The following is a 141,622-nucleotide window of genomic DNA, read 5'->3' on the forward strand; positions in this document are numbered from 1 at the left end:
TCTCAGTGATGGTTCCTGTGGGGATGGTCTTCAGAGCAGCGTTCACATCCACTAGTAGATCTTCTGAAGGTACTTGGCAACTCAGCTTCGGTATTCGTCGGGGGCTCCAGGTTTCTAGTAGGGTCAGGATCTGCCTTCTCAGGTCAGCTGGAAAATACGGAGTTGTTGGAATGCTATCCCAGAGAGGGGTTACATGCAGCAAATGTGGGACTATTGGATACTTCGAAACCCACAATCAGGGCTAACAAAGAAAAAGCTGTTAGCCCAGTGTTCCAACATCTGTAACCGAAATCTACTATCACAACTAGAGATTAATGAATATATATATTTATATATATATATATATATATATATATATATACACACTCACCGGCCACTTTATTAGGTACACCTTGCTAGTACCGGGTTGGACCCCCTTTTGCCTTCAGAACTGCCTTAATCCTTCGTGGCATAGATTCAACAAGGTACTGGAAACATTCCTCAGAGAGTTTGGTCCATATTGACATGATAGCATCACGCAGTTGCTGCAGATTTGTCGGCTGCACATCCATGATGCGAATCTCCCGTTCCACCACATCCCAAAGGTGCTCTATTGGATTGAGATCTGGTGACTGTGGAGGCCATTTGAGTACAGTGAACTCATTGTCATGTTCAAGAAACCAGTCTGAGATGATTCGTGCTTTATGACATGGCGCGTTATCCTGCTGGAAGTAGCCATCAGAAGATGGGTACACTGTGGTCATAAAGGGATGGACATGGTCAGCAACAATACTCAGGTAGGCTGTGGCATTGACACAATGCTCAATTGGTACTAATGGGCCCAAAGCGTGCCAAGAAAATATCCCCCACACCATTACACCACCACCACCAGCCTGAACCGTTGATACAAGGCAGGATGGATCCATGCTTTCATGTTGTTGACGCCAAATTCTGACCCTACCATCCGAATGTCGCAGCAGAAATTGAGACTCATCAGACCAGGCAACGTTTTTCCAATCTTCTATTGTCCAATTTTGGTGAGCCTGTGCAAATTGTAGCCTCAGTTTCCTGTTCTTAGCTGACAGGAGTGGCACCCGGTGTGGTCTTCTGCTGCTGTAGCCCATCCGCCTCAAGGTGCGACGTGTTGTGCGTTCAGAGATGCTCTTCTGCATACCTCTTCTGCATACCTCGGAGTGGTTATTTGAGTTACTGTTGCTTTTCTATCAGCTCGAACCAGTCTGGCCATTCTCCTCTGACCTCTGGCATCAACAAGGCATTTGCGCCCACAGAACTGCCGCTCACTGGATATTTTCTCTTTTTCGGACCATTCTCTGTAAACCCTAGAGATGGTTGTGCGTGAAAATCCCAGTAGATCAGCAGTTTCTGAAATACTCAGACCAGCCCGTCTGGCACCAACAACCATGCCACGTTCAAAGTCACTTAAATCACCTTTCTTCCCCATTCTGATGCTCGGTTTGAACTGCAGCAGATCGTCTTGACCATGTCTACATGCCTAAATGCATTGAGTTGCTGCCATGTGATTGGCTGATTAGAAATTTGCGTTAACGAGCAGTTGGACAGGTGTACCTAATAAAGTGGCCGGTGAGTGTATATTCACATTAAAAAAATAAAATAAAAAATAGTTTGATTGCTCTTTGAAATGGCTGTGCTTGCATTATTATGTTATTATATTAATGGCAGTAAATGGTCTTAAAATGACAATAATATAGTCAATTTCAATTTATTCTGGGACAATATATCATAACAAAAGTAATTGATGTGACATTTTTGTTTGTTTTTGTCGTTTCCCATTCATAGCAATAAAGCACATCGGATTGAAATCAGAGGGAGTTGCACCTATTGTTGTCTTAGACTATTTTATATTTGCCCTCTTTGTATATGTACATGTTGCAACTGCTGCACATCATTTTTCCCTCTGGATGAACAAAGTTTTATCTTATCTTAAAGTTGTGCCGGTCATCTGTTTGGAGTTTGTTCTCTTGTTCTCCCCCTGTAAGCTTAAGTTAAATGATGACTCAATCAATGACTGTAGGTGTGAATGGTTGTCCGTCTGTCTTTATATATATATATATATATATATATATATATATATATATATATATGTGTGTGTCAGTCCTGTGATAAGACTGACAAACTGTCCAGGGTGTACCCTGCCTTTGTCCAATGTCAGCTGGAATCGGCTCCAGCCCCCCCACGACCCGGGAACAGGATAAGCGGTTATAGATATTGGATCCACATTCAGTGGAAACTAAATTGATTATGGTTCATGTGCAGTTGCTCTGCAACATCATGCATAATTCCTGCTGTGTTGATATGTGTTTTACAGAATTCACAAGAGGTGATTTTTCATTTCAGTGCACACTTTCAGTGCATGTCTGTAACACAATGTATTAATCAATGTTATTTTTCCCTCTGCACTTTCAGAAAAGATAAAATTATTTTTATAATAACATTTTGGCGGCTGCTTCCTGTTCTGTCCTGTTCCGGACTGTGCAACACACTTTAAAGGCTAGTTATTGGTCTAACTGGTTTTCTGCAACTTTATCAACAATTTCTAATCATTAAAATTCACAGTGCAAAAGTATATTCATCAAACCTCGAACAACAACATGAACAGCAGTCTTCACACACAAAATATAACAGTAAAAATGAATAAAACATCCATCCATCCATCCATCCATTGTCTACCGCTTATCCTGTATTCAGGGTCGCGGGGGGGGGGGGGGGGGGGCTGGAGCCAATCCCAGCTGTCATTGGGCGAAGGCAGGGTACACCCTGGACAGGACGCCAGTCTATCACAGGGCCGACATGTAGAGACAAACAACCATTCACGCTCACATTCACACCTATGGGCAATTTAGAGTCATCAATGAACCTATCCCCATCCTGCATGTCTTTGGACTGTGGGAGGAAGCCGGAGAACCCGGAGAGAACCCACGCTTACACGGGGAGAACATGCAAACTCCACACAGAAGGAACCCAGGCTGACCCGGGAATTGAACCCAGGACCCTCTTGCTGTGAGGCGAGAGTGCTACCCACTACACCACCGTGCAGCCTGAATAAAACATGAAATATTTAAAAACTTAAAATAACAATATCAGTAGTTAACCGAATGGCAATATGTACCTATGATATTCTAATAAAATAAGGCAAAATACATACAGAAGAAAATGTAATAACTGTAAAAAGAAAAGAAAAAGCTGCACAGAATAATAATAATGATAACTTTTTTGCCACATTTTTTATGAAACCAAATCATGGCTGAATTCAACCAGGATAACTGGAAAATCGCATCTTTATCATGGTTGTGTGAACTGGCTCCCAGGAGAGAGGAAACACAGACATCACAAATTGTTGATTTCCCTGCCATCTAGTGGTACAAACTGTGATTTGTCAAACCAAGTCACATTATTTCTGGACTCATATAATTTACTAATGCAGTTTGACATGATAAACTGTTTTAGATTAGATCAGTCAACTCAAATATTTGAGTCCTGCCTGCTGCTGAGAATTGTAGTAGATCGTGCAGTAAAAGTCAGTGCTTCTCTTCAATCAAAGTTTTGGGAAAATGTCATTTATTAAGCGTTTAACATTCAAAAACATCAGGTGCAATACCCAAAATAACATTGGCAGAAGGACCGCATCAATCAAAAAACAAGATAATAAAGTAATAGGGCCTTTAAATCCTTTTCGAAATACTATTTTTTTTTAGATACAGTTAAAATTACTAATGTACATTGAAATGTTTTTAATTGTAATTGATCAGTTGAACAACTATGCCTCAAGATCATTTCACTACGCCCTATGGTATGGCCTCAACTGTCTTACAATAAGATTCATTATGTTCATCCAAAAGAGATAACCAGTTCAGAGAATGTGAAACCTAAATCAATGTGTGCAACATCATGTTTACACAGCAGACAGAGACTGTAGTCCACTGCTTCTTTCACAAGATGCTTGAGAACAACCTGTTCAATTCAGTGTTACAACCCCTTATCAGTGCCTCGAGGAGCATAACTCCTCCTCTTTTCTGGTTTATGCTTTTGAATCAGCATTTTAACTTTATGATTATGAAATTTAAGATTGTCAACTTTATGCCCTCAACCATTTTTAAATTTGAAATGTATTAATAGATACCATTACTCAATGAGACTTCAAAGTATCTCATGCAAAAGATGGACTAAGTTGGCAATTGAAATGTGCTGATGCAGATACAAAGGTGTGTCTTTAGCCTTTGGAAGTATTAAAAAACTATGCATTCATGTTTAACCTAAGAAGTAAGAACAGGGTGTTAGGTGGTATGTTACAATGTGATATTGAACCTTCTCAACCTTATATTACATAAATAAACCTGTCACTGAAAATTCAAGGAGAGAAAAGACTTATGAACCTAGTTGCCTTTGTCCCTCCACACATACATACATTGTGGACTTTGGAGCTGGAACAGTACTGTATGTAATTCCCACCTACTCCCCATACAGAAAACTGTTGGTATAAAAGGCCATTGAGTATGTTGCGGCCTCAGTCTCGTCTGAGTACTCACCAAAGGAGCCCAAAGGAGAGAACCAATGATGGGGGACTCAAAGCTTTGTCTTTCCCTACTCCTAACCACGCTTACCTTGGCGTGTAAGTATTTTCTTAATTACATCATGCTTTTGACTGGGGATACCATACATGTATTACTATAGTATTGAAGCAAAGAAAACAGAGTGAAAATGATGGTACATTTTTAGGTAAAATATTATTTTTTGTTTAAAATGTCTTGTGATTGTCTCTTCAGATGCCCAAGAGGAGCAGGGTACCTGTCTGAGTAAGTTCTAGTATTTTCCCATGCATGTTAATTACACAACCTTTAGGTGATGTAAATTACACTGCAGCTGTTCAAGAAATCTGCATTTGACATATTTTAAGAGACCAGAGGTAAACTTACCTTTGATGCTAGCTCATGAATGTAGTATTTTTCATTCTGTTTTAAAAAAGCTATATGGTGTCAATTCATGTCGTACTTTATAAATCATGGCGGAATTGTTCAGGCTTAACTGTTGCATGTTCTCACAGTAATTGAAGCATACTGAAAGCTAATGTAGTCATTATCATCTCAAACAGTAAACCAAAGGTACAAAGCCAACCACAAGTATGAATACTTGTATGAAGCTGAGTCCTTGAATGCTATCAATGGTGCTTCACAACTGAAAAATGGACCTAAAGCCACTTGCAAGGTATGTGCCCCTGTACTTAACAGCTAAATTTCATCACTCCATATTATGTGGTCATCCTTTTTCTTTCTACACTATATCTATCAGCTAAAGTCATCTTTTAAAACAGGTTGAAATTGAAGTACCTCAGACTTGTAGTTTCATCGTCCGCACCACTGGTTGTATCCTGAGTGAGGTGGTAGACATGGACACAGAGGGAAACCCTGTGTTTGGTCCTGCACCCAGCTCTGATGCCTTTGCTGCTGAGATGGAGAAGTATGTTACTTTGTGAAACGTTAAAGATTATTTTCTTTGTCAATCTGATATTTTTTTAAAGATTTTTCCACTGATTATTAAGCATAATTATCGTACTTTTTCCTTTAGGTATCCTCTGAAGATTGTGGTTGAGAGTGTGTACGACGTGAAACTGTACCCCGAGGAAGGTGAGACAACAACCACCCTGAACATCAAGAGAGGTATCGTCTCTGGCCTGGCTGTGCCTCTGCTGGAAGAAGACAAGAATAAGAACATGGTACATTAATTAAGCGAGAAAATGCTTAAAAGCTACATCTTTTAGTAAGACCTAGAAAGTAAATGATGCTGGTATTTACCGTTCGGTGAAAAAAAACTGTAGTACATTCTAAATATATATTTATTTGTTTTATGCTGATCTTCTATTTCAGCCAACTGTACACGGCAAGTGCAAGACCTATTACACTGTCAACGCCAGAGAGGACATCGCAACTGACATCAGCCTCAACAGGGATCTGTCCAAATGTGACAAATTTGTCCCAATGAGAGATCACACCAGTCCCTTGGCCCTTATCTCTGGCATGGTAAGTTACAAACATCAACTTTTCAAAAATCTCCCAAAATTGATTAAATAAATACCCAATTCATGAAAGTTTTTTTTTACAAAAATCACATGTACTGTCACACATCCAGGGTTAGAGAGTTTATAGTGTGGTAGAAAAATTGCATTAATTAGGTTGAGCTGTCATAGCAACTATTTGGAAAAGACAGAAAATGTATGGGATTAAAATCCAAGTAAGAACACTTGACTGCATCAATGTATATTTGATTGACAAGTGGTATTTGGGATGTGAACTGCAAAGTTCTCAATGCTTCCTCTATATACTATGCATTTAAATTATTATTTGTTTATTTTTTCAGCACTACCCTCTTGCCCAGATGGTCAGAAGCTCCCAATCCTGCAACTATAAGTTTGACAATGAGAAGAAACACATGACCTCTGGGTCCTGCACAGAGAACCACATCATTATTCCCTACTCTCACAAGTAAGTTCAACCTTGTATTAGACTCTGTAAAATCATCTTTCAAGTCACATACTGATATATGTTGTACAAAACATTGGGAGTATATTTAAAAATGTGTTCGTTCTGACAGGGGAGAATATGGAGTTACCAATGTTGGAAAGCAAGAACTGACTCTGGTTCAAGTCTCTCCTCACAATGACAGAGTCTTTGACCACAGTAAGCCCTTTATTTATTTGTATAGTTTTGATTTACAGTAGATCATTCAACTATGGTCCCTAAAGGGGACATTGAGTCATTTATAACTATGTTTCTTGTGTATCACAGGTGATATTGCCAAGGGTCTTCACATGGAGGCTGTCGAGGACAAGAGTGTTGTCCAGGATAAAGATGCAAGTCTGAACCTCCTGAGAGAACTGGCAAATCTGCCTGAGACCGAGGGTGAGAGGAGAGCCCACCTCTTCCACAAGCTTGTCACCATGGTCCGTGGAATGAAGACTGAGACCCTGACTCCTGCCATTCCTGAGGCTCTTGCCGTGTCCCGTGTCCTGACCTACCAGGTTCTTGTCCAGTGTGGAACCCCTGAGTGCAGCAGTGCCATCATGCAGATCCTCAGGACTTTTGACAGCTCCTCACTCGAGGTAGATGCCAGTGTCTTTGCTCTGGGACTCGTGTCCAATCCCTCTGCCCTCCTGATCAATGACATGCTCGAGATGGCCAAATACAAGCCCAGCAAGCCCATCATGTATGCCCTGAGCAATGTTGTCAAGAGGTGAGTGAACTTAACCACACTTTATTCCAGAATAAATACATTTCAGAATAATATTTTATGAAATGTTTTCCCTCTTTGCATGAAATGTGAAACCCAGACATGAGTTCTAAATACTTCTTCAACAGGTTTTACAAAGCTGAGGGAAAACTGATCCCTGAGATTTACGCGGTTGCTGGATTCATGGCTGGCCAGTTGGGTGACTGCTCTGGTGATAAGGACAACACTTTCATGACACTGAGAGTGGGTAGCCTTCAGTATAGATAAAAATGTAAATCACTTGTAACACCAATAAGCAGAATATTAACATGTCCTTTGATCCCAGGTTATTGGAAACATGGCTCCAGCTCTGGTATCTGCTGGTCCCGCACTCAGATCCATGGTGATCCAGTGTGTGAACCAACCTGATGCCTCCCCGGCTGTGCAGCAGGCTGCCATCCAGGTGTTCAGGCTGACACCCGTTCCTGAGGAGGCAAGTCAAATTAATTCAAAGGTTTGAAACATTATTGGAATGATTATTTCTAAAGTATACTCATTGTATTGATTTTTATTGGTCACAGGGGAGAGAAGTTCTCATGCAGGTGCTTTTGGATGGTGCCAGCCCAATGCAAAAGCGCATTGCTGCATATCTGGTACTTATGAAGGACCCACAGCCCACTGAACTGGCCCAGTTGGTGGATGCCTTAACCAATGAGCAGGACAAACAAGTCAAGAGCTTTGTGACCTCTCACATTACCAACATTTTGTCCTCAACTGAGACAGAGACCCAAGAGTAAGTGAAAAGCAATTTAACATTTATATTTGGTATTTTTTTTTTCACTACATGTGAGTAAGTTTCCCAATTTGTTCACAATCAAATTTTTAATAGTTATATTGTTACTTCCTACAGATTGAGGCAGAAGATTCGTGATGCCCTGCAGGGTAATGAGGTTGGGCCCACCATGGACCCCACCAAGTTCTCTCGCAACTTCAAAATCGGATCTGTGGAGGGCAACATGATCTTTGAGGATACCAGCTATCTGCCCAAGGAGGTCATGCTTGAAATGACTCTGAAGGCATTCGGCTATGACATTGACATGATGGAGGTAAACATTATGAGCTGTTTTAATCCAAATTATGCTTTGTGAAAAACATTTTCAGACAATTTATGACAGTGACAAATTTGTCACCTTAACAGATTGGTATGGAGGGGAAAGGATTAGAGCCAACCGTTGATGCCCTGTTTGGAAAGAATGGCTTCTTCCCCGACACTGCCCTGAAGACAATGTACTTTGTCTCTGCCAACATGCCACTCAGAGTCAATGAGATCCTGCAGAACATGATCCCTGCTCTGAAGAAAGACAGAATGAAGAGACAGGTAGAAAAATCTGTTTTGTACACATGACTAAAACATAGGTCTGTAACAATAATGATTAATTTTCCGTAAGGGAAAAATATTTGAATACAGGATGCACATTTATGTTTAGGCCTCCCAGAACCTGATGCGGGAGATCGGACGCAACCTCAACAAACTTGTGAGGGAAATGAAGGCGGCGCAGTCTCCAGAAGCAATGGTTTACCTGAGACTTTTGGGAAATGAGCTGGGATATCTGAGGACCAACGAAATGGAGGAGATGGCCTACTCTGCTGCTATGATGATTGACAGCATGTTCAAGATGTTCCCAATTGATGTAAGGACATTTTTTAAAGAACATTGTTAACAATCACCCAATTGATTGCATTGGTTTAGAAATGTCTTGTCTATGATTTAAATATCCTCTATGTGTCTTTATTTGCAACAGATCATGAAGGCACTGATGACCAAGGCTGACAACACAATCTTTGCCCACTACATCTTCATGGACAATGAATTCTTCCTGCCTACTGTTACTGGTGTGCCTCTGAGGATTACAATGTCTGGTACTTTCACCCCTGGCATCAAGGGTGGACTTCAGATCGCTCGTGATATGGTAATAATCCATGAATGTGTTTAAATGCCACCAATACTTCAATATAAAAAGCATCAACACAAGTATTCATGTTTCTCCTATGTGTCCACACAGAGTGAAGTGACCTTCATGCCCTCCGCTAGCATAGCGTTTGTATCTCAGATTGGCTCCTACATTCCTGAATATGTCAACTCTGGATTAAAAATGCACACCAACATTTTCCACGAAAGTGGGCTGAAGGCCAAGATCTCCATGGAACCTGACAATGTCAAGCTGACCATCCCTGCTCCAACAAGTCCTGTAAAACTCATCAAAATGACGTAAGTCAAAGTCCGATTTTTGGAAAAAAGCAAAAGGCAGGACGTGCTTTGTACCTCTAATTGTAATACAACTGCAATGACAATGTTGAGTATGGCCATGTTTGTAGCTAGAGTGCAACATTATTTTTTTTTTAGTTATCATGGATCTTATATTTGATTGCAACAATTTCAACTTTTCTACATTTAGATAAAAAAGAAACAAAGTTCCATTCAAAATGTTATACATTTAAAATTTAGAAACACCCTGGTGGCAGTGACTGGATCCGAAGAGAAGGCCATTCCCTCTATGTTGATGGACAAGGTTGATGTTAATGAGTGCACTCCCGTCTTTGCTGGAATGAAATACTGCACTGCTCTGTACTACACTGATGCTTTCTCTCAGGAGACAGCCCCATACTTCCCCATCACAGGAGACAGCAAGTGAGCAGGACTTTCTAAACCTCCAGCACATAATTGAAAACAAAAAACAAATATATCACTTATCATTTTGCCTGATAATCTGAATTATCTGTGTAGATTGGCAGTGGAATTGCACCCCACTGGTGAAGTCACCGAGTACACAGCTTCTATTGCCTACGAGCTCCTTAGGGAAGGAGAAGAGGGCCGTCAGAAGGTTGACTCAGTGAAATTTGTCCTGAGGGCTGAAGGTAATGTACAATATTCAAGAATTATTCAGACTCAGCATAATTTGGAAAATCTCTGAAGTTTAGGAGATTTACGGAATATTGACATATTGGTTGGTCAACAACAGGTGCCGAGCCCACTGAAGCCAGAGCAGTCATGAAATATAACAGAAGAAAGAATGTCATCACAGCTGACATCCAGATCCCCGACTACGATGTGGAGGCTGGACTCAGGCTGGGCGTTGTTGATGGAAACACCAAGGGCAAAGGAACTCATTCCATCTCCCTCGACCTCATAAACAAGAACATCCCTCAGCTCTCTCTGGTTGGTCGTGCCAAGTAAGAAATTAACCATAAAAAACCTCATAATGTAACAATGGAAAGTTCATCAATGTTAGTCACTAACTGACATTGTCACATTATACAGTCTCAAGGCCATGAAGGAGGGTATGCTGCAAGTCCAACTTCTTGTCCCCTCAATCAATGCTGATGCCACTGTCACAGCTAACATGAAACGTGATGAAGAATTGGAGTTGGAGCTTAAGAGTGAAGTCAAGGTCATGGCTGGCACCTCTGAGCAGAAAATCGTGATGAAATATGGTAATTTTCCTTACTTCATGGATAGTTGCATGTAAACCTGGGATGCATCCAAAATGTGCCTAAATGTGACATTTTAAGAATTGTGGTCAAATGTTTGAGACCAAACATGGAACAATGCCATAATTGATTTTGTTTTGAGTAATTTTATTCCCAGATTACGTGTATCCTGGATATTAGATCAATGTTGCCTTATGTCTCATTATTCAATTAATTTCTCTTATTTGTTGCAGATGCAAACAAGTTTGAGGTTGAGTTCAAGTCTGATCTGAACACTTATGACATCACAAGTTTGCCAACTGGTGATATGGTTGACGTGTATGGCAACCAACTTCTTGACATGCAGGTTGGGCAGACTGACATGAAAGTCCGTCACATCTTCCAAAAGTTTGTTGAGGTATGAATCGTAGATTTAACATTTATTCACACTTTCATTGGTAAAAATTGTGAGGATGCATGAAACAGTGTTTGCTCTTTTCTTAGGCAGCAAACACCTACATGGAAAAGTATGGTGCTGATATGCCTTACATTCAGGACTTCAGAGTACCTGATATGCCGGAGATTTCCATGCCAGAGACACTGTTCCTGAATACGTAAGTGTCAACAACTCTGAGGTGACTGTTTAAACTATTTGATTCCATTTTTTTTTTACATTTACTGATGTTACTGTTGTCTTTATCACAGTGAGGCAAAGGCTGTTTACAACTTCAACAATGAGCGCTTCACCATTGCAATCCCTCTCCTTCTTGGTGGAAAGTCAACAGAAGACCTTAACTTCCCTACAGCTTTGACCACACCCAGTGTGTCTCTACCCCAGTTTGGACTGGAGATCGTCTCCATGGAAATTCCCATCCCAGAGCTTGTTGTCCCTGAGAGCCTCACTCTGTCTATTCCTCTTTTCGGCAAAGCTGAGGTTACAACTCTGATGAAGAGCAACCTATATGACATGGAGGCCTCAATGGCTGTCGGAAAAGATGCTGTTGACACACCAAGCTACTCAGCTAAGTTTGATGTGAAAGGAACCTCTCCGATTGACATCCTCTCAATACAAATGAAAGGTATGTCACAGTAAATATCATTCATGAATTTAAGATTTTTAAAGTTGGTATCATCAACTCCCAATTAAATTCAAATAGTTAGTGTGATGTGGGCTTTACTCTTGTTTACAGTTATTTTCTCAAATACCACTGATGTGAAACAATGTGTGTTAATTTCAGTTACAATATTACAGTGTTCACTGAAAAATATCTCTTATCAAGCTTTTAAAAATCCTCTTCTTTTGTATTTTTATGTAGGCTCTGGAATGTTGGCCACCACTGATTCCATCAAGGCCCAATTGAAAAGCTCTTTGGCTCACAAATTCCTCGAAGCCAGTATTAGTCTTGTTGAGGATGCAACCATCACAGACAAAATCAATTTGAAATCAAGCAGTAAGATTGAAGCCACAAGTCCATTCGGTCTCAATGTTGTAGTAGAGCACAATGGCATGGCTGGAATCAACACCGAGGAAATATCTGCTGATAGCAACTTTGATGGAAGCTTCACTGCTGGACCCATGTATGGCAAGACCATTTCATCTCAGTCATTCACCATCTCCCCATTCAGACCAGAAGCAAAGGTTGATTCTAGTGTTCAGTTGGACTCCACCATTGTTAAGGCCAAGAACACAATTGCAGCAACTCTTGCCAATGGTGAATTCTCAGTTGTATCTAACACCAATGTCTTTGAAGACACCTTGACCCATGTTGCTGACCTTTCCTTCAAAGACAGTAAGCTGTCACTGAAATCTGATGCAAATGCCCTTGCTTTTGGCATGAAGATCCACAACCAGGCTGAAGCCTCTGCTGGTGCTGTTGAAGTTGTAATGAGAATGGAGACAAATGCAGACCACACTGAAAACCGTGTTTACTCTCTGCTGACTGCCTCTCTTGATGTCAATGGTCTGGCTGTAAACAGTGATGCCACCATGAAGCTCCTTGAGAATGAAGCTACTCACAAGGCTACTCTGAAAATGAACAAGGAAGGTTTGACCACTAGTGGAACAACCACCCTGCAGAGCCTCCTGTCCCTGGAAAACACTTTCAATGCTGGACTTGATGCGTCAAGAGCTACTCTATCCATTACCAACAAGGCTGCAATGAGTGACATCAAGGTTGATAATGACAACACTCTGACCATTACACCCTCTAGCCTTGACTTCAACTCAAAGGCTGAAGCCACCGCCAGTGAGTATGCCTCATACACTCATGATATCACCATCGACCTGAAACCCTACACTGCCTCTGCAAATGTTAACAACAACCTGAAGCTTCTGTCAGTCGACTTCATTAATGAGGCTCAGCTGCAGGCAGAGCTTTACAAGATGGACCTGACTGGAAACCTGAAAGCCATCTATGGTGAGGAAGAGATCAAGCACATTTATCAGGTAACCTATGCTGATATGATGGCTAACGCAAAGTGCAGCACCACAGGGAAACTCTTTGGAACTCACATGAGTCAGAACACTGAGCTTGAGATTGTGGGTCTTGCTGCCAGGATCACCAATGATGCCCGCTTCAACTCACAGCCAATGCGCTTTGACCACACCATCCGTTGCAGCATTGTTCCCTTCGACTTCAACCTTGATGCCATTTTCAATGCTGATGGAGACATGACCATGTATGGAAAGCATAGTGCCCAGCTCTATGGCAAGTTCCTCCTTAAAGCACAACCCCTGGCTTTTGCTACCTCACATGAATGCAGAGCATCAGTAAACCAGCAGCTAGATACTGGATTTGCTCTTGAGACTACATTTGACAACAAGATGGACACTGTTCTGTCACTTCAAGAGCAGAAGACCAGTTTCAGAATGAAGTCTAAAATGAATGAGCATGCCTTTAATCAGGACATGAGTATTTACAACACTGCTGAAAGAACTGGAATTGAGGCATCTGGTACCATCCTCACAAACATGCTCAATGCAGAATCCACAGAGAACCAGGAGTTCACCATGTCTTCCTTCCTCAAGTATGACAAGAACACAGATAGTCAAATAATTCACTTCCCTCTAATTGAGAATCTGCCTGCTTTCTTGGAAAGCATCAAGGGGGCTGTTGTGCAGGTTGCAGAGGCACTGCAACACTACATCAACAATGAGGAGATTAGGGCAAAACTTGAGGCTCTTCCTGAGTATGTCAGTAACTTTGTTTCTCAACTAAATATAGAAGACAAGGCCATTCAACTGAAGCAGTATTTCAATGATTTTACCCAAGAATATGTCATCTCCATGGAGGATGTGGAAGCCTCTTTGAGCAACCTGAAGGTTACCGTTGAGAAACTGCTGGACGATCTCACTCTTTACATCCAACACTTTACTGGTATGGTGAAAGAGATTATTGTGAGCGGCACCCTTCCTGAAACTCTCATTCAGAAGATCCAAGAACAGATGAATGCCATTAATGAGGAGTATGACATCCAAGCAATGGTTGTGTATGTAATTGACACCATGAGGGAGATGATCCAGCAGATCAACTTGGAAAAACTCAAGGGCAGCAGCATTGCATTCCTGCATGATATCGATACCCAGTACGAAATCAAGGCCAAACTACAGACAGTCATGACTGATGTGAAACAAATAATCGAGACCTTTGACATACAGAAATTTGTTTCCGAGCTGAAGAACTTGATTTCATCCATCAACTTTAAATCTTATATTGACAAACTAGTAAGTCAGATTCCCACACAGATTTTCAGCGATATAACAGATTACATTAAGCAAATGATTCAGGACCTGGACGTCGTGGGTAAAATCAACACATTCTATGCCAAGATGAGAGAGTTGATCGTAAAGTTTGAGGCTGACAAAAAGTTCCAGGCTGTCTTGGAAAAGGCTGTTGAGCTCATCAAACAGTTCAGAATTGAGGAAACCTTCAGGGCTGTAGCCAACATGGTGAAGGACGCAGACATCCCTACTAAATTCATGCAAGTCTTCCAGGATGCTATCAACTACTTGAAAACAACTGAGGTTAGGGACATCATTCAACAACTGAATATGTACATTGAAAGCATTGTGCAAAAGCTGAGGTCATTGGAATATAATGACTTTGTGGATTCTGCCAATCAAATTATTGCTGGCTACACAGTTTATGTGAATGAGCTGATAAGAGCTTTGGAAATCCCCCAGAAACTTGAGGCAACAAGAGATATGGTCAACCTTTTCTTATCATCTGTCAGAGGCTTAATGGAAAACATGAGAGAACTCAAAGTTGCAGAAATGATTAAATCTGTAAAGGATATCATTGACCAAGTTGTCCTGGACAGCGTAAGGAGATTTGCTGAATTTATAAAACAGGGAATTTCAAATCTTGATGTCAACACTGAGATTACCTCCTATCTGGACTTTGTGAGGAAATACTACACTCGAGTCATCACTGTGGTGACTGACATGTTCACCTATACAGTTGAGATAATTAAGGACGTGGTACCTGAGCAAAAAATCATCAGCGAGATTCAGCAGATAATTGAAGGGCTCACGACTGAACTTAAGAAAGCTGAGTTGAATACGCCATCCTTTACCATTCCTTTCACTGATCTTGTTGTACCTTCTATGAAGTTCAGCATGGATGTGTTTGAACAGTTAGAAATTCCAACCCAGCTGGACATCCCTGAGTTCACCATCTTTGGCATCTATACTGTGAATCCCACCATCATTTCATTTGATGACATCAAGCAGCGACTCATTGAACTTATTGATTTCATTGTAAACTTTGAAATCAAAATGGTTGATGTGGATGCTTTCTTTGGAGATCTGTCAATGAACTATCTTCCACCCATGCCAGAGATGACCTTCCCAGAAATCACTCTTCCTGAGATCACATTCCCTACCATTCCACAAGTCCCTGTAGAAAAGCTTGTCAGGTCTCTCCAGGTTCCTGAGATCACGCTGCCAACCATTCCAAATCAGATGATGGTCCCATGCTTTGGTAAACTCTATGGTGAGATCAAATTCCAAACTCCCATTTACACCGTCAAGACTGCTGCTGAGTTCCAGAACTCCACTGAGAGTGAAATGACCCCTCAATTCACTGGATTCCTTACTTCCCAGGGCACATCTCCAAGTTTTAGAATTCTAAATTACAAGCTTGACTCCACTGCTCGTATTGCAATTCCAGAAATGAGTCGTGTTGTCCTTGCAGAGACTCTTAAGTTCAACCATCATAAACTTGGAGTTGAACATCAGGCATCTTTAACTCTTGATGGCCAATCACCACAGGCTCAAGGCAAAACAACAATTAAGGTCATCACTACACCTTACACTGCTGACTTCTTGAACACGGCCTTTTTCACTATGGAAGAGGGAATGTCTGTATCTTTTGATACAACTTACAATCACATAGTGGACCTCCCAATTTTCAATTTCAGAAATGAGGCCACTGTAACTCAGAAAGCAATTGCTCGCCAAGTTGGCTACACCCTCACTCTAACAGTTGACAATTCAGGCACTGGCAAATGCAATGCTGAGGATGGCACTCACAAGAGCAATTTACAATTCTCACTCACTCCCAGCACCGCCACACTAACCTTCTCTGGTGACACAGACTCTACCATCTTAAAGATGAAACAGCAAATTACTGCTGAATCCAGCACCCTTTCCTACATCAAGTTTAATATCCGCAATGAAGCAGAGACACCAGTAATTAAGAACAGTCTAATTGTAGCATCTGGAAATGTTAACCTTTATGATATGAAGGCTGAACTGAAAGCAAACCATGACACAGAACTGTATGGTAGTGTCAGTGGAGTCCTGTCCAACGGAATCAACATTGCAGTACGTCCTGTGGAGTTTGTCTTTGAATTCCAAAACAAAGGAAATGCCAAGGTCACCCTCTTTGAAAGTGTGATTGCTAAGATAGATCTGCAGAATGATTACTCTGCCACCTTCAAACCTAACAGCCAACAGATGAACACAGTAACTCTGGCTCGTCTCAATCAGTACAAAATGTCCTACAACTTCACTGTTAACAATAATGAAAATGAGGCTGGCATCTTTGTTGCCATGGAAAGCGAGGCCAATCTTGACTTCCTGACATCCCCCATTAGCATTCCTGAGATTGACCTGCCTTTTGTTGACATCAGTACTCCAGCTATCAGTGATCTCAACTTGTATGAGCAGACTGGATTGAAGAACATTTTGACTACCACTGAGCAGTCTGTGGATGTGGATGCCAAGATTGTTTACCAGAAAAGCCAGGCTGCCCCAATTGTTGATATGATGGGTCTGATCCGGATTCCATCTGTCGGTAACCTGATCACAGAGTTGTCTGTCAAGTCCGCCATCATTAATTTGAATGTCAATGCTGGACTCTCTGCTGAGGATGATATTGTGTTCCGTCTGGGAGCCACCACAGCCTCTGTCTTCGAGGCTCTAAAAGCTAAACTTGATGGCACCACCAGTCTGACCACCAAGAGAGGAATCAAGTTGGCCAATTCCCTGTCACTTGAAAATCGTCACATTGAAGGCACACATGACAGCACCATCAGCATGAGCACTGACACCTTTGAAACTGCCGTCACTGTGGCTACTGTTGCAAAGATTGCCCTGCCTATACTCAACCTGGAGGCAAACCAAAATTTGGTTGCAGACACCAAAACCAAAGCAAATGCTGTCTCCACCTTGAGGATCAAGGGTGATTTTAACCTGCCTGTGATCAAAGCTGTTGGAAAGGCCGAGGCAGACCACACTCTGAAGCTGGAGGGAAGCTTTGAGTATGTTTCCATGGAGTCATCTACTAAGGCCAACATGGATTGCACAATGCTTGAAGACTATCTACTTTTGGGAGTCCTGGATAATGACATGAATCTGTATCTAAATAATGATGGCCTGCGCTCCACCTTCAAGGTTATTGCTGATGCCAAGCTTAACCAAGGCACAAACAAAGTCATTGCCATGGATGTAAATGAGGACCTTGCTGTTGAAGCCTCCCTGAGTCGTGTGTATGCAGTGCAGAAGTATATTGGCAACAATGAGGCAAATTTATTTGATTTCAACACCAACGGAAAGCATGTTGTCCAGGCTACCATTGATCTTGCTCCAACCTCTTCTTTGTCTGCTGATATTGAGATTGATATTTCTCAGCCAACCAGCCTGGGTGACTTCACTATCTTTGAGAGAACTGTTGCTGAGGTGACAGCCACCAAGCAGAAGATCTCTACCAATGGCAAGTTTGTCAGCCCACTGTACACCACAACTCTAGCAGCAGAAGTAGAGGGTGATGCTCCCGTCATCAAAGTCACCTTGAAGTCCTCTGCAACCTCTGTCATCGTGCTTTTTGAATATGACATGGATGGTGAGTTCATAAAATTAATTGAACATGTTTATCTGTTTCATTCTGAAAGCATTGTGAAGCATTAAATCTTACAAACTGTTTCCTTTAATAGCTTCTACTACTGTCAACTTTGAGAATGAAGCTCTGAACATGGTCAGCAAATATGTCCTGACACACGCTGACATGACCATGGATGTCAATCATGTCATTACCCAAGCCTTGAGGTAACATTCTGCATGTTTTGCAATATATGTGGTACTTCTGATATTCAAGTTTGAAAGTAATTAAGCCTTTTTTTTCATGCTATAGGAGAAAGCGCCAGGTTAATGATGGGTAAATATTCTTCAGCCTACAGTTTTTCTACTTATTCCTCTCTGCCATTTGTATTAGAGTGTATAAATCAGGTTAAGAATTATTCATGACTTTTTATTTTAAATGTTGTTTTTCTCCTACAGTTACTCTCGACACATCCTGAATGTGGACATCACCAGCCCTACTTTCACTGATGCAAACCTTCGTTATGCTGCTCGCAAAGATGGCATCACTGCCTCAGTATCTACTCCATCCACTGGCTTCCTGGGCCTTCAGTTCAATGGCAGAGTTCCATCTCAGATGATCACAAGAGTCTATGGTCGTTATCCTGTGAGTGTCACTAACATTATTATATGATGGAAACCAAATATGAAATACCAAAATTAAAACATAGCTAAAATTATATTTTATTTCTTCCATTTAACAGTCTGCCCCAGAGGTTGATGTTGACATCTTGGTCATCAGATCATCCTCTAAGGATGCTGATAAGATGAAGCTGCAGATTGCCTACAACATGGATGCACCCAAAGCAATGCTTTATCAACTCAAGACAAGACTCCCTTCCATCATCTCTACATTCACAATGTTTGCAGAGAAGTACCAGATCTCAAGCAATATGGAAGTGTTGAAGAACACTGTTGTTAACCGCATCAGTGAGGCCTATAACGCTGCAATCAACTATGACACTCAAATGAGCCAGCTGTCAATCTTCTTCAGGAACATCATTGTCCAGTACCAGAAGACTGTCCAGGTATTCCTGGATGCTTTCATCAAGGTCTTGAGGGAAACCCAGTTTAAACTGCCTGGGTCTGCTGAAATGACCACTCTCCCTATGGCCCTGAAGAAGCTGACCAGCAGCATTGCTGCTATGCTAGACACAACCCTCCAGACTATCTATGCTAACGTGGAGGTCTACTATAAGTCCTTCATTGAGCAGATCAGCAGTGTGAAAATAAGCATGCCAGTTGGCGATGCAATCACTGGAGGCCAGATCTTGAATCAGGTCAAAGCAGCTCTGAAGAACACCTTCGATGAAATGGTGGACTTTGTGAAAAATATGGAGAGTCTTGATACAATGCTCATGAAGATGGGTGAGACCCTGAAGGCTATTGTTGAGAAATCTCAAGAGTTTGTTGACTCAGTCAGGTCCGACTATTTAGATGCGGTGTTCATCAACATTAATGTTGTCTACCTTAACCTCGTCACAGTCTTAAAGAATGTTGTTGACCAGATCTCTACCTTTAATATTGAACAGCTCAACAATTCATTTGAGTACATTATGGACATGGTCATTTATGTAGTGGACCAGTTCAATAACACTGTTTATGGTGTCCTGCAGCAAGCTTCAGAGGAGGCGCAAGTCTACATGAAAGTTAGTGAAGGAAGGCTTGAGATTGACCTTCCATTTTCCTTCCAGCAGTGAAGATCCTCACATACCGCTTGCAAGGAGTGTGGACAATTTTCTCTTCAACCATATTTCTAACAATGAGTTCAACATAAACATCAGTTGAATCATTTTTTATTTAAATTGTTTACTGTGTACATTGAAAATGTAATATTTTACTGAAATTCACCTTTCTACAAAGAGTGAAAACAGAAATAAATATATTAACGCAAACTGTAAATATGTCTGATTTCCTGCTTTGTGATGATTTTGAAAATCACATCTAAAAATAAATGAGAGCAACTGCTAAATTACACTAGACATGAAAGGGTATAGCTTAGGGTTACAAGAGTTTGCATGAGTGTCACTGAATTTATTTAGAGTAAAGACATAAGAATTGGTGATACTTATGAGGCAACTAAGGACCAATTGACTCCTTTAATTAGATTGCGAAGTCACGTATTATTAGTGACACTGGTAAAAAATTTAATTCTAGTAGACTGTATTCCCTTGTGTTTATGTTGTTATAGTCAATCTTTGTTTATCGCATAGTTAGCCGCAATTTTATATCACCATCTCAACCACAAGAGATATTCGTGTTCCATAGTTGCATCTAACCCCAAAGAAGTTCCACTGTATAATACACAAAAACACTGTAAGGGTTTAAATAATTCCAACAGTTACAAAATAACACAAAAAAGAGTTAATACAAAATCAGAGACAATGATACAAAACTGGCTATAGCAGCGACATATACGTACAAACAGACTGGTTACCTGTTACTCAGATGTAAAGAAAACACACTTACTCAGTCCTCAAAGAACTAGTACTGGCATAGGAAATATGCATCATAGATCTCGTTGTTTCAAAAAAACTAAACCTGACAGCCAACAAACACATACAGTATTTTCTGAACCTGAATGTGAAATTAAAGTAAAAAATGTAAACTTGGTGGCACACAAAGAAAAGTCAGGGAATCCCCAATGACCTTAGGATTCGTCATCTGCAGACTATGGATATATGTGAAACATTTCAGTGCAATCCATGCAATGGATTTTTGAGATATTTTAGTCCTGACCAAAGTGGTAAACCTTTGTTATGGAACCATAGATGCCACTAGCATGATTAAAAACTGCTCATTGTAAAAAAGTACATCAGATGTTTTACCTTGCAGCTGGTTTAATGTAATGTGTTCTTTGCTGAAGGCAAAAGAGGCACTGGTCCAAATATATTCAGTAGAAATTAAATGAATGATGGTTTATGTGCAGTGGCTTTGCACATGACCATACAGTATGTTTAATGTCATATAGCATTCACCCTCTCAGAGCCGACACTCTTGTGCAGTCACCAAGATTTTTTTCATGCCCTTGTGCCTGCATGGGGCTTCCCTTCCGCCCGCATTTGCCACAATGCCCAGAAACAATAAGATAAAAGAGTGAAATGCTACTCCTTTAATTGCTGCAGTATTATCTAAACAGAAATGTGTATGGGTTCAAAACATAAATTGGGCATTGGGCGAAGGCAGGGTACACCCTGGACAGGTCACCAGTCCATCGCCAGGGCTGACATGTAGAGACAGACAACCATTCACACTCACATTCACACCTATGGGCAATTTAGAGTCATCAATCAACATATCCCCATCCTGCATGTCTTTGGACTGTGGCCGGAGAACCCGGAGACAACCCACGCTAATACGGGGAGAACATGCAAACTCCACACAGAAGGAACCCAAACCCGACCTGGGAATCGAAGCCGGGACCCCCTTGCTGTGAGGCAACAGTGCTACCCACTACACCACCATGCAGCCCCCTATCATGTTCAGTTTTATTTAAATACAGATGAAAACTGAGCAAAAAAATGTTACCTCTGCATGGACATGAACAACTAATTCTAAGACTAAGACATGAACAGTTACTACAATATGAACATTTTAGCTGGTTTTGGAATGCCATGATCATATTTCATTCTATGCAAGTAAGATGGCAATACAATTTAATAGAATTGGGTGCAAAACTACATTTTATAACTTTTGGATAGAGGATATAGGTGTACTATTGTCTGCCTGTAACAAACATGCTGCATTATGTAACAAGGTTTATCGTTTAAAAAACTAAGTTAAAATCTATCTGAACATTGTGAAAGATGTTGTAGCACTTTCAAAAAACATCCAATATGTGTTCTAAAAAAGCACATCCTTTCCAACTATTCAAATATGACTTTTTGTGTATTATGTCTATGAGACTGTGTCCTGAATGGCCAGAGAAACGTAGCAATGTCCAGCGTGACGCGTTGTGCTGCTTTGAGATTAACTTTTGTCAGACGCCCTGTTTCTATTCATTACTCTCGCTCACGCACAATGGATGTGGAACAACAACTGTTTATGAGGCTTTTTCTATACGATACCAACTAATTTCATAACAATAAATTAAGGTGGTAGCTGGCTGCAGGGAGATGGCCTGAAAGTTTCCAGATTGCTGTTATATCTCAATATGTGTGTTTTCTGATTAAAAAGTGCAAACTTTGGACGACAGCAAGTACTACTCATCAATCTTTTATGTGGTTACCTCTCCAGTCTGATCTTGTGTTCAATGCTGATAGGTATATGGTTTGTTTACATGACGTTTGCTGTTAGGATAGTCACTCTCTCCGTGGCCAAGTTCTCTGCCATCTTTACGGCTGTTCAATTATTCCTCTCTTAGCTTGACCTAACCTAACATTTCAGTTTGAAATAATGAAAGTGATGTGTAATTTCTGTCAAGCAGTCCATTCAATGCACATGAGGCAGACAGCCGTGGTAGTGCTTCTCCCCACCTCTTTATTGGTAAATGTAAAATCTGTCACCTCATAAATTCACCCAACCTTCAACCTGAAAAGAAATCCAATCAAACAGAATAACACCTGTGTTGGTGTCCAGAGGCTTTACATTTTAAATTAAATTAAATTTAGATTTAATATACATTTTAGATTTAAATCTAATTTTGGCAAATTTGGTGTCTAGGATAACAGTTTCATGAACAAGCCAACATATGTGCAAATGCAATATCTATTAGCAACCACAGGGGGTCAGTGGAACATGTTCTTTATAAACTATATAACTCTGCTGGTATATGACTGTGAGAATATGATGGTGAATCAGTCAGTACCAAAAAATAGACTGGACCTTTTGTGTTTGCTGGGACGTGGGTTGATAACAATGCCATAGTGATAAATGTGTCTGCCTGTGTTATGGTCCTGTGGCTAAATATAGGATAAGATATTTTTAGATTAAAATAGTCAAAACAAGTATAGGCAAGTTCAGCTAATCCCCTGATAGAGATTTCGAGGAACATTGTCAGAAACTAAACCTTTGATCCTTGACTGTCTCTCCTGAACAGTACTGGAACATCTTATCAACTAGTTCCTGAAGATACAAGAAGATACAAGTCAGTCAGATGTGGCTGTTTTTTTCAGGGTGTCACAATACAAAGTGCATGTGGAATTAGGTTTCCGCATACAGTCTATGTACACAATTATTTTCCTTGTTGTGATATTGCTTAAGTTACACGCAGACAGCATGCCAGCTCTTATGTAATGTTATGCAATAAATTAAAACCTAAGCTTGCCACAACATGCATGATGGATTCTGGAAGCTCAACACTGAAGGCTAGGGAACCTGTTATTGGTTTATTACCATGCAATTTCTAAAGCCTTCTGTTTGCCAACAGACAGACAGACAGACACACACACACACACACACAGCAGATGAGTAGAATTACTGATTAACTGACGGAAGCAACAACATGTTTACCAGGCTCTACTCCACCTGCCAACCCTGATCTTGTGGAGCCGTACTACCAGATTCTCTAAAACAAGGAAATTGCTTTCCTGAGGCTGGGTTTTTTGCTAGTCAAATGATAGAGCGCAAGCTTAAAGTCTTCACACTTCTGGCAGCAAGCCAACAGTAGCTCTATCACTCACGAACGACATGTTTAATTTTCCCATGGTTTCAATAGCTTTATTACTCAAAGATTCAAAGACAAGTCGTCACACTTGGCAAGTATACTTTGGACACAAGACTGCTCAGATACACACTCCTTTAATAGATAAATAATGATTTTAGCACCTTGATGAACTCATTCACGCTTGTAACAACTGGACAAACAACAGGACATGAGAACTTCCTGTCTTAACACAGTCCAATCTCACCAGTCTTGGAAAAATCCAGTTCAGCAAATTCAAAGTGCAGGTGAGTCACACAGGGAACAGCATTTAATATTTGCTCCGTTTTAAGCACTGCCCTGATTGGGATAGACCTCTTGACATTACAATTCTGATGTGGTTGTGTAATGGCCTGTAGGCCCTTGAAATGATGACACTGCCATATTTCACACATGTCATTAGAAGGAAAAGCACATGTGTAGGTAGTACAGTAAGCACATAATACTGGTTGAATTCCACTTACCTGTCCGAGGGACCTGGGATTGAACATGCCGGCACACTGAAAGGCCTTGGCACCTGAATGAAGTGCATGGAAAGGAGACATCATTAATATTAACTTCAGCTGTTCATTTCTTGTCGTGTAAATTCAAAAAGTCTGCTGTGACATACTTCTATTGGGCAAATGTGACCGTTATACAGCTCAAGCGTTATCATTCACCATTATGCATGACTGGATATCAACAAGCAAAATTCTGAGGAAAGACACATCTGAGAGACATTTTGATGTTCCAATCTAGAAATGTAATATTAAAACATTGGACCTCATCCAAGAACACTTTCATATTCTTATCTTAACTTTCTCTTCGTATGGTGGGCTGGTACGACTACACATAACTGTGTAAACGAAAACCATCGGAAATGCACCATTGAGCCTCTCGACTTGTGTCCTTGAACCATAGATATGGTAATATATATATTTCCTCTATAGCTTCAAAACTGCTTCAAAGTAATCCATCAATCAGTCTGCAACTTCAATTCTGCTTTTAGCTGGAGAAGGTTGTGTTATGTCCTGCCTGCCTATCCTGTTGCACTCGGAAATACGTCATGGTACCGCAGTTAGATACTAAGAGAAGATGGTAGATGATTTCTTACAAAGAAATTCTGAGGGAAGTGTTTTTTTTTTACAATACTAATCTGATAGAGATAATACTGGGTGGCCCATAAAGTTGGAATAATTTGCAAATGTCTCATCTTTTATAGCCCCAAACAAATGTTATGCATGAATTAATGCATTTAAATAGTAATAAACAGAGGTTTGTGTCTGAAAACAAAATATTCCAACTTTATGGGCATCAATGTAATATAGGCCTATATTAATTTACTTTTAGTAATGTCTTTATTATAAGAATTAGTTCATAAAAATTAGAATCCTGAGCCAAACTCTAGAACAGTTAGTGGACGCTATTTACCAACCGCCATAAAACACCAGAAAGAAGAACTGTATTTTATTTTTTTATTACGAACGCAACGTTAAGTTAATGGACCAACTCACATGTCGACATAGATTCACTGCCAACACACCATACACATGATAATACAGTCAGTTTCCGACTTGAGTGACAATTAACGCTGATTCGAAACCGTAGATACGACATGACTGACGTTGGTAGCATGGAATATTCGAGAAGGTTAGCTAGCAAACAAAAAGTTCGCTAGCTAACCTCGCTAGCATGACAATACACAAGTGCTTTATTTGTTAGCATGGCGTGAGTTGACTCACTAAAACACACAACGTTCAGCTGTTATCGGCGCAAGTACTGCAGCTGTAGCTCCTGATATCAACTTCAAGGTTGAAGTAACGTACTTTAATTACTTTACTTACCAGCAGGACCGGTGTTGTTTCGAATACGGTTTACCGTCTATATAAACAGCGGGTCCTGGAGATTAAACACCATGTAAACGGAGATGCTAGCGAGTGAATACCCGCTAAAGCTAAATGCTTCATTCCACAATTAATATATATACTGAGTATTACAGCCCCACTTGCTGGCAATGAGGTTACTTTTCCTATTGTGTAGCTTTCAGGAGTCATTATCGTTTTCCTTTGAAAGTCTTAAAATGCCGGCTAAAAAGTAAAGTTGAATTGCTAAAATAAAATCACATTTTTGCACTATTTAGTGTTATCAGTATTTATCACATCACTTTTTTATTGTATGTCTCTCATGTTTCATGTCAACTGTAAATAATGATGCATTAATTGACACCTCATCAAAAAGTTTGTAATTCTTTGTTTCACAATGAACATGAGTTTAAACTAATCCAAACTAATCCCCATTTATATTAATGAACAGTTATATAAAACAATTTTGAAAAATAAAAAAATGTCATGTTGCACAGGTGTTGTGTGAGACTGCATCTATTTTGGCTAGGGGTACCTAATAAACTGGCAACTGTTTGAATGACAAATATTTAGGCATAGATTATCCCCCATACATTTTGACACATTTCACCATCAACAATTAGATTGATCTTTAAATTTGAGGCGCAAATCCAAGCTTTCATATGGTAAATCGTCAATATATATTTATTATATTTATTCTTAAAGCTTGTTTACATTTATTGATATCAGATTGTACAGCTGGGATCGGCGCCAGCTCCCCTGAATAAAGGATAAGCGGTAGACGATGGATGGACGGATATATCAGGCCGTGATTTGAAAACGACTTATTGGTTTTATCACAATAACCCCAGAAAAGGATTGTTTCAGCACAGATTTTTAATTTCTCTTTTAATTGTGCGACAATTAATTTGGTAATTCACAATTCATTATGCCCATATTTACTCCAGGCCCAATGAGATATTTTGTATGCACTGTAATCACTGTAGGCTACTCAGTGCCGTTGTGACTCTTGTGCAATAGCATGACTTCTTCTGCCTGATTAACTTATCTTGAGTGCACCTATGTTGTAATCCTGATCAATCAGCTGTCACAGGCCTCCCTTACGAAGTGAAGATTAACCAAGAATGTTAAGACACCAGTCTTTTTGATCAGCTAAATTTATTGGACTAATGTACCGTTTTGAAACCGTAATGCAATTGTCTTGGTGGGCATTCAACTAAATAAAATTAATTAAAGGGACAGTGTGTAAAGTTTTAAGTAATTTATTCGCTAAAATCAACATCCATAATTATGTCCTCATAAGTGAATAAAACTGACATTGATCTGATTCATCCTCGTAAGCGAAGAATGTCTTATTTGTATTTACATTTACTATCTTGCTCGAGGAGTAATTGCTTATACATGCTCACACATGTTTGTTTGAAATATCAACCTCATTACCGGAAAGAATACCCGGTGAAGTGGTATTGGACGATGTTGTCATAGCTTCTTGGTACATAACGGCTATCGTAGTTGCAACAAAGTGATGCGCTAGAGAGCTATTCGTTTGAATGCAAAATACAATTTCACCATTAGATGGGAGTAATTCCTACACACTGTATCTTTAAAGTGGCAGTCCATACAATTTTAAGCTATTTAATTGTCTTTTAAGTTACTATCTATCAAAGAGTGAGTTAAAACAATAGTGATATGACCCATTTATGAAAGTGCTTGTACTTGCTGTGTTGCCCAGAAATAGGATCTCCCGGTCTGTGGCAACATTTCCGCTCAAAATTCAAAAGCATGTAGTTTCAGTCAAATTAGAATTAGATTAAGCTGAAGAAGTTACACACATCAGTTTAGTCGTTCTCTCTTTTTCCATTAGTGGCAGAGGAGGTATTCACATTTACTTCAGTAAAAGTACCTTAACCACAAAAAAGTCCATTACAACTAAAGGTTGCATGAACATGATCTGACATGGACTCTTAACAAGGCAGTGTTTGGATCTTTTATACTTTGTGTGGGTTTCTCATGGTGACATTTCTACAACCTTTTGCTCCTGCGTTAGAAAATATAGTTAGAAAATGTTGGCTGCGTATGTAGAGGCAAAATCATGCGGAACCCACATGAATGGCCGCAACGGTGTGATGTCACTTTGGCTGTGCAGACAGTCACGACCCTCGCCGATGCTTAAAAATCAATCACATCTCACTAAGGAACTTGCACACATACATGGAATGCAGCCATTAATGTTATATGTTACGCCTGTGGTTGTAATGTTACAATTAAATATGATGTGTGTGTGCACAATATTTAAAATCTGATTTTCAGCATGGCATGAAAATGTATAAAAAAATATACAACATCATAAAAGAGCCAATGGTACAACTTTAATTCTCTAACATGTGGTGGTAAAAATCTCCAACAAAAGCAGCAGGGGACTCAGCTCCCAATTCTGAGTGAATATGATTCATATTGTTGAGCAGACATGGGGCAAAAGCTTACTTTACTTTCTTTTTAACTCCCTGGTATCCTTTAACGTAAAATCTGAAATAGTCTGTAACAATCTGTAATCTGTAAACAATCACTTGAATAGTTCGGAAACGTTTACAATGAAAAATAAAATGGTACACACAACTGCAAGTAAAGCAACAGTCCCCTTACTTTGCTGATACCAACTGACTTTACGTGTGTACTGCCCTTTGACCAATACCAACAAGCAATCACAGTTATTGGTTCGTGATATACGGGCGATTATATGACATTGATCGCATTACAAATATTTTTTCTTTTATGAAAATATATATGATAAACATTCATATATTAAGTTCTTCATTTAAATTACCTCAGGATCAGCCTAATGTCTCAGTAAAAACAACCACAAACAATGAAACAAAAGCCGAAGCTGTAATGTAACAGTCACATAGAACACTCCCACCCAGTGCTGACAGACAAGTCTTACTTTGTGAAACATTTAACCTTTGGCCTGCCACAAGGACTGCTCAAACTTTGGAACCAGGGCAACACATTTGCAAGTCCTGGTGATCGCATACAGCAAAACTGGAGAACTATAAAAGCCAAGGGACCAATGCACAAGAATTAGTCTTCACAGAAAGAGGAGGACTCCTATTACATTAAAGCTTTCAGGAGCTTTACTAAGCCCATCATGGGGGGTTACAAGATCTGCCTTTTGCTGTTGGCCACATACACACTAGCCCGTAAGTATTGTGTTTATATTCTGAAGCTATTATGCTATTATATTTTAAGTGTAAACCTATTTCAGAAGGAAAAAAAGTTAGTGGATGTTTGTTGCTTGTTTTTTTGTTTTTTTTAAGCTGATAATTTATTCTTAAGACACTGCCATTTTTGTATTCGAAAATATCTTATAGTGTTTGGTACTTGATCATTAATTTATTGAGTTGTGTTAGTTGTGGCGCTATTGAAATCCTTTTTTAAATGCCAAACAAAGGAAACACTTAATAATGGAAATGACTGATTTCATATCAGCTGACTATTTAGTTGTTTTCAGCTAAGGTTTTAAAGCAGCTGGTGGCTGTTTTAAAAGTCAAGTCAACACATATTTTCATCTTTTACAGAGCAAGATGGTGGAATTGTTGACGAACAATCAACGGTGTGCTTATGTGAGTTGCTTTTTCAATCTTAACATTGTTTTAGAAATGATTACAAGATTAACTTGATAAATACACATCAGAAAAGGTAACTTCCACCTTTGAACCCTTACTGATGAGCTCATCATGTTTTCTTTGTATTCAAAGTATTTAAAGTTAGAGTCTGTGCATTTCTTAGATAAGTGTGAGATGTATGGTGTATTAAATATTAACTGTGCAGATCTCTAACTGATGTTTCAAATGTGTGTAGTGGCCAAAAGATTCAAGAACTTCCGGCGCTTTGTGTACGACTATGAAGCTGAGACCTTTAATGGCGTGAATGGAGCTACTGACAATAAGAGCGGCCCCAAAGTCTCCTGCAAAGTATGTCCAACAGCCCTGATCATTATGACAAGCACCACAGTTAATGGTAGACAGGTACTAAAGAAAACTGTTTAATCTGTTGCACAGGTTGAGGTTGAAGTGCCCCAGACCTGTAGCTTCATCCTCCGCACAACAGAGTGTTCTCTGAGCGAGATCTCTGGTGTGGATGCGGCAGGAAACCCAGTGTATCGCCCTGCTGAGGAAGCGCAGGCTTTCAGCCGTGCCATGGCAATGTAAGTTATGTTTCCAGCGAATATTTAATATCCCGCTGTATTATTTAGTCCTAAAAGTGAGGACTGTATGATCATAAACGTGGCTAAAATTGAGGATAATAAAAGAGAAGGTTGGGCTGAACGACTGATTGTAAATGATGGTCTATGTCAACAGGAACTCCTTGAAGATCACAGTCGAAGGGGAGAGTGGCGTCAGACTCTACCCAGAGGGAGATGAGCTTTCCATCCTGAACATCAAGAGGGGAATCGTCTCCGCTCTCATCGTGCCAGTAATGGAAGAGGAGAAGAACAACAGAATGGTAGCTCCCTTCACTGTTTTATTGCCTTATTTTTGTTTTTTCAGTACTTACAGCAGTTATCAATCAATTCAGGACACAGTGACCACATAGAGCCTGATTGTGATTGTGGTGCAGACTCACACAAAGATAAATAAGTTGCACAATGTGTAGATAAGCTGATGATGAACACACTCCTGTAACATGCTCTCAAAATGACAAGCTTCAGCTGGTCAAAGTCCTAGATAAGTTTATCTTGCTAACGGCATCATCTGCTCTCTTTATTGTGGGGTCATCGTTCAGATCAATTGATAGTCAGATTCAGGGAGATTGCTTGAGGACAAAAAAGGATGTTTACCACGTTTTGCAACATTGTTTTTTTAATTGTTTTCCAATACCCTCAGTCTTGATGATGCCTCTGATCATTTTCAGTCCACCGTGCATGGAGTGTGCCCCACCGATTTCAGCGTCAACGTCAGAGAGGACATTGCCACCGATGTGACCGTCAGCAGGGATCTTTCCAAATGTGACTCTTTCTTTGCCCGCAGGCAGGTCACCAGTCCCCTGGCCCTCATCACCGGCATGGTAAGATATAAAAGCAGCAGCCTTGTACTGTCACTATTCCAAAGTAAAACCAAGAGTAACAATTAAAAGGAGGTATATTATCATGGTATGCATCCACTGATGGGTTCACATTCAAAGCCAGAAAAGCAGCCCATATGAAACTGAAAACAGAAACATCAAATACATCTTTAACACGCTATTATCTCATTGTTTTCCAGCAGTCCGCTCTTCTTCTTAATCTAACAAAACATTGATGTTGTCTCTCTACCATCAGAACTACCCTCTGTCCAAGATGATTAGCAGCACCCAGACTTGCAACTACAAATTTGACAACCAGAAGAAGCACATGACCAGTGGAACCTGTACAGAGAAGCACATCTTCCTGCCTCTCTCCCACCAGTAAGTTTTAATATGACAAATAATGCACTTAATAATAGAGGAGTATCACATTTACCAAGTCTTTTAGACTTCAAAAGTCATAGTTTCTAGAGCAAAAACATTACAATGTTAATTGTGGGTTTGTTTCATTATTTGTGCACAGTTTCTTGACTTATATATCCTTCAGAAAAGTATTCTTGGTTTGCATGAATAATATATAAAAAGTATGAATATTGCATACCTGTTCCATATATACACACAAGTTCCAAACCAACCAATAGAGGTTTATATAAAATGAATTCATATTATATTTAAAACATTATTTTACCAAATTGTGTTGTGGCCATTTGTTGAATAATGCCTCATCTTCTGCAAACAGGAATGAGTATGGAATTTCTACTCTTGTGAAGCAGACTGTGACTCTAAGAGAGACCGCCAAGATCAATGACAGAATCTTCGACCGCTGTGAGTGTATTTAAAAATCAGTTGTAAAATATCAAAAGATGCTCAGTATGGCAACTGTATCAAAATTTGTTGCATTTTCTTAACATTTGTTATATAATTCTGCATAGATGAGAACAACATCAAGTACTTGGCCATGGAGGTTGATGATGAAAAGGCCCCAGTGCAGAACAAGAATGCCGTCATTTCCACCATGCAGCAGCTGAACACTCTATCCCAGACTACTCAGGGCGAGGACCGCCCCAGCCTCTTCAACAAACTGGTGTCTGAGATGCGTGCTCTGAATGTTGATGCCCTGACATCTGCTACTGTTGAGATGATGGCCACGTCCCAGTCTCTGACATGGCAAGCTTTGGTTCAGTGCGGCACCCCAGAGTGCACCAGCGCCATGATGAAGATTCTCAGGACCTTTGACGAAGCTGCTCTTGAGGTTGATGCTGTTGTCTACGCCCTGGGAATGATGTCCAACCCCTCCCGCCTCTTCGTGAAGGACATGCTGGCAATGGCTCAGTACAAGCAGAGCAAACCCATCATGTATGCCCTGAGCAATGCTGCAAGGAAGTATGTAAACCTACATATGATCTTTTTTAAAGCCTCCTCAATACTGTAGCAGTCAGTGGTGGTTTCTGTTGTGAATGAATCACTAATGTCTAACTTTGTCACTAGACTTTACAAGGCTGAGGGTGTCACCCCTGAGATCACTGCTGTCTCTGAGTTCATGGCTACCCTCCTGGGCGCAGACTGCGCTGGAGAAAAAGATCTGGTCTTCCTGACTTTGAGGGTAGGTAACCAGCTGTGAACACAGGCCGCTTATTTAAAAAAAAAAAAAAAAAAAAAACATTAATGGCAACTTCCAGTTCCATCTTTTTTGTAATTGTCTATATTATTCCATCCAGGTTGTTGGTAACATGGGAGATGCAATGGAGGCTGCTGACGCTGCCATAAAGACCACCCTGCTGAAGTGCATGAGACAGCCTGCAACCACACTGTCTGTGCAGCTGGCTGCCATCCAGGCTTTCAGACGCATGTCTGCAACAGATGAGGTAAATGACATTTTCCCTCCACAGGTGAACACTAAGTATCCTAGATTCCCAATTTTATAGTGTTCAGTATCCACAATGACAAACACGTAACTGTTGTTTTTCTATCCAGATTCGCTCTAACCTCCAGAGGGTCAGCCAGTACCCCAAGGGTGCTGTACAGAAGCGTCTGGCAGCTTATCTGATCCTGATGAGGAATCCCCAGGACAGTGACATTGAGATGGTGAAGAAGCTGCTCAAGCAGGAGCAAAACACACAGATCAAGTCCTTTGTGCACTCCCACGTCTACAATATCATTTCCTCCACTGATTCAGAGACCCAGAAGTAAGAATGGAGCACCTTTCAACTGACAGCACAATTTATTCTTTATTTAGTGGAAACACTGTGCTGATTTAACAACCCATTTCATTATAACCCCAGGCTCCGTCAGAAGATCATGGATGCCCTGCAGGACACTGACGTCATTTCACACAGTGACTACACAAAGTCTCACAACTACAAGTTAGGCGTGGCACAAGAGAGCATGGCGGCCACCATTCAGAGCAACATTGTCTTTGATCCCAGTAGCCAGTTGCCAAGGGAGATGATGCTGGAAACAACATTGAAAGCTTTTGGTTTCAACATGGATCTTTGGGAGGTATGTAATTCTGTAGGTCGTAATAATCAGTAAGGTTTGCCGTTTCAAATTGTAGTTCTACACTTAATGGAAACAGCAGAAGACTACATTTGTAGTCTTCATTCTCTGTTGGACCTTCACTTTCAGTCAATTTGGCCTCTCCTGCCATCTGCCACTGACATTAAAGTTAAATAGCATTTTATTATTATTATATATTATATATTATATATATTATTATATTATTTGACCCATATTCAGACTTTTACATACCAACCCTGCACTGCTTTTTAAAACGTATTGTTTTATTTCTCCAATAGATTGGCATGGAAGGAAGGGGCTTCGAGCCAACCATTGATGCTTTGTTTGGAAAGAACGGGTTCTTCCCAGACACTTTTAGCAAGACTATGTACTGGACATTAGAAAAGATACCACCAAAGATGAAAGAGGAACTGGAGAAATGGCTTTCTCCCCTGGACAACGAAGGACGAAAGGTATATCTTGTGTGCTGTAATTTCTGTCAATTACTCTTAGTCTGAGTTATGTTACCATTTCCACTGATACAACCACAACTAATACAACTTTTTTCCTAAGATTCCTGAAAATCTTGTGAGAGAAGTCACTCGCAACTTCAACAAGCTGGTAAAGGATCTGCAGAATCAAGAGTCCCCAGAGGCCATGGCCTACCTGAAGATCATGGGAGCTGAGCTTGGCTACATCAAGGCCAGCGATCTGAAGATGATTACTACTAACGCAATAATGTATGCAGAGATTTTCATGAAGATAATTCCCACCCAGGTACTGTTCTGTACTTCTGCTATCATCTTAATATAATGCCTGTCTCTTTGTATACTACAGTGGGAGAGAATTCAAATTGACTGTTGATTCTTGTTTTGTTTTTTTATCAGATTATGACTAAACTGATGTCCAGCACCGATAATGAGATATTTGCCCATTACATCTTCATGGACAACAAATTCATCATGCCAACAGCATCTGGCTTGCCTCTGACATTTGCTTTGTCTGGCACCTTCACTCCTGGAGCAAAGGGAGGCCTTCGCATGGCTCCAAACATGGTACATTTTCCAGCTCAATCTACCCTCAGTCAACAGTAGATTTATTATTATGCTGTTGTAATGTATCTACTTCCTCAAATGGCCTGCAAAATATACTATGATAATAATAATTCAATATAATTAGATACAGCTGTAATAGTTGTTGTATTATTATAGCAGTGTCATTTTATAATTTGCATTTCTTACTGCAACTTATTTAATTTCGTATTCAATTTTTTTTACAGAAAGAACTGCTGTTCATGCCCTCTATTGGAGTTGAGTTTGTGACTAAAATGGGAGTCCATGTCCCTGAATTTGTTGTGTCCGCTGTTGAGATGCACACCAACGTGTACCACGAGAGTACACTCAATGCCAAGATCACCATGGAGCAGAACCAGGTCAAGCTTTCCATACCTGCCCCACAGGGCACCACAAAGCTCTTGAGCATCAGGTAACAAATGAAATACATTCATAAATTATATTTCATGAATGAAAATTGATTCTCATAGTAGGTGGCAATACTCATTTATTCAGTTATTCAAACTGCCTTTTCTCTTTTTTCTTTGAAATAGCAATAAAGTGGTGATTGTGGGTGCTGGTCAGGATGCAGTGATCCCACACACAGAGGGTGAAGCAAGCTGCGGACAACTCTTCTCTGGAATCAGATACTGCACTAAAACACTCCGTGCCAACACTGGTGATAAGACTGCTGTTCCTTACTTCCCCCTGAATGGAGAGACAAAGTAAGTTGTTCTTTGAATACACTGTGATTATTTTGTGTATTTTAATATCACTGATTACAACATACTGTATGATTATCATTCTTTAAGTCATAAGGAAAGTAATATAGTGGTATCTTGCCTCAGTAAAATACTGGTTTGCCATTGAGTAAGGACATAACTACTGTTTGGTAGAAGTGGTCAAAGTTGGATACAAAAATACTTGAAAGGTTTTTGGTCATTTGTATTTTAGATACACAGTACAATATCATATGAGATTTATCTGAGAAAGTCATAAACTTTGTTATTCTCACCGTAGGTTTGCTTTGGACATCAAGCCTTCTAAAGAGGTCTCTGAGTACACAGCCACCATCGCTTACGAACTCCTCAGTGAAGGAAAGGATGGCCGCCAGAAGGTGGATTCTTTGAAGATGGCCCTGAGAGCTGAGGGTATGAGCATCATATTTGGAACAACAGTTATAATAAGTTTTTCTAGGTGCCATAATAACCTAATTTTTAAAATGTCGTAGGTTTACATACATGAGTAATCAAGTTATCCTTTTGCTAACTTCAGGTTCTCAGACTACCGAGGCTACAGCTACCATGAGGTACAACAGGAACAAGAATGTCTTCTCCACCCAAATCCAGGTACCCGACATTGATGTCGAGGCCGGCATTAAGTTTGGCTTGACCGATAGCAATGTTAGAGGCAAATCCATCATCCTCGAGATCTCCAACAAGAACGTGCCCCAGCTCTCTCTGATTGGCCGTGCCAAGTGAGTTAACCCAGCTAAAATCTGTGTTCAACACATTGTCAAATAATATATCTTATATCACATTCCCATACAGGCATGGACTTGATTATGTTTATTATTTTTATTAATCACAGGCTTCAGGCCATGAATGATGGCATGCTGCAGGTTCAGCTGTTAGTCCCCTCACTCAAGACTGATGCCATCGTCAGTGCAACCATGAGCAAAGCCGATGCACTCACCCTGGAGATCAAAAGTGATGTCAAACTTGCAGAGGCCTCCTCCATTCAGGCAGTCACATTCAAATATGGTATGTAAGAATGTAAAAAAAACTCTCAATGGATTGATCATTTAAGGCATATGTCTCAAACACTGTCTCAAATGTCAAAGTAAAAATGTTAAATGCTTTGTATCTCAGGTGAAGAGCAGGCTGAGATTCAGCTGATGTCCAACATGAATGCCGATACTAAGATCCTGGTGCCTTACACCGAAGCCCTCAAGACTTGGCTCATGCAGTTGGTGGAGGATGTCATGGACCAGCAGGTTGTCAAGACCGACATGAAACTGCGTCATGTCTTCAACAAGGCAGTTGAGGTAAAACGAATATAATAATTATAACTATTTAAGCAGACCTTGATTTAGTTGTAGTTCTTCCAAACTGAAGTATTTCGTATTACTTTTTTTTCATTAGGCCAGTGATATCTATATGGACAAGATCTCAGCTGATGTTCCATATGTTGAGACTCTGAGGAACAGAATTGCAAATGTGGAAATGCCCTCCATGCCTGAAAACCTATTCATGAACCTGTAAGTAAACCCCATATCTAATGATAATTATTTAACTTTTAATAAGCATATGTTTTATTATTTTTCACAAAATGTACTCAACAGTTGAATGTCTGATTTAAATTACATGATAACAAATGCTCTGCTTTAATCCTTTCACCAGTGATAGCACATTCAGATACCAGTTCAACCAGGACCGGTTGACCATCACTGTCCCTCTACCTCTTGGAGGCAAATCATCTGAGGAGCTGAGGATACCTTCAATGGTCAACTCCCCACGCCTTTCAATGCCTCAGCTGGGCATGGAAATTGCCTCACAAGAGATCCAAATCCCCACTTTTACCATCCCTTCTGAATATGATCTCACCCTGCCCCTGATGGGCATGGTGGAAGCATCTGCCAAGGTCAACAGCAACTATTACAACTGGGAGGCAACTGTGTCTGCTGGTAACAACACTGCAGAGTCTCCTAGCTACTTGGCCAAGTTCAGCGTTGTGGCTGAGAGTCCAATCAAAATTCTCTCCTTCACAACTGAGGGTAATTTCATCTTTATTCTTGTTTTTATTTAAAATAATCATACATTTTTAATAACTCTAGAGAAACAACATAACGTTGAATACTCATTAATATTTTTACTGTTTTGTCTGTTTTAAAGGAGCTACAACAATCAAAGACACAGCAGAGAAAACGATGCAATTCGCAATTGATGCTTCCCTGAACCACATGCTCATGAATACAGGTTTTAATGTGCTGGAAACCATTGCTGTCACAGAAAATGTAATGGCAACAGGAAGGTATAACATCCACGCTGTCGCCCCTATGGGTCTGGAGACATCTCTGACTATTACCACCCAGGTCACCCTGGATTCAAACATCCTCTCTGGAGATATCAACACAGACGGAAGTGTGTCTGTTGGACCCATGACTGCTAGCACCACTTATCTCCACACATTCTCTGTTGAGCCACAGAAGAAAGAAGCTAAATTGGAGAGTACACTGAGGGTGAACTCCGAAATCCTGAAGGTTGCCAACAACATCAAGGCATCATATGCAAATGACGAACTTCTGATTGAGTCTAACACCAACATGAACACTGATCCCATCAAGCACACCACCAAAATGAGCCTTAGCTACAAAGATGTTAAGCTTTCAATCCAGTCCGACTCTGTGACCAAGGCTGATGAGCGAATGGTTCGTAGCCAAATGCAGTTCTCCGCCTCTAATGGACAGGCCACCCTCAGGATAGAGAATCAAGCTGATGACACAGAGAACCGTGCTTACTCTTTGCTCACTGGGTCCATGAACCCCTCTGGCTTGGAGATCAATGCTGATGCCTCCTTGAACATCTTCTCAAGCCTGGCCTCTCACAAGGCAACTTTGGCCTTGAACATGAATGGCCTGACCACCAGCTGCACAACAACTGCTCAGCACAGCCCGATGACCTTCGAAAATGTTTTCCATGGTGGAGTTGACACCGCTGGTGCCACCATGTCTCTCACCACTAAGGGAGGCATGAAAGAGAACAAAGCAGAGCTCAATGTTGAGGGAAAGATTGCAAGCACAGAAGTCTATCTCAACGGCTTCCTTAAGGGTAACCTCTTCGACATCAACACCAGGAACAGAGTGAACCTCAGACTGAATGAAGATGGCTTGGTCCTATCCAATAACATCGTTGGATCTCTCAATGAGATGAGAACCGAAAATACCCACTCAATGTCTCTTACGCTGAGATCCTTCACGCTCCAATCCAAGACCGACAACGTCCTTGATAACAGTAACTCCTACATGCATGACATCACAGTTAACATGGAGCATTTTATTGCCTCAGTTAATGTGAAAAATGACCTGAAGATCCTTGCGATTAACTTTGTGAATGAGGCACAGTTCAAGGCAGAGCCCTACAACATGGAGCTGACTGGAACAACGATGGGAGTCTTCGCAGAGGAAGAGCTCAAGCACACTTATGAAGTCAAGTTCATTGACATGGTCCTCTCTACAAAGTGCAATACCAATGGTAAACTCCTGGGAGCTCAAATGACACATACCACTGATATGGAGGTTGATGGTCTGACCATGACATTCAACAATGTGGCTAGCCTCAACTCACCCGCTCTTCTTATGGACAGTACAGTCAAAACCGTTGCTGCACCCTTCACTCTGAACATTGATGCCATTTTCAACTCAAATGGTGGAGCATATCTGTATGGCAGGCAGAGCGGCGAACTATACAGCAAATTCCTCCTGAAGGCAGAACCCCTGCTGTTCACACATTCATTTGAGTGCAGATCCTCAACCACCCACCAACTAGAAGGCAGGCCGGCTATCAACACCAATATGGAAAACAAGTTCAACAGCATGCTGAGCCTCCAAGAGCAAAGTGTCACACTGAAGATGGCATCCGCAGTAAACAAGCACACTTTTGATCAAGATGTGAGCGCCTACAACAACGCAGAGAGAATGGGTATTGAGATGTCAGGAGCCATTTCAACAGCCCTCTTAAGTGAAATCAATCAAGATTACGCCATCGCTGGATTTGTGAAATATGACAAGAACAGTGACAGCCACTTCGTCCAGATCCCATTCGTTGAGCATCTGCCTGCAGTTTTTGAAAATGTAAAGACCACAATGATGAGGCTGATGGACCAAAGCATTGAGATGCTGAAAGACCTCAACACTAATTATGAGATCAGTGTCAAGTTGCAGAACAAAGTATCAGAACTTAAGGAGGTCATTGACAACTTTGACATCAACCTCTTTGTCCAAGACATGAGAAAGTTTTTGACCTCAGTGGAAAACTTCATGACCAACCTGACAGCCAAATTCCCAACTGAGAAAGTAATGAATGTGTTGAAATCAATGAAGGATGCTATCATGGCCTGGATCAAGAAGTATAACATTGCCAACAACTTCAATGTTATTTATGCCAAAATCGAGGAGATCCTTTCCAACTATGAGATTGAGACGATGATTGCTGCCATCATGGATGAGGTTGTTAAAATGATGAAGCAGTATCAGGTGAGGGAAAAGATGCAATCTGCAATTGCTGCTCTCAAATCAGTTGACATCCAGCCTTTGCTCAAAAGAGTTGCAACACCTGTTCAGGAGCTTGTAAATGAGCTGTATTCCTTTAACTTCAAACAACTGATTGATGACATGAGTGACTATTTCATGAGGATGGTCCAGAAAATCCAATCTTTTGATTATGACACATTTACTATGGAGTTGAAAGAGAAGGTTGCAGATATGAGCAAGATTCCCTGTTTCGGAAAACTCTACGGAGAGTTCAGAGTTACCTCTCCTCATTACACACTCAGGACCACTGCTGACCTTGAGAACACCACAACTGCATCAGCCACACCAGAGTTCAAAATTAACCTGAACTCAAAGGCTACATCTACATTGAAAGTCCTTGACTTCACAGTGGATGCCAGTGCTTCTTTTGCTGCGCCCAAGATGAGCCGCCTGTCCATCTCTGAGAACATCAACATTGACCAGTCATGTTTCACACTTGACCACAACGGTACAATGACGCTCTATGGCCTGGCAGGACAAGCTACTGCTGCAACTACTGCAAAAGCCATCACTGAGCTCTACGATGCTGAACTTGTCAACAATGTGTTCTTTGCCCTGGAAAACGGAGTTTCTGCCACTGTGGAGACTGACTACAAACATCATCTCAACATGCCATCCCTCAACATCTTCAGTGAAACATCAGTGAACCAAAAGAACGTCTTTCTGGTTGAGGCTGGCACTGTCAGTCTGACCATTAATAATCAGGCCAATGGAAAATATGCAGTTCAGGACTTCTCAGATGAGGCAACCCACAAGAGTGATATGGAAGTGGTCATGGAACTTCACACAACCAAAGTGACTTTCACTGGAGCAACAGACAGCAGCCACTTCAAAATGAATCAAAATGTTGTTGCTGATATCCTCATTTTCCGCCATGTAATCATTGATGCCAAGTTTGAGACAGAAACACCTTTCATGAAGGGCAGCGTTGCAGATGTCAAGTTCCAGGCTGATGCTGGAGACTTGAAAATTGATTTCACCGCCTCTCACAGCGCAGAGCTAGCTGAACGGGTTGAGGGAACACTCTCAAACTCTGTGCTTGCTTCAGTCACGACTAGTGGGCTTATGTTTGACACCAAGAACAAGGGAAATGTGAAGGTTGCCCTTCCATTTAAGCTGTCTGGAAAGATGGATCTTCAGAACGACATCTCTTTGACCCTGAACTCTGAAGTGCAGCAGGCTAGCTGGACAGGTCTGGCTAGATTCAACCAGTACAAATACTCCCATTACATCACCATGGATAATGGTGACAGAGAAATTAACATATTTTCTCAGATCAATGGAGAAGCAAATCTGGATGTACTGAAGGAGCCTATCACCATTCCTGAAATAACTGTGCCATTTGTTGGTATGAGGACACCAAGAGTGGTAGACTACTCTCTGTGGGAAGACACTGGCCTGAGCAACCTCCTGACCACAACTAAGCAGACATTAGACATTAACTCCAAGCTGAGGTACATGAAGAGCTCTGAGATGATGACCATCAACATCAATGTGGATCCAATCATCCGTCTCATTAATGACAATGTCAAGAGTTTGCACAAGAACATGCTCTTCAGCAAGGATAAGGCTGCTGCCATCTTGGCTACATCTTATGACCAAGCAAAGGCAGAGTATGAAAAGTATAGCATTGAGTTGCCAAAGACCATTACAGTCCCAGCCTACAAAGTTCCAGTGATGAATGTTGAGGTCTCCACATTCACCATTCCCCTGCCCGATGTCAGTCTCATCACAATGCCTGCTCTGCACGTTCCATCTGCCCTCAGCAAGCTGACTCTTCCAAAGATCACTCTGCCAAAAATCCAGAGCATCAGAATCCCAGTACTTGGTGATCTGACCTACGAATTCTCCATGAAAACCCCAATGATCATGCTCAAAACTGATGCCAGCATCCTTAACCAGGACAGCATCGTCATCAAACTTGATGCTTCCTCAACCTCTGATTTTGAGGGTCTGTCTGGAAAGATTGAGGGTAACGCCAATGTTAACACAGTTGAGGGATTTAAAGTGGTCTCTGTCCTGTCTGTAAATCATGCTATGCTGGAGGGAAACCATGAGAGCACAATTACCTTAAACTATGAAGATGTGGATACCTCCATCACCAATTCAGTAAAGGTCAATCTACCCATCCTGACTATGGAAATCTATCAGGAGATTACTGGAAATCCCGAGGAAGGCCTTGTTGTCTCTATGTCCAGTCCATCTGCAGGACTCATTGCACTTCAAATGCAGACAAAACGCCCAGCACAAGTGAAAGCAAGAGTCTATGGTCGCTACCCGGTAAGATTACTTTTGCTTACTTGTTTGCTTACTACTAACATTCAAATGGGATTTCCAATCTGAATGTTGTATTTTAGTAATATTTATTTCATACTTACTTTTCCCCACAGTCTGAGCCAACAACCGACATTGATATCGTAGGTCTGAAGATGTCTGTGATGAACGCTGAGAAGCTGAACCTCCAGACAACCTGGAACATGGAGATGCCATATGAGATGATGCTGGGATTGAAGAAACAGGTGCCTACAGTCATGGAAATTGTGACTGATCCTGCTGTCAGGACATACAACACAATCTCAAGACAAGCTAGAAGCCTCGAGGGTTCTTTTGAGCAGGCTAGAGAGCAGGGTAAGGTGATGTTCAAGAGGGCTGTTGACAACTTTGCAGCAGTAAATCCTTCTAATTTCATGACAACTGTCACAGATAAAACCATTTTGATCCTCCAAGAGTACCAAAAGAAAGTTGAAATTGTTCTTGAGGCTGTTGTTAAATTCCTGAGAGAGACAAAGTTCCAGATCCCTGGGTATGAACAGAGGCTGACTGGGCTTCAGGTCTACCAGAAATATAGTGCTTTTGTTGCCGATGTATGTGAGGAGGCTGTTCAAAAGGTTCCAGAGTATGTTGCCTCCATGTCCACAGCAGTCCTTGATTATTTCCAAGCCATTGAATTCACCCTTCCTGGCTCTAACTATGTTGTCAGCGGCAGAGAAGTTCTTGATGACTTGTTTTTAGCTTTGAGGAAAATTCAGAACCAAGTGATTGTGATTGTGAGGAAACTGGGGGAATACCAGCTGGAAGATATCATTAATAAATTATCCGCATTTGTGCAGTTTACCACTGAACAAAGTCAAAAGTTTCTCCAAACCCTTAAATCCCAGAATGTAGAGAAGCTCTCCACCTTCGTGGCTGATGTATACAATGATGCCATCAACTCTCGTATCCTGGAGGATGTTACCAGCCAGGTTGAGGATGCTCGCAAAATTGTTGTAGAATATCTCAGAGCTGTAAAAGCTAAGCTCCAGACTGTTTTAGCCGACATTTCATTCGAACAGCTCCAAGCTGATATCCAGTCCTGGATTGACTTATTGGTAAAACGTGTGAACGCTTTCCACAACAATGTCATTCAGACACTCAAGGAGAAGAGCAAAATTGTTGAACCATATGTGAGAGTAGGTGACAGACAGATGGAGGTTGACATTCCTTTACCATTTGTTGCCAAATTCAACTAACCCACCATGGCTAACCAAGATTAACTACAGTGTATGTTAAACTATGATGCATGTCTGTTTTTCAAATTAATTTGTTTGTTATTTCCCAGTTGTTCTGGTCCCAATGTGCTCCCTTTGTCTTGTACTATTTAAAGAAAATGTATGTGACCTTCAATAAAGACGGTTTGAACTGCATACCATACATCGCTGTGCATTTATTGATAAATTAAACATACATGTCTAAAAATCCAACTTCTTGGCATGCTTATAAAAGTAAGAGTGTAGGAGACAGTAGTATGATATGATTTTTACACACTGGCAATATTTTCATCAGCTTGAATGTTCCTCCTGATGTAAAATTGGGATTTTCTGACACGAAGCACTGTAGTTTGAGTCAAAGTTGCTTCCCTCAAACTCACAAATATATAGTTACTCATTTAAATACTACATGCTGAAGAGTCCCAATATGGCATCATATTAAAAATCGTACTATACACTGCCTTCACAGGCAGATTAGTCATCTGTATCCTCAGGTCTAAATTTAGCAAATGCACAAATACATTCTGTAACACACAAGCTCTCTTTTAAAACAGTGAGAATAAGTGAGTTTGTTTACAGATATTGTTAACTATAGTAAAAAGCTAAGGCATAAAATGGACTCCTCCCTTTCAAATAATCACTATTGGCTATGTGTAATCATAAGCAGTGGTATTCAAATCAGCAACAAAAGCAACTTTACAAGCTGCTGTGAGTTCATTTTATAACCATGCACCATATATTATAAGCTCATCATGTGTTGTATATGCAGACTTATTATGATCAAATAGTCTACTAACTGCAGCTATTGGATACGTTCAGTGGGGTAAAAGTGCATTATTAATTATCATATCACTGAAATACTCAAATTTGCACTTAATTCCTTTCAACCTGGTAATAAAACCTATATTAAAGTTATGGGTTTAGGTATCCTACCAAACCTTTTATTTTTTTAAATCACAAATGCAATGGATGATGCTGTTCACAAAATATAGCAAAAAAGTTCATATAATAAATAGATGCTTTTTCTTTCAAGTATCAACGAATACCAGCTGCAACACCACATTAAGCATCTGACTTTAGTGTGAGTAAATAAGGCAAAAGAATGGAAAAGTAGAGGTGGTGACACACAATGATGTTTTATTGACTTTCCCAAAACAGTACCGTTTGCTTTCTTACATTCTGTATTGTTTTCCTCACAACAAAAAAAATCAACTGTTCCATTCAAAGCTACAAATTAGTCATAATTTGATAAACTAACACAATATGTTTGGCACATTTTCATCATTTTTCTTCCCTATGGTTTCATAGTTTTGTTCTTCAAAGTAAAATAAAGAAAAAAGATGCTCTGTTCCATCGGATCAGTGAGTAATAACCTAACAACATTGGAAATCAGAGGCACATGAGGGGGGCCAGTGTGGGAAAATTAACCAGTCCAGCACAATGCATTCCTGTCCTGTAAATCAGCAAAAAGCCCAGCAACAGCAGGCAGGGAGGAATGTGACTTTTACACCATTGTAGCTCTGGTTGGATTTATAAAAGATAATGCTTTTAAAACTCTTGATTTATCCTCACTATGGCTGTTTAATGAAACACAGAAAAAGTATGTTTCAGTTTAAATTGAATTTTTTGTCACAAAAAGAATAACTCGCATAGTAATCCACCAGGGTTTTTCTTTACCCTGGGTTCCCAGTGTTGCAACACCCTTTGTAATTGATGTCCAAAGCTGTCATTTGAACAAGCACTCCCACCAACGTGTAAGAGGACAGCAACACAACACTCGTACTGTGTAGACAAAGATCAAAACATGAGCCGAGTTACATTACACAAATATGGAAAATAAGCCCAAATATGTTGATTTCCGTTTCTAGCTTCAAAGCTCCAACAATATTTTAGACCAAATAAATTTGAGATACATTCCATGGTCATAGTGGAAGACATTAAAGGTGGAAAGTTTGTTTCTCAATCAATCATAATTCAGCTGTAAACACACTTTTAACATCTTCAGTAAAAACAAAAATCACATTTATTTTTTTTGTATAGTGTCCAACGAGTGTCTGCTACTGGCTCATAGAGCTCCGGCACTCTCTAAGAAAACATGGTTCACTCAGCAGTGCACTCACATGCTTAACCGTCTCACATGCTCAATCTGCTCTCAGAAATATCATCAAATGAAGCTGTGGCTAAATAGATCACGTCAAGCAGGTCTTTCAAGTCTTTGAGACAGCTGAGATATGCCTGTCTGCGTGACAGCTAGACCTGGATTTCAATGTTCAGATACATGGTAAGATACCGCTTGTGCTTCAAAGGATTTGGTTACAGGTGAGTAAGGACAAAGCATCCGCCCCATCTCCTCCTTTGCTGGCTGGACTATTTACAGGCTGCAATCTATTTGTGTGAATTTTTTTTTTAATTGTTTTGTAATCCACGATCAAAAAATAACTGTTTCACGAATGCCAAGGCATGATAGCCACCAGCGAAGCACAACATTTGGGGTAGACGCATGCTATGAAACTTAAAGTAAATGTCTTTTAACTGTTTGTACATTTAATTGTAACATCAATCTAAAAACTTGTTATACAACACTGGACAATATGGTTAGCCCTTTTCTAGGCTGGACAATATGTCTCCAATACCTTCAATTGTGTTTGGCCTGTCGCAGGAAAACACTGAAACCAGCCATCTAATACTGTGTCAAAAACACTTTTTGTGTGTGGTTCCGACTGACAACAGATTTATTTTAACTGTAAACTTAGACTACGTCTTTATTCAAAATGAAGAAGAAACCATCCAGAACACCATAGGCCTCCTTGCACTGACTTGAACTTCTTATAAAAAACAACTTTCTGTGAATTTCTGTAGTGTCGGGACGATGTGCAATTTCACAAACTAAATAGTACATTTCATACAATACAAAGTGGAGTTAAATAACGAGTGCAATTTTCTTCTTTTTTTTTTACTGCTTTGCTTATTGCAAAGTATAAGCTTGGCAGTAAGGCAGTGACCGATGCAAACACAAAAGTGAGCAATATAAACCTTGGCTCGAGAGCAGGCCTTTAAAAAAAATAAAATAAAAAAAGGACATGTCCACATTCGACGTCCGCTGACATGTAGTTTGTCCTTTTTACCCCCTCCACCTGTCAGACTGGGATCATGTGACCCACAAAGAACATGGTGTAACCAGTGCATCTCTCTCCCTCTCTGTCTCGTTCTCTCTCCCTCTCATAAACACATACACACACATACATCAGATGATTATCGAGTGTGTTCGGAACAACTTGTTTGCGGTCATTCGTTTTGGTTCAACCAAGGTCGTCTGATTAACATGGGAGTATCCAAACCACGGGCACTGCCCATACATGCTCAGACACGGATCCCAACGGGGTGTGGAAGCGTCTCGTCCGCGCGTCACTGTTTTCCAGACAACGTTGATTCACATCAAAACACAGCATTTGAGACAACCTCCCGATGGCCTTTTCCGTTTCTGCAACGCCGCCCGTGTTGCGGTTTCGAACACCTCCCAGATCCCCTCATTGTTTTTGGCGGAGCACTCCAAATAGTCGTATGCGCCAAAGCGCGTGGCCATGGCCTGGCCGTCCTCCGCTCTCACTGGCTCGAGCTTCAGCCGGGACAGCTCGTTCTTCACGTTCTCGTCGTTGCGTAGGTCTTTCTTGTTGGCCACCAGTATGATGGGCACGTTCGGACAAAAGTGTTTGACTTCGGGCACCCACTTCTCGGGGATGTTGGCCAACGAGTCCGGGCTGTCCACGGAGAAGCACATCAGAATGACATCGGTGTCCGGGTATGAGAGGGGGCGCAGCCGGTCGTAGTCCTCCTGCCCGGCCGTGTCCCACAACGCGAGTTGGACTTGCTTGTTTTCCACCTCTATGTCCGCCACGTACGTCTCGAAAACAGTCGGGACGTACACCTCGGGGAACTCGTCTTTGCTGAACACGATCAGTAGACATGTTTTCCCGCAGGCGCCGTCCCCCACCACGACAAGTTTCTTCCTGATGTCCGTCATTCTCGCCGTTTTCCTACCTCGCGATCACACGCGGCATAAAAAAACGACACGAAATGCTCCCGGCGTGGCCTCCCTCTCGCTTTTATACACCAAGCGAGAGTTCTCCCGTAAGTCGACGCCGTCTCGCAACTCCAGAACATTTACCAGCAACCACCGCGATCTCTTTATAAAGCGCAGGGAGGTTTCCTAAATATAGCAATCCAATCGGAAATAGGGAGGTGAGATCACAGTTTGTGAAGGAGGAGGTGATTGGATCTCATCGGGCTTCCTTATGTAGAGGAGGGTCATGGACCACTAGGACCCACCCGACCCGGGATCAGCCAAACATCCTACAAATCTAACGGCATCATGATGTATTAAGCGGAAAAAAATGTCCTTCAACGCGTTTTACATTTTGGGCTTCCGGTAGATTCTTGTTACCAAAACATTTCCCATAGCCTAAATATTTATTTTTTAACCTTTGAAAGGCCCACGTTGTAACACAACTTTAAATCAGCTATATACAATTCACATTCGACCTAAGATATTTGATATCTAAAAGCACTTTAGAGAAATTAGGGGAAGGGCTTATTTCTAAAAAAAAATATATATATATAAGATGGCAGGTTGGTAAGCACATGAAATACACATAGGCGTTAACATCGATGTTACCTTCACATGGTGCACAAAAGGTACTTCGGGAGGCAAATGCACATTGATTGTTATACGCATGTCTGCGTAGTTCACGCTATTTACAGGGAGGGGGCACTAGCGTAGGCAAACTCTTAGCTTTGACTATCAAGCCTTGCTAAATCACCGCTCTCTCCAAGGAAACAAAACAATATAGAATTGGGTTGACGGCGTGCAACAAGCATAGACCCTGTCTCGAAACGAAAACGCGTGAGTATCTCCTCTTTATTTGTTCACGTCGAAAGCAAAAGCTGTGTGAAGTGAGTGATTTAAACGCGATTGCCGTGGTGTGAGTATTTCCCCTTTTGTTTAGCGGTTAAGGCCCCTCTGTTTGGAACTTGAAGGGGGGCCATGTTGTTTAGCCACTGAGTGTTTGGTTCATGTTTTAGCTCGCATAACACCAACTTTGCAATTAGCGTGTGCTAGCTTTTACATTAGCTAGCTTTTTTTTTGCTGGTGGGGGGGGGGGGGGGGATCTGTGCGGTACATTGCGTTCAATCAGTATGTTGTTTTGAGCCAGGAAAATGCTAGTTTGTGTCTAACACGAGAGCCCAACAGCTCACTGTAAAACAATGGCAAATTCACGAATTTAACTTTGATGTTTAGCGTCGCACACCAATAATAAACAGAGCAGGCCCGCTGCTGTTAGCGTTAGCTTGTTAGCCTAGGAGGTTGCTCACACCAGGGAAGTAGCATTAGCTACCAATAAACAAGTTCAATATCCGTTAGTGCCGATTAAGGATTTGACGTTGATAATAAAGCGACGGTAGGCAACACGCTGCAAACTGCTAACGATTAACCGTTTGAAATCATAATTTATGTAAATGTTTAGTCAAAGCCGCTAAATTAGCTTGCCTATTAGCGGACCTGCTGGCTATGTTAGCTACGTTAGCTCGCCAGTTTGCTGAAAGGCTTGCACGTCGGCTTGGCACAACGACCATAATTGTTGGCTGTATCGTTAAAGCTAGTTATATATATATTTACAAGCCAACGACAGCTCTCGTCGGGGCTAAACATAAGTGGTGGTATGTGATAGCATCGAGTGTCTTTTTAGTCATTACTAACGTCAATGGTAGCGTTGCGTTAGCCATGGTCACCAGCTAACACTAGGCTAACGACAGCGATACCTAGCATTGTTGATCTTGCAAGCCATTAACATGCCTGTCATTCACCTGTTTTGTTCCTGCGGGCCCCATCAGTAAATTAGCAAACCGCCAAATTCATTCGACGTTAGTGCCCCGTTGTTGACCAAGCCATGTAACTAAATTCGGATATTCAGGGCATCATTAACGCTAACTAACGTTTCAGTTTTCGACCGTGCCTTGACATGAAGCTAGCAACTCCGGAATTAGTCATGTCCCGGCGAAGAAAATTAAAGTTTTACCTGTTATCCATGTAGCAGTATTTTGGGTTCATCCTTTTCCTAAAGTCCACTATAAAAGTATATTTGACTTGAGGCTGACATAGGAGTCCGTGATAAAGGCCGCATTTGTAACTTACATATTTCGGTACTTAAAAGCCTACCAGAATACAGTAACCAAATTAGTGCTACATTTATTTCTATACAGAAATAAAAAAAAAATAACTTAACCATATTTCTGAACAATTTTTGCCCGGCACTCGCTCTGGTAGACTAAATAGTATGAGGTAGATATGATTTCCATTCCCCATTGTACCATGACCATTGTGTTTTTATTTTTTATGTCACTGTCAAAGTTGTCTTCTGTATATTGTTTGTATGTGAACCCTAGCTGCTAAAATATTTTCCCCTTGTGGAATAATAAAGGTAACCTTAAAAGTAAATTATGCATTAGAGCACAACGTGGCATATAAGACTGCACATTCATGTCAACATGATGCATGTTTGTCTATTTATTTTTGTGTAGGCTTTCCCGTGGAATGAGCGTTCCATGCAGCATCCTAGGTATGAATGACGTGGCCTGGCAGGAGACAAGAGGTGGGATGCTGCATGCAAATGGCGCTCCTGAGACCGGAGGTGTGAGAGTTCATGTTGGGGGAGCTGGACCAGCTTCTGTAGTCCCACATCTACAGGGCATGGATAGGGTTGTTAACCCTACCCCGGGTACCCCGCAGCCTCCCCTGAGTGGACGATCTCAGGATGATGCCACAGTTGGATACTTCTTTCAGAGGCAGCCCGGAGAGCAGCTTGGAGGTTGCACACCAAGCAAGCATCGCTGGCCAACTGGTGATGCTAATCATGTCGATCAGGTAGATGGTCTTGAGTCATTGTGATTTTTTTTATTTTTTATTATTATTTAGTGCAGGTTAAAGGGACAGACAGCATAATTTCATGTCTGTATTTTTATGTAGGGTTGTCAATTTCATCAACAAAAAAACAACCAATAAAATAGATTTAACATCTTGGTGATTTATAATGGACCAGACTTTCAGAGCACACCCTCCTTTTCACCACTCAAAGTCCCCATCATATGTATGTTTAGATATGCAACCCCAGAAAGGTACACAATTTAGGAAAATCTAAATAAAGCTGAATTCAAATTTGTGTTAAACATGTCAATTCCACTGGATAATTTATCATTGGGCTCTGTAGCATCTTGCTGTATCCAAGTTTGTGTTTGGGCACATAATGTGATGTGCAGCACACACAGTAAGTCTGTTAGTCACAACTGCCACGAGGTCATGTATTTCATATGATTACTGAAGCCATTTTCCTTGAAGTTGGAGCACATAAGAAATGAATGCTGAGAGATCCAACAATACAAGATTTTTACTGAAAATGTCTGTCAACACAATGTAAAATGAATGAACGTAGGTAAGTGGGAGTGTGTAAGATTTAAGATTGTAAGGATCAATTGGAGGCTACAATATACTGTACGTTGGCAATTTTTAAATCCAGTTTATAATGTGTCGAAATATTTCAACTGCACTGAGGAAACAAACTAGAAATGTGACTCGTCACAGCTATAATTTTGTCTCCCTGATGCCCCATGGTTGTTCTACCATAACTGAACATAAATTGCATCAACAGGGATTTTTTTTTTTTTTTGCTGAACGATCACAGCTGAGAAAAGGCAGCATCTGTAACCTATAAAATAATGAAAATCCTAAATTGAAATTGAATTAATCCAGGTTCATTTCTATAATTTTCATGAGATGAAAAATGGAAATATTAGCTACAGCTGTAGCAGCACTTTATTCGTTGACGTCAGTAATTAATTTGAACATGTATCAGATAAGCCTCAGCTTCCAGTCAATAACGCATTTCCAATGAAGGAATGTGTCTGTCCCAGAAGACTTCCTGTACAGGACGCTCTGTTGCCTTTCACTGTCTTTATTTTTTATTGGAAAACCCATTTAAGTTCCTTTTTTGTACATGTATTCTCTGTATTTAGTCCCGTCGCACACACTGCGGATGTCTTTGTCTGTAGACCGAGGTGTGTTAAGACGATAATGGTCGCCTCATTTACAGTAAGCAAATCTTCTGCGACCAGTGCTTTGGCCACTGCTTTGGCCAGTCGCTATGATAACTGTCCAACAGTATTAAAACTGTCATGCTGTGTTTTGGCACCTAAAACGTCTTTTCAGGTTTACGGATTTGTTACACAAACTAGGCTTCTTGATTAGACTTGATCTTCTTACTGCTGCCTGTGGCGACACACCCACCTCACCTAACCTGCATGGTGTTGTGGTTATGGAAGTACAATAACATGTACTTAACACTACTGTTGGCAGACTACTTAGTACTCTTGCCAAGCACTTGTCAGGCTATTATGTTCTAGAACAGCAATCATGTTGAAAATGCTAAAGAAGGTAACATTGGTATGAAAATGATCTGGATATGTTTTTATGAAGGTATATTCAGCTTTGGTCAGACGGGGCTGGTTTTAGTGGCCCTGACTGATCTGTTTCCTTCCTTCCCTCCCTCCCTCCCTCCCTTTTTTTTTTTTTTTTTTTTTTTTTTTTTTATAAACAATCTCCATTTAAAACTTGTTTGGGGCCAACCTTTTAAATTATTGAGACATACGTCCTCTTAATGTCTGTCTCAATCCATTAACTGTGCAATGGTCCCTCTTCAGTTTGTATATTGGCTCCCCATTGCCTATGCAAGTCTGAGACCTTTTGTTTAACAGGCCCCCATGCATACGTGACGTAAGATCTGTATGGGGGTGTCACACATGCTGATGTAAATGTAGGGACACCTTTCAGTTTTTTTTGTTTTTTAAACGGCATATACTGTCCAGGTTAATGTAGAATTACTGCGGTCTTCTTTTTTCCATAAAATATTTGGTATGGTATTGCTGTAGTGTTTTTCTTTTTTATACCAAAAATCTGTATTTGAGATTGACAAAAGGCCCACAGGCATGCTGAGGGAAGTTTTGTATTTGACACCCCTGCTTTTCACATGCATGCACAATCAGGAGGGGCCAGAGTGAAAAGACTTTGGGTGCAGCACCACTGTTTTGTATTGTCCTTTTACGTTAATGTTATAGTGCTATGATTCTAATCTTTCATGCATTTGTAACCTTTAAACATCCAAAATAGTTCCACCACCATCTGTGCAGGAAATGAGCAATGACTTATATGATGTATGAAATCAATCTTGAAAGAGTTGCACTTTGGTGATTATGATACAAATCAAAGCAACAATAGTTGCAGTAGCTTTTGTTTATGTGCTTGTATTGTATTATTTAAATACTTCATGCTGAATGCCTTTGAATTGAGGACATTTTTGTAGGGCAAAGGGCCTTTTTTAAATATTCTTAGGCCATATTTTTTATTTAACAGAGCCAAAATACTTTCAGCGTAAAATTGAACAAATCAAAGAAGGCACATGTTTGTTCTGCTCTGCAGTGAGCGGAATAAATGTAATATCTTTTAAGATCTCTGTATTGTGGCCTTCCTTTTGGTGCTTTACAGTCCAGTTTTTCTTTCTCAGGTCCGTGCTGTGGATGTAATGAACTATGATTTCCAAGCTCTGGCTTTGGAGTCGAGGGGCATGGGAGAGGTAAGGGGTTTTTAACCTAACATCTGTCTTTTTCTCCATTGCAGCACAGCAATAAATCAAAATGAGGAAAAATATGAAACACCATTTTGGCTTGAATGATGGCCGTAAGAGATGTGTACTGCTCCTTAACGCAGATCAGATTATATAAGACAGAGCAGTTTTTGTGACCAATGGGAGACAGCCGCTCTAACTGAAGGAAACCAACTCATGCTTGACAGGGTTGTCTAGTATTGAGACAAAAGAAGTACATTTAGCCATATTTTGCATTTGAGCATACACATTGCCAGTGGTTTATAGTGCAGGGGTGAGTGAATGCATTTGATTGCCAAATTCTGCACTGTATTACTGTAGTAACAATTAAGGTAAAGTGTTGTCCTTGTAAAGCAAACTACAATCCTTTACAGCCACCTCAGGTCTATAGGGCAATGTTCACACTGAAAGATTTTTGATGGATGACTAGAGTTGCACTTAAATTTTTACCTAACCATTATACAACACATTTGAAATAAGCTATGATTTTTGATAGTGTTGTATTTCACATCTTAAATTGAACATAGAAATGCAATGGACTTATTACTTGAAAATATGTAAACTTTTATTTGTAGCTTCTGCCAGCAAAAAAACTTTGGGATTCTGATGAGTTGGCCAAGGATGGAAGGAAAGGGATGCTCCTTGGAGAGGAGTGGAGGGACAATGCATGGGGACCATCTCGTGAGTGTATATTTTTGTATTCTTACGTTGCTTACGTTCAAGATTAATGTATTATTAGATCTAATTGTACATAATTTATTCCAAATTAGATAATTGGAAATTAAATGTTTACCCAGCTATAGTTTACATGCACTTCTATTGAGATATTTGATCACGACTTTTCATTCAGATCATTCAGTGTCTCAGCCGATCATGGTGCAGCGGCGACCAGGCCCGAGTTTCCACGGGAATGGGGATGCCAATTCTGTGCTTTCACCTCGCTCAGAAGGTGGAGGCTTGGGGGTGAGCATGGTGGAGTACGTCCTGAGCTCTTCTCCTGGTGACAAGATGGATGGTCGCTACCGGAATGGTGGCTATGTAAGTTGAGCTTCTGTCTCACTTATAACTCAAAAGGGCAGGCTGTCTCTCACTTATTAAACACTTATTGTCAAGTCTGGCACATAATCTTACCTAATCCTTTTTTTTTTTATTCTGAATACAGGGTGCAGGAGATGTTGACCAAGATGGGAGAGAGAAGATTGATGTCCAAGAGAAAGTGTCCCCCTTTGAAGAGGACAAGAGCCCAGAGATGAAGGTGGGAGATGAGATTGATCCTGCTAAAGCCAACGGAAGAGGTCTACTTAACGGCATGGACAGAGACTGCAAAGATTTCAAGTATGTGTTCCTTTTTTACAGTCGCATAAGGTGAATGGTCACCCATTGTGTGATGCTTTTCACATTGTGCATTGCAATGAAGCCCAAACATAATAACTAGGGATGCTCCGATCAATCGGGCGACGATCGTTATCGGCCGATATGGACCCTGCGCCTGACGCAGGGTGGGAATTTCACGCCACGATGCCTGTCAAAGTTCCAGTGTAAACAACGCTAGTGTCGCGTGGTGAGCTTTTATGGACTTACAGCCCCCTCGTGCGCACAGTAGGCTTGTCCGTGTCTGTGGATCAGAGCGATTACTCTGCTGTGATTGTTCCAAAATACAACTTGCGCAACTTCGCCACGCAGGTAAAGTATCAACATCACATGCAAGAAGAACGTCAACCGTTTGTCAGCTTAATTACAGTCTCCTGAGCGGAGCTGAGCGAGTGGGCAGTGAAATTATAAAAGTAGCGGCCCGGTTCCGCTCCGGCGTGCACACATATTTCTAGTCAACACGAGCGGAGCTGAACGAGCAGGTGGCCACGGGTAGGCAGTGGATTTTGCAGAGAGCGGCATTTTTATTATAAAAGTAGCGGTCCGGTTCCACTCCGGTCCCGCTCAGACCACGAGTCTAAAGCCCATGCCTGACCCAGAATCACGCTGTGTCCTACAAGGTCATCAATGGTATGTTCAGTCATAAAACGGCTTGATTATTATTAATTATTATTATTATTATTATTATTATTATTATCCCCCCATCCATTCGGTGATCGGTATTGGCCGATTTATGATTCCTGTGATCGGTGATCGGATCGGCCCCCAAAAATGCTGATCGGAGAGTCCCTAATAATAACATTTTCCAAATGAATGTATAAACGTAAAGGCTTGTGGTCTCATAAACGTTGACAGGTTTAATGAGACCACAATGTCTATGCAAGGATTTGTTCTAAAATGGCATACGTTTACTTTCTCAGTCCAACACCCGGAAGCCGCCAAGCTTCCCCCACTGAGGCTGTTGAGAGAATGGGACCCAGTCAGACAGGTCTGGAGATGATGGCGCAGCACCACCCACATGTCCTCCAACAACACAACCCCGCCCATAACAAGGCACCTGAGGACTTCCAGAACCAGGAGGCCCAGAACATTGGCGGAATGGAGCAGCAAGCCGGTGTGGAGTCCCTCCAGTTTGACTATGCTGGGAACCAGATTCAGGTTGACTCCTCAGGGACACCGGTAGGCCTGTTTGACTACGCATCACAGCAGCAGGTTGGTAGACAAACGAAACACATTTTTTAAGGGATGCAATTTAAATTTTAAGTTTGCTTAGCAGATTGTGATCTTTTTTTTTTTCTCCTCCCAGTTGTTCCAGAGGTCTAATGCCCTGACTGTTCAACAGCTCACTGCAGCTCAGCAACAACAATATGCCTTGGCTGCAGCCCAGCAGCAGCATCTTGGTAAGTGGGGTGGTTTGTCAAACTCTGTGTGAAGTGCTGTGTAATATAGTTAAGCTACTTTTTTTTATCTCTTGGGATCTTTTTTTACATTTGCATAATCATTTGAATGAGATTTGATGTTGGAATGTGAATAACATTGCTGTTCCTCCTATTACCCAGCTGGCCTTGCTCCTGCGTTTGTGCCAAACCCTTACATCATTAATGCTGGCCCCCCTGGAACCGACCCCTACACTGCTGCTGGACTGGCTGCAGCAGCCTCGCTTGCAGGTGATCATATAGCACATTTTTATCCCCTGTGTTCTAGTCGGATAAAGCTCTCATTTAGATCTATTTTTGATACACAATGCTGTTGTGCCACGTGTTTTTTTTCTTCTTTCTTTCTTTTTCTCGGCACTGACCGCTATGCCTTTTTAGACTATGTAGTCTTGATTCATTAAGATTAGGGATGTAATCTGTTAACCACAAAGATCATTTTTTAACTGGTAAAGCGTGTCTATTGGTTAATTTCTATGTCTATGGTAACCAAATGAGCTGTTAAGAGAGGACACATTGAAGTTCATGGTTACACTTAAGCTCCAGCTGTCTCACACACCGAGCCCGGCGTCACGGAATTCGCTGTAGTGCATCCGGTGCCGTGGAGCGTTTTGTGAGTGGGTGTCTAGCTGTGTCGCTCTCAGAGCCACTTAAAGAGCAGGCATAAAAGCAGAAAAACTTGTTTCAATTTAGAGTCAATGCGTCATCTGTTCGGCTCTTCTGATCAGCCTTTTATCAAGGCCACAAATTAGTATTTAGAAGTATTTAGAATGCATTTCAGCTGTTTGTCGATATTAGTTGATTAGTGGTTGATATTTGCAATCAGCACCACTCACCTGATCAAAATGCAGCAACATTTAAACTGGATATTTATAGCACTTTTGAAATGCGGCTTCATTGAATCAGTGCAGCAAGGAAAGGGCCTCTTGTATTTCATGTCAATTTGCCGTTTGCTTTTTTTTTTCTGAAAAATTAACCGATTACTTATACTGTTACTGGGTGTCGGGAAATAGAACTTATTTCACTGGTCAATTGTGGAGAAACTGGACAAACACTAAATGCCAGGAGGGTACTTTTACAGCAAAAGTTTCAGTTTCTCAGGCTTTACAAGGTAAACCTGAATAAACCGTGAAGTCCCTCTCAATGCCCACATGCTTTACCGTTTCATAGCAATGTAGACACACCATTGACACCACCATTGAGCCTGCTCAATGTTCCTCCTCCATTTGTTGACTCCATCGTGTTAGTTGGCACTAAATAAATTCTGGGAACTGTAGTTTGTTTTGACTGCTGCAATGTTGAAAAACTGTTTGCTAACGCCAGGTTATAGTGAAACTGTTCTAGTATCGTTATACCAACCAATACCAAATGACGCCTCCTAACAAAATGTGGATTTAACAAAATGTCTTCCCCAGGCCCCACCGTGGTTCCACCCCAGTACTATGGTGTTCCTTGGGGTGTGTACCCGGCCAACCTTTTCCAGCAACAGGCGGCATCAAATGCCAATCACTCAGCTAATCAGCAAGCATCCAATCAGGGACCAGGACCAGGCCAACAACAGGTAGGAAGTGTGATTTTGATCTGAAGTATTTCATAAGAGTGTCTCTGAAAAGCAGGGCTTATTGTTGAAAGCCAGTCTTCAATGACCGATTGCACCATCGATGCGTTTCATAAACTAATGTGCTATTTCATGACTTTAAAATACACTCGATTTCAGAGTAAAGAAAATGGTAAAGCTGGTCAACCTTAAAGTTTAGACCACCTTATAAGTCATTTTAATATTCAGTTAGTAACTTTGCTGCTAAACTCATTCATGCAATGGAGACTTACTGGAAAAGAGGCTGCATTTGTCAATGACAATGCACACAACATCGTACTACTGTCTGTGGTGACATCCTCAGAGGGGGAAAAACAATTTGTTTCTCTCCATGGTATGAACACAAAAAGTGTAACTATGCGCACAATTCTGAAAACTTGAAGCTTATGTATCAACAAAAAGACTCCAGCCACCTAAATCTTAAACAGAACGCTATTGTTTTCCATCACTTTAGGCCCTGTGTCCATATAATTACTTCCTCCTGGCAGAAAAGGGCCTGCATGGCCCTCGGGAGCATTTATTTTAAACGTTTCTATGACAACAATGTCTTGACAAAATATCATCACTCTAACCATCATTTTGTGATGACTTGTATCGCCCCTTTGGTATTTACTAGCTCTTTGGGTTATTTTCTATTTGACTGACAGTTATTTCAACTGGAGGATGCTTGTCTTCAGATTTTGTATGGATGAGCTGTAACCTTGGATCAAGGAGGATGATCCGTTGGAGACTACGATAAAAGTACAGCACTTAGCAATGACATACTGTGTCCACTTGGCTGATCTGCTCTACAAATAGGCTTTCGGTCTTTGTTACGATAGTGTCTGTCTGACATAAAGCTCAGGCTAGATGGGCAAGGCCAAAACAACTTTGTCCTCCATTTTCTACAGTGATGTCTCCAGAAAAGTGAAGACTGAAAAGTACAGAGATCTTTCAACTAGAAGCACCTTGCGATTCATCCAAAAAAATGTGATACTTCTGTGCACCTATCTGAATCAATATGTGATGTGCTAGGTTGCTTATGTTGCTAGGCAACTGTCAGTCAAATCTCATAAAACTAAACATGGTTCTGATGAAGCCGATTAGCTGAACTCCACATTTAGGGCCCTAGTTTCGTAGACCAGCGCAGGGCGGCGCAGGGTGGCGCAGCCGGCGCAGTGCAAGTTTCGACCCACGCAGCCTTGCGCACCGTCAGTTTGGCAGTTTAGTAGATCGCCTGCGCCAAGATGGGTGTGGCGGCGCAGCAGGGGGAGGCGTCACAGATTCAGCTTGGCGTAGCGGAAGTTTCGTGGCAAAAAGCCTCGCCGAGACTGCGCTGAAAGCTCGCCAGCTCCGACCTGGTCTACTTTCGGCGCAAGGCGTTAATAAAGTCCATTCATTCAATGCGAATCACAGCTGGCGGAGTGGAAGTTTGGCGGACCGGCGCGCAGTGCGCACACGTCACCGAGACCTCACAGGCAGGTTTCCACAGTTCCAGGCACATTTAAATGCAATAAACAATCACAACAAACACTATTTAATGCAACTAATTGAATCAACACGTGAATTTATATCTATATAGATTGTCCCGTCACATCTGACGTCAGATCAAAGGCGGATGGCACGCGTAACGGAAACTCAGCCTCTCGGACCAAAACATCTCCCTCTCTCTCTCCTGTTTTTTATAATATGGGCATTGTTATTATTATGATACGCGCGCACAGCGCGTGATGAGCGTGGTGGGAGCGCCGGCGCTGCTTCTGTCATCGGGTTGTCAAGTGACGGATCTTACACTGAACCTCCCCTAACGCATTAAAGGAGAGGAGAGGAGCTCATTTGATTGGTGAAGATCTGAATCGGCTGTATTAATCCCAGTCCACGCCTCGTCTCCTCCTCGTCTCCCACTCACGCCTTCTTCTCCTCCCTCTTTCCCACTTGCGCCGGTGGGCGAGACGGGAGGCCTGCCTGCGCGAGCCTGCGCGGTGCATGAAACTTGCAAAGTCCAGGCGGACAGACCCCGTCGGCGTGGCGCAGGTGCGCTGAAAGCTGACTGCGCCTGGTCTACGAAACTAGGGCCCTTAGCCTGAGATATTCTGCATTTAAAGCGAAAAAATTAAAAATGCAATATGTTCAAAAGCTTTCAGTGCAGAATTTTGGCAGCAATTGAATGTACAAGTATCATTGCTGCTGCCTTTAGGTGATGCGTACAGGATCCAACCAGCGACCTCTTACTCCTGGGCAAGGCCAACAGAGTCAGCAGGAATCTCTAGCTGCAGCAGCTGCTGCAAATCCTGCGTTGGCGTATGCAGGAATGTCTGGTTGGTAGACCACTTCATACAGTCACATACATATAACACATTCATCTTCATTGCTTAATGTTGAATTTGAACTCTTTTGTAGTAATGTATAGTTTTGTCGACACTAAAACCCACACATTGTTTGACTTAAAAAAATAATAATTCTACATTGAACAAAAAAAATAAATGCAATACAGGTTTAAATAACAGATCTAAGATGGTTTCAATGAATACAAAAGAGAAGTGCTCAGCAACAAGGATCTAAACCAATTTGTGAACATTTGAGAGAAATGAGCCCTTTTGTGTGCATAGAGGTAGTCTTGGATCTTATTACAACTTAGAACAACTTACAACAAAATAGGTGCAAAAAGAAAGGTGTTGGGTGGTTTTTTTATTTAGTAATATATAATTGCTGACTTCTTTTCATGTCCATCTTCTCAGGTTATCAGGTGTTGGCTCCTGCAGCCTATTATGACCAGACTGGGACCCTGGTAATGGGCCCTGGTGCCCGAGCTGGTCTAGGTGGACCAGTTCGTCTAGTCCAGACTCCCCTCCTCATCAACCCTGCTGCAGCACAAGCTGGTTTGTACTAGTCCACCTGTCATAATTTCAATATGTGGATCATCTCTTCCCGTTCTTACTTCATTCGTACCACTCTGGGTCATTCTGACCTCAGCGCTCCCTTTTACCCCTCACACTCTCTCTCCCCTCTCACCAGCAGCTGCGGTGTCAGCATCTGGCTCCGGTAACAACATGTCTGGTCCAGGCAACGGGCTGTACCGCTCCATGCCTCAACCCCAGCAGCAGCAGCAGCAGCAACAAGCTCCCCCAAACAACAGCGGCCTGCCCTCCAGCTCATTCTATGGCTCTGGTTCAGTTCCTAACACTTCTCAGAGCAGCTCCCTTTTCTCACACACCTCTGCTGCACAGCAACAAAGCTCCTCCCTGGGCTTCAGCAGCCCTGGAGGCTCTCTTGGTGTTAGCCTGGGCTCCGCCCTAGGAGGCTTCGGTTCATCTGGTCAGTGACTTTGCTACAAGCTACTTGAGGATTATAAAAACGTTCCTGGTTTCTCACACTGGTTTCCTATTTTCTTTCTTTGCAGTATCCAGCCCTTCCAGTAGCAGTGTATCTCGCAGGGACTCCCTGCTAGCAAGTTCTGATCTATACAAACGTGGTGGTAGCAGTTTGACCCCTATCGGCCAGCCCTTTTACAACAGTCTGGGTTACTCATCGTCACCTAGCCCGATTGGCCTCACACCAGGTCACTCTCCACTCACTCCTCCACCTTCTCTGCCCTCCTCTCATGGATCCTCTTCAAGCCTTCACCTAGGTAACCCTTATATTAACAGGAATGGTGAATTATTTACTTGGATTATACATGGTTTATTAATATTTTTATTTCATACCCAGTAGTGTTGAAGAAAAACAGATATGTGCAGTCTCTTTATTTGACTTGATTATTAGAATATTTAATATTATAATTGTGTCTTCTATGCTAAATCATACAGTGTTTAACATGCATAACAATCAAGTGCAACCTCTCCCACTACAACAGTATCCGCATTCTCTAATCCTAGGTGGCCTGACGAATGGCAGCGGGCGTTACATTTCTGCAGCACCTGGAGCTGAGGCCAAGTACCGGAGCACCGGCGGGACGTCCAGTCTCTTCAATTCCAGCAGCCAGTTGTTCCCTCCGTCTCGGCCCCGCTACAGTCGCTCTGATGTCATGCCCTCCGGACGCAGCCGCCTACTGGAAGACTTCAGGAACAACCGCTTCCCAAACCTCCAACTCCGTGACCTGCCAGGACACATGGTGGAGTTCTCTCAAGACCAGCACGGATCCAGGTGGCTAAGATGTGCTTTTTAACTGTAAATCTTAGGGAGTGCATTTCTTTGGTGTACAACATTTCATCTCTACTCTTTGTATCAATCTTTTCTGTCTAGGTTTATCCAGCAGAAGCTAGAGAGAGCCACTCCAGCTGAGAGGCAGATGGTGTTCGGAGAGATTCTGCAAGCAGCATATCAATTGATGACCGACGTATTCGGGAACTATGTCATCCAAAAGTTCTTTGAGGTTGGGACTGTTTTTTAAAGTTTACAGAGGTGTCATTTCAGTAACGACACACTAGCTAGAACAGGGATGACAGTTTTCTGTAGCATGTGTGCAATAGTTTCTGTAATATGTTGTGCAGTTTGGAAGCGCAGACCAGAAGCTGGCTTTGGCAACCCGTATCCGTGGACACGTCCTTCCCCTGGCTTTGCAAATGTACGGTTGCAGGGTCATTCAGAAAGCCCTGGAGTCCATTTCCTCAGACCAGCAGGTAATTGTAAGTGAGATTATACTTCCTTTTTAACAACATTTTTTGCCAGCCTTGGTTCTTGTTTGTAGAGATCAGCATATTTTCAACACAGTGGCGTCCATTAAAATTATGCCCCCATTCCCCAAATTCTTCATTTCAGAGCGACATTGTCCGTGAGCTGGATGGCCACGTGTTGAAATGTGTCAAGGACCAGAATGGCAACCATGTGGTGCAGAAGTGTATCGAGTGTGTCCAGCCTCAGGCCCTACAGTTCATTATTGATGCCTTCCAAGGACAGGTGGGTTGATTATCATCAGCATTGCTTAGCAGCCAGTCATATCCCTTTTTATATATATTGATATCCAGGTTACTGGAATATTGGGGAACAGGTCTTTGAAAAGGGGGGAGGTTCAGTGGGACTGTGCGTGCATGTGTGTGTGTGTGTGTGTGTGTGTGTGTGAGAGAAAGGCCTGTACATTAATCCAATTGTATGTGTCTACAATGTTCCCATGAGGGATTCATATTTGGGAATATTCAGTTCAAGTGCTGTCTATGTAATGGCTTATATTGGCGTAAATCACTGACCTTTTTATAATTCAGGTTTTTTTTTGCAGCTTAAATACTATGGTCACACTGCACTAGTTGTTTTTTTGCATGTCTATTCATTCTGTTCTCTGCTGTAGAATGAAGAGACCGCTGAAGTTATCAAACTGGTTCAGAAGTGACTAGAATTATACCTCTTGACTTGTAGAATAAGCTTCCAGTGGTGACTCCGTAGGATTCTTTTGTACATTTTGTTATTTCCAATAACTCCAGAGTATTGTAAAATCCAAAAGTCAAAATGTATCTAAAGAAGACTGATGTTTTCATCTCATGAAATGTGCTGCTTCAATCCATAGTTGTTGATGTTTCGCCTTTCAAAACCTTTTTTAAGATGTTTTGTTTTTTGGCGATGTCGTAAAATGACGGCACATTCAAAGCTTCATTCAAAAAACCTCAATAAAAGGACATCCAGTACAGCCCTTATGTCGGATTTTTGTGAAATAACAAATGTTTACTGCCTTTTCCCAGGTGTTTGTGCTCTCCACACACCCCTATGGCTGCAGGGTTATCCAAAGGATTTTGGAGCACTGCACCCAGGAGCAGACTCTGCCCATCCTGGAAGAGCTGCATCAGCATTCTGAACAGCTGGGCCAGGTGAGCACAGCCGTCTCATTTCTTAGCCCATTGATTGCAAATGTTTGTTGCTTGTTAGATGTGATGGATCATTTGTGAGACGTGTCCTTGTCACTTGTATTTGCATGTCTCCTTCATGTTTGAGCATTTCATATTTTCAGCTTGTCATTGTTCCTGTGTAGTTGTACTTTGCTAAGTGTAAGGATGAATGTATATGTACTGTTAGCTGTCATTACATCTGACATGTGATTATTTAAACATCCACCCTGCCCCCCCTCACTTATTCCATCTAGAAATATCAAGGCGTATCATTGGAGATGACACCCAAAACATATTATACAGTGTCCCGCGATGCACTGTTCAAGGTCAGAGCAATTTGCCTCTCTCTCGCGGATGTCCCTTTGCTCCCTTCCTCTTTCCCTTTTATTTTTTTCTTGTTTCTTGTTTTAAGAATCTCATTTAACCTGTTTAGATAGTTTTCCGACTTCCAACTATAGGCCTTGTCCTAACCCTCTGAGCTGCCTTTTTCTCGCCTTTCCCCCCTTTTCTTGCTTTATGCCACAGAGGAATCACAAGGCACATGCTTCCCTGTTGCCTGAGGATCCCTCTCTTTTGCCTGAAGCATCTCCTGATCAATCTGTTTTTCTGTTTTCATCTTCTTGATTTAACTGCAATTGTGTTGATAGTTGTGCAAAGAGGTTCAAACTCTGTGGAAGTTGTTATGTTTGTAAGAAGTGCTAAAATCACTTCACCTTGAGTAGGAGCAAAAAGGATGCAGGTTGTTGTTAAAACAGATTGACAGGAAATGAATTTGAAGGCAAATACTACCAAATTAAAGTTTGGGGACCTACCCTACAATTTACTACTTTAACCAAAGCAATTCAGAGTGGTGTTATTTGTTGCTTGGTCAGGTGAGTTTTTGTCTCCCTCTTGTCACTAAAATTACACCCATAACTGTCTATCACCCATTTCTGAAGGGGCAACAATGCTGTTTGTTTTGTCTGTTCGGCAGCGCTCAAAACTAGCAGCATCTGTTTTGCTTGACCTTCCGCAGTGATGACTTAAGGGTATTTGTACTACAAATGGGGGTGTCACTCATTTGTCTACCTATCACTGTAGAGATGCATGATTATCTCACAATTAAGACCAAAGGTGAAAAGTAGTGCATGAGCATCAGAGTCAAGGTTGTCGCACGGATCTTGTGTGATTAATCAATAATGAAATTAATTTTTAACCTCGGGCTCACACATCCACTCCCTCCTGCAGGATCAGTATGGTAACTACGTCATTCAGCACGTTTTGGAGCACGGTAGACCAGAAGATAAGAGCAAGATAGTTGCAGAGGTCCGTGGAAAGGTTCTTGTCCTCAGCCAACACAAATTTGCAAGGTAAGTTATGTTTTCATGTCATGTCACCACAATATTGGACACACTATTACATAAACCAGTACATAATACAACATTTTAGTTTAGCACCATGCAGCAACTAAATCTATATCGGTTTATTTTCTCCATTAATGATAAATGTTAAAAAAATGAACACATTCTTTGAGTATTTTGTATTGATGTTGCACAGACAGAATATTTTGTGGGAAATGTTCACCCATCAGTCCAACCGGCAATATATGGGGGGAAAAAAGAGGAAAGGGATTCAAACTTTCAGCCTTTCCAATGAAAAACAAAAAGCCTCCATCATGACGGGCCAGTGTCTCACTCTATTCTTCCTCAGTAATGTCGTGGAGAAGTGTGTGATCCACTCTTCGCGTGCCGAGAGAGCCCTGCTGATAGATGAAGTGTGCTGCCAGAAAGACGGGCCCCACAGCGCCCTGTACACCATGATGAAGGACCAGTACGCCAACTATGTTGTCCAAAGAATGATTGACATGGCAGAACCTGCTCAGCGCAAAATCATCATGCACAAGGTTGGTGGACGACTAAATCTGTGTGACCGTGCAGATACGGAGTGAAGGGGCTTATATTTATATCAAAACGTCGCACAGCTAGTAAGATAGTTTAATGGTCTCTGTGCATGAAGTCTGAACAAATTTTACTAAGAAAGCCAAGCCATGGTGTTCAGATGTTTGTTTTTGTATCACCAATATTATTTCATTGACCGTAAGCATTTTAAAAACTGGAACAAGTGACTATTTGGTGATGTTGCTTCAAAAATGAATTAAATTGATGATTAAAATAGTTGGTAATTGTTTACTTGATTACATGTTGACTTATCATTTCAGTTGTACTTAAAATCTGTTGTCTCTCACCCCCCTCCCCCCAAGATCCGGCCTCACATTGCCACTTTACGTAAGTACACCTACGGAAAGCACATTCTGGCCAAGCTGGAAAAGTACTACATGAAGAGCGGATCTGAACTGGGTCCCATCGGTGGCCCCACGAACGGCCTCATGTAGTCACATCGACATCCCGGGTCCCCTGAAGAAGTAGAGGAGTAGGAGCCCCAAACCCCCATGTTCTGTGAGAGATGCTCCTTAGCCATAGGGGTTAGCCTTTGACACCCTCTGTTATCCCATTTTTGGGGAATTACCAAAAAAAAAAAAAAAAAGACAAGTCAACTTCACCTAAGAATGCTGACCCCTGCCACTCTGCCACCCATGGTTCAGGTCCCCAACGTGGCCCCCACGGGACGCACAGTCCGCAGGCCAATATATTGTGTTTTTTTTTCTTTTTTCCCTGGGTAAAGCACAAGCCCATTGTTAATGATGTAATTGATGTATTTGACTGGTTTTCATATTATCTTGTACATTTAGTTTTTTACCTTGTAAATTCTCTGTAGAAAAAAAAAACGTATACACATTTGCTGAAATTTCCAATTCCTACAATTAACACCAGCAAGTGATTTTATAAGGCTTAACTGAGTGATCCTTAAAAAAAAAAAAATCAATTCCACCTGTTTTTGTAACCAGACTTATGTCAGCTGTTCTAATCAAGTCTTGGCAATTGAATAATATATTTGTATGTTATCCCCATGCACATATAAAAATGTTTCCCCATGCCAAAGCAGCTGATGGATTAGTTTTTAAATAGCAGTACATAGTATGGATGGATATAAACCCCTCCGTCCACAGGTGAGTACTGTGTTCTGTGCCACAGTCACCCAGAGGTCTTCAAGACCGCTTTGCGAGCTCAGCTTTGGGGATTGGTGCTTTAGTCTAGGGTGGTGTTTTCCAGTGGTGGCTTATTTTTGCCTCCTTTTCCAGGCTAATTGAGGGGGGGGGAGGGCGTGCGTTTGCCACAGCAGCTTGTAGTCTGCCTGATGTAATTATCTTAACAGTTTCGGTACTAAATATTACAGAATGACCAACCTGAGCTGCTGCTGCATCCACTGAGCCCCTTCTGAGCCATCTGTTCCTCAACCAGGTGATCACTCGGGGGGGGGGTTATGCAAAATAAAAAAGCTACCGTTAACTTATAGAAGCAGAGCATGAGGTTTGGTTGTACAGCGGGCGTGTTACCTGGTATAATCTTAACATGAAATGACCGTAGTAGGGGGGCTTTTTGTGGGGATAATGGGGTGGGAGTGGGCTATGTGTTGGCATGCTGTGACAGGTTTTAATCCTTGGAATGATTTTTATTTTTTCTTTATCATGTTTTGTGTAACATCTTGCGTCTTGTACTTTGAGATGAACACTGCCCTAGAAACGGTATCTTTTATGTACTGAATAATCATCTCTTGCGTAGTAGTAGTAGTTTAGCAATGTATAGCATCTTTATGTATGTGTAAATTGTTGCTTTTGGGTAGGGGGCTTACAGCGATGATGGGACCCCCACCGCCTGAAGGTCAGAGTAGGCCAAAAAAAAAGTGTGAAGTGGACCTTATCCCAGCTTGTACATCTGAGGTTAAATACACTAGAAGTATTGGGATAAGTTGAAGAAAGGGATGCTGAAAGAACCTTTTTTTTTTTTAATGGTTCTGTTTTTGTGTTTTAAAACTTTTTTCTTTTTTTCTTCCATTTGGTTGGGTATGCAAGTGCATTGGTGGAGGCAGGTGGGGCCATCGAAAGCTATACACTTCACCTGTAATGCTCGTAGTGATGGCTTCATATGAATAATTGTAGAATACATGTAGTATATGTGCAGTTAATAAGTGTAAGATTATTAGTTTAATTGAGAAAAAAATGTCTAGTCGTGGTGTTTGACAGGCCTTGCTCTAAATTTGTAGTGATGCTTTTATTTCGTCTGTACAGTTGTACATTTGTAAACGTTTATGCTGTAAATGGGATGTCTTTTACACTTTTTTGGGGGGAGAAAAGGCAAAAATGTGCATTTTGATGTGTGTATATTCATCACTCCTTTCCCCTTGAATATAATGTATACAGTTTTATTTGATCAAGTGTTATTTTAAAGGAAAAAAAAACGTGATGGCTTCACAATCTGGCATGGTTTTTGTTTTTAATCTGTTATGGGAAAGGCCAGCCTCTATTTGTACTGGAGCTGTAACATCCACTGTTGATAGTCTTTCTGATGTGTGACAGTTTAAAAAAAAAAAAAAAAAAACATTCTGTACTAAAACTGAGGCTGCATTTTGTCCTCTGCTACCATGGAAACTTCACAGGATATGACAAGAATTATTTTTGTACAGAAGAGTGCTGTATTTTGGAACAGCTTCTACCTTGTAAGCAAAAGCAATGTAAAATATTGTCAATTATATAAATATGAACATATGAGTTTTGTCACACTGTCAAAGTCATGTACATTTTCAGGTGGCCTTATGTACATTTCCAGATGTTAGATGAAGAAAACAAACTCATTTTTGGAAGCAGAATTGTGACTATGTATGATTAAACTGTTCTTCTAACATTTGACCAGCATTGTTGTGGTCTGTTTAAAAAAAAAAAAAAAAAAGCTGCTCATTTTAATTTTCAGAAGCATGAACTATTGTCTTTTTTTTATTTTTTACTTGTGTAAAGGTTAATTCCCATAGATTCAACACAGATGGACTTCTCTATTCCCATACAATGCATTTCCCCAACATTTTTACTAACTTGACAAGGAAAATGGATTAAATTCTGAAATTGAACTGAAAGCAAAGTATAAGACAGGTGTTAAGTGACAAAGTAGAAACGCATTGTTACTGCACTCAAGTAGAATATTTCAGGTATCAGTATTTTTACTCTCTATATTTTAAAACAAATATTTTGAAATGTCCTTCAAGTGATACTTGTTCGTTTATACTTTGAGTACTTCTCAGAGCATGTACCTTTTACTTGAGTAAAGAAGGTGAAGCAGTTATTCTACTTGTACAAGAGTCTTTTGTACATTATGTACTTCTACTCCTGTAGAAGTACACCTCTGGTATGCAGCATACTTAACCACTTCCAGTGAACAGGTTAGTTACCATCCGAAGTGCGTCGGTGGGCGTGGTTTCGCTCGAGCTTCAACCACCACTTTCATCATCTGCCTGCGAGGCGGAAGAGGACGACGACGACGATGAGCTGAAAGATGAAGACACTTTTGACAGTTTCTTTGTTTTTATCTTTGGGATTAACGCGCCCCGCCACTTTGTCGGTAAGTCGTTTCACCGCCGTGTTTTAACGATGTAGACGTCACACCCGTCTCGCGCTCAATTAGTGAAGTCACGGTGTTTATTCTTACGGACTTTTAGTTTGCTGGACCTTGAGTTTTATTAGAAACCTTAATAAAGCGTTTCCATGCTCATTGATATCTACATAATGAGATGATCAATAATGTCATTTAACACTCATTAAAGAAGTTGTGGTTACGTCCCGTCCTTAAAGGGACAGTTCACTTCCAAATCGAAAGTACGTATTTCCCCACCACTTGTATAACAGACATTGATTTTATTTGGCCGGTGAGCTGTACCTTTTTATAATTAAATTTTAGAGTAAAAAATATATTGTTTCCAAATAATTTAAGATATTAATAACAGCAAAGTGTTCTTTCGGTAGATGACGTACATCTTGCCAAAATCCCCAAATGGCTTTTGGGACATTTAGTATAACTATTTATTAAGGAAATATAGGAAAAATAATATCATACCTATTTTTTATAGAGATATTTAATAGTTTTGCCATTAAATGTATCTCATTATAGCCACAGGATATATGTGAAATAAATACTTTATTACATTAATTTCAATGACTCATATACGTAAAGAGAAATGTTTATAAGACATTTGTAACTTAATGCTAAAATGTTTCAGACACAAATTATAAACATTAAATGCTGAAGGAAGGTGAAGAGCCCAAACAACAGATAATGTGTTATTTTACCTTCACTGCTTTGCCAAATGGGCGTAGCAACTTTACCATTTCATTCAAGCTATATTCTCTACTTATTACATCTTATTGTGATAACGATTAAATCATTGTTGATTTGTCAGTCACTGTGTGCTTATGAGATTGTGTTGCTTCAGTTCCCAACAATAAAATGGGATCATTATCATGAATCTCATTTATTTTGGCCAAGATAATCATGATGTCAAGTTTTCATATTGTTCCATGTCTACCCAAGACATGATTAATTTATATATTGTCTTTAGAAAAGTACCATTATAGGCTTCTTTCACCTCCTGATTTCTGATAATAAGACAGGAAACAGTTATGTGGTGTGAAAAAGTATTTGCCCCCTTCCTGCTTTCTTCTTTTTTTGCATGTTTGTCACACTTAAATGTTTCAGATCATCAAACAAATTTTAATATAAGGCAAGGATAACTCAAGTAAACACAAAATGCAGTTTTTAAATAAAGTTTTCTTTTATTAAGGGGAAAAGAAAATCCAAATGTACATTGCCCTATGTGAAAAAGTATTTGCCCCCTAAACCTAATAACTGGTTGGGCCACCCTTACAGCAGCAACAGCCATCAAGCGTTTGCGATAACTTGCAATGAGTCTTTGACAGCGCTGTGGAGGAATTTTGGCCCACTCGTCTTTGCACAGTCATTGTAATTCAACCTTATTGGAGGGTTTTCGAGCATGAACCGCCTTTTTGAGGTCATGCCACAGCATCTCAATAGGATTCAGGTCAGGACTTTGACTAGGCCACTCCAAAGTCTTAATTTTGTTCTTCGTTAGCCATTCAGAGGTGGACTTGCTGGTGTGTTTTGGATCATTATCCTGCTGCAGAACCCAAGTTCGCTTCAGCTTGAGGTCTCGAACAGATGGACGGACATTCTCCTTCAGGATTTGTTGGTAGACAGCAGAATTCATGGCTCCATTTATCACAGCAAGTCTTCCAGGCCCTGAAGCAGCAAAACAGCCCCAGACCATCACACTACCACCACCATATTTTACTGTTGGTATGATGTTCTTTTTCTGAAAAGTGGTGTTACTTTTACGCCAGATGTATTGGGACACACACCTTCCATAAAGTTCAACTTTTGTCTCGTCAGTCCACAAAGTATTCTCCCAAAAGTGTTGGGGATCATCAAGATGTTTCCTGGCAAACATTAGACAAGCTTTAATATTTTTTTGGCTCAGCAGTGGTTTCCGTCTTGGAACTCTGCCATGTAGGCCATTTTTGCCCAGTGTCTTTCTTATGGTAGAGTCATGAACATTGACCTTAATTGATGCAAGCGAGGCCTGCAGTTCTTTTGATGTTGTTCTGGGGTCTTTTGTCACCTCTTGGATGAGTCGTCGCTGCACTCTTGGCGTCATTTGGGTTGGCCGGCCACGCCTGGGAAGGCTCATTACGGTGTCATGTATTCGCCATTTGTGGATTATGGCTCTCACTGTGGTTCTCTTGAGTCTCAAAGCTTTAGAAATGGCTTTATAACCTTTTCCAGACTGATAGATCTCAATTGCTTTCTTTCTCATTTGTTCCTGAATTTCTTTGGTTTTCACCATGATGTCTTGCTTTTGAGGAGCTTCACTTTGTCAGGCAGGTCCTATTTAAGTGAATTCTTGATTGGGAACTGGTGTGGCAGTGATCAGGCCTGGGGGTGGCTAGAGAAATTGAACTCAGGTGTGATAAACCTTAGTTAAGTTATGTTTTAACTGGAGGGGCAAATACTTTTTCACACAGGGCCATGAAGGTTTGGATTTGTTTCTCCCTTTATAATACAAACCTTCATTTAAAAACTGCATTTTGTGTTTACTTGAGTTATCCTTGCCTTATATTAAAATTTGTTTGGTGATCTGAAACATTTAAGTGTGACAAACATGCAAAAAAAGAAAAAAGCAGGAAGGGGGCAAATACTTTTTCACACCACTGTATGTGGTGGGCTGGACATTAACCTCACCCCTTTTCTCTAACAAAAGTGTTCTGCCCTTCGTGTGGACGTGAAGCGATCAGGAAAAGTGGTCAGTTCTGGCTCTGCTTCAGTGGATTGGTCAGAACAAGGTAATACTGAGTACTATGCACAGTGACTATAAAATGGTCATATTCCACTTCACATTGTATCTTTTGTCAGTCAGTATATTTTCCAAAATCACGCACAATGCTATGTCCTCTCTCACTAGGTGGAATGAAAAACTTCACAGTTCAACATGACAGCGATGGAATCAAAAACCCTTTCCATGTACGGTTGTTTTCATGTGTTTGACTGTTTCTTCACCTGATAATGTCGAAGGTAGTTTTCCAACTGTTCCTACTTTTATCTTTAGGGTACTTCGGTCCTGAACTTTGACAGTACACACAAAGACTTTATCGTGGCAAATGGCAAGAGGTTCTACGAGAAAAAAGACATCCTTGCCGGTACTTTGCAGTATGGTACACTGAATTTGACAGAGTGATATACAATGTTTGTATTCTAACCCAGCAATTTATGTTCACAGCTATTATTGCAGGAGGAGCAGTAGGAGTGGCACTTGCAGTCGCACTGGCAGCACTATTAATCTACAAAAGGCAGACGGCAGCTAATGGAGGCTACATTCAGGGCCGCCAGAAGGCTGCAGATGGAGATTATCCCAACAGGGAATTGTTTAAACTTTAACACAATGTTTGTGTTAAAGTGATGCTGCCAGGACAATGTCTGTACCTTAAGAGCTATTATTTTTCTAGTGTAGTCAGCAGGTGAATATAATCCTTTCTGACTTGTGTGTGTGTGGTTGAGAGAAGATGGTCACTTTGCTAGGTTATTGTTTTAAGGGGACCGTTTTATTTTGTTTTATAGAATACAATCTTGATAGCCCTTTTCCATGGCAGATATTGTGTGTCATAGTTGGAAAGCACAATTGTGGAAATAAACTAAATGACTGAATTACATTCAGCTGCTGGTTCCGGGGTCGTGGTATTATGCATGTTGGCTCTAATAACACTGGCATTGCTTGCTCGAACCCTTGAATAGAATGGAGCCATTGAAAAAAAGGTACTCCATTCATTTTCAAAATTCATACATGTTATTTCTATGGTTCCAAAAGTGTTAGTTATCATGAAAAACTTTCTCCCAAATCCAAAAACAAGAGTGCTGAAATGCAAATGTGTGATATCATCAAATTATAAAGTGTGGAACTGCTACATTTAATTGTGAAAGCTGTTATAGATGACACACTGAGAGCACCAGGGGAGTATAATGAGTATATGGGAACATTGCAATATAATAAAGCTTAATTGGTCTAAAAAAAGAAAATATTCTGTGGGTACACATAATCATTCTCCCTTTTATTGTCTATGAAACAGCTCATCACTTCAGTTCACTTTATGACATCACAAGATTATTATGACCACAAACTAATTGCCCCTCTGACCCCCTGAAGATATGGTATACTGGGTAATTTTGACTGCTTTTCCGGGATGGTAATCCAGCCCTGCCAATTATAGGAAACACTACTTCAAGTGGACCAATGTTGTAAAGCTACATGATCTATTCATTGTGGAATTTTCGTGAACTTCTAGCTCCAACTTGGCCGGAAGCCTATTGGTCGTACTCATGAAGTTTGCACGGCCATTGGTTGAAACTAGTCTGTGGCCCGCCTCTTCCTGCCAGTCAGAGCGTTTGTTTTTATCGCCGGTGTAGCACAGGTTGTCAGGGAACTGGGTGGGCGTTCCTCCGTGTTCGTTAGTTGACTGTTGATGTTGAGAAGATATTTCTCATCCACGACCGGCTCTCCCGATGTTTCTTCCTACGCTTGTGGAGGACATGCATCACTTCAAGCCTAGTCGAGACAGATTGTACACCACCAGGTGTTGTGGATGTTGCCACGTCCGGACGGGGACCATCATACTGGGAACATGGTACATGGTACGTAAAATGGTCGATGGAACTTAGCGGGCTAGTGCTAGCTAGCGCTGCCTATCGACCGTGTTAAGTTATCTGAAGTACCAAGTTATATAATAACTGTCAGTATCTGTTAATGTAGTTATTATGACAGCTGGCAGCAAGTCCAGTGTTAGCTAGGCGCGACCTTTGACCAGTTTACAGCCGTTACACGTCGAGCCGTTACACGTCGAGTTGACAGAACGCTAGCGTTAGCATTAGCCTGCTATCATTTCAGGTCTGATTAGCTTACTTAGCGTGAAATGTTTCTGTCGATATAACTGTCCCAACCTTGAAAATTCGGTCAATAACCTGAAACAGCAAAACAAGTGACGTTTCTATGTTCCTGGCTGTTGCCAGTACCCGGGTGGTTCTGAAGGTTTAACATATGTGACGTTTGGATTTATCTTTATGTAGCACGCTAGCGCAAGCTAGCCGACATTCCCCTGTCTTGCTAAACGGAGTAACGTAAATGTTAGCGAACGTAAGCCATCGCTTACATATTTTGTTTCTGCAGCTCTCACTTCAACTCGCAGCTAAAACGAATCCCTGCTTGTTTAATCACGTGGCATAACAGATGTCACTATATTTGATTACATTCGGAAATCCTCCTCTTGACTTTTTTTTTGCCAGCTGGACACTTGACGCATATAAACACGAGCCATGTTCCTCTCTTTCCCCGGAACCACCGCTTTCAGAGTGATCTAGCACTCTTAAACATGATGCAACACATGGAAACCGAAAATCAGATACAAGCAGACATCAAATTACAGTTAGGGGTCAGGGGACGTAAAGATTTGGTGGTCATTTTTTAAGAGACTAGTAATGTGGTGGACGGCGACAGTTATTGTAAAAGGTCAATAGTCCCAAGTTTGCGCACTGGTTTATACTGGATATAATTACGTAAATGGGCTCAGTGGATTTAATTTGTGTGTAACTTAGGGAATAATTTTATTAAATTGTGACCTGGAGAACATACTGAAAGATATTTTTGTAATGGTATCCGATGGTCAGGCAGGTACAGCTGGTTCCCCATAAACCAAGTGGCTTTTGTACTGGTGTTCTCATTGCCTAAATTATCAGGATTATATCTAATCATAGATTTTTTTTTATGTATTCCACTTCCTCAACATATTTTTGTGTTGGTGTGGACGGTGTTTTTCCAGTCCATTAGTTTTTAGTTCCATCTCTCAAACGGTAGTTCCTTAATGATATATTATTCTCACATATTTTTAGTACATGTTAACTAAATTGTTAATCTAGATAGCCAACAGTTTAAGTTTATGCCTGTTTTATGTATGTTTTTTTTTTCTTACAGTATCTTGTGAATGCAGTGCCTCTCAGCAGCTTGAATGCTAGAGCGTCCTTGAATCCTTAAATAGTTCTGCCTCACGATTGCATTCCCACATGATAAAGTAACCTTGACCAAAAATGGGGATATATTGTTCACTGTAATGTTCATCCATGTCTCAGCTAGTTGACTTCCCCACAATATTAATATGAACTGAAACCAATGGCTGAATGTAAGGGAGGAAACCTATTCCACACAATTGTTAGAAAATGTTATTTGTGTCGAGGATAAACTATTTGTAAAATGCAACAAATTGTAATGTGCAACTACATGCCCTACTAATGGAGTTAATTTAAATGCCTGATTTCCTTTTCCTCCTTCCTCTCCTCAGGTAGTCAATCTGTTGATGGGCATCCTGCTGACTGTAGCTGTGACCCACCCAGAGAATGTGCCCACTATTGACTTGCAGTATGAGGTCATCGACCACTACTTTGCCTCAGACAGGATGTCTGGTAAGCAGTGGAATCTACATAAGAATTTCTGCAAGTGCTAACAAACTGCATTATAAAAAACATGTCGATTTCTTTGATTTTATGGAGCATTTATACATCAAACACACGCTGTCTTGGTAGGCCTTTTAATTCAGCTGTGTCCAGGTGAAGATGGATTAAAACATCACTAAATAAACATTATCTGCACTCAGCAAACAAGCAGTAATACTCTTCTAAATTGAGGTTGAACATGTGATTCATCTTCTGCAGGAAGCACCACTCCCCAGTGACGGCAAAACAAATCCGCTCATGCGGACAATAGAACACTGCTCTGTTGTGTACATAACTACATATTTATGTTCCTCCTAGGAGTTTGTATGTTGATGTCCAAGGGCAGGGCTGGTGGTAGCTGGTGGTTGTTTTGTTGATTTAGCTTGGTGAACGACGCCTCTTCATTTTTCTGAAATGGTGAATCAGCGGGAGAGGAGGGGAAACAGCTGTGGTGGGTTGACCCTCCCACAGTAGGCACATGCTAGCAGCACACAGAGAGGTGGAGGTTGTCCACACCCATCAAAGGCAATGTTAGCATATGATATTAGAGCATCATCAGGCTGCACATTTTATTCCAGGTCATGTTAAAAAGTTATTAGCCAGTGTGGCGATAACATCTAGAAATAGTCTCTGGCTTTTACTTATGTGTTATTTAATTATAGTTAATTACCTAAACATGCTCTGCAGATTCTCCAAAACTCCAATTTTCTACTCATTTTCATCTTATGTGAAAGTAAACTGAATATCTTTAGGTGTTCGACTGTTGATTTAGTCAACTTGAAGATGTCACATTTTGACTGTAAAAACGTTGCTTAATGGAGAAATTACATTACTGCAATGGCTTTCTCACCAGCATCATTTATTCCAGTGCAACAGGCAGAAGAGTTTGAGGAAGCAAGAGACTGAGTGGTGAGGGTATGAAAGGCAGGCCTTTTAATTATCCCAGGCTGAGTTTCATTGTGTATTTACCGACACTACGCAGCCAGTGGGGGAGGCTTAATGCTCCCCAGAGTTGGCCTTTAAACGGAGTGAGCTGGAAAGAGAGAAGCCCGGGAGACTGTTCACATTGTATGCAAATCCCTACTGCTTCAAAGAGAGCAGGGAAATATACATTCACCCACAGTTAAACAGCTAAACTAAAATACCAAAACTAAAATACTAATAAATAATAACCTGCATCTCTTCCATTTATTTATTGTTACTTTTTCCCCCTCATACAGAGAATGCCTGTGTTGGATTTGCCATTTCTCTGCTGATGCTCACTATCAGTGCCATGATGGTGTATGGAGCCATTACTGTAAGTCTTTTAAATGTCTTTTGACAGCATGCTTTTCATTTAAAGTGCTGTCATGGTTTGTTATGGTAATATGTAATCCCAGAATGTGCATGCATTAAAAAAACATTGCTTTCAAGTTGAATAATAATAGGACTGGAGTGAAGAGGTAAGCAACAGGAAATACCAAAGCACTCTCTCCTGATTCCTGATTTTTTTACTTTTTTTTTTTACTCCAGTACATTTTAGCTGGATGTTGAAAAGGATTCTGATACAGTGGGGGTGTAGTTCCCACTGTCCATCATCTTTACCCCACAGTCCTGCCTGATGGCATCAAGACGGGACAGGTTTGATAGCCTTTTGATGTGGCCCTGCATTAAGCTGCTAGTTGGGATGTATGCACAGTTGAAGTGTGACACACATCTGTAGGCAGTTTTTGCAGGAGTCATGCTTTAGCTGTGCAAACACATGCTCCCGGACAACAGCAGTAGAAACCCCTTTTCTCCCAATTAAAAAAAAAACCCACCTTTGAACCATGATCATAATATACCAAAGATGTTCAGTTCTTTGCTACCTAATGTAGGAATGGAGAGTGAAGTAGAAGTATACTGTTCTTTCATAGAAAAGCTCCCAGAATGCCTGTAGAGATTGTTGTCAGTAAACCAGTTAAAGGACCACTTTGCTGATTTTCTACCTTCTCTATGTTACCTCTCTTTGTTACAGTAAGACTGCTAATATACATAGTTACAATGTCAGCACTCCCCGTCTCTGTAGGTGGGCTCTTTTCATTCACCCCAAACCACATCTGATGATGCAGCCGCAGCCTGAACTGAAGGAAACTATTTTCAATCCAGGAAATCTCTTACTTAAGCCAAGGAAACCAAGTTTAGAATTAGTCAGACTTTAAAATAGACGTTCACTGATCCAACTTTTTCAGTCCTGATACTAATAGCAAGACGTGGGCGTTGGGTATCGGCCGATACTGAGTGCCTATCCGATACCAGTGCATAATACATTGACTTAGACATTCCCTAATTTTTAAAACAAATTGTATAAAACATGAAATCCATATAAATGCACTGAATTGTTTTGATTAAAGTACTGGTGTCCCATACCAGATTGGCCCACTATCACCGCTACCCAATCCACATATTTGAGTCGGTGTCAGATTTGTGATAGCTGCTCAGGCTGTGAACACATCTTCATCTGTATAAATTGTGGAGGGCAATAGAGCCTACCTACTGGAAACAGCGATGTAAGAGTGATAATCTAAGTGTGTGGATAATATAAGGTTGGAAAGAATGCAACATGGTCCTTGTGCACAATGATCTGGATCTGTCTAATGGATGAGTTTGTTCATAACACAAATTTTCTCCACCTGTCATCGTTTTCCTCAGCATCGTGACGGCTGGCTCATCCCGTTTTTCTGCTACCAGCTGTTTGACTTTGCTCTGAGCTGCCTGGTGGCTATCAGTTCTCTCACCTACCTACCCAGGATCAAGGATTACCTGGACCAGCTGGTCAGTGCCAACACTCCCATGTTTATTTTACAACAGAGAATCCTGACAACAAACAACAGAAAAACGGTGTTTATGACTAAGCTGCATTGTTCTCATTTTACTAAAAAATACTACGGTTTGTGTAAAGGAGTGAAGGCGTCGACGGTGATGTGAGTTAAATAAATATAAAAAGCTCTTAATGATTATCTGACGTCTGTTCTCGTCTTCCTCAGCCGGATTTCCCGTACAAGGACAACCTCCTCTCTATGGACTCCAGCTGCCTGCTGCTCTTTGTGCTGGTCTTCTTTGCCTTCCTCATCATCCTCAAGGTGAAATGATTGGTTATTCACTGTTTAACCTGGTATATTCAGCGTGTTTCTTCGTTTAAAGTTAGGCTTGATAATCTTCTTCAAAAACATTTTGTGATATCTGTTGAAATTGTCATTACAGTCCAACAGAAATCAAATAATCAAACATAGTACCTTGCTGCCGCAGGGCTGTAATAGACCCGTCCAATCATTTGATTTGGGCCTGTCTACCTACCAGGAGCAGTCAACACTAAAATTCAAAATACAATCTCATCTTTGCTTTCCAGTCTTACCTGATCAACTGTGTGTGGAACTGCTACAAGTACATCAACAACAGGAACATGCCAGAGATTGCTGTGTACCCGGCCTTTGAGACCCCTCCCCAGGTATGCAAGCTGCTCCATACTCTGTTGACTGTTATGAATTTTCTGAGTAGAACTCGGGTCACAAAAACCCACATGACTCTTTTAGATTGAGAAATATGTAATGCTCACAGTAAGCCAGCAGGTGGCGTGCCGTCCACACATTGACTTTCTGAGAAGCTAAAAGAGAACAGAAGAGTTTACCATGTCAGGGGGAAATTATATTTCTCACTAGCAACATTTAGAAATGTTTATAATACACAATTTAAAATGAATTATTTCCAAATCTTGTAATCCTAATTATCTTTCAAAATGTATTGGTTTATGAAAGTTATTTTTTAAATGTCCATCACAATTTCCCAAAGCCCAAGTTGCCATATTGTAATTACTAGTTTAAAAGCCTTAAAACAACACATATTCAGTTTACGATCATAGGAGACAAAGAAAACCAGCAAACACCCACATTGGAAAAGCTCAAAAACAGTTAATTTTCTGTTTTGACCATTAATTGACTATCAAAATAGCTGCAGGTTGATTTTCTGTTTGTGTAATTGATTAATCAATCAATTGCTTTATTTAGACTGCTAGAGGCTCAATAAATAAAAAATTCTCAAGCTGTATTGTCCCCATATGGAAACGTGTTTAGGACTCATGATACGACAATACGATGATCTTATTTTATGGAGCTGCCTCCATAATGTTGTTTCTTGCTTTCTTTCTTCTGCAGTACATCCTGCCTACTTATGAGATGGCAATGAAGATGCCAGAGAAGGAACCACCGCCTCCTTACATGCCCGCTTAAGCACTTGCCCTGTTGCCAAAACACATACACACATTACCGTATGCATTCCTACCTTGCCTCACTAACCCTTTCTGAACCCCCCACCAGCTACCAGGCCACACTCCCATCCTGGCCTTTTTTATGTCTTAGTAAAAGGGAAACGTGAACATTAAATTGCTTGAAATGCTATCATCAATCCAGCACCATCCTATATATAGATTGATATATGAAGTGTAAAAAAATATATATTGACAATCCACTTATTATAGTTATTGTTGAATTGTGTTACTTTCCCCTCTAATGATTAAGACCTAGACTATTCCATCTTCTTCTTGAATGGAGTCTGTAGCACTATTTTGTCTGTTATTTATTTAGCTTTGCTGTGGTTCTGTTCACCACCACCCTTGACATTTCAATCATCCTCTGCCGCCCTGATGTGTTTGCAAAGCTAGTGAATAATTTCCCAGCTGAGACTGAGAGACAGACGAGCAGAGGGCACTGATGATGGATCGTTTTCTCTGCTTCTTTCTCACCTGACATCTGGAACAATCAGCTAGTCTTGTGAACATTAGTAGTTGCATGCTTATCAACAACCTCCCCATTACTTTATTGGTAATATGATTTTTATCCTAGTGGAAATACATTTGACTTCAATAAACGTTTCAGAACATTTTATTTCTTCATGGCTCTTTTGTTCACGGTGTGGTGTTGAGGAAAACCAGTTCGCCTCAAACAGCCGATTCTAGTTCTGGAGCTTTCGCTTGCATCACATGTGCATCGGCAGGTTCAGTCGGCACAGTTGACATGGAAATATTCAACACAAACGGTAAAACGTGTGATTGGAATGTGACTTGTGTTGACCTTTAACCCCTTATCACAAACTATACCGAAGACAAGACCTTCATATAATATTCAATGCTGCTAATTGAAGCAGTTGACATTCTGTGATAACAAATGTACTCCTTGGGTAGTTTAGTTTACAAATTGATTTTATTATTTTCAATCTATATTTGACACCATGAATAAATATAAAGTTATAAAGCATTTCTTGTTATTGCAGGTGGGGTGGCTTTAAAACACAACTGAGACATTCTTGGTGGGAAACAAAAATCTTTTGAGTGTTTTTGGATAGATAACTAATTATTTGGGAAACAATTGCGACTTTTTTTTTTGGTAGGAATGTCGTGCGTTCGTTTTCCCGCACCGTGTTTTACCGGGCTGTAGAGGTCATGTCCTACCTTCAGGATTGGCTGGACGCTTTGACGCGTTGGACCGAGAGCCCCTCATACGTGGAGGCGGTCAGACCCCCCGCGGAGCAGAGCAGGACCCTCGGAGACCGAGAGCAGGCTCCGGACAGACCACCGGAGGACTCCGCATGCAGACCAGGATGAAGTCTTTCCTGTGCAGCCTCGTGTCGCTGCTGCTGTCTGATGTCTTGGCCACATACCACCTCGGTGCGGGGGACCCGCAGCTCGTCGCTGCGCAAAGCTACGCACAGACCAGAAACAATGGCCGACCTCCATTCAGGACCCTGAATCCAGCAAGTAAGTTTGACTTTTTGTACTGTTTTCTTACTTTTTCTAGTTTAGTTTCCTAGTTTTTACAGTTAGGTGGTAACAGTGGTGGAAGTGTATTTTACTTAAGCAAAATGAGCTATATAGCAGAATATAATACACTAGTGGTGGAAAGTAATTGAATGCATTTTCTCTTAATTAATGAATTAATTAAATACACTTTTGAGGTAATTGTTCTGTATATTTCGATAGGCCTACATTTCAGAGATTCTCCACTTCTCCGTTTTTCTCCACTAGCTCATTTGACAGCTGTTGTTACTTTTCAAATAGATTTTTCATTTTAAAAAGCATGTTTATAAACAATGCATTGCTAAAAAAAAAAAAAAAAAAAAAGTTAAACCAAAAAAAGTTAAAACGGATGAAACCAACGGCTTTGCTGTTACCTCCGACGTGTCAACGATATCTGGGATTATTATTTTTTTTAGCAGCTCAGTCAAAAGACTTCTATGCTGGTTTTTATTTACCCGCTTTGGGACTAAAGCATTAGGAAAACTTCAAAATTACACAAAAATTTTATTTGCAAGTAGTTGTGAAATTGTGTAAGATATAAATACAAATTTACATTGTGTCACTTTTTTCCATCCCATTAATGATCACTGGACCCCCAGATTCATCTTGTGTCCCTTTGAAGGGGCCCGACCCCTATAGGTTGAGAACCACTGACTAAACTACCTGACAGCATATCAATTATTAAAATTCAATTCAATTCAAATATCCCCACCTCGACCAGTGAATACTACACATAGGTGGCCCATAATATCTAATAACGTCATTTAGCAAATCAATCTCAGGGTGATTTTTTTCTGCAGTAAAAGTACTTTTACTTTGATACTCAGTGCATTTTGCCGATAATGCAAATGCGTAAGATTTTCAAAACAGGACTTTTACACATAATAAAGAAGTAAAAAACAATACCATCATTGGGTTGGCTAGTAACAAATGTAAAAATATCATAAACTGGAACTGTTCAAATACAGTACAGCTACTTTAATACTGTACTTTAAGTGTAGTACTTGTTAATGTACTCATTCCACATTAGAATTTTCAAATCTCTTATGATCAGTTTAGATTTGTTTACATGAGATAATTCAATAAAAATAATTCGTTAATTTAACTCATTATTTCTTACAGACTACATTTTAAAACAGTTTTTTTCTTTTTGTAAATTGAAAATAAAATGTTAAAGGCTCCGCCTGGTCGAGTAAGACCGGATATTCCAGTTGTCACAAATGTAATCTAACCACTATAATAACAACAGTTCTTACAATTACCTCTAACACACATGTGCATGAAATGTGAAATTGTTGACTGGGTGTTTCACAAGCGTTAATCAAGATAATCCCAGTTTGTTGCAAACAACCCAGGTGGCTGAACTTACACAACTTACAAAAAGTGTCCGTCTGTTGTTATATATGTCGCCACAACTTGCTTTACAATGTCAACGTAACCAACAACGTTCCCTGTGCTTTCAGCCTACTAATGTTCTCCATCACTTTTCCTTTCTGGTGGCCCTGTAGTTCACAGAAGTGATTACACGTATAGAGGAGGGTATCACTACCACTACCAGCCACCAAGGATCCCTCCACCGGTAGTGTATCGACCTGTTCCTCTCTCCCCTCCAGTGACTTACCACAGACCCTCAGTGGCCATGCCACCCTATCACCACAGATTCAAAGGGCCAGTGGTGCCGCAAATGCACCACATATACAAAGGTCTATCTCCAGCGGTAGCCCAACATCCTCATCAATGGCTCAAAGGCCCGTTCCCTTACAAATTGAAAGGTCCGTGCCCAACAAAGTTAGATCCAACGGTACCAACAGCACCGGTGGTAGACCTCCCTCCTGTCCCTTCGACTCCACCGGAGCCGACCGTGCAGCCGACTCTGCCAGCAACTACACCGACACCAGTGACAACCATCCTGCCGGTGGAGGTGACCACTGTGAAGCCGGTGGAGACCACCGCCCCCGTGACGCTACCGGTCAGTACCCAAAGCGGCTTCATCACCACCGTCAGTCCTGTGGAGACAGGTAGAATATTAGCAGTCAGGTTTACATTGCAAACCACAATCCTCAATGCTTTCTGAGTCAGATCTGTTTCTTTCATTCTGAGAAAGAATAGAAACGTCACTTGAAGCCGATGTCTTTTTATGTCCTTTATGTAAAGGAACAATTCAACATTTTGTGAAATATGCTTCTTGACTTTCTTATGAGATGAGAAGGTCGATACCACTCTCACATCTGTTAAATATACAGCCAGCAGGCTGTAGCCTTAGCTTAGCATTAAGGCTGGAAACAACTAGCCAGGCTCTGTGCACAGGTTACACAGTCCACCTAACAGCGCTGCTAAAGTCCACTGATTAACATTTAATCTGGATCAATTTCATGTGGATACGCTGCCTTTATATCAGGCATTCAGATATCACCGTCAAAATAATGTTTCACACGGCATGTCATCGTTTTAAATAGAGCTTTTTTTTCAAGACAGAACCATGGCAAAGGTGCAAGTACTCACTTTTTTAAAAAATTGTGCACAAATTCTGAGAGAAGTAAACCTTTTTGTGTGCAAAGACAAATCTTAGATCTTTAATTTCAACTCCGCAAAAACAAACGTGTTGTGTTTATATGTTTGTTCCGTGTAAAAGCAGTAGGCTCTGATGCAGAGATGTAGTTGAGTGTATGTGATTGGACAGGCAGGGCTCCTAACACTGTCTCCGTCTCAAGGTGTGATGTCACTTTGTACGTGTGAACATCAAGCATCCTTTTCATTCAGGGCAATGAAATAAAAGGATAAGTCCTTTGATAAGACTGATGGACTGTTGAAACGCTGAAATGATACCGTGTGTTTTACGACACACCATATCATTTCACCAGAACCACATGTTTTATGTTACCTACCTATCTGCCTTTTGTCGCCATGGGGACGTGTGTCGTGTCCCCCTAAGTGTCCTGTGTTTTGTTCTCACTGTGACAGTTTAACCAACAAGCTTGATTCATGAACTTTTGGTATGAAATGGACTAAATCCTGCCATGGTTTGGTTGATCACCAGAGACAGACTCTCAGTGCAGGAGCCTTCCCCTGGACCTGGTCTTTATCATTGACAGCTCTCGCAGCGTGCGTCCCGGCGAGTTTGAGAAGGTGAAGATATTCCTGGCCGACATGGTCGACACGTTGGACGTCGGCTCGGACGCCACCAGAGTGGCTGTGGTCAACTACGCCAGCACCGTCAAGATCGAGTTCCTCCTCAAAAGCCACTTCACCAAGCCCGACATGAAGAAAGCCATCTCCCGCATCGAGCCCTTGGCGGCCGGCACCATGACGGGCCTTGCCATCAAGACGGCGGTGAACGAAGCCTTCACCGAGCAGTCGGGAGCCCGGCCCCGCTCCAGGAAAATCTCCAAGGTGGCCATCATTGTGACGGACGGGAGACCCCAAGACCAGGTGGAGGAGGTTTCCGCCGCAGCCCGAGCCTCAGGCATCGAGATCTATGCCGTCGGGGTGGACCGAGCTGACATGCGCTCCCTGCAGCAGATGGCCAGCATCCCCCTGGAGGACCACGTCTTCTACGTGGAGACCTACGGCGTGATCGAGAAGCTCACCTCCAAGTTCAGGGAGACCCTGTGCGGTAGGACAAAGAGACCTGCGAGACCGTTTCCCACCATTAACCCCCGGGTTCTAGTTCCTCAGTAAGGGGCACCTTCAGTCTACGGGGGGGTTTGTTGCAGTTTGTGGATCCTTTCCTGTGTTATTGGTGATGTATAAACTCTGAAATCATGAGGAAAATCACCAGATGCTCTGAACCCCCACATGGACTGCAGATGTCGGCACTAGAACCTGCTTGTAGTCGCCAAGTTAAAACCAGTGTAAAGTCTCGGGGCTGTGCAGCCCTGAACTTTCAGCTTCTTCTTTTTTAAAAGTAAAAAATGTAAGGTGATGGTTAGTAATGTGTTTGCAATCAAAGGCTGATTGTGTTGAATGTGTTGTTTGTTGTCTGAAATGATTTACATGCAGAGTGGAACCTCACTTTTTCAAAGCAAGAACTGACATACACTTAAATGTGGACATGTGAATAGACTTGTGGTTTGAATTTATTCCGTCATGAAATAATATACACATAATGCACTTTTCTTCATGCACATGGATTCCAAAAAGCCGTCATTGTTGCTGTCGATGTATGAAATTAATCTGAAGCAGTTTTGGACAAATGAGGTTCTGCTGTAAACCTGAATGTTTCCTTTGTTACTGTCTGATGGTTCTTTTGTTCCCCTGGTGCTTATGAAATGATTTGTCCATGTAACTGTCCTTGCTGTTGTACTTCAGGGTTCTGTGATTTTACGCGTGTTGTCCAACATGGTGAACCTAAGCCGTTCGCAACGGATTTCCAGCACAAGTGACATGTGGTCAAGTACAAACAAACAAGAACAGCTTGCAAATATATCTTTGACTTTAACTTCTCTAGCAAAACATATATCAGAATTTGAATTATAGCTGTTAGACTGTTAGAACATTAGGAGATAAGCATTACCTTACTATCACAAGCTGTACTCTACTGTATGCTGCCACATGAAACTGCCGTCTTGACAGCACCCTCCCTTAATCCCCGTTAATCCCAGGTATGGACCCCTGTGCCATGGGACATGACTGTGAACACACATGTGTCCCCGGCAACGCCTCGTATTACTGCGAGTGTCGTCGTGGTTACATCCTGAACGCGGACAAGAGAACATGTTCCCTGAAGCGTAAGAATAAACTGTGTGGAAATGTGAACATTAATGCTGCTAAAAGTAGACGTGTAAAGACTAAATACTGTAGAATATATGTGAAGATGTATTTTTCTAGTTGGAAAAAGTAGAGTGGCTGGTATTGTGTGTGGGCTTTTTCCACTTTCTACATGATCTGTTAACCTGATGTGATTTTTTTTCCCTCCTGAAGAAGAGGTGAAGGCAGCGGTGGTGGTGCAGGATCCCTGTAAATGTGAAGCCAGACTGGCTTTCCAGAAGCAGACGCAGGCCGCCATCCAGCAGCTCACAGCCAAGCATATCCTCCCTGTTGTTTCAGATGGAAGACTTTTGATTCTAAATGCATATCTGTGGCGAGAGCCGGTTATTTCCACCTGTTGACATCATTATTATAAAGGTATTTGTGTCTTGTGTGTGTTTTCATTAAATTTGCAAACGAGTTTCCTTGACTGCTCCCACTCGTCGATGTGTCGGGGAGAATAGAGCGTCTGGAGAACATGGTGGGCCGCGCTTAAAGCTGCACTCGGTGGTAGGTGTGGATAGCTTTACTTTCTGGGGGTGATTTGCAGCAAAAGCCCCCCAACCACCACACTGACCTGTTTATTTCCTTCCTGCAGAGACAGCTCCCTCCCTGGCTGACGACATGGACATGTGCTTCCTGTCATCCTCCCCGTGACTACTGGATGGATTTCAAAACACAGATCATGTGAAGCTGTGATTCATAAACCAATATCCCTCAAGTCACTGACTGTAGTGGCGTGTTGAGTAACATTGTAGTTGAACGTGGGCATTAAATGTAATGTTTGAAACTGCAGTGAAAGCTATACCTACATGAACATAGTGACGAAGAAAACAAGTATTATTTCTCCAGTACTGTATTAGGAATATTTTGCATCCTTTTTGTACAAAGTTGCATGTTGTATATAGTCATTTTTATGAAAATATCAAGTAGGATTTACTGAGTAACACATTTTAATAAAAAAACTGTAAAATGTATCCTGAATTAGATATTTCTGCATATTTTCTTTATTATATAATCTGTTGCAACAGTTTAACTATTGTTTACGAGTCGTATCATGTTTTATGGATGATAAATACGTATCTTCTGTGTGTGGAAATGTAACCAAGATGACAAATCGGACAATAAAATGATCACACAGGAGGTTGGATCTTTGTGAGTTCTTCTTCATTCATAGTATGCTCAGTACTGTAATATACATAATATTCTGAAACTTAATTTATTGAATTGGATTCATTTTAATTCAGTTTGTTAATGGCGATGTGCACCATTATGAGTGAAAACTACTATAGAGAGATAATGACAGAATACACAGAATAGCAATTTCTTAAAAATATGATAAAAAAATAATAAAAAAATTGCCTTCATGTCCTGAAAGTTTGAAGGACTGTCACATAAACCTCACTGCTCAAACTTTTTTAAAAGGCTAATTACACATTTCATTATTACATGTCATTTTGACGAATGATGACGATGATAATTCTAGTCAAATTCTCTTAATAAATTCCCTTCAATAAAACAATATTGTTATAAATGTACATTTACATTTGAGGCTTTTAGCAGACGCTTTTATCCAAAGCGACTTCCAATAGAAACAGTAGATCGCTATCAGTACAGTAAGGATAAATCCCACATTGTGTCTTTATGAAGCCTGTTTTGTACTATAAAGTACTCTAAAATATGTAGAGGTACAAAAGAGCCATTATATCAGCCTCTCTTATATAACCACACATTTTAATGCCGTGTATGTGTATTTCGGTGTCAATATCGAAAGTTAAACACGATGGTCAAGATCTGACATTTCTATTAACAATGTGTTATAATTTACTCTGGCTTCACAAAAAACATCGAAGCTCTCTGATGTTTGAGGTCAGGGGAAGATCATTTCCTCACCTCCAAACACACATCCAGTCACTAAACGTACTAAATGATAAATAAAATAAATCTCTCCACGACAGAGCAGAGCTATTCAGTTCACTAACCCGAGTCGATAAATTCATCTTTAACTTTCCGACACCACCATCTGTTTTTTTGGACCCTGTTATCACCGTCGTGTCTCTTCAGCGTTGCAAAAAACACAGACAGGGGTCATCGTGTGACCTCTGGAACGAGTTTAAGCACGGTTGTCCTGCAACAGAGCCTCTTCTGTCTGCTCTGTCTGTGTGAGGTATAGAGAGTCAACATGCCAACGTTTACCTCTCGTCTGGTTTGGCTCCTCTCCCTCCTTCCTCTCAGCAGACAGCTGCTTTGTGTTTGTTTGCTATGTTAGTGTCTTTGGTGGTTCCTGCCACACACACGGGCGGTCAGGGAGGTGAGCCCGCCGGTGTTCCTGTGAAGGAAGACGAATGGGACTCACGCACCTCTGAGAAGACGACAAGACACATTTCATAAAAACTGTTCTGTTTTGTTGGCGATTGTGTTTTTATGAAGGCCATGTGACTTTAAATCTAACAATCCTCACATACTAAGCTGAGAAAGTGACGGGGGATGATAAAAAAAAGAGAATTTGAGGCATTAAAATGTATTATTCCTTTGCTGTTTTGCAAAATCTTTCTTTGCTTATTGTCATGTCTGCGCACTAAAGCTAATGACTAGGGGTGTGAATCTTTGGCTTCACAGCGATTCGATTCGATGAACGATACAGTAGTTGGCGATTCGATTCAAGAACGATTTTTCTTTTTTGTAACGATTCGATTCGATTCGATTCTGTAAACCACGATTCAATTCAGTAACTTGTAACCAAAATTCTATATCCATGAAATAAACATGCAATAATGTGAGTGAGACTATTTGTATTCATCTGAAAGGTGAAAAAATAACATATTTATTCTATAAAAAAGTAAACCTGCATAATATTTTATGCTGAATACAAAAATGTAATTAAAATATGCTTGGTTATTTTTAACATTATTCATGCTGGCAGGGGAAAGAGTGTCTTAAACGTATTCAAAAATTAATCATAAGTAAGAATCACGATTAATCAGATTAAAAGCATTTATATCGATTATTGGTGAAGCCAAAACGATTCATTCTATTTATTTATTGTAGCAGATCGATTTAGTAAAATCTATAGGACTGACTATCGATTCATCGATTAATCGAATGAATCGTTACACCTCTACTAATGACTGAATACTAATAATATGATGGCAGTAATACGAAGGTAGTACTAATGTATTAACAAAAAGTATTTCAGCATAAGTAAATGAACGACAGAAATTCAACAAAATAGCTGTGCTTATTAGGTAAAATATATATTTTTCATGCATTTTTGTGGGTGCAAACAAACAAATGTCACTAATTGTACTTGAATGATTGGTTTTTAAATGACCTGGGTTTTTTTTTTCTTTGCAGTTGGTTTCACTTGCAAATATCTATTACAAAACTTTTTTTAAGGTAAGATTTATTTATTGGTCACATCTGTTTTATGTGCATCCTTATCAGCATTCTTTTTGGTTTATCTGCCATATCATACCAACCACAAGCGTACCAGGAATAACTGCTTACCTTTTGAACTGTAAATGACTTGAAGCACTCAGAAAAAGGTTGACAGTCGTGAACTGTGATGATAAATGGGTAGTGTGTCTGTCAGTGAAGAGGATGAAGCTGTGTGATGGATGTGTGTCCCGGTTCTGCCAGACCAAAGTGGACTTTTATACTTTGTGTTAATTCTCTCAGCAAACAGCAACATTCGGGGCACAAGAAGAAGAAGCGCTATTTCCCTGCTGAACATTACAGGCTTCACTTTCCGTCTACAGGCTGCCCTTGTCGAAATAAACCGTTTCAGACTTTCCATAGCTCCGTGGATTTTTGCGTGGCCTCAAATAAACAAATCTGACCTCTTACGGTGAACACAATGCAACCCGGTAATTTTAATCGCACAAAAAAAATCACTCGATCATTAAGGAAATCTGAAATGTCTACTTCCTCATTTTTGTATAGATTGTGACTTCCTGAGTTTCCTAATCCAAGGATGCAGAGACCCCTTGATTCATGTGATGTAATGGCCTCCAGTTGACCTACATTTCCACAGGTTGTATGTTATTGCCATTTTCTCAGACGTGTCAACAGCCAATGGCCTGCATCGTCTTCCTCCGGGTCAAACCGGTCTCCGTTTGATCTGTTTCAACACAGTCTGAAGACCAATGGGCCGCAAAAGGGAAGTGCACGGACACCGAGCGACCCCTGCTTCCTTAAGGTGTCATTTTTCACCAAGGCAGTTGACTTCTTCACCTGGGAGAATTTCTCACCAACTTGCTTATGGGTCGCCTCCTTGCTGTGTACTTACTGCAGCAAGTAGGCTTCACACTATCTATCTATCTATCTATCTATCTATCTATCTATCTATCTATCTATCTATCTATCTATCTATCTATCTATCTATCTATCTATCTATCTATCTATCTAGCTTATCGTATTGTATTATATATTAAACACAAAAAATAGAAAGGTATCTATGTTTATTTACAGTAGCATAGAAAAGTAAGGAAAACAAAAATGATGACTATATACAGTATTTTCATGAACAGCCACGCCCACTTGAGACAACCTCAAATGCGATTGGACTTTGTCTTGACGTCATATCCGCAGAAGGAGAAACACGGCGAACAAACCCTCTCGATCCATGGAGGAAGACAATTCACAAACACTTGAACGTGCTCACGCCGAGTTTGAAAGACAGAATTTCAAACGGGCAGAAGAACTGTACACAGAGTTTATATCGTCCTGCGTACAGTTCAGGTACTGTTTGTTGCCTCTTTAGAGAAGTGAAACGAGCTGGAGTCGCTGTTCCACCGTATTCCGTTACCCGGGTTTTGCTAGCTGTTAGCTAACGTTAGGCTACTTATTCCCCCCTCTATTTGGTGCACTTTTATTGAACGAATTGATAAATAATCCGTATTTAACGCTGTCATATTTCCACAGGGTATGTGAAGCCAGTCATTTGGCCACTGCTTATAACAACCGCGGGCAGATAAAGTACTTCCGGGTGGATTTTGATGAAGCGGTAGAGGACTTCACCTCTGCAATACAGACTGACAGCCGCTTTGAAATAGCTTTCTACAACAGAGGACTCATCCACTATAGACTAGGTAAGGGTCTAAGGATACAAATGTATTTTGTCCAAAATACACGAGCAGTCTGTCATCATCAAATCCTGTTCTTTGACCTAATTATTGGCCAAATGAAGCTGAATCTGATGCTGTAGGTGTAAGGTGTCAGTTTTGGTGTGTTCATCTTTAAGACACTAGATGGCGCTGTGCATTCGCTGATGGTGCTTGTGCTGCCCGGTACATAAAACCGCTGACTCCTTAACAAGCCAGTTAAGCAATGCATTACAGATCATGAACTTATTATGCGTCTTTCCTTTTTTTAAATTGATTATCTTATAGGTTTTTTCGACGATGCCAGGAGTGACTTCCAGCAAGCACTAAAGCTCAAGCCGGATTTTGAGGATGCCAAAGTGAGCCTGCGTCAGACCCTTCTGGACCAGCAGCACAGGATAAACAGGGGATACTGACAGCTTCATCATCTGTGGAATACATGTTGTATATACACTGAAATCTAAAGAGAGGATGTTTAATCTCTCAATGTACATTAATGTAAATCTGTTTCATTCTGAAGGACAGTTTTATTATTTAAAGATAGCAGCATGAAGAAACACCAAGCGCCCTGCACAAACAATAACACCACTGAAAATCAAACCACAGCTGTAAAGTTTGTAGTTTGAACACATGAAAGGAAGCAGACACCAAACAGGATCAGGCTTCGATGGATTTGTGTTCAGCAGAGCATTGAGAATTTATTTTCTGACTTATCCAGTCGTAAAAAATGTAATGGCCTAATAAATGATAGTATTGTATAAGTCTGTGAGTGGACAACGCAGAATAATCGATCCAGGCACACCAGGTGAGACAATGAGCTCGGCTGGTTTTGATGGGTTTTACTCACAGTAATAAATGTTGATGACGACTGGGAGGAGGTTTGTGACTGTAAACAAACCAGCAAAGTGGTTGATGTGTCTTAAGGAGAGACACTCCTTATTAAAATATTGATAAAGCACTGATAATCATTTAGATTTTGGGCTATTTTGCTTCCATAACAGGTCTTCTTACCACTAATGGAAAGGAAACATCCAAAATACACATTTGTTTATTTTACAACAAGATTTTTCTTTCTCCTAAATTCACCAAATGCCTAATTTGCATATTTAAACACCACATTTCACAAAATAATATCACTTGTAATACAAAATAAAATAATATATTCTGAAGGTTTTTACTGGGGTTTATTCATGGATCATTCACAGCCTCATTTTTATTCCCAAGAACATGGTGGAAGTTGATTTTTATTTTATTTTTTATGGCTGTTAACAGCATATTCTGATTCATGGAGTCATAAAAACTGACTCCTGTTCCAACAAAATGAAAAAAATGTAACCTAACTTTATCCAGTGTTCATTGTTCTGGAAGTTTATGCAAATAAGCACATATCGTGATTCATGTGATTCTTCACATGTATAAAGATTTTCCAGTGTTATAAACAGGCATGCATCAGGCTGCACGTGAGGTGGGCGGAGACTCACTAATGCGCCTCACCTGTGCGTCGTCATTAGTTGGTATATAAAACAGCTGCTGATGGTGCAGTAAGACACTCAGCCACTTCACTTCAGAGTTGGTTTTTTGTAAGGTGTCCTGGAGTTTTAGTGCCAAACTCTGACTGTGGTTGGGTTCCTGTCGTTTTTTTTGTGGTTTGACTGCTCTTGGACTGCAACATGCGAAGACTTGGATATATGTAAGTATATTTTCTTGTTGTTCTTTTATTTTTCTGTGAGTTGCACGGTTTAATGTCCTCTTGTTTGTTGTAGTTTGTTATGGAGCTTGATGGCTGGAGTAATCTTGGGTCAAGTAAGGCCAAATAAGAAGCTCTATTCGCAGTCAAGTAAGTCTTCATTCTCACAAAATGTATCACTTTCTGTCTTTTAAAAAGTAGTTTATTCTTGAGCCTTTTTTTTTCTCTTTTCTGTTAACAGGCAGTGGATTAAAGTCGGATTGTGTGGGTAATCTAATGAGGCTATCCTTGGACAAGGCTCTAGCAGTGGGGAATGAGCTTGAAGTGGAGGCCATCAGTAAGTATTAAACTCCATCTACTATTCATTCACTTGGATTCCTGTTCTCCTGACATTTGTCTTCTCTCCCAGATGGCACTGCACACATTGCCTTAACGCCCAGCTTGGCTGCGCAGTGTGGCTACAGCATGGAGTCTGACCCGTGGGGCAACACCAGAATCTACACCTCTCTGCTGGGCTGCTATGTGGACAACAGAGTATGTTTTAAGCAGTTTGTATTTGATGCTAGTTTACTGAAGTTCTCCGATGAGGAAGCATTTAATTTGGACCACAACCTAATTTATGCACTTTTTTCTTTCCCTAAACCTTGATTCAAACATCCCATGTTTTGTGCAGTAGCCTGCTTTCCCTTCATTAAGAAGAGGAAAAATATAAATTATGCCATCGATCTGCCAGTGTTCTTACTCCAATTGTTCCCTTTTTTTTGTTTTTATAGGCAGACTCAACATTTAATGTTGGCTTGAGGCTCCGACTGTATGGCCACAGTCCATCCGATGTGGTTAGCCATGATGTGACGCAGACTTGCAGCTACACCCAGTGGGCCTCTCGAGAGATTCTCTGCGACAGAAACTACATGGAAGTATGTCCCTTTACATTGCTGGCTTCACAATCTAGTGAGCCTTCAACTATAAAGCCACAACTTCTTTTTTTTCTTTTTTTTTTTAAATAAAGGTATCGGCCCACATGGACAAACCTGTGGCAGCAACTGAAGCTAAGGGGCAGACTCAGGATGCCAAGGCTGACTCTCAGATCAACACCATTCCCGAGGTTTAAAAAAAATCAACACTTTATTTCACCCTGCACCATTTGGTGTCTTGCTAGATTTTAAAACTTCATCCCTCCCCTTCCACATAGGCCTCTGGAGCAGCACATGGTATCTGGAAGATGACATTTCACACTCCTGAACCAGTAGCAATGGCGCTAAGGGAGGCTGAAGCAGCCGGCTACGGTGCCATGGCTACCTCGACCCGTCTGGTTATGCGAAGCCCGTACAACACAGCTGAGACTTACTCTGAGGATGTAAGTGTCACACCCGTCTCTGGTCATTTAGTTCCCCTCGTTCTTGTAAATGACACTAACTGTCTTTTAGGTGGGTGGAGTCCCCATGGAGGTTTTCAAGATGAGTGCTTACTACAAGGCTCCGCATGGCCTGAGTGTCGTGAACTTGGCAGCTGCTTGTCCCACAGGTGAGTCTCGAGCCCTCGATGGATTTCAGTTAACCGTACGCTGTTGCATCAACGGTTGCTTTATCATTAACAGGTGGCGTCCTCTTCGCCGACGATGTCATCTCTTGGCACGTTCCTCGCCGTGTGACACCTCTGGTAGACGGAAACATTCAAACTCTAGAAATGCACATGGGCATCAATGGGCAGCGGCTGGATCGGTCTCAGATGGCCGCACGGGGGTACACGCTGTCCATCACAGACTTCCACATAGTCATCGAGATCCCAGTGGGCTCGCCTGATGGCTACTACAAGGTTGGGGGAAGTCTCCGAATTAGAAATGCAAGAGTCACGAGGCCATTTGCATGTTTTATTAAAATGTCATGAATAATTGCAGAGCCATGCCCCAGATTACCAGTACCACATCACCTACATCGTGGAGCCAATGCTTGAGGTGCTGTGGAGAGCCGAAGACACCCAAGAGGATACCAGATACAAAGTTTTGTTCCCCATTACCACCCCTCTAATGCCACAGCCGCCCCACGTCCAAGACGGTAAGTTGCAATGTCTGGCAGACTGTAGCAAATCAACCCTACAGAAGAGGGTTATGAACTCTGCTCTTCCTGTTCGTCAGGTACTGACCCAGAGGCCCGCGTCTTCTACGTTCACGTTGGGACTTTCCTTCATGATGTCCAGCTGAGAAACATCACCTTCTCCACCGGGGTCCTCACTGTTGAGGAAAGCAATGCCAGAGGCTACACTGTCCAGGAGCACGGCTACAACAATGGAACCAAGAGCATCTCTCTTCAAGTGCCCTTTGATGCGGATGTTGTCCTGAAACATGTTTGTGAAATCGTGGCTTCAAAGCATCACTCTGCCAGCTTGTTTGTGCTCTTTTTGACGAGTTTTCACTCTGTTTAAATCTGCAGAATCCTGACCGCTTGACTACCACTTACTTCCTCCCTCTGGTCTTTGGGTTTATCGTCCTGCCTGAAGAGATGCCATTTGGCCACACGGTTGAGTTGCAGGCATCTCTGCAGGATGTTGGTGAGATCTCTTTGCTTTTGATTATCTAAAGCTTAGAATATAGGAGCAATGTGTAAATGTCTCAAAGGTATGTCATCTTGTTTTTCCTTGGACAAATTTACAGAAGCAAAATCTTAATTGACGGTGCATGACGGTTTTTGAATGTATGGGGTGCAGGGAAGCTACACTAAGATGGTAAATGCATTTTCCCTCTGCTTCCAGTGCTACCTACAATCACTGGCACCTGTGACCAGAACCAGTTTTACATCAGCGTGACATACGGCAGTCAAGGCAATGATTTCCAGGCCATGATTGGCTCTCAAGTGCTGACCCCAAAGATTGGCGAGGATTACCACTTCAGTGAAAACGGCACACACTGCAGCTTCATACTGCCATACACTGCCAAGGATGCAGCATTTGAGGTATAGCAGGAACCTACCATTAAAATCTCTAAGCTTCTGCACTGGATAACTATTTACCTTCTGCCCTGCAGCTGATAACCTCTGATTCAATCAGAGCCAGAGTTGACCTGCTTCTGCTGGATCCCAACAACAACTGGGTGCTTGCTGACCTCTACCTGGCATGCAACTTCCCCTTAACAACAACTGGTAAGACTTGACTGTGTACCATTTTTCTGCTGCTTGGCTCGGGACATCTTCCTCACCCGTTACCTCCCCTGCCTTCAGCATGCTACCCCAATGGAACGATGACCGCTCTGGCTGTGAAGGTGGAATCTCTGAAAAACCTCCTCCCAAGTATGCTGACTCTGAAGGACCAGTCCTGCAAGCCTGTGTTCAGCGACGATCGCTTTGCATATTTCACCTTCAGCGTTGACTCCTGTGGGACCACTAGAACAGTAAGTTATGGTTGCTTTGAATCCAGAAATGAAGGGATCTTGTTAATGGTATAATGCCGCTCATCTCTTTTTTTGTTAAGTTCTTTGACAACTACATGCTGTATGAAAATGAGATTGGCCTGTATTACGATGATGGAGTAGCGCCCAACAAAGGAGGTCCCTACACATCACCAGTTGATCCTGATTACAGGTAAGACTCGTCATCCAGTCTTGTATCCTGATGTACTGCTTGAGTTGCACTTTTTAATGTGTGGCTTTTTTTTCTTCTCTCAGGCAAACGGTTTCCTGCTATTATGTTGTCAATGAGACTCGGACTGTTGCATTCAGTGCAAAACAAAGACACTATGACCCCACGGCAGAGATTGGTTCAGGGCAGCTGCTGGTCCAAATGCAGCTATCCCAAGGTATTGACTTTTACCATTATGCCTTATCTTTGGCTTGACCAGCTGTTTAATGTGTATCTGATCAATGCTTTTCTCCTCCAGATTCATCATACAACACCTTCTACACGGAACAAGATTATCCAATTGTAAAATATCTGCTGCAGCCTCTGTATTTTGAGGTCTCTCTGCTGGACTCTCTTGATCCCCAACTGGAGCTCATTGTGGAAAACTGTTGGGCCACCCCTCATGAAGACAGGACATCTCTGCCCAGCTGGGACATCATTGTGGACAGGTAATGGGCAGCATTTTATCACCTTCCAGATTAAAATCCAATTTCATGCATCTCAAGACAGCCATAGTGTTTGTTTTTTTTTGTTTTTTTCTCTCCTAGTTGTGAGAATCCAGATGACCGTTATGCTACAATTTTCCATCTTGTTGTGAGCGACCGCACGATTTTGATCCCATCCCACGCAAAGCGCTTCTCTGTAAAGATGTTCACCTTCACTCAAGAGGAAGAGGTGCTGAAAGAAGAGGTAAAATGGACCTTGCAGCGTTCAATGAGTACTGGCCACAGCTTGCATGTAGCCTGGTCTAACAAATCCTTCTGTCCATCCAGATCTATGTCCACTGTGATGCAGTGATTTGTGACACGAACAGCCAAGTTGCTGGTTTGTGCAGTGGCCAGTGTGCGAAACCTACAGGCCTGCGTGACTCCAAGTTCCAAGGGATGAAAGGAGTAAAAAGGGGTAAGTGAAATCTGGACAAATGATTCACTGAACTAAATCAATGTGCTGCTAACAAACTTGTCTTGTGTTTCCAGAACGAAGAAGTGCAGACTCCACCAACAAGAAGCATATCTCCTTTGGGCCTATTCATGTACTACCTGGTCAAACTACTGAATAACATGTTTCAAACTACTAAATAAAAAAGTTTCTTAACATTTCTTGTCCTGAATCTTGTATTGAAAATTGTATCCAAGGTCTTTTTAATTTCACCCTGCATTACATGCAGTCATACTGTCACTGCAGTGACATACTTGAGGCCTGCAGTGGCATTCCTACTCCTTTGGCCAGATCCACAATAGGTGACTCTTGTGACCCTGCAAGAAGCTTTTTTTTTTTTTAAATTTTATCAGTAGTTCAGAGGATTAACATTGCTGATTCCCTGCAGGGGCTGTTGTAAACCATGTCCATTATTTAACCTGCATTGCCTTGAGCTGGACTAAAATATCAAATGCACATTGCCTTAATCTGTTGCCAGGGTTTGATCTGCCTCCAACCCAATAACTGTTAGTGGCAGTTTAACTGGTGCTCATAACTCATCTGGACTTCAGAAACTTGATCCATCTACTTATCCTGTTAGGGTTGCAAGGGGGTGGAGCTTACAAATGGCTGTGTACAACTGTCACTGGGCCTTCTAGTGATGACCTGAGAATAATTGCAATAAGAGCAGTGTATCCAGAGTGACAGGATGTTCAAACGTTCTACATAGAGGTGTAAAGCAATTATCCTGCAATTGAGCCCAGTGCATGCTCTTATAGCAGCCCTTGATCTTAAGGCCTTGTGGATGTGATCAGTTTGTCTTGAGGTTTTACATATTACCATATCAAATGGAACAGGCTTGATGTCCAAAGACATGTCCACTTGTACAACTACACACTTGTAGTGCTGCAAATCAAATGTAAAATTTTATTTTAATGAATACAACTTTTTTTTGTCTCACAATCTGTACAACATGACACTGGAGGGGAAAAACTATTTATACAAAGTGGCCACTTAACACAAACTTTCTATTTGTTTGTAGGTTTATGGCTGTTAAGTGATAAGTATATGAACACCCAAACTTTACACCCACACGTGAGTGTTGACCACCTCATTCAAAAAGCACGGGCATCAACCACGTGGAGTCGGTACTGTAGCTGCAAATTGGCTACAAAGCCTTTGTCCAACCAGTGCACCAAATTAGGGGGATGTAGCCTATATGAGATTGTGCACGACACACATCTGTGTTGGAAACACAGATAAGTGTTTCATTGAGTTATACACATTAAGTCAGGCAGTAGTTGTCTGCGAGCCAACTGTCTCTACTTTGCTGCAGTTACGTTGCTCGCTTTCTAAGGATGAGCTCCATAAACACTCAGTAATATCTAATAACTCTCTCATGGAGATGAATTGAGCTCATTGAACTCATTCAGAACAGCTGCTCTGGAACCGAAAAATGAGTTGCCCATCTCAGAGTTGGTCGACTCAGAGTTCAGGGTTCAGAGCTTGTTGAGCCTGCTTTCTGGAATACACCCGTTATTTTTCTCCGGCAGGTCATGGGTGTGGCTGTGGTAGGGGGCGTGGCTGTGGATGTGGTAGGGGGCGGGTCTGTGGTAGGGGGTGTGGCTGTGGAAGTGGTAGGGGCGTGGCTGTAGATGTGATAGGGGGCGTGGTAGGGGCGTGGCTGTGGATGTGGTACTAGAATAATGGACGACCAAAAGGCGCACCGTCCACTTCTCCCCATGTTGTTGGTTTTATAAACAGCTGGTTCACTGCCCGGCTTCAGTTCCAGCAGCTCCTCCTTCCTGTTTGACCGTTTGCTGTATTTACATTTCATTTGTGGTTTTAGTTTAGTTTTTGTCAAACATTTGTAACATGATTGAAATAAATAAAAATATCATTAATTATCACTGTCCACGCATTTAGCAACACAATTACAATTACAATGTCCGCATGAAAGTAATTGTTAAATATGTAAATGCGCATATCGTTTGTTTTCATGAACGCCGAGGTGTGCGGCACTTTAAAAGTTGCTCTCGCAAAGAATTGTGGGTCGGCGTGATCTCCTTTCCTTTTGCATAGGAAGGTCCGTTGCATCCTATGCTAAAGAAGCTCTGAAAGGAAGCATTGGAGGTCCTTTCCTTTGCATTTAGAGAATTCTAACGGCTCTTATCATGGTCATATTTACTTCTGGGTCACTTCTTCAGTTAGGAACCTTCCTAAGCAAAAAATTAGGTCCTACCTCGTATTCCTAACTCCTATTCCTTGGCCTCTGGGGAAAACCTCACAGGGTTGAGGAAGGCGATAGGAGAACTCAAAAGAATTTAGGAAAAGACGACCGTGGTGCTCAGAGAATCCAACCAGACTTTCACTAAGTTATTATAATGCCCCACTGATGATTGACAGCTGATGATCCGGTGATTGACTGCGTCTGCACTGGAGAAACTACAATGACAGACTACAAAAAGCGCATCGTCCACTTTTCCACATGTTGTTGGTTTTATAAACAGCTGGTTCACTGACTGGCTTCAGGTCCAGCAGCTCCTCCTTCCTGCTTGATTGTTGCTGTATTTACATTTCATTTGTGGTTTTAGTTTAGTTTCTGTCAAACATTTGTAACATGATTTAAAAAAAAAAAAAAAATACCATTCAATTATTATCACTGTCCACACATTTATCAACACAATTCCAATTACTATGTCTGCATGGAAGTAATTGTTGAATATTGAATATTCATGTTTTCATGAACGGCCAAGGTGTGCGGCACTTTAAATGTTGCTCTTGCAAAGAATTGTGGGTCGGCGTAATCTCCTTTCCTTTCATATAGGAAGGTCCGTTGCATCCTATGCTAAAGGAGATCTGAAAGGAAACATTGGAGCTCCTTTCCTTTGCATTTAGAGAATCCAAACGGCTCTTATCATGGCGGCCACTTGTTTACTTCCGGGTAATTTCTTCAGTTAGGAAACTTCCTAAGCAAAATAGACTATTCAACTGCAACCCTGGTCTTCCCTCCACCGCGTTGCCAGATAACCGTCTTCTTCAGTAGGGCTCTGTGTGGTTTCTTCCAGTGATTTCTTGACACTTATTTTCTAGTGTTTTTCTATATTATATGACTTTATTAGTATTTATTTGCGTTTTTCTCCGTGTGCTCAGATCTCCCGGTTGCCTTGCTACATTGCCAGTTGCTGTGTTTTGACGGTGTAATGAAAATCAAATGGAACAGGCATTCACATGTACAGCTACGTATTCTCAGTCTTTAACATCCGTCGTAACTACAATAACAGATGCATTCAGCTGAAAGTTGCTGGTTAACAGTCGCTTGATAAACTGAAACACTGGCTACCATCTGGTTCCCAAGACTCAGCTACCAACACCAAGTCATAGACACTAAAAATCCTGTTCAATTTTGCATTGCATCCATAGTTAGCCCATTTTGATGTCAACGCGTGTCTTTGGCGAGTCATGTAAAAAGCAGCGATTGCTCATCCACCTGCCATAGACAGGGAATCATGGTGGCGACGTAGTCGATACGAGAGTCACTGGTGAACAGCAATTAGGATCACAGAGGCCACAGTTTTTCCAACCGCTCGTTTGCATGTTCGTCTGGAATCAGGAAATTGTCATTCAATAAAGCACACCTTCCTTAATGTTTAAGAGTCCAAACTAAACTCCACAAACTTGAAACATTGCGACTTTGCAACATGAAAGTCAAATTCAGCTAGCCGTCTATTGCAGAGATTCCTTGAGTAACCAAATGCAGAATGGATTTCAGCCAGGATACAGTTGAAATCTAATCTACATTAAATATATTTAAACTGTAACGTGGTTGACTTATAGCTCCAAAGTTACCAAGACACCGTCATGTCCTTTTGTTATTCATTTACATCAGTTAATCCCTCACCATTTGTTCAAATTAGTTTAGAATAATGCTCAGGTGTTCTCCAACTAATGCAACAGAGCACATTTAACACAACTTAAGTTGGACTTCATTCCAATAGGAAAGGTAATCCACAGGGTAATATTGCCAAGAAAACCATGCATGCGTTAAATTTTAAAATATTTTATTAGGATTTTGTTAGTTTATGCGTATGGGCCCAGATGAAACATGTTTAAAGCCGAGGCCATCCAACATGGCTTGTTTTAGACCTGTGGAAGAAAAAAAAACAAAATTGTCAGATTGTTTTAAAGTGACTAAGACAAACAGATTTCAGACTTTGTCCTATCTTATCTGAGGCAACAAGTGGAAAATTACTAGTGTGTTAGTGTAGGCTATGACACGAAGAAGTCATACCTTTCATCCTGTCCTGGTTCGAACACTGCCCATTACAAGCGCTACCCACTGGATTTCTGGCATCACAGACCACAACGTCACAGTGGACAAAGACCTACAAGATATGAACAGATTTAGGACTTTGGCCATTTATAGCATACATGGGGCTTAAAAATTCGAATTACCTGTTGACTCAAGTTATCCTTGTCTTTGGCAAAGGCAAACATCGGGACCTCAAAGCGCTTGAAATTAGAAGGATGCTGAACTCTGTCATTGGGAAAAACGGGATGGAAGACTGCCTGGTTTGGGTCCTTTGGGTTTGCACAGCTAAGGAAAAAGAGGAAATACACAGTACATGTTTAAATATGTGCCAATGAGCAGATATTTCAAAATTGGGATGTACAAGCAGAATGAGGACCTGCTCGTTGAAAACCAAGTTCCAAGCATAAAGCCCGTGTTTGTATGTGGGCAAACTGTCCCAGCAAGCCAAGAGTGGCAAGTTACCCGTTCTTGATGAGGTCCCATTTGGGAAGGGACATCTTGTCATCCAGCGTCGCCCAGCAGTTCACCAGCTCCAGGGAAACGGCCGGGTTCCAAGACTTCAACAGTTCCACCTCGAAATAAAGCGGCTGTTGGAGGGGCATGTCGATGGGACCATCTTCCACGCCGTGAAACGTGCTGTACGAGTCGTCTAAGTGAAGGATGGACATGATCATCGTGAGTCAGACAAAAAAAAACCTTCAGGTGTAGAATACGACTAAGTGGCAAATGGACAGTTTTAGTAAGTCAATGTGGTCATTAAGAGAATTGGATTTCAAGATTCCCCTTGAACAGTCAGAAATCCAATTACTTTGAACGAGACAATTAGCCCAAGATCAATTTGCGAGATTGCCTCCTGTTTTAGAGGAACTAGCAGTTACCTTTTGAAAACTAGTAACTAGAAACCCAATCCATGTCCTAATGCATTGCCTATGGTTCTTCAAAAAGCGTACCTTTAGAGAGTCTCATTGCAACTTGCAGCTCGCCTCTTGCAGTTTCAGCATACGGTTCACTCCTGCGAGGTCTGGTGTTGAAGGCCACAGCACGGTGTGTGTCGATGTCAAAATAACAAGAAACCTTCAGCCTGAATAGATTGAAAAAAACCATGAGATAAATTGGTCAATGTATTGGTAGAAATCAGTCTGCAGATCTAGGTGGACATTCATGTGCCTTTAGGGCTGCAAATAACCATTTTTAATCATTAAAAATTGGTTGCCATGGTCACAATTTATAGTTCTGGTCTATAAAAATGTCATGAAAAGGTGAAAGTTTTAATCCATCTACAGCAATTTAGCTCACATTACAGAAGAGACACTTACTCATACGCCGCCTCGTCAGACTTCAAATTCTTTTCCAGTTCGTCCGGCAGAGAGATTTCGTTTTCATACATCATCATATTTGGCAAAAACTAAAAGAAAATATATAAAAGCTTAATGTTTCAGATAAATTTTAGTGTTAACAGTCTGCAACCAGTGAAATGTTCAGCAGCATGTTACCTTTCTGGTCGTCCCACAGGAGTTTGCAGTGAAGACAAAATAAGCATAGTGGTCATTGCTGAAGGCAGGACCACAGGTGGGGTCAGTGAGAGTGAGCTGACTGGGGTTCAGACTGGGAACAGACTCCAGTTTCATAGCTAGAGCAGTTATGGTTCCATTAGGGAAACACTCTGGGGGCGAAAAAACAAAAAGCTCAGAAAGATTTATGCGTTTTTCAGCAATTTGTCCGACATGAGGAGCATTTTCTCACCAGTCAATGTTGTAAAGGAATTACAAGCCACAGAGTAGTCTTCGATAATTTTGTTGGTCTCCGGATTCCTCAGAGCCACATCGAGTCTGGTCCTGAGGGATGACGCCTCAACAGCCTGAGAAACACAAGTTTAAACATCAGCCGAGAAATCTCTGCAGATTTATTACTTTGGTTAACATTAAATACGAGTGTACCTCAATCACAACATCAGTGGAAGAAATTGGTACTGTAAAACTGAAGTGCGTTCCATTTTCTAGGAGGCCGTACTGCTGAGCCAGGTCAGGAGTCATGAGCTGCCGTCCCACTATTGTCTGAAAGTTGGAGCCGTGGGTCCCGTATTTCACCAGGATATGGAAGTTTTGATCATCACACCCACCAGTGACAGAGGGAGGAACTGCACAGGAAGGGGGGGAAATGTATATAAATTTTGCAGCTTTTGTAAATGAATGAAGCCATCATATCCACAAGTACAGACCTATGTTGACCAGTTTAGCTTCAAGATAAGCGGTGAGAGAAAATGGAGCGAACTCTGGCAGGACCAGCAAGCCAAAGGTCAGCTGAAGAGAGTAGACTGCATATCCAATGTCTCCCTGTTGGGAAATAAACAGATTAGTCCTCTAACCATATTTTTTTGCATTTTATTTCCCAGAGTCGAGTAAAGCTCACCGTTTGTTGTACGACACGATCCGTGAAGGGCACGGCAAGTGTAAAGACCTTTGAGCTGCTGTTGGGGGCGATGTGCTCCTGGATGTTAAAGCCCCTGACAATGCAGTCCTCCACAGACAAAACCTCAGAGGGGAAGGTGATGTTCACAAGTGCCACATCTGAGGCGAAAGGCCCAAACTGCACCTTAAACATCTTCTCCCCAGGAACAGTGTCTGTGGGGTAAAAAACACAAGCGGGGAATGAGGGCAATATATTCAAAAGTCACAGAGAACCAAGATAAGACTCACTGTCATTAAGTTGCAGAGGTCGAGACAGTAGCGGCGTCGTGATGGGGAGGAGGACTTTGTATCTCGTGTCCTCGTGAGCGGCCTCTTCGGTCCAGAGCAGCTCGAGCATCGGCTCGATTGTATAAGTAGTTAAGTACTTGCCATCCTGAACATGACTCTGCAAAAATGCAAAGAGAACCAAACATCCTCAGTAAGAAAAGTGGAAATTCATTCTCGCATCCAAAAATGATTAAATGGGTATATTTCCTATAAAATGGCTCTACAACCCCCCAAAGTAGTCTTAACTGTCTCAAAAGCCTGAAAACAGCTGCAAGATGGGATCATTTACACAGTTCTCCACCATCATAGCACACATTTGAGCAGCGTTATTTTTTTTCTCTTTTAAATGCATTTGCAGCACGCTGAAGCTGGCCTTTAAACCCTTTAAACTAGGGAAAGGTGGACATAGTTGCATGCATGAAAATACAAAATGTCCTACAAAGCTGACCTTAAAGTAGCCACCAACAGCCCCAACGGGAATTTCAACAACGACATGTGCATCGTTGATGGTCAGGGAGTATTGTCTGGCAGCCATCTCGGCAACGTCGAGCCTCTGGCCGTCAACGCCCATGTGCACCTCCAGCAGTCTGAACTGGCCAGAGGAGATCAGGGGGTCGATGCGTTGCGGCAGGAACCAGCTGATGGAGTGTGGAGTGAAGTTAACGCTACCTGTACACAGTGGAAAACCCCATACAGCAGACATTTAATTGTCGAGGCAAGATAAAATACTGAAGACATGGCCTCGGTGGGCACCGTTGCCCTGCCCATTGTTCTCCAAACATTACCCTCCACTAGTGGGCAAGCAGCTCCTGCATCGATTCGAGTAGCCAGCCACTTCTTCTCAAATACAGTCACGGTTTGGAGCACAGTCATAGGAACACCAGCAACCTGAAAGGCGAGATGACAGAACATTGTTAAAGCCACTTAATGCATAGTGTTGTAACTGACCGATATGAGCAATTCAACATAATGGTAATAAAATAATGTATTCTGCTGTGCCAGCTGGATCTCAGACAAGGAATACATTTTTAAAAACGCAGTTCGACTAAATCAATACTGTTGGCAAGAAATGTAAGCAAGCAGCAACTTAAATAGTGAATTGCAGTCCACTTACAGTTTGGGTGAATGTTTCAGGTGAGCTCTTTGGGCTCCTCAGAACCAGCCTACTAGGTGTGTTTGAGATCCCATAACCTCTCCTCTGGGCCTCGGCCACCTCCATGATCTTCTCCTCGGGAGTGAAGAACACGAGCTTTGTGATTCTGAATCCAGTGTCCACGGGGCGTTTCTGGGGAGCAAATATTAAAAAAAAAAAAAAAGACATTAAAGAAATACGTGCATCTAAAAAATAAATAAATGCCCAATATCTTACCTCAGCATCTTGTCCAAGCTCAAATTTTGGACTTGAAGAGCCGGTCTGTTCAGGCAGGGCATAGTTATCTGGAGCTGCCCTTTCCACAGACACCTAGAAATGAGAGTCCTCCATGAGTGATGGTCAACCCCCCCCCCCATCCCATCAAATGTACCAGCCTTAATGCAGGATATAAAGCCACATATCATACAGACTAGGACATGAGTCCTGCTGCATTCACTTACCTCCATATAGTTGCGGTCACAGACAATTTCCCTGGAGGCCCAGGCAGCGTAGTGGCAGGTTTCAGTCACCTGGTACAGCTCATCTTCAGCCATCTGATTTCCATACAGGCGAAGATTTAAGGTGGTTGTGAACGTTTTATCGGCCTAGAAAAAAAAAAAAAGCCACACAGAAGACTTGAGACGACTACAACATTTAAAAATACAAAAATAAATGCTGCGATACAAAATCTTGTCCATTAACCATATTTTGAGCAAAACAGTTTTGAAGGGAGGCATAAATCATGGCGTTGCCCCCCTCATGCATCGTCATACTGAAGCCACACTGAGCAGCTGAACTGGGTGTCAGGATGATTGCAGAGTTATCTGGGGATGGAAAAGAGGAGGGTTAGATTCAAAAGTTAAGAAAAACAAATCAATGAATTCACAAATGTCGGCTTACTATTGACGACAGAAACTTCCAGAAGATTCCCTCCGAGCGGACCGACATCCACACGCATCACAGTGCCAAGGCATTTTGAGTTGATATCTGGGATTAAACATTTGGATTAGTAAACCATTTAGTACAATTAAAACATGGTTTCAAAAAGTGCACTTAAACTTACTTATAGAGGGCTTCTTTTGGGCCTCTGTGCTTGTAATTGCTATCAGGAGAATTAGCCACCTGAAAGAGATTTAAAGAAAAACAAATTAGTAGTAATAAAAACAAAAAGTAAATTTAAGTGAAAGCAATGGAGAGGAACAAATAAAACACAAACCCAAATCCAACTAAACCAGCCATGGCACAAAAGGTGGGGAAACTGCTGAGAGTAGAATCCCTAGTTCAGCAGCTTTTAATGAAGTTATTGTGGGAATAAACTCCACTGGCTCTGGACAAGAGGAAGGAGGATCCTTTTTAAACAAAAAAATCAACCACACACACACACACACACACACACACACACACACACACACACACACACACACACACACACACACACACACGCACACACACACACACACACAGGTGGATCCTATTACAGCCTGATTGGGATTGTGTGCGCCTGTGTCCTGTAATTTGGCCTATTGTGAGCCACATCATGCAATGCAGAGGTCGATTGACCCAATTAAAAGGTAATTAGACTTGCATGTATATGGCGCCTTACTTGTCTTTATACTTTACTGCTTAGTAATTGAATTAATGATTCAATGCTTATTAATTTCCTGTTGATCAACTAATGCTGCTCATTGCTTTGTTGCAGGGGCCGTCTACAATACAGGGCACAGCAACAACCTTTATGAACAAAACCACGCTGAAAAAGTGCACAAATGACAGAGATGTGTAAAAACGTTAGAAGTGAGACAGCCTACAACTCCCTTCATGGGTTTGGAGCTTCCAGGAATATGATAGCAGCATCTGGGAGATACGAATATTTCTTTTATAGCGGTAATAAAATGATGGATGGCATAGCTCAGCTAAGACATGGATGAAAAACAACATGTCACATTATTTCTTACATATTGTTAAACTGTTCGGTGCGGTGACAACCGATAGCAGCCTTTTCTGATCTGCTGCCACCATGAAGGTATGCTGGTATTTCCCCTCCGCTGCCAAATACACTGTTACTGCCTGCCGTGGCGGTGAACCTGCCAGCAGTGCTTTCTCACAGAGGATTAAAATGTCACAGTATGATTTTACTACTTCACTCCCTCCAGCTGCAGACAGGCACTGGTCAGCTGCCTTCGCTTTCACACAAATAGAACCGTTTGTAATTTTTTTTTTAACATTACACACTGTACCATCATATTATTAGTAAAATGCCAAAAAAAAACAACGTGTACAGTTTTACTACAGGGTGCTCCTACATCTGTGCAGCCTCTCCTCTCTTCCTCTCCTCTCCTCCTTTCCTCTCTTCTTCTCTCCTGTCCTGTTGTCTCCCCCTTTCCTCTCTTCCTCTCATATCCTCTCCTCTCTTCCTCTCTCCTCCCCTCCTATCCCCTCCTCCTCTCTCCTCTCCCCTCCCCTCTTCCTCTCCTCTCATATCCTCTCCTCTCCTCCCCTCCCCTCCTATCCCCTCTTCTTCTCTCCTCTCTTCTTCTCCTCTTCCTCTCCTCCTCTCCTCTCCTCTCCCCTCCTCTCTCCTCCCCCTCCTAACCCCTCCTCTCCTCTCCTCTCCTCTCCTCTCCTCTCCTCTCCTCTCCTCTGCCCTCTTCCTCTCCTCTTCCGCTCCTCTCCCCCCTCCTATCCTATCCCCTCCTCTCCTCTCTTCCTCTCCTCTCCCCTCCTATCCCCTCCTCTCCTCTCCTCTCCCCTCTTCCTCCCCTCTAACTCTCCTCTTCCCCTCCTCTCTCCTCCTCTCCTCTCCTCTCTCCTCCCCTCCCCTCCCCCCCCCCCCTCCTCTCCCCTCCTCTCCTCTCTCCTCCCCCCTCCTCTCCTCTCCTCCTCTCTCGCCCCTCCCTGTTCCCTGTAAAAGGGAACAAACTGCTGCCATGCTGCTGTCCCGCCTCCAGCTCTTCTTGTCCTGTCCGCGAAGCTGCAGCACCGGACTCCCTCCACCGACCCGACATCTGCTGCTCTTTGCAAGAATGTGAAAACTAAACCACCCGGATAAAAGTTATTTTCATGGAAAGAAAGGCTCCGAGTGCAGGTAGGTTTCAGCCTCACGTTTTCATCCAGTTTCAGTTCAAATGAAAAGTAATTGATTTATATGTAAATAGGGTTTGGTGGGGGGGAAAAAATCTTTCATGCATGAGGGTGCTTGCAAACCAGCATGCTGCTCTGATTGTAGAGATGCTAAGGCGGAACAACATGCACATGCAGGAACACAGTCTTTAATAATTGCTTGAATGATGTGTTCAGTTTCAACTTGTTGCCTCTCCTTTCCTCTGAATTAGTCTGGTCTGTAATTTGATTCTTCTGGTGATAATCCTCTTCTTGAGCCGTAGAAGAAGTGACAGCACCTCACGCCTCTACACTCACTCCAGCTCAAGCCATTTCCTGTGTGTGTTTTATTGATTTTTTTCCCCTTCAGAGGACTAATGTGTTCCGCAAACAGAGCAGTCAAATATGTCTTGATAGACATCCCTCCACATAAATGCACCACTTTCAATCTTGACTGAATATGCTTGTGGGGAACAAATGAATCTGCTAAAGTGACATACTTCATCTCTCGTATGTATCATCAGGATCATGGGGTATGGGCAAATCCTCCACCGGCGGGGGAATGAGGAGGACCAGGTCCACCTCAACGTGGGAGGGGTTCGACATGAGGTGCATCCGGACATGCTGCTCCGCTTCCCCCACACACGCCTGGCTCGCCTGCTGCGCTGCCAAGGCGAGGCGGCCATCCTGGAGCTGTGTGACGACTACAGCCCGTCCGAGAAGGAGTACTACTTCGACAGGAACCCCCGGGTCTTTCTCTGCGTGCTCAACTTCTACCACACGGGACGCATCCACATGATGGAGGAGTTGTGCGTCTTCTCCTTCAGCCAGGAGATCGAGTACTGGGGCATTCAGGAGCTCCACCTGAGCCCCTGCTGTAGCTACTGGTACCACGAGAGGAAGGAGTACATCGACGACCGGGACTGGGACATCAGGAGTGACGACCAGCAGCCGCCGAGTTTTGACTCCTCCTTTGAGGAGCTCTCCGCTCTGGATAAAGACCTGGCCAAGTTCAAAGGGGCCTGGTGCGCAGAAGTGAGGAGCTACGTTTGGCTCCGGCTGGAGGATCCGGGTCACTCGAGAGGTTCCAAGATCATCGCCGTGGCCTCCCTTTGCTTGGTGTTGACCTCCATCATTGCCATGTGTGTCCACAGCATGCCGGATTTTCAGCAGGTGGACAACAATGACAAACTTATCGAGGACCCTGTGCTCACCATCCTGGAGGAGATCTGCATCGCCGGCTTCTCCGCCGAGTTCATCATCAGGCTGATTGTTGCGCCCTCCCGCCGGAAGTTCCTCGGAAACCCCTTAAACATCATCGATGTCGCCTCCATTCTGCCATTTTACGCCACGTTGGCTCTGGAAACGGCAGACGAGGAGGCCGCAGAGGAGAATGAGAACTTGGAAAACGTGGGAAAGGTGGTGCAGGTCCTGCGCCTCATGAGGGTTCTCCGAATCCTCAAACTGGCTCGCCACTCCATCGGGCTGCGAGCGCTGGGCGCCACCGTCCGCCACAGCTACCACGAAGTGGGGCTTCTCCTCCTCTTCCTCTCGGTGGGGATCTCCATCTTCTCTGCCCTCATCTACTTCGCAGAGAAGGACGAGACGGACACGGATTTGGGGACCATCCCTTCAGGCTGGTGGTGGGCCACGATCACCATGACCACGGTCGGCTACGGCGACACCTGCCCGGTGACGCTGGCGGGGAAGATAGTTGCCACCTTGTGTATCATCTGTGGCCTGTTAGTGGTGGCTCTGCCCATCACCATCATCTTCAACAAGTTTTCAAAGTACTATCAAAGAAACAAAGCCATGGAGGGACAGTGCATCGCCAAGCCTGAGAGAAAAGACCCAGAGCTCCCTTGTTATAACATCAGAGACCTGTTCACAGGAAGTGTGTACCCCTTTATCGGAGGCATCGCCTTCAGGAACAGTGTGAGCAGCGCAGGGGACGACACAGACGCCTCCAGTCTCCAGGATATAGAGGTGTATGATAATGACACTTGGGAAAACGGGGCGGCGAAATGAGATTCAGCCATTTCGCTCCCTCTTTGACTGCAAGTCACTCTAGTGCCTCTCAGGGCTGCTCTATCACCGACCCTGCCTCTCTGCATCATCTCCCCCCACACACACACACAATTTGGCAGAGAAATATTATGGCTATGTATTCTTTTCTTTTTTTTCCAAGGGAATAGCTTGTGAAATATACAGCGTCGCTGAAACCAGGACATCTAAAGGGAATTATCCGAGCCTCGCTGGGAGGTTTGAAAGCCCATTTTTTTGCTTGAGAAAATGGCAATGATGCATGGAGGAGGCCATAATGTTAATGTTTGTTCAAAGTAATGCCCTGTATTGATTCGTCCGCTCTCAGTTCAGACTGAGAATTAGGGAAAAGTCTAGAGTGACAACGACTCTCAAGGTCTCACTGATGTTACACCGTCTGCATGAACAGAAATGAATGTATATTTTGATAGAGGTTTATGTGTGGAATTATGCAATATTATTGACGCTGTAGAGAAGAAGAAGCTGCACAACTCTCTCCAGAACACCGTGGGAAGCACTCCTGTACCAGGTTATTGTCGTTAAACCTTTCCTTTGGACAGTTATGGCATGCTGGGTGACTCCTGGGGGAAACTCGTGTGGACATGAAATAAAACTCAGTGAATCAGAAGAAATATGCCTCTCCTTTCTGACATGGCATCAGTTTTAATAATCATTCAGACGAGGTTTTCAGCCCCCGTTCATTGTGTTTATCCATAGCCATATGTCTAAACCGAGTGTTAAATCTTAATTTAAATCTTTAACATCTTTTATTAAGTGAAGAAATGCACTGGTAACTGTAGAGGAAACTTTCTGCACATCTTCACTTTTTTTTCTGTTCTTGAAAGCATTGATTTCCTGTCGCCGGTTATAACCTCCGGTTGGGTGAGCTGCTGTCATAGAGCGAGAGAAGTAAAAGACCTTTCTCTACGGGGGTCTCTGACGTGTTCGTACAGTGGACCAGAAGCATCTACTCTCAGAGCCAAACACTCTCAAATGTTGCATGTTTTTACTGTTTGGATGTAAAGTTCAGATGCTTTCTCATCTATTAACAGATTTTCTTGATGACAGTTAAGCCAATGAAACCTGTTAAATCATCAACTGCAGACCAACCAGAACTGATCAGCTCATTAGCCTCTGATTATTTGTTAACATCAGTAGCCAAAATGAGTTTTGATCACATAGGATATTAGCATATTGCTTATTCTGTTTTTATTTATTTTTTTTGCCTTCGTCAGCTGCCATTTGTTCAGAATATTGGTTCAGACAAGCATTGATTTTATACAGTGGATGAATAGAACAGGATGTGTTTGTACCAAGGACAACCTTCAACTGGACTTCCTTCACATTAAGTTATCTGAAAAGAAATAAAATGTCACTCTGTTGTTGAATATTGAAACAACACCAAAATAGTTTAAAAAAAAATGACTGCAATAACAAGATACATTTAGGTAATGAAAGAATATAGTTGAGACATTGCTGATTATTGCAGTGAACAAAGGTGTAAAAATGAACAAATTACACATTAAAGGCAGAGTAGGTGACTGTTTTTATTACTTGAAATCTTTGTAACACACTGATAGTCATCAATACATTAAAGGCTCTGACATAAACATAATTATAATTTAAAATGTCATCTGTGGCCGTGGCAGGACAGTAAAAACCCCATCCAATCAGAAACGTCAGGCCAGAGAAAATAATTGGGCAGCCTGCCTGTCTGTCAATTCTTACTTCCTGATTGTGTGCACTGCCGATCTCGAGTACTTGTCTGGGGGAGCGGCTTTGAACCGAGAGCCGAACGAAGGGGGCGGGACTTTTTCGGTTCGGTGATTCGGTTAAAATTCAAAATCTCTGTGGGTTTCCAAATGACGTACTCAACCTTTAAGCGATGCTGTTACAATGAGAATAACCTAAGCACTCCTCGAGATACATTGAACATGTGGATAGCTGTCAGATTGCCCTGACCTGGATGACTGAGAACCTTCACAGATACGTGAGATAAAGACCTCCCTTGATTTCCACTCAACTGAAATTGGATTTAAAGACTCTTCGGGCAAATCTGTAATCTTTATTCGATACTTGTGATCTCAGTCTCCTTGAAGAATCCATCGCAGGATGACAACCCAGCACCGCCGGTAGTGGATAATGATAGTATTGCGTTCCTCGCCATTAGTCCCAGCCCCAGGGCTTTGAGTTTTGTTGAGAGAAGTGGCTTTCAATATCCTGTCACTTTGCTGCCGGCAAAAATGCATTTGTATATTTAACTTGTGTCAGGATTATTGGTATTTTATGAGGGTAATTGTAGTTACAGTCATTAGGGGGAAATTACATTTACTCAAGTACTGCCCAAAAATACAATTTTTAGGTACTTTATTTGAGTATTTCCATTTTACGCTACTTGATTCGGGCCCGTGCACCGACTTAGTCTTTCCTATTGAAATTGGAAAGATTATTTAGTATTTATTTCTACTTCAATACAATTCACATATTGTACTTTTCACTGCACAACATGCAGTTAAGGCAAAACAACCCACATCTCAGTGGTGGCTTTACCTCACCTGTTAGCAGGCTAATTAGCTTGGTTGCTCCATTTTGGACTCCAAAACTTTCCCATAACGGCCGGCACTGTCAGGTGACCGCAGGTCAAAGATCAACAAATTTAAACTTGGCAAGAAAGATTTACACAAATTGAAATTAATCGATTTTGACAGGAAATGTTACGGTTTTGAATTCAGTGGTTGTTTTTGGAGCATGATACAGGTAGTACAAGTACTACTATACTACTATACATACAATTACAAGTATGTCATTATTTGTAGAGTGCAGTATGGACTGGTTGCTCCACTGGACAAAATGGGATCAGGATCAATAATGTAATTAAGTCCATACATGTCATTTTCTAACTCAGAAAAGTGGATTCAGGTTAAGCTACGTTTTAAAGGCAACACAATATAGATTGCATGGGGGAGGTCAGGGTGTTGTGTAATGTAAAGCAAAAAAAAAGTAAAAAAAAGCCAATTACCTGTAAAGGTCAGTGAATGTGTCAGCACAAATGTCATTGTCGCAGAATTGATGGGGAGTTATGTTTTAACCTTTTTTTTCTCTTTCTTTCTTTAAATGAAACACAAACTTTCATTACATTAAAGCGGAGGTGAAGTCTTCTGTTATAATACCTGATAGGTCAAGTGAAGTCTTAATTCGAGCTGATCGGACGCATTGAAGCATTAAACCACCAGGATAAAAGGTGTCATGAACAATCGAATTCCTGTCAAAAGAGCTGTGGACAGTTTAGTAAAAACAAATCAATAGAATTTTAAAGCTTTTTTTCTTTGTTTTTTTCCCCTCTATATTCGAAATTGCTTTCCACTTTGATACTGATTTGAAGTGAGTTGTCTGTGTGCAGAATACAGACAGTGATGTCTCTCAGCTTTTACTATTTCCAGGAGGGGAAACCTCTGCCAATGTTGAATTAAAGTCACTGCAGAGGACAAACACAACAGCCTTTCCTCACGGAGAAATACGCTTCAAATTTATTTTTTTAAGAGAAACTATAAATCTTTCTGTGAAAAAATCTGACATTTGTTTTTCGGCTAAGGGTATGAACTTGTATATTACATAAAACCTCTGGGCATTTGTCCCTCTACCTCACACAGTGGAAAAGGTCACCGGCGTGATGGATATGCTGAAGGCAAATGTTGTGTTGTTGTATGCAAGCAGTGCAGCGGCTCTTAAATTCAAACTTCAGAATAACAGGCAGAACGAGTATTTCCTTGAGAAAAAAAACAACAAAAAAAGCTAACCAAACTCAAACCGCAACAGAAAAATAAGAAAAATAATAATAATAAATTAGCGCATGTATGCACATATAAATAAAATACAGTACAAGCCTATGACCCAAATTTAACATATATAATGACATCATTAATAAGCCTTCTAAAACCGTTTTAAACCGTTTTTATTTTAAGTATATGGATTTACGAATAGTTGGTAGAACCCAATCAGTTGCTATACTTTAACCTGGTCATTATTTCAATCATTAAAATGTCGTTATCTGAGAGAAATGGTGGTGGCAGCCTAGTGTATTATGGTTGTTCTTGTGTTATGATCTGAAGAGGAAAGAAAAGACAAGTGGAGGTCTTTTTGTTTTTCCTGGAATGAACCAAAGAGCGGAGACTCCCCAGCTGGGAGGAGCGGTTTTAATACTTCCATTAGCTTAAGCTAATTTGTCATGTTTTGATTAGAGTCATTACATGGTACTGCTCACTGCAGAGTGCAGCCAGATCACTTTCACTCAGCCGATACGAGCAGCTGTGCTTTCAGCTCAGGGTCAGATATAACAAAGAAAGCACTTTGTTTATTTCCCCCCTCATGCAGGTTTATTACAGCCAGGTTGAAAGGACAGTTTGATTGTCCATATCGTTTATTACTCTCACAGACGGCAACATATACATCTGCTGTAATTCAGTCAGGAATAGAAAACCTTTTATTGTAAGCCATGCGTTGGTGCAGTTACCTTAACCTGCCAACTCCTTTCCATTTCAGAAAAAAATGTGTTAACATCACAAACCCATGGATATTAGTTTGAACCGATGATTAGGTTTTTATTTATTTAATGTTATATTTTGTGGGGTTTTGTAGCCTAACATACCATAGCCTATTCTGCAACACCAATCTGTGGATGCTATTATGAATAAATTAGTGCATTTTGACAAAAATGTCCTACTCAAGGTCCACTTACTCGTTTTACCTGAAGCTTTCGACTGTATCATGGTCCTCATCAGTAGATAGAGGTTGCTCAGTTGTCATGGAGATAAACCTGTTGACATGCAAACTTAGTAATTGTTATAATTTAATTTATTACACTTTTGGGACAATATTTGCTTAAAATTTCTAGATGAAAGCTCCAGAAAAAAAAAAGTTAGTGGGGATTGAATACTTTCCAGCTCAATAATGAAGCAGTGAGATTTTTCTCTTTAAGATACATTTTTTAGAAATGTCATGATAACTTACGTGTGAAAACACTGGGGATGTTGCAGTTGTGCCCTACATCACCAGGAACCCCCCTCCCGAGGCCTCTTAAAAATCCTTCTCCATTAACCTTTAATTTCAGCCTCGTAACGTCTGACTGGCGCCTGGATGAAAAGCACGCTGACCACACTGACCCGCTTACATTGTTATATGGTGTTACACACAGGAGAGGTATTACAGGTCCCTCTGTGTCTTGTTGCTTTTCCTTGTGTTTCTCTTCTATGACTTTGTGTTCTACGTGCAGCTCCCTGACTGCTGATTGAAGGCACCCGAGGGAAACTTTGGCTTGAGTCTATAAAGGTGGCTCGCTACTCTGCCCACACTTTGTCAACTACCTGACACGTCACAAGTGTTTTTTGTGTTCTTTTACTTTTGAACCAACAAAGAAAATAAAAGCATATTGGACAAAAAAAAGCAACCTGACCTTCACCTGACCTTGTACACTGCAGTGTGACTTATCCCGTTAAGAACAAGAGAAGACTGCAGCGCTTCAATTACCCTCTTTGGCCATGCTTACGGCACAAGCAGATAATCCAGCGTCCCTTGTGTTGGCTGGTATCTGTCTCAGAGGGCGGTTCTTGACCTCCGGTCCTCCTCGCTCCGCTCAACTCCAGCTCAGCACTCACAGCAGCGTGTGCTCCTCTGGGATCTGTGGTATTTTGCCTTTGCAGACTGATTTGATTCCAGTTTGTTTGACAGTTTACGTGAGGTTGCAGCCTAAACAGTGCAAGGTTGTTGCAGAGCTTGAAACGCCACCAACATGTGAGCAGTGAGGAGACGCTCCAACTTACAAATGTCATGTCAGACTGGGGGTTGTGTAGCTAACTAAAATAAAACTCCACGTTGTGTTTTCCCCTTTAATTTCCCTTTAAGGTGGTTAAATAATGATCAAAATCATTTTACACCACTCTGGCTGATTGTTTTCTCCAGGTTTTTTACCAATTGCATCAAATTTAAATATTCGTGTGCATCATTTTAAACATTTGTTTGGTTTCTTTGGGATTTTCACTCAAATTTAAAATGAAATTCGCACAATTGTTGGCTGAACAGCATGAGTTTGTAATGAGTGACTCACCGGCAGCATTTAAATTTTCAGTTTCTATTAGTCCCCTGCCACTACTTACTCTCACACTTTAAATTAAGGGGCTATTAATGCACATTTACTCCTTCTCATTTCATTTTATGGAGCATTTTATTAGCTATAGTCCCACTTTGTTATTTACTTAAATCAAACTGTGTATTTATATGAAACGTTTCTTTGTTTGTTTTTCCCTTCAGCCCATGCAGATACACTTAAGGGCATCTCATAAGTTTTCAGTCATGCGGTGCCTAACCGAATGTTAATTACAGGCTCACAAGCATTAACTACATGAATTGAATTTACTTTTCGTGCGTTTCAGAGTGACAAAGTGCTGAGCTGGGCCGGGCCTAAGTAACACTAAAGTGGCTAGGGTGAAAAATGGAGAACATGGCCGCGGCTCTTAGCTGGGATGATGAACTGATGCACTCGCTCTCCATGGAGAGTTGCAGTGGAGAGAGCAAGGATTTAATGGAGGCAGTAAAGGGGGCAGGAGGGCTCCGAGCTCTGCTAATGAATCAGAGGAAGGGAGGATGAGGGGAGAGCGGACTGAACATCGGAGGGACGGGACCAGAAAAATACAGGAAAAACGTGTTCTGCACTCAAACCCTTCTGACCTGAGCTGAACACACTTCTGTAAAGAAACGTTTTTACTGGACACTGTAAAATTGTATAAACATTATACGATAAAACACTGGATTCAATGATAGTCATACAGATAAAATCAGATTTGCATTAGAAAAACAAAAACCCTCTTTAATGTAAAACCCTGAAAACCTTCAGCTGCTGCATTTCATTGCAGTGTTCTGGACCTACATCACCAGATATGGTTTTATTACTTTGAGCTTAGAATGATAAAATCCATTCATATATCCATAAATCCCAACTTTTTTTTAAACCGCAACTGCAGATTTTATGGCCATCTGAAGTTAACTGCGTGTAATGCATGTTGTACGTAATTGGGTCCACAGCCTTTCAGAGCAGCGATAAAAAAGTCTGTAATTAAGACTCAGTGAGAATTTGCAGCTGTAGTTACTTTTATGCAACAGCAAAAAGGTGCTTCTGTTATTGAGTGATACGTGTGGAGCTCTAAACATAATCTATAAATCTATAAAAAGAATATATGATTATTTTATGTGAAAGATGCTTAACGGGGTCATCTCGCTCTCTCGCCAATTTGTCTTCTTCTTCTTCTTCTTCTTCTTCTTCTTCTTCTTCTTCTTCTTCTTCTTCTTCTTCTTCTTCTTCTTTGACCGTTATGACCTGTGGCTTCCATATCAGGTTTCAGTGAATCAGCATCAGTGTTTTGCTGTGTTGTCGATGTAATATTAAAATGGAAATCGACTTTGATACCTAAAGCACTTAACAAAGCTCTGCGGACATTATTCAGCGAGTAATTGGCTGCAGCATCGCTGTGCCTTCATTGTGCCCCGGTGATTGCTTTGATCAGCCTGACGTGACGTTGCGGATAATTGATTTGTTCATTTTACGTCTTCCAGGATGATTGATTTGCCCTGTGTGTAATTCCTTTATTTTGTACTTCTTATTCTACTCGTATCGGTGCCATTCCAAAAGTTTCACTGGAGATTTCCACGGTTGTCGATTTACATCTCCTTGATTCAATTACTAATGTTTTTAGTATCATTTCGAACCAAAGTCTGTAAGATGCAGAAGCAGACAGTCTCCAATACATCCTCATGACGTGGATAGTGTTAACATAACTTGTTTCCAATATCCATACGCCGTTACACAAACTCTCTGAGGCTGTGGAGAACGAGCATGATTGTTTATGTTGCAGCCCCGATATGGATGTTATTGGAGTTGTCAGCTCGATTTATATAAGAGCCCAGAGAGGTGAACAAGAGTCTGTCTGTGTAATGGACAGTGACAGCGTATTTAGCTGAATATGTAAACGGAAAGAAAGCCCTGCTGGACGGAGCAATTGCTTTGTCTAATAACACAGTGGGTGCAAAGAATATGCACCGAGCAGAGACTGAAATACCAGCTTTCTGTGCCATTATTAGAGACAAGTTTGATTTAGATCACCGGCAGGAACCAGAGAAAATGTTCCAATCGATCGAATGTACAATAAAGTGTAACTTAAAGGAGATTTATGCGGTGTCGTCTTCACTTCTGCATACACAATGTGTCAAAATGAAGAAATGAACCAAGGGCCACGAGGAGAATGAGTCTGTCAGTAAATCACTGCTGTCAAATTACTCTCCGCCATTAAGGGTGAAAACCGCAATTTATGATTTTGTGTGTGTCTCATTGATTTTAGTCCAATACAGTGGAGACGGAAACTAGAGTAGCCAAAGTTGTGCTGTGAAAACTCTTTTCAGAATAAGTTGCTGTTGTCCTTGAACGACTGGAGTGGCGACGATGTTTAGTTTCCCAAAGAAAGGTGAGATCACTGCAGGTCTGATCCAGGATCAGGATCTTTTTTTTTTATCTGTACATTATGGTAACCATGGTAACCAGGAATTGTCATGCAGAAGTCCCTGTAGAGGAGGTAGAAAGAAGATCAGCATCAACACTGCAAGCTGTACAGGATTCAGTCAAGACAATAAAAGCTGCAAAACAACTTGTGCTACTTCTATATTTGATAATTGAAGTACATTTTACTGTTTATACTGCCATTTTTCTTTAGGTAGGATATTTTTTACTTGACTTGACATACTGTCAACCATTGATTTAATCTCATATTTGGCAATTTTTACAAGTTGTTTATATCTAACTATAGATATATAAAATGTTTTCTTCATAAAAGTACAGTCAAACACCCCTCTATAACTCTACACACAGTGTATCCCATACGACGGAGATAAAATACTGTCGCCTATAATCTCCTCAACAAGTAATGTTCCCCTTTAATAAAACAGGTCAAAAGACCCAGATACGTATATACCCATATATATCATATCATTAATGTATGATCTAATGCTTAAAAAGCCTTCCTCTTACTTTAATGAATAATGTGGAACTGAGGAGAGCCCCTCTGAGAAACCGGCCCCTCTGAGAAACCGGCCCCTGGTGCAGCCGGGCTACAGCTTGTTTACTAACGGTGCTCTGGCTGCGTGGATATCGATCAGGGCATCCATGATGTTGACGAATTCTTGATTTCGACAAATCAGGAGGTTTACATGCTGCAGCTGATGCAGGCCGACACTCCGTCACGCCTGGATGCCCAAGAGGCGGCTAAATCATGGTGGGGGGAGGGGGGGGGGGGTCAGGTGAGACGGACATCAGAGAATACAGTAAATCCCAAAGATAACGCAGAGCATCGCGGCCACTACATCACCGCCCCTCTGACGGGAGAAGGCTGCATGTTGATGACTTTATGATTGATGACTGATTCAGGATCCATCAGGTGTGGTGACGGATGTCAGCAAGACGGAACAGGACGTCGGCCAAGTGAGAAAGTGTTGACTCAGGGGTTTTGAGGGGAGCATGCTGATGTGGTTTATGCATTATGTCAGTTCTGTGGAGCTTTGTTTGTTTTGGACTGATTTATCATATTTCAACGACTACTTTTTAAAAATGACATAAGGTGGAGAGCTGTTAACATTTTGAATGATTTTTGAGTTTGAATTTGCCGAGATGAACAGCCTCTCAATGCTGAATGAAATCCCTGCGACGTGAACTTAATATGAAACAGATGTCAAGTATATGACATAGAAGATACTGTAAATGAATGCCTCCCTGGCAGGTGATTGCTCTATGATGATCTCAAATGGAGATGGAGAGTGTAAGCCAAGACAAGTTTATTTTTATAGCACGGCTCTCACACAATTTATTGTAGCCTACACTTCGCCAAATTTATGTGACATCTCCTGATGTGGTAAATATTTAAGAAATACCTTTAAAGATGGACCACGAGGTCACTTCTGTGGTGCTCTTTTCCCCCAAGTTTTATTGCAGCGTCAGCCATAAACATCGTCCTCGTACGAAGCGGTGACTTTAATAACGAGGGTGGGCCAGAAGCTCTCGTTCTCTCGTGGGAAGATTGGCAGGAGTCAGGAAATGAGGACTGAATTGAGAGCACTTACAGTGAGTGAGTGCATTTGGCTGCAGCCGCCACCTCTTCCACTCCCGGATCACTTCAGATTTCAGCAAGGTGGCCATCCCAGCTGCTTATTTTGCAGAGTCATTACAAAAGGAAACATCTCCTTAATCAGCAAAATTGACTTTATTATGAAGAAGATGTCCGGCGAAGGAGATCAGCTTCTTTGATATTGACAAAGCAAGAGAATAATACGCCTATTTGGAATTTGGACCTCCACTTAGTGTATTTATACAGAGTAACTGGGACTTTTGATGCGTTCAGGGCCCCCGAGGGCCCATTGAAAACACAATCTTGGTTTGATTGTCACCTGTTCTCTAATGGGGAATTTTGACATGTTTGACATTTTACATTTTGCCAATGAAATTAAATAAAAATACTAATAATTTACTTTTAAGTGAAGCGTGAAAGAGAGTCATTATCAGCACAATGTACTCATTTACTAAATGTCTGTTGAAGATGGTGCTTTCAATGTATAACGCTGGATGGTTAAAGCATCATATTTTGTTATATTTGTGAGTCAAATCCAAATGAATAGTTTGACATTTTGGGGGAATCTTATTCTCTTTCTTGCAGAGAGTTAGGTTGATATCACTCTAAAACCACCCTTTTTTCTCTTTAAGCTGCTGGAGCTCAATATCGTCTCTCAGGGCAGGCTTGATGGACTTGGGACAAGGTGATAAATTCCTCCTGCTGTAGGGAGCTTCTTCATAGATAGATTGAGGCCAAGATCTATATGTTCCATTAAAATGAGCAGTGCGACAGATCTCAGGGAAACATGCTGGTGTCAGTCACCAGAGCCTGGTGTTTCTGAGGCACCGGAGATGGATGGATTGTGGTCGAGGGGGTCCATTTGCATAACCAGAGAGAGTGATCTGCTGACTCCAGCTGGAATCCTGATAAATGGGTTTAATTCCATTATGTGAGCTACTGTGTAAGGGTGGAGTAGCAGCTTACCTACAGCAGACCTCGTTAATGGTTGCAGCGCTGATGGTGTAAAACGCCGGAGAGCTAAAGATGACAGACAGATAACCAATCGAAGCGAGGGGTGTCACAGGCCAAGAAGTCTGCCGGGCAGATTGCAATCCTTCAAGGCCATTGACCGCACATTGGAATTGAGCTGAGTGGTTTGTCACTTATATGGTCACTATTGTCATTTCGTGAAGCGGTTTCTGTTCGGCGTCAAGGACACCCTGGTGTAAGCAATGCTGGGGAGATCATCTAGGACGCTGAAGAGGAGCTTCTCCTCTATAATGTGGTGATGGCTGGAAACCAAGACCAGCGCTATATGTCCTGATTCCACATTACAGTATGTAATTACTTGTGAGAGTTTGCTGTTTTTTGCATTCAGGAGACATGAAGTTCCCGCTTTTTTAATTTACACAAGGTCACGATATTTCTCTAATCACGTATAAGTTTAATCATGCAGCATTTGACATAATTTTTTTTTTTTTTTAAATAGGTGATCTTGGCTGGAATACATTTATCTTGAAATATATGTGCTGTTGCAAATAAGTGGTATATTAATGGGAAACTGTGTTGCAATAAGTCATTATAATTTTTCCAACTGCAAGCCACCCACTGACAACTTTTCATTTACTGAATGTGTGTGTGTGTGTGTGTGTGTGTGTGTGTGTGTGTGTGTGTGTGTGTGTGCTACAAACTAAAAAAACCACTAATTGGACTAAATATTCTTCAAATAAAACATCCATGTATACATTTCTCTTTTGATTAATTTCAGAGTTTTGCTGATGGATTTACTTATTTAACTCCACAGATGAAGGGAGAGGCTAGATGCACTCACTTTATAAACACGCTCTTTACTGTGGTTTCTTTTGCACGTACCCTTCTTACTGCCACAATGACATTGACCTCCTGCCTCTCAGGTCACGCCCGGAAAATGATCAAGGTTTTATTGCTTAGTGGCCAAACATAAATCTTAATGTACATTTGTGCTTTGCATCAGATTTTAACCTCGACCCTGCTGGAGGAGAAACATTGATCTGATCATTTGTCTTCCAGACATTTAGTGACATTGATCCAGAATTCTCTCTCTCCACGCCGGGCTTCCTCATAATGTCTTCTTCTCCACTACCCCTAACCTATTTTACTGGGCCCATGTAGCGTGGTTTCTAATGGGGCTTTATTAGCAGGGTCACCGCTCAGGGAAGACATCTGATCCTCATTGTAAACCTCCAGTGCTTCCTCACAAGGTCCAAGCTACAAAGGACCTTCTGAGGACATCGAATACATCAGTGTCGGTTACATTTCACAGCAAACGCTACATCTGTAACGTGGACAGGTCAACATCCGGACGTTTTCACAGTTGGACAATTTAGGAAAAGGATGTTTAATGAGAAATACATCATAGAATAAAAATCACTTGGTGTCTCTTCAGTCACAGTTTCATGTAAATGTCATCATGTAAATGATTTCTTAGAAATGTAACATTTAAGGGACTGTGGTAAAATTATCAGGGCATCAGAAAAGAAAGAGGGTTGTGTGATTTTTCTTTTTGAAGAAGGGAAATATTGACATATGCAGCAGACAATAATCCTGTCCCGGATCAATCAGAAACTAACAGTATCAACATATTCCAGAATACACTGGATATGTGGATCTAAGTGACTGAATGTTGACCGACATTTATTCTCACTTTCACTTTATTCTGAATCACAACACAAAGGAAACATTAAATGCAACGTAACATTTACTTCATCTGAAATTCCTAATGCTTTTTGTTCACGTTAATAGGGCTTTTGTTTTAAACCAATATTGAGTGATCGGTGATTTTCTACATGAAGGAGAGGAGCCAAAGAAAATATGAATAAATGGTGTGGATGAACTTGCTTTTTTTAATAAAAAACCCCCCAACAAACAGTCAGGTTGTGGCCAACTTCCAGAGTATTGTGAAGAGCACCGTGGTGACCCATAAAGTTTCATGTAGCGCCACCATCAGGTCATCATTTGAATTTGTCACTTTGACTCATCATGACCAAACATCTGTAAAACTAATCATTCCCATCAGCCTCAGTTGTACTTTGTGTTTAGTGCTAATTAGCAAACGTCAGCATGCTAACAAGTCTACCTAAGATGATGGACAGGCTTAGCATCATACCTGCTAATGGTTAGCATGTTAGCATTGCTGTTGTAGCATGCTGATGTAACCATTGATTTCAAAGCACTGCTGTGGCTAAATACAGCCTATTGAGGGTGATTTGCACCTACAGACAGAGTGATAATGACTATGCATGAAGCAGTGAAGTCAGTGGATGTTCATCATGCTCTTGTCTTGGCTCAAGGGGCCGTAACTGTACGTAAAAGTACAAACCAGCTCGTTTCTGCAGTCAAAGTAAATGAGAGCTGATGAGGCTTGATGATGGAGACCATTTTGCTCTCAGAGCATAATGCCTCACATCTCATCTCCTGAGGGCGACAGGCCACACTTCCCATTACTGATCACGCTCTTTAAATGGCTGAGTAATGTCACCACACCCGCTGCCTGGAGAGTCTCAGCCCCTTAATCTGAACGTGATTATGAAGCCTCTCTAGCATACTGGATTAGATTTATGAATACAGCGTTTGCAGTTGTATTTTACTGTGGTAGATTGTTTGGACAGCATTTAAAGCAAGACTGCCAAGCAAAATTGATAAATGGATCCACAAAGAATTTCACAAGTTTATTTTAAACTTAATTTATAGACAGCTATGACATTTCTACTTCTCTAAACAACCTGGTGTGGCAAGGAAATACCCTGCAAGAGTGAACCGCTGCCTCCACCTGCTGGATCAACAAAGTATTGCAATCACAAAAGTGCAAACAAATTTCCTGACTGAAAAATAAAAAGACACACTTCTCATAACAGTCGAGATTTTAATAAACGTTTCAATTCTTATTGCAGCCGATGTGATTAGTTTTTGTATTACCAAAATCATTGCAAAAAAAAAATGCAGTATCATAAATATATGGCCATCTCATATATATATTTTTTTTGTACATATTCATTTCAAAAGGTCCCTTGGTTGTACAAAATAAATGTGCAACCAACCTAAAACATCTGATGGAAATCTGCAAAATTTAGCACAGTATTTTCCTTAAAAAAAAAAAGATAAATACAAGCTCTTACTCTCTTTATTTAAAAGGGCTGCTACTGTTAAGTGAAAGATTACTTTTATCTGATATTTTATTGCAAAACAGGCATCCTGATTATCTTATCAAATATCAAATAACCATCAAGTCTGGGCAATGACAATGCATAATATTTTGACATATATTCAATTAAATAAAAGGATATAAAAAGGCAATATTGGCAAAAAGCAGAAGCATACGGGATAAGTGCATTTACAAAAAAATAAACATCCTCTGTGTATTTAAAAGATACAAAATGTGTGAAGATGTGGAGTGTGACTGGCTGGCTGATGGATAACAGTCACGCAGCGCCAGCGTCAGCCGGGGGGAGGAGTGTGAAGATTAACAGGAAGTCTTGAAAAGCACTTCTCTCGTCTTTATTCTGCTCTCCGTGAGGCGGGACATCCTTTCTTTTTCATCCGATTCGACCTCCATCTCTGCCCTCTTCTTACCCATCTGTCCATCTTCTCATTGGTTTCTCCTCCCTCCTGTTCTTTGTCTCTCAATGCCAGTCTTCATCGTTGTCGTCCTCTCCCTCGGAGGAGTCTTCCTGGCTACTGACCTCAGCCTCCATCACTCCGTTCCCGTTTCCTGCCTGACTGGCCACCGCCGCCGCCCTCCTGGCCCGGGCTGCAGCCGCTGCCTGCTCCTCCTCCTCCTTCTGACGCAGCGCTGCAGCCTTCTTCTCCTGCTCCGCATGACTCTTCATGTGGGCGCTTCGACTCTTCACTTTATAAAACACCCTGTAAGGAACGGGGAGAAAATGACGCAACACGATAGGCAACAGCAGCAGTTTGGAATGATGCAACACAAATACAGCTGCTACAAAGTCTACTGCTGCAAACTCTATTTGAAAATGTATCTTTTGGTTTTAATTTCACAATGCCATTTCCCCTTTTTGCTTTCATAATGCCACTTTTTATCACGTCCACATATGTAATTATTTCACACTTTCAAGTCCATATATAATTTATTATATCCCTCTATCTTAATGTGATTAATTGGATCCATTATTGAAAATGTTGATCAAGAGCAACATGATGGGTTGAAGCTGCAACCAACATACTGATGAGTCATTGCAGCTGCAAATCTCTCAAACATTAGTGAGATGCAACACTGGCTGAGGAAAAAAACTATAAGAAAGGACCATTTAGTGCAAAATAAAGACATCGTACCACCACAAAGAATGAGTGCATCTCTAATGATTCTGACATACCTGCCACATTTCTTGCACGGGAATATTGCGTCGGGATCCGGCGGGGGCTTTGCCGGTGCTCTGCTCTTCTTGGCTGCAGGCTCGGCCGGAGGCCTGTGATGCGCTGACGGGGGGTGAGCCTCCTTCTTTACAAAGTCTGGCTCTTTGATCACATGCACCGTTCCTGCCTGGGGAAAAAAAAAGGAGTTTCAAGTGGGTTTTTTGTTTGTTTGTTGTTTGTTTCTTCAAACTTCAACCAATCAACCTTCTTAACTTGCATCCATTTTGATAAACCTGATTGGGTTACGAGAAAACATGCTCCAAGTTGTACTAGTAGACAGAGAATATGTAGTGAAACACTTACATAGTCGTGAGCCTGTAGTGACTGAGCAACCCTCGCCTGCTGGCTGCACTCATAAGAAACATCCCTCTTGTTGTCTCCGTCGATCTCCCCGTGAGTCAGTTTTGACTGGTGCGAACCCTGTGACGAATCACAGCACACAATACCACCTTTAAAATGTTTAAACAGCCTTTCAAAACATTCTTTGGGGAAACTCTTCAAGGGTGGAATTTACAAAACCCTTCTCGTTAACCTCAAGCCTATGAAAATACCGTTTGGCTGCTGTTAATGTTACCACATGTCTCTGCGCTACAAGCCGAGGGAACTCCACTCCACCTTAATGTCCACCACGGCCTCCGTGTGCTTCTCCACAGGTGAATCCGCTGGCCCGAAGGTTACAATCCCATTGCGACCGATCTTCACCCGTTTCTTGTACGTGTAGTAAAACTCCACACACTGAGCCACAGTCTTGGTCTGCACCTTGGAGGGAGGGAAACAAATTATATATATTAATGAAATGAATGTGAATAAGAACAGGCTTCAGATTGAGTGGCAGCCTCTGCCTCATGCCTGTATAGCTGAGGCAGATGTTTCATACAAAATGCCTACATTTCCCATAATTCCAGGTACTTCCTGTCACATCGAGGACGTGGCACGTCCGCTTTCTCTTTTGCACGTTTGGAACTCATTAAGTTTTAAAGCTGTTTGTGATTTAACGAAAGAGGACATTTTCCATTACATCAGAATCGGGCCTCGTGTTGTAAAAGTGAACGTCTGAAAATCTATGCTTCGATGGTGTTGTTTGTTTAAAGCAATTACAACAATAATTTATGTTCTATTGGTTTATCGGTTGAAATGCTACACTGAGCACATTTAATCACGTTTAAATGTACTTAAGACTAATTTACATTGATTGGTTCATTGATTGCTGCAGGGCAAAATTAACAAGCGTACCAATTTCTGCACCATGAAGAAGTCCTTCCTGTAGGCAGAGATCCCCTTATTGAAGTAGCGCTTCTCTTCTGCAGTCCAGCAGTCGGACCCTGCGAGGGAGTCAGACGTTTAAATTACACGTACGGAAATAAGAGACAGAAGCTAAAGAGACCAAGTCACAGCATTTCCATTAAACAGCTTTTACTGTTGTTGTAATGCAGACGCTCACCTGAGTAGTGATAACCTGCCAGGTGATGACCTCCGGGGAAAACTTGGTCGTGAAGCATCAAACGTCCCAGCGTTTCCTTAAAATTATCATGATTAATTCAACAAACAACAAACCATTCTTTGTTCCCCATTTGAGAGCTTCCACTGCATAATAATTCTGACAGTAACAAGGATGTAGTTTCAGTGAAAATAAAAGTAAAAAATAAAAATGTATATTGACAAATTCTGCTGCTGTCATTTTTTAAATCGGGATTTTGATTTTAATGATTATGGGTCACTATACTCACAAGGAAATCACCTCCACATTCATGTAAACAGTGTAAAACCAGCTCCTGGTTGGTTCCTCCGCCCCTGAGCACACTGCAACAAGCCATGTTCATCATATCCTCCACTAGGAGAAAGAAAAGAGGAAATGATGATGGTTTGAAAGAATTATCGATTAGGAGACGATGAAAAGCTCACACACACACACACACAAAAAGAATCGCCGTCAGTGGATGACACGTGATGTGCGATACTGACTACTCTCTTGGTCACCGTGTTTGAGGCGGGAGTCCTCCAAAGGGATCCAAACCAAGTCGGCCTTCACCTGGTCAAACTGGGAGGAAGGTTGCTCCTGTAACTCTGGGATTTCTGCCTGGTACTGCTGCCCGATGTTGATTCGTCTAAAGTTAAAAAAAAACCGATTTAAGTACATTTCTGATGCAGAAGAAGTTCTTTTTGGGCCAGATATGGATAACCTCAGAGGCCCGTTTAGGTGACTGTGCTTACGGTTCGAGGCTAGCAGGCGTGGCATCAGTGATCAGGGGCAGAACAGGAGGTGTGATATCTGAACTTGAAGCTGAAAACACAAAAAATGAAATCTCCTTTTCATACATTATCCCCCACAAAAAAGTAGGTTTTGGCTCAGAAGCAACAACTGAGGCTTACCGGAGCGTAATAGACTACGCGTGGCAGATTTGGGCGTAGGCGGCGGTGGCAAGATTTGGTTGCTCACGGCCATGTTGGTGAGGAAGGCGGAGAAGTAGAGTCCCGAGCCCTCGCGCACAGGAGACAGGATGGGTGGAGGCGTGTACGGGGGCAGGGTGAGGGGGTTGTCCGGCAGGCGTACTGGAGAGCGCAGGTTGCTCTGGTAGGAAGTGAGGTTGGGGTAGAGGGATGGAGGGATGAAGGTCGCTGGCTTGTGCGGGGGGATGATGAGAGGCTCGGGACGAGGTCGGCGCTTAAATTTGGATTTTCCATCCTCGTCCAGACCTGGATCGTTTTCCCCGTCCTAGACAGAAGGTTGAGGGTTTGATCAGACATTTACTTCGTTTCATTTGGCATCAGTCGAATGATAACGTGTTTTTTTAGGGTTCAACTGGACATGATGTACATTTAGGTGTGCTGTCATTCATTTTTCCATATCAATAATCAAATGGAGTCATTTACTCAACAGACTACCTCCTTTACTGAGCCCCGTAGTTATGTGGAAGATTACACGCTCCGTACATAGCATGTAATCATATTGTGGTTACAAATATGATTTGCTAACTTCTTTATTAAAACAACAGTTTGTTTGCTCTGTAAACTGATAAACCAGTTGCTCTTCTGAGTAATTTATGACAAGAAGTGTTTGCTGAGGGGGCAGAACTAGACTAACATGCGCTCCTCCTTGGAACCACATGTAATTTGATTGGACCAAAGCATCACTTGCTGGGCTGTCATTGGTCCGCTCTTCAAAATGGACATAAATGGGAGGTGACCCCACACACACTCACATTCCTCCCGCATTTCTACCTAAATTACATTTTTATTAACAACTGCACAAGTGGTATAATGTGTCCTCCTCTGTGAACCTACACATGTGGTTTGAAACCGTTTCAGAGAATTAATGAGTCGCTCTTTCATCCATCCTTTCATGTTTTCTGGCTGGCTTCTCTAAGGCGACTTGTACTCGTGAAAACTTTTTGTCAATTCAACACAGACCTGCATCTTGAGGTAGTTATGCAATGTGGTCCGAGTCTGAATTAGCATCTACAACCGTGAATGCTAAGCTAACTGGCTGCTGTCTCTAGTTTCGTATTGAGCTGAGAGACAAGTAGGGATGGGACGATGTAGGATTTAAATCGCACTTCAGGATTAAACATTAAATTTTTTTTATAATTTAGATTTTTTTGTTACTTTAAAGTTTGAATGCAGGACTTTTAGTTAGAATCTAGTATGTTTAAAGTGTTGAATTGCAAATTTGATTTAAGTGACAGATCTGAAAACATTAACCAATACTTGCATCATAAAAAGCTGATAATGCGATTATAGGTCAGCCTATATCCAATGTTCCAACTCGCAATAATTAACAGCTCCCACTGGTTTACCACAGACTAGGCTCGGCTATTAATAACAAACCAACCATCAAAGCAATGCTAACGATACTGACCTGGCCAAAAATCTCAGTAATGGAGTTTCTGAGCGATCGCCGACGAGCCACAATGACAGAAGGTTTGCGATCGGACTGTCCTGCAGGCCGCTCGTCGTGGTCGGGTCGTCCCTGAGTCCAGCCGCCCTGAGCATCCGTCTGACTCCTGTGCACCGGCACCGATACGGGGATAACCAGAGGCACCATGGTGGCCTGTCTACCAGAAGAACCATCTTCCAGCTGAGGAAGGAAAGCAAAGAGGCAGGAAGACGAGGAGCGATGGAAAAGAGACGGAAAAACTGAGATTAGGAAAAGAAGCAGGTTAAACAGACTGAGGTTTAAAGAGCATGCATTAATCGTCTTCCTGAATAAAATATATATGTTGTGTTTAGAATAAATGATATTAAAAGGTGAATATTTTTTATTATAGATTAACCTTTTTTGTTGATTAATTGTTTATTACACTTGATGTTTGAAGAAGTGAAAAAGTGTAATTTTCTGCATATTAAAAGACTGAAAGTTTATTACCGAGATTGTTGCTCCTTCATTTTCAAGTGTTTCAACTATAAATCACGTAACTGATAACCAATAGCCAATTAGTTACTTTAACCGATGCATGCACTGAGCAAAAAGGTGATTAAAAACACCAACAAATCAACACTGTTGTGTAATTCCTACATACTTCCGTAGTATTCAGAGCTGTGCACACGCCTTGCTCGTGATTGTAAAAACCAAATATCGCAATGCTAAATCCTACTGGTATCAGCGAAACACATAAATCTGTTTTATGACTTGTATGCAAAGGTAAGAACTGGCATCAAGACATTTCAATCTGCTCTCATAGCCTAGAAATGTGCTTCTTGTTAACCACAATGGACCAGCGCTATGAATTAAACCTGTTTGGTGTGTGTTTGTAAGTATAGGATTGCAGGTTGACAGCTCAGCCGCTCCCTAGCTCTGCTCGAAGACCGGGAAGGAGCCTGAGGAATGTGGAGGTGTGCAGACATGCAGCTTGTCCAACTGTGCATCCAGCAGGCGCACTTTGCAGACAAAAAAAAAAACCTACCACAAGCTTGACAACCCCCCCTGAGGGAAGAGCACTAAACATCCCTGTGCTCAGAAAAAACAAAAACAGCTAGTTATTGTCCTTAGTGGCTGTTTAACAGAACTGCTGAAAAGACAATAATGGAGCTAGTTTGAGTGGGTGTGCCGCTGAGAATGTAAACATCATAAATCCTGAATAACAGCGTTAACTTTAGAAAATTTCCTCACAGGAAAAAAATAAGAACCATCTTTTCAAGTGCAAAAGGAGCCGTTTTTCAGGTTGCACCAGTATCTGGTGCATGACCATGGCCTGTAAAGTATGACTGTGCACAACTGTTTAACAGCCTGCTATAGCTGGGACTCGACAGCTGTAGGATTCGGGTAAACAGGCCTAAGAAAAAGATTTTAAAAACCATAGGGAAGTCCTGCATTGAAACAAGCCTCTTCCTCTTTGTGCAGCTGCTCGCCAAACTTTGCCAGATGTGAAAGTTTGCTCTTACATGCATAGGTTAAAATCATTTTTTTTAAATGGTTATTTTGCTGTAAAAATCACCATAAATAAATGACTATAGTAGCAGTGTGATGAGGGATTTTAACCTTGACCATTTTAGCAGGCAGCAACTCCATCTCCGATGCCTTCTGGGCCAGAGTTTCCAGGTTGATCTCCTTAGACGCCCTTCTTCTCCTACGGATGACGCCTCCTGTAGTCCCATCGCCTCCTTTCGCAGCCTGAGAGCCTGCTACTCCGTTCTGGGACGATGGAGGATCTTTGGACGCTTGAGAGCAGATGTTTGTCGGAGGTGGACCCAGCGGGGACTGACCATCTCTGGAGAGGCGTCGTGAACGCCGAGGGGCAGCCGGCGCTGGATCTGAAGGCTCTGCGGGGTTTGTGGCGACCATTTCAGGGCATGGATCAAGTTTGGGTGATGCATCGGGGGTTTGAGCATCTGGTTCCTGCCCGGTGATAGGTGGGCCAGACTCAGGAGGCTGAAAAGTCACAAGGTTTTGGGTTTGTTGCTGTTTCGGTTGCACCTGTGGTTGTGTTGTTTCTTGCTGTGGCACATTTTGTTGCTGCACTTGGTGCATTTGCTGAATTTGTTGCTGTCGCTCCTGGATCTGTTGCTGGTGATACTGTTGCTGCATTTGCTGCAGTTGTTGTTGTTGTTGTTGCATTTGATGCTGTTGGATTTGTTGCTGCTGTTGCTGCAAATGTTGCCGCTGTTGCAACTGGAGGTGATGCTGCTGCTGTAACTGCTGCTGTTGCTGCTGCTGTTGTTGCTGCTGCTGCTGCTGCTGGTGATGGTGATGCATTTGTTGCTGCTGCTGCATCTGGTGTAGCAGCTGTTGTTGAGTTTTAGGCTGATCGCTGTACGCCAGGCTCGGCATTCCCTTGTTGCCTGGAAAAACAGAGTAATAACCTGATGAAAACTGTTGCTTGCTGGGTCTAAATGTTGTCTGGAAGGGCTGCAGCATGGACCCCTGCAAAGTGTGAGAAGGAACATGGGGTTGACCCTGGAGCTCCACGCCCTTGTGGGCGTGCTGATAAGCTTGCAGCTGAGCCTGGTGCATTGCAGCCGCGGCATGCTGCTCCCACTCGAGCCCTCTCCCCTGAGCTTGAGCTTGGGCCGCATCTCTGTAAGCTTCAACGGGTCCCGGCAGTTGATTTTCTCCCCCCATAGGCAGAGCTACACCCTCATGGACGCCTTTGTGGAACGGCATTTGACCCCTGGCATTCACTCCGCTCATATAGGGGCCAAAGTTCTGCCCCCAGGCCGGAACAGGAGCTTCCTGAGACCAGCCGGGGGCCTGTGCAGAGTCCTGGTGCATCCACTTTACTGGAGCAGTCTGTTGATAGTGTGGTAGACTTTGGGGCCCTTTCTCTGGGTTGTAAACACCAGAACTGCTAGCAGAGTCGCTGTGGCTTGCTTCTAAAGCTGGAGGTCCCATACCATAATAAACCTCCCCTGAATGCACAGGCTCTTTCATGGCCGCAGCCCGATGCTTGCCGCCCTTGTCTGTATTAACTTGAGAAGGAAGACTCATAGTAATATAAGGTTATGTTGGAGTCAGAGCTCTCAATCTTGATCTCCGTGCGTGCAAAAAAAAACCGTCACTGCCTCTGTAGTGTGCTTTCAACGCCTGCGGTTGAGGAGTTTGTTGTTTAATTGTGCGCACAGAGGTATTTGGGAGGAAATACAAATCCCAAGGGAAAGTGCAGGGAGGGAAGCATGCAACCCTCCTTCCAGAATCAAATCTGAGGTTTGCTGTCCTTTCTTCTCATCCTCTTTATGGTGCCGGACCTTGTGAGAGAAAGGAGGGGTTAGACACTTTCTTTTTTTGCTCCGAAGACAAGCAACGCACATTTTTCTCAGTCGCCTTTTCACTCAAATGCAGCAAAGAGGAAACTGAGGCCTACACGAGCGAGCGGCCCAGTCAGTAAAGTGATACTCTGTTGATGTGAGCGACCCGACGACTAAAACCTATATTTCGACATTTGCGTCCGGCTGCGTGGAGACAGGACGTTGTTCGCTCAAGAAAGTTTTGGGCCAACGACAACAAGGAGGCGCTTACTGTGTAGCTGCCATTTGGCATAACAAGAAATACAGGAAACGAAGGGGCTCGTGCAATCACCCAAGCGATAGCCCCAGTGATGTTATGTTATAAAGAGAAAAAAACAACAATCAGCAATAAGGAAGCGCCTGAAGAGCTGAGTGCACGAGAATGAGTTAAAAACAGTGTATACCTTATGAATGTTGCACGGAGATCCCCATGGCCAGCCCCATGGAGTCACTTCGCTTTCGATCAAAGTCGAATGCATGTAGCTCCATGAAGGGACCGTGCGCAGCAAATGTCATAACTATTTTGACAACTTTCCCCTCGAGTTTCACAGCGCACAATATGGCGAACGGGCGACGTTACAATCCATAATCCAGGCGAGCTGGAGCTGCTGGTAAACGCTGGGGTTACTGTGTTGCACAGCGTATTCGCAAATGCTTTCGGGGGGGACGAAGAAGAAGAAGAAGAAGAAGAAGTGAAAAAAAAAATGTCCACAACTTTCTCCCCCGCATCAACGGCTAAAAAAACCACACGCACGAGACGGTGAAACGTGTGGAAACGGTGCCGTGCAGCGGCGCGCGCTGGTACTTCCGCAGATTTGAACGCGCTTGCTGACGAGCCTCGCGGATCTAAAACCGTCGCGTTTCGGTTTATCCAGAGTGTGTGAAACGTCGCGAAGCTGCGCAAACACGCAGAAAGTTGTGCGGCCCCGGAACGCACCGCCTCACCCCGAAACGGCTCAACTCACATCCTGTTGTCCAATCCGATGGCCCGGCCACTCCTATCGCCGTATCCGTGTGCGTTTGTTTTGCTGCCGCGGCCGCCCGGAAAGCGGAGTCTGAGCTCAAAGGCACGGAAACGGTTTGTTGTGGGGTTTAAACAGGGCTGCAGGCAGGATTTTAAAAATACTAAACTGCCCTTACACCCTTGATAGTCTAGAATAGAGCGTAACATTACATTAATCATATGAATATGGATATTTAATCTGAATTCAACTAGTCAACAAGCCACCATAATGGTTTCATAACATGTTGTAGACACTTACAAAATAAAATGCAGTGTTTCCACAATAAAAGATGAACGATCTCCACCTTTCCATAAATAAATGATGATAGGAAACAACTTTTCTATACATTTAAATCGTGACATATAAAACAAATATAGAGTCCATGGCCTCTTGTGTCAACATTGATCAGTCGGTTTATGATTATGAGGGTTATAAAAAACAAGTAAATTCATATTTCACATGTAAATAACTGGGTCATGATTCTGGGAAAGAGACATTGCTGTTGAGTTTTTTTCAAATGTATTTTTTAGCAGTATTTTTTAGACTGTTATATAGTTATATTCAAGAAATCTTGAGTATTGTCACATAAAGTACCCTGTATTTGATGATACTCTTGTTCTTAAGTAAAACCTTGAATGCATGACTTTAACCTGTATAAATACCCTGTGTATTGATACGCTATGCTACTGTTACTAAAAGGTACTCCCTCCAGTGCTGCTGGCCAGTGGCGGTGATGAGGTGTAGAGGGTGAAGGCTTATCAATATTTTATCAGGAGCACCAGAGAATCCCTGCAACGCCCCTGCTACACTGGTGGTTTATTTGTCCACTACCATCATCTCTGAAACGAGATGTGGTGCTGGTGATGCAGGGATCCTTCTCTTGTCCGGTGGGACCACATCCAGTGCGGCTGTGCTCCGTGTGATGCGCAGAGTGTCGCTCCACCACGCTGTCGGGTGGATGCGGGAGTTTGAGCATCAATCAGGAGAGACTGGCGCTGTGACGTCACGGCCGCCGCTGTGAGGCAGAGCACGGGGGCATCACTCCCCATTCATAGCAGGCTAGCAGGCTGCTAACCCGAGCTAGCGTCAGCTATGGTCCATCACCACTATCGTCTCATTCCAAAAATAAATAACCGCTCGGAATGACCTGGCTAACTAACGGCAGACTGGGAGCATGGCTACTGTTTGGATTTTAACTGGGACCGCAATGGCGCAACGGAGCGAGGTATGCTACCTAACGGTTATCTTTAGTTTACATGCTAGTTAGCTTGTTTACAGGACCACCGGAGCCACCGCAGTGGACGCCGTCACCTAGCTAGGTTAGCTTCCTAACGGCTAATCTTCTCAAACGATCGGTTGATGGTCATTTGTGACCAATGACTACCGTTGCGATGCCTCGTTTGTGTTTTTGCTGATTCCAAACAATGCTAGCTGCTATTTTTTCGTGACCATCTAGCTGGCACTGGCCAGCGTCTTGTATGAGCATTTAGTACGTGAGGTGCAACGGCAGTTAACCTTTGTTAACTGTTTAAACGGCTTCCTCCACATGTTTGTCGGGCACCATAACACGTAACGCTTCTCCTTTCCATCCTTTGCACGCCCGGTAGCATGCAGTGTGCAGTGATTTTTTTTTTATCTCAAGGAGAAAATGGACCTGATTTTTAAAAGCTGTCCCGTGTTTGCAGTGAGGGGCTTGCGTCGCAGATGCCAGGTGCAGGCTGTAGCTGAGAGCACTCAGGATGAGTGGTGCTGGAGAGCACACGGACATCCTGTCTGTGACAGACGTGGTCAGAGACAGATGGAAAGTGGTAAGAGAAATCACAAAATCACGTTTTTAAAAACTGTACAACAAAAAGAGACAGATGGCCAAACGAAGATGAATCATTTCTCCACAAGTACCTTTTTGCTTGACGATGAATACTCCCTTCTTTTCAGGCGAGGAAGATAGGTGGAGGCGGGTTTGGGGAGATCTACGAGGTTTTGGATCAGTTGAGCCAGGCCACCGTTGCCTTAAAGGTGGAGTCTGCTCAACAACCCAAACAGGTGCTGAAGATGGAGGTGGCTGTGTTGAAGAAACTTCAGGGTGAGTGATTCTATCCCCTTGTCCGTGATAGAGTAACTGAAATTTAGCCATGGTGGAAATACCTCAGATCATTGCGCATTGCGCGTTTTATCAAATCGGTATGAGCAATTTCGTTGAAACAGCCTGTATTTCTCTTTAACAGGTAAAGACCACGTGTGTCGCTTTGTGGGCTGTGGCCGAAATGATCGTTTCAATTATGTGGTGATGGAACTCCAGGTAGGGTTTTTACCAGTCAATGTTAGTCAAGTATTTTGTTTACTGCTGACGCCAAATGACTCTGTCATAAATGTGACCTTGGCAAACACTGATTTCCTGTCTAAAGGGGAGGAACCTGGCAGATTTGCGCAGGACCATGACCCGAGGCACCTTTTCCATCTCCACAACATTGAGACTTGGCAAGCAGATTTTAGAGTCCATTGAAAGCATCCACTCTGTAGGCTTCCTGCACCGAGACATTAAACCTGTAAGTTGACCTGAAACCTTTTTGTTTGTCATTTTGTATTTCAGACAGTCAGTTCAACTTGAACATGTTTGTGTTTTTCTGTGTCATTAGTCTAACTTTGCGATGGGAAGACTAGCCAGTACCTGCAGATGCTGCTATATGCTTGATTTTGGCTTGGCCCGTCAGTTTACCAACTCCAGCCAGGAAGTCCGTCCAGTAAGTACTCCAAGAAATGCTTTGGCTTTTTTATTCAAAGATCCCAGAAGTTATCGTATGAGAAAATCTAACTCTAAAATGAATATCTGATTCTGCATGGTATAACATAGTCTTACAGCACTAGGAGTCATCCTGGTGATAGGATATACATTATATAAACAGTTAGTTAAAGGCACAAAACGTACACATTTGACACCAGAATTGATTTCGTATGACGCCTTTTATATGACTGCTGTGTGACCTCATGTGACATCACCTTTTCCTTTAGCTCATTATTTATAAATCCCTCAGAATGTTATTTAGAACCTGTAAACTTGCTTGTAAAGGACAACCATTGTGTTTTCCCACGTTACTATATCTGTATAGTATTATATCTCTATTCTGTTTTAGCCTCGTCCTGTGGCAGGCTTCAGAGGAACTGTGCGATATGCTTCAATCAATGCCCATAAGAATAAGGTGAGCATGGAAAAAAAAAAACAATCTGCTATTCATATTTGTTTGCACTTGAAATTACTCACATTTGTGTTTCCTAATTTGTAGGAGATGGGTCGTCATGACGACCTGTGGTCCCTCTTCTACATGCTGGTTGAATTCATAGTTGGTCAGCTGCCCTGGAGGAAAATCAAAGACAAAGTATGTGCCTATTGGATCGTATAGATTTGTAATTCAGAGCATTTGTTTCCATTCAAACTCTTATTTCCCCCCACTCTCTCAGGAACAAGTAGGGAATCTAAAAGAGACGTATGACCATCATCTCATGCTCAAGCACCTTCCCTCAGAGTTCAGTACTTTCCTAGATCACATCTTGGCCTTGGACTACTTCACTAAGCCAGACTATCAGGTTGGCCATCTCTTGTTTGGCATATTCAGCACACACTGTTTATTTCCCTCCAGCTGACATGTGCTGACGCATGTGGTTTCTCTGTGACAGCTCCTGATGTCGGTGTTTGAGAATGTTATGAAGAACCACAACGTGCTGGAGAATGACGCTTATGACTGGGAGAAATGTGATTCGGAGGATATGCTGACCATTACTGCCGCAACAACCACTGCTCAGCAGCTCACTCGCCTCACGCCGGCGTACTTGGGGTATTGACTGCTAAAGAAAGCTCTATCACTATTCACAGATAGCAATTTATTCTCTTACCTGGTTCTCGTTGTTACCGTTTTGCTTGTACCATTCAAACACTCTGTTGGATATGTGGTAAAATGTGTAGCTGCAGCTTTTTTTAGACCTGAGTTCTGCACAGTCGGAGGTCCCTGAGAAAATCGCTGCTGTAAATTGTGCAGTGGAAATGAGCTGCAGGAGTGACCTTCCCTCTCCTCCACAGCATGGCCAATGCTTCAGTGCTGCCAGGCGAGCTGCAGAAGGAGAACACTGAGGATGTCCTGCAAGGGGAGCGCCTCAGTGATGCTGACAACTGCCCCCCCATCCCCACACCGACCACCCCCGGCGGAGACGTATGGGAAGAGATGGACCGTAACCGCAACCATAAACACGTCCAGCCGATGATCAGGAAGGTCGGGGAAATATAGTGTTCTGTTAATACTGAGTAGAACGTTCTTATCGACAGCAGCTGAATTATTGCTCTTATGTAACTGCTCTTCTACCTCTGCATTGATATGCAAAGTGTATCTGCACTGCACTGCACTGGATGTCATGCACAAAACTTTCCCAAAGTCTACAGTGATTTTTCCCAGAGATATGATAATGGCTACAACCCCAGGCCAACCTTTTAGTACATCTAGTCCTCCTGGGTTTGAATTGAAACCCACTTCTGACTGCCTGCCTTCCCATTTAAAGAGAAATTAATGTCTTGCTACAGCTTCTTTCTGGGATAAAATGCAATATTTGTGTTTTTGAGCCACTTTGTCATTCATTCTTGTCAGGTGGTGAGTGAGGATGAACACAGTCAGAACCAGGGGAACCAGAGCCCCAACACCGGCTCCATGCAGAGTTCCCCCAGACGGGTGCGATCAGAGACCATGTTCTTGGAACGGGCGGCGCCACTGCTTCGGAGGATGAGACACAGTCAGAGCTTGGCGTTTGAAAAGAGGCTTGCGCCAGAACCTAAGCCCACAATCGAACGCTTCCTTGAGGCCTAGTTAGTATTCAGTACACATCAATTTACAAAATATACTGTTGTGAGAGTTTGCATGCTAACATAACACTTACAATATCTTGTTTCAGCTTGGGCAAACAGCGCCCTGTGCTTTCTCAAGTTGGGGAGAAATCCATTACTGAGAGGGGAAACGGGCAGCAGCCTTCCTGCAACGAGGAACACTCTGGCATGGCTACCCCCGACCAAGAAGAGGGTGCAGCTAGCAGTGGCTTTGTGGCGGTGAACCTCAGTCCTGTGCCCCAAGAGGGAGACTCTCAGGAGTGGGTGATGCTGGAGCTAGAGCAAGGCAGCGGTTCTGGAGCCGCCAAGCCTCCAGGTGAGGCCCTGCATGAGGACAAGCCTGGGAAACGCACGCCTGCCGAGACTGAGAACCAGTCCTCTGAGCCACAGGACGGCCAGCCTACAGTGGTGCCGAGCAGTCCTGTTCTGTCGCAGATGTCTATGCCCGGCACGTGGTTACTGGGCCACAGGAGACTGACGGGGATGCTGGGACAAATGCCCTCTGCCATTATGGGAAGACCCCAGATGGACCAGGTAGGGGTGATCCAGCATTTAGTCCTAAACTGAAAGCAGCATTGTGGAATGAAATTCGTTGTATACCAGTTGACAAAATAATCCCAACTCAAGCTCTACTTACTTGCTTGTTCTAGAGCTTTTTACCTTAAAGGGACCTCATCAGCAGATTGAGTTCATGTTTGTCATCATTTGTATAGGAAAAATGTAATTACTGTACAAGGACACTTACAATTTAAAAAACATAAAACTCTCAAATTAAAATATAAAATTAAAGTGTATGGAATACAAAATATACAGTTTATAAAAGAAGTCACTCATGAAGTGTGAACCATTACCAAGAAATGTATCAAATACACATTCTTATGAAAATATGTCACTGACTCATAGGATATGGGCTGTGAATGCAATAACGCCACAAATTTACATGAATACAATCAGTTCAGCTAATTTTATTGGAGCTAAACACTGTTCATTTGGATCTATATTCACATGGCTTTTCAAGATCATAAACTAACGGTCATTTAAATCTTCTCAGTCTTCTAGCTGTGCCCTACAGTCCCCTGTAAAGGAGAGGGCTGATGCAATACCACTTGAGGCACCATCTGGTAAATCTAAAAAACTCTCAGAGGAGATCTTAAAAGATGCAGAGAGATTGGAGTTAGCTCCTGTGCCAAGCTCAGCCAAAGGCCCCAATGCTCATCTGACAAATGACAGAGACCCAGAGAGTGATTCTGGTCTGCCTGATCGCTCCTCAGAGCCGAATCAGCAGCCTCAAGCGGAGACAGCAGGGGGCGCTCTGGAGAGCACTGTCACCGTCTCCTCCTCTCCACCCCCAGCTCTGCTCAGAAGAAGAGACTCTCCCTCGTCCCCAAGATTGAGTCGAATCCCAGTGCGAGACCCAGCCAACCCCCTGGACTCCCCGAGCAAGGACCTCCACATGGAGAGGCGCCACCGCTGGAGCAGTCCAGTCCCCGGCTCCCCCACCCACTCACCCTCTCCATCCCTGTCCTGTGACAACCTGCCTTGCGCTTTGCTGAGAGACAGGCTCCTCTCAGACCGGGGGTCCAGGACCGACATTGTAGGAGAAGACCCTCTCTCTCTGTCCTTATCATCAGGTAGTAAAAGTAAGATCCCACGTCCTGTGAGCGCCACCTTTGTACCTGAGCAACTCAGCAACAGGTTTCTGCCTCGACCACCTCCTGGAAAACCACCCATCCGCCCATGTGTGGACAACAGGTATGATGCTGTGAAGGTGTTATAAAATAATACAGTGTTTTCAGTTCATGAATTGAGTTAATCATAATCTTTTTGGTGATTTCCTCTTCTCTTACACAGTCTGATTTTGATGTAGCGCCACCTATGGTTACTTGGTAGTAGTTGTAGTGCGGTTTAATATTACAGCGTACACTCGAGGCGGTTTATAGTGCAGCCAAACAGACTTATGTATGTTGTTTTGGCAAAGATATCAGCCAATAATTGGCCTCTTTCCATTAGCTTTCCAATCTGATTTAATGCTGCACACGCTGCAGATGGAATCCATACAAAAGCAGGGCAGAGTAATGGGATTTATAACCTTGGTGAAGAGTTGATGGTGTGCAGCTTGTCAACTGAAACTTTTCAAACTGCTCACTTTGGCTGCTCCATCTTGTTCTATTCTTCTGTGCAATGTTTAAAACTGTTCTGCTATCAAATAATGTTGCTTTTTTTAGACACATTTGGGAGAATGGTCACTATTGCACTTCTGCTTCACAGCAAATGGCACCACGTTGAATCGACAGTTGAATTAGCTACAAGAGAATGTAAATATATTAAACTTTCTCTCACACAGAAGGTATTGTAATCATATTGTTCTTTTCTCCAGACGACGGCGATTAAGAGTTCGAGCCAGCAGCACTAGCGATGCAGACTTCCTAGCCAGTCTGACTCAGCTGATGCAGGACCGAAGCGGAATGCTCTTCAGCCCTCCTCCGCGCCCTCGCAGCTCCTCCTCCTCCCTGCAGCGCTCACTTAGCTCCTCCCCCTCCCGCCAGGAGGTCCGGGAGGGCGTGGTTCTGCAGGGACGCAGCCGCTCTCCATCTAGCTTCTCCGGCTCCCCTCCTCCTCGGCACCCTCACCCACATGACAGGTTTGAAGGGCCGGGACTGTGGGGCCACAGCTCCAGGGGCAGGGGTCTGATCCATGAGGGTAAAGGCTCCGGCAAAGTGAGTCGATGACTGTATTCGACACACAAGTAGCGAGAGGCTGTTTCACCTTCAGTCGCTGATAGCATGTGTAAATATAGTATTTACTCATGGGAATGTACTGTATGTAATGTAAAATGTATAGATTGTATTTATTTATTTATTTATTCATTTGTTGGATGTTTCTCTCAAAATACTTGACGATGTGGCTTGATTCCTGCAGTTGAAACAAAAAGGTGGAGAAAACCATAAGATTGCCA

The 141,622-nt window shown here is 42.0% G+C and overlaps 10 protein-coding genes, 1 long non-coding RNA gene and 1 pseudogene across 20 annotated transcripts in view; 10 read left to right on the forward strand and 2 right to left on the reverse strand.

The window, feature by feature from the left end:
* The first annotated feature begins 7,803 nt into the window (after positions 1–7,803).
* On the forward strand, positions 7,804–19,749 carry LOC311026518 (apolipoprotein B-100-like). Its single transcript, XM_084030127.1, has 17 exons — positions 7,804–8,011; positions 8,129–8,324; positions 8,417–8,596; positions 8,706–8,909; positions 9,021–9,188; positions 9,282–9,487; positions 9,725–9,907; positions 10,004–10,134; positions 10,239–10,449; positions 10,538–10,710; positions 10,941–11,104; positions 11,191–11,300; positions 11,392–11,765; positions 12,003–18,032; positions 18,124–18,235; positions 18,467–18,653; positions 18,751–19,749. The coding sequence occupies exons 1-17, from the start codon at positions 7,815–7,817 to the stop codon at positions 19,744–19,746; spliced, it is 9,822 nt and encodes a 3,273-aa protein (XP_083886253.1). The 5' UTR covers positions 7,804–7,814; the 3' UTR covers positions 19,747–19,749.
* Positions 19,750–28,516: 8,767 nt separating this feature from the next.
* LOC311026529 (apolipoprotein B-100-like) lies at positions 28,517–43,114 on the forward strand. Its single transcript, XM_084030143.1, has 26 exons — positions 28,517–28,725; positions 29,104–29,148; positions 29,387–29,499; positions 29,587–29,732; positions 29,887–30,031; positions 30,440–30,592; positions 30,846–30,970; positions 31,329–31,414; positions 31,522–31,972; positions 32,078–32,192; positions 32,308–32,454; positions 32,564–32,775; positions 32,872–33,088; positions 33,385–33,558; positions 33,659–33,862; positions 33,973–34,140; positions 34,365–34,570; positions 34,692–34,862; positions 35,158–35,288; positions 35,413–35,614; positions 35,728–35,900; positions 36,009–36,184; positions 36,282–36,397; positions 36,540–36,913; positions 37,032–41,728; positions 41,839–43,114. Exons 1-26 carry the CDS (start codon positions 28,674–28,676, stop codon positions 42,955–42,957), a joined length of 9,918 nt encoding a protein of 3,305 aa, XP_083886269.1. The 5' UTR covers positions 28,517–28,673; the 3' UTR covers positions 42,958–43,114.
* A 978-nt stretch (positions 43,115–44,092) lies between these two features.
* LOC311026711 (rho-related GTP-binding protein RhoB pseudogene) lies at positions 44,093–47,131 on the reverse strand (annotated as a pseudogene). Its single transcript has one exon. The product of its transcript is annotated as a rho-related GTP-binding protein RhoB pseudogene (transcript).
* Positions 47,132–47,700: 569 nt separating this feature from the next.
* pum2 (pumilio RNA-binding family member 2) lies at positions 47,701–67,658 on the forward strand. Of its 7 annotated transcripts, none has more exons than XM_084030849.1 (23): positions 47,701–47,875; positions 49,552–49,894; positions 52,584–52,652; positions 53,258–53,363; positions 53,533–53,720; positions 53,845–54,017; positions 54,974–55,265; positions 55,360–55,453; positions 55,613–55,720; positions 56,902–57,047; positions 59,260–59,380; positions 59,801–59,941; positions 60,078–60,377; positions 60,463–60,690; positions 60,938–61,205; positions 61,305–61,434; positions 61,553–61,687; positions 61,821–61,958; positions 62,732–62,857; positions 63,130–63,201; positions 64,103–64,224; positions 64,565–64,757; positions 65,115–67,658. In XM_084030849.1, exons 2-23 carry the CDS (start codon positions 49,565–49,567, stop codon positions 65,244–65,246), a joined length of 3,612 nt encoding a protein of 1,203 aa, XP_083886975.1. In that variant the 5' UTR covers positions 47,701–47,875; positions 49,552–49,564; the 3' UTR covers positions 65,247–67,658. The 7 variants fall into 7 exon arrangements, with proteins under 7 accessions (XP_083886975.1, XP_083886977.1, XP_083886976.1 ...); XM_084030851.1 differs by having other exon boundaries at positions 61,553–61,681; XM_084030850.1 differs by having other exon boundaries at positions 60,081–60,377.
* A 566-nt stretch (positions 67,659–68,224) lies between these two features.
* LOC311026922 lies at positions 68,225–72,021 on the forward strand. Its single transcript, XR_014598538.1, has 5 exons — positions 68,225–68,361; positions 71,072–71,153; positions 71,273–71,331; positions 71,417–71,507; positions 71,588–72,021. It is a non-coding gene; the product is annotated as an uncharacterized lncRNA (long non-coding RNA).
* Positions 72,022–72,762: 741 nt separating this feature from the next.
* laptm4a (lysosomal protein transmembrane 4 alpha) lies at positions 72,763–79,734 on the forward strand. The gene is made up of 7 exons (XM_084030590.1): positions 72,763–72,993; positions 74,691–74,811; positions 76,062–76,138; positions 77,512–77,634; positions 77,847–77,942; positions 78,209–78,307; positions 79,011–79,734. The coding sequence occupies exons 1-7, from the start codon at positions 72,865–72,867 to the stop codon at positions 79,083–79,085; spliced, it is 720 nt and encodes a 239-aa protein (XP_083886716.1). The 5' UTR covers positions 72,763–72,864; the 3' UTR covers positions 79,086–79,734.
* A 134-nt stretch (positions 79,735–79,868) lies between these two features.
* Positions 79,869–85,889, forward strand: LOC311026780 (uncharacterized protein; the record flags this gene model as incomplete). Its single annotated transcript, XM_084030479.1, has 7 exons — positions 79,869–79,890; positions 80,309–80,608; positions 82,156–82,665; positions 83,685–84,260; positions 85,249–85,374; positions 85,571–85,672; positions 85,834–85,889. The coding sequence occupies 7 exons, from the start codon at positions 79,869–79,871 to the stop codon at positions 85,887–85,889; spliced, it is 1,692 nt and encodes a 563-aa protein (XP_083886605.1).
* A 4,104-nt stretch (positions 85,890–89,993) lies between these two features.
* Positions 89,994–91,249, forward strand: ttc32 (tetratricopeptide repeat domain 32). Its single transcript, XM_084030686.1, has 3 exons — positions 89,994–90,133; positions 90,317–90,483; positions 90,784–91,249. Exons 1-3 carry the CDS (start codon positions 90,018–90,020, stop codon positions 90,909–90,911), a joined length of 411 nt encoding a protein of 136 aa, XP_083886812.1. The 5' UTR covers positions 89,994–90,017; the 3' UTR covers positions 90,912–91,249.
* Positions 91,250–92,219: 970 nt separating this feature from the next.
* LOC311026781 (uncharacterized protein) lies at positions 92,220–96,865 on the forward strand. Its single transcript, XM_084030480.1, has 20 exons — positions 92,220–92,332; positions 92,424–92,519; positions 92,592–92,716; positions 92,956–93,099; positions 93,192–93,287; positions 93,375–93,539; positions 93,610–93,706; positions 93,780–93,997; positions 94,080–94,236; positions 94,317–94,525; positions 94,612–94,729; positions 94,931–95,130; positions 95,202–95,316; positions 95,395–95,564; positions 95,645–95,754; positions 95,838–95,968; positions 96,050–96,239; positions 96,339–96,480; positions 96,564–96,693; positions 96,768–96,865. Exons 1-20 carry the CDS (start codon positions 92,275–92,277, stop codon positions 96,848–96,850), a joined length of 2,754 nt encoding a protein of 917 aa, XP_083886606.1. The 5' UTR covers positions 92,220–92,274; the 3' UTR covers positions 96,851–96,865.
* A 10,994-nt stretch (positions 96,866–107,859) lies between these two features.
* kcns3b (potassium voltage-gated channel, delayed-rectifier, subfamily S, member 3b) lies at positions 107,860–110,049 on the forward strand. Its single transcript, XM_084030318.1, has 2 exons — positions 107,860–107,972; positions 108,511–110,049. The coding sequence occupies exon 2, from the start codon at positions 108,515–108,517 to the stop codon at positions 110,012–110,014; it is 1,500 nt and encodes a 499-aa protein (XP_083886444.1). The 5' UTR covers positions 107,860–107,972; positions 108,511–108,514; the 3' UTR covers positions 110,015–110,049.
* Positions 110,050–124,049: 14,000 nt separating this feature from the next.
* mideasa (mitotic deacetylase associated SANT domain protein a) lies at positions 124,050–133,732 on the reverse strand. Of its 3 annotated transcripts, none has more exons than XM_084030133.1 (13): positions 133,203–133,732; positions 131,063–132,759; positions 129,437–129,655; positions 127,951–128,293; positions 127,792–127,861; positions 127,543–127,685; positions 127,308–127,411; positions 127,022–127,097; positions 126,814–126,902; positions 126,196–126,339; positions 125,884–126,000; positions 125,541–125,707; positions 124,050–125,067 (listed from the first exon to the last, which is right to left on the reverse strand). In XM_084030133.1, the coding sequence occupies exons 2-13, from the start codon at positions 132,500–132,502 to the stop codon at positions 124,827–124,829; spliced, it is 3,153 nt and encodes a 1,050-aa protein (XP_083886259.1). In that variant the 5' UTR covers positions 132,503–132,759; positions 133,203–133,732; the 3' UTR covers positions 124,050–124,826. The 3 variants fall into 3 exon arrangements, with proteins under 3 accessions (XP_083886259.1, XP_083886260.1, XP_083886258.1); XM_084030134.1 differs by having other exon boundaries at positions 127,558–127,685; positions 131,057–132,759; XM_084030132.1 differs by having other exon boundaries at positions 131,057–132,759.
* Positions 133,733–134,824: 1,092 nt separating this feature from the next.
* The window catches only part of ttbk2b (tau tubulin kinase 2b), a 7,528-nt gene continuing 730 nt past the window's right edge, over positions 134,825–141,622 (forward strand). Inside the window, exons 1-15 of the mRNA XM_084030891.1 lie at positions 134,825–135,027; positions 135,488–135,610; positions 135,738–135,885; positions 136,028–136,101; positions 136,208–136,348; positions 136,439–136,543; positions 136,934–136,999; positions 137,084–137,176; positions 137,259–137,384; positions 137,475–137,632; positions 137,875–138,064; positions 138,434–138,648; positions 138,735–139,200; positions 139,718–140,418; positions 141,044–141,622. The exon at positions 141,044–141,622 is cut by the window's right edge and continues 730 nt beyond it. Of these exons, the coding sequence (XP_083887017.1) occupies positions 135,542–135,610; positions 135,738–135,885; positions 136,028–136,101; positions 136,208–136,348; positions 136,439–136,543; positions 136,934–136,999; positions 137,084–137,176; positions 137,259–137,384; positions 137,475–137,632; positions 137,875–138,064; positions 138,434–138,648; positions 138,735–139,200; positions 139,718–140,418; positions 141,044–141,395 (2,904 nt within the window). The 5' untranslated portion in view covers positions 134,825–135,027; positions 135,488–135,541 and the 3' untranslated portion in view covers positions 141,396–141,622. The remainder of the gene's footprint in view (positions 135,028–135,487; positions 135,611–135,737; positions 135,886–136,027; positions 136,102–136,207; positions 136,349–136,438; positions 136,544–136,933; positions 137,000–137,083; positions 137,177–137,258; positions 137,385–137,474; positions 137,633–137,874; positions 138,065–138,433; positions 138,649–138,734; positions 139,201–139,717; positions 140,419–141,043) is intronic.

This window comes from Eutrigla gurnardus (assembly GCF_963514095.1).
Source record: "Eutrigla gurnardus genome assembly, chromosome: 16".
NCBI lineage: Eukaryota > Metazoa > Chordata > Actinopteri > Perciformes > Triglidae > Eutrigla > Eutrigla gurnardus.

Excerpts from the sequence above, each read along its gene's own strand:
- LOC311026518 (XM_084030127.1), top strand. The coding sequence starts at position 7,815 with ATGCAGGTGCTTTTGGATGGTGCCAGCCCAATGCAAAAGCGCATTGCT. Across the intron at positions 8,012-8,128 it reads ACTGAGACAGAGACCCAAGA|ATTGAGGCAGAAGATTCGTG; the intron begins GTAAGTGAAAAG and ends TACTTCCTACAG. Across the intron at positions 8,325-8,416 it reads ATGACATTGACATGATGGAG|ATTGGTATGGAGGGGAAAGG; the intron begins GTAAACATTATG and ends TCACCTTAACAG.
- LOC311026529 (XM_084030143.1), top strand. The coding sequence starts at position 28,674 with ATGGGGGGTTACAAGATCTGCCTTTTGCTGTTGGCCACATACACACTA. Across the intron at positions 33,089-33,384 it reads TCAACATGGATCTTTGGGAG|ATTGGCATGGAAGGAAGGGG; the intron begins GTATGTAATTCT and ends TTTCTCCAATAG. Across the intron at positions 41,729-41,838 it reads GAGTCTATGGTCGCTACCCG|TCTGAGCCAACAACCGACAT; the intron begins GTAAGATTACTT and ends TTTTCCCCACAG.
- pum2 (XM_084030849.1), top strand. The coding sequence starts at position 49,565 with ATGAGCGTTCCATGCAGCATCCTAGGTATGAATGACGTGGCCTGGCAG. Across the intron at positions 59,381-59,800 it reads GGCGTATGCAGGAATGTCTG|GTTATCAGGTGTTGGCTCCT; the intron begins GTTGGTAGACCA and ends CCATCTTCTCAG. Across the intron at positions 61,959-62,731 it reads TTGATGCCTTCCAAGGACAG|GTGTTTGTGCTCTCCACACA; the intron begins GTGGGTTGATTA and ends GCCTTTTCCCAG.
- laptm4a (XM_084030590.1), top strand. The coding sequence starts at position 72,865 with ATGTTTCTTCCTACGCTTGTGGAGGACATGCATCACTTCAAGCCTAGT. Across the intron at positions 76,139-77,511 it reads TGGTGTATGGAGCCATTACT|CATCGTGACGGCTGGCTCAT; the intron begins GTAAGTCTTTTA and ends CGTTTTCCTCAG. Across the intron at positions 77,635-77,846 it reads AGGATTACCTGGACCAGCTG|CCGGATTTCCCGTACAAGGA; the intron begins GTCAGTGCCAAC and ends CGTCTTCCTCAG.
- ttc32 (XM_084030686.1), top strand. The coding sequence starts at position 90,018 with ATGGAGGAAGACAATTCACAAACACTTGAACGTGCTCACGCCGAGTTT. Across the intron at positions 90,134-90,316 it reads TCGTCCTGCGTACAGTTCAG|GGTATGTGAAGCCAGTCATT; the intron begins GTACTGTTTGTT and ends ATATTTCCACAG. Across the intron at positions 90,484-90,783 it reads ACTCATCCACTATAGACTAG|GTTTTTTCGACGATGCCAGG; the intron begins GTAAGGGTCTAA and ends ATTATCTTATAG.
- LOC311026781 (XM_084030480.1), top strand. The coding sequence starts at position 92,275 with ATGGCTGGAGTAATCTTGGGTCAAGTAAGGCCAAATAAGAAGCTCTAT. Across the intron at positions 94,237-94,316 it reads GCCGCCCCACGTCCAAGACG|GTACTGACCCAGAGGCCCGC; the intron begins GTAAGTTGCAAT and ends CCTGTTCGTCAG. Across the intron at positions 96,694-96,767 it reads GATGAAAGGAGTAAAAAGGG|AACGAAGAAGTGCAGACTCC; the intron begins GTAAGTGAAATC and ends TTGTGTTTCCAG.
- kcns3b (XM_084030318.1), top strand. The coding sequence starts at position 108,515 with ATGGGGTATGGGCAAATCCTCCACCGGCGGGGGAATGAGGAGGACCAG.
- mideasa (XM_084030132.1), bottom strand. The coding sequence starts at position 132,502 with ATGAGTCTTCCTTCTCAAGTTAATACAGACAAGGGCGGCAAGCATCGG. Across the intron at positions 127,098-127,307 it reads AATGTGGAGGTGATTTCCTT|GAAACGCTGGGACGTTTGAT; the intron begins GTGAGTATAGTG and ends GATAATTTTAAG. Across the intron at positions 126,903-127,021 it reads GGCAGGTTATCACTACTCAG|GGTCCGACTGCTGGACTGCA; the intron begins GTGAGCGTCTGC and ends ACTCCCTCGCAG.